This window comes from Microchirus variegatus (assembly GCF_963457635.1).
Source record: "Microchirus variegatus genome assembly, chromosome: 14".
Classification (NCBI taxonomy): domain Eukaryota; kingdom Metazoa; phylum Chordata; class Actinopteri; order Pleuronectiformes; family Soleidae; genus Microchirus; species Microchirus variegatus.
This window is the reverse complement of record NC_139815.1, coordinates 17,916,030-18,055,388: the sequence shown is the minus strand read 5'-3', so window position 1 is coordinate 18,055,388 and position 139,359 is coordinate 17,916,030. Positions and strand designations below refer to the sequence as shown.

At 40.1% G+C, this 139,359-nt stretch overlaps 1 protein-coding gene across 1 annotated transcript; it reads left to right on the top strand.

Annotated features, from left to right (window-relative positions):
- Positions 1–20,038: 20,038 nt before the first annotated feature.
- Positions 20,039–100,881, top strand: LOC310936788 (A-kinase anchoring protein 13). The gene is made up of 38 exons (XM_083900935.1): positions 20,039–20,077; positions 29,851–30,004; positions 31,972–32,129; positions 33,096–33,267; positions 37,757–37,940; positions 39,464–39,659; positions 39,933–42,015; positions 43,293–43,378; positions 55,862–55,916; positions 63,123–63,265; positions 65,890–66,239; positions 67,787–67,834; positions 70,045–70,222; positions 70,630–70,732; positions 73,204–73,246; positions 73,403–73,514; positions 76,411–76,570; positions 79,297–79,364; positions 79,477–79,543; positions 79,898–80,048; positions 80,306–80,418; positions 80,597–80,743; positions 80,965–81,221; positions 81,314–81,439; positions 81,860–81,977; positions 84,470–84,718; positions 84,845–84,921; positions 86,172–86,353; positions 87,227–87,309; positions 87,411–87,599; positions 89,713–89,889; positions 91,532–91,605; positions 92,310–92,423; positions 93,298–93,348; positions 93,524–93,796; positions 95,779–95,958; positions 96,352–96,652; positions 98,195–100,881. Exons 1-38 carry the CDS (start codon positions 20,045–20,047, stop codon positions 98,245–98,247), a joined length of 7,308 nt encoding a protein of 2,435 aa, XP_083757061.1. The 5' UTR covers positions 20,039–20,044; the 3' UTR covers positions 98,248–100,881.
- The last annotated feature ends 38,478 nt before the right edge of the window (positions 100,882–139,359 follow it).

Here is a 139,359-nt window from a genome sequence, read left to right as displayed (position 1 = left end):
GGAGACATGATTGCATTTGAATCAGTATAAACAGATGATTACTTTTGAGGCTGAACATTAACATGTTTCTGTATTTCTTTTCTACCTTAATATGAATAAATCAAAAAAAAAAAAAAAAGTATTTCCATGGTATTTCATGGTACAAATTGTTATTGAACAGTTGGAAAATCAAAACCTTCAGCAACAGTTTAAAGTTGACAGCTAACACAGAGTTGGTTTGACTCAAATTCAGCGCAGGGCAAACCTTAAGATCTTCTCTCCCTCTTCGCAGTTTCAAACCTTTATAAACAGAAGATGTGTTCATTTTTGCCTGAATAATGAACAGAGGAACAGCCGGGTCAGCTTGCATCGAATATGCAAGTCAAATATCTTTTATGTGACTTTATTTGGAAATGTATTTTTGCTGTAGACTTCATATATTTTTCAAGTCAGGATAGCAGAACGTTTCTCAAATCTCTATTTTAGATTTACCACCGTGTGCAGCGTGAGAGACTTCATTCATAGTGATGGACACAATAAATGACGACCTGACTTTCCAGTTTCCCTTTTACTGTCTTTCAGCTGTTTGTCTGTTTTATTTCACAGTCAATTACCTCATCATTTGTTTCCATTTGGCTGGCTGCTGTTTTTTTCAGTAGCAATTTTTTTTTTTAAATATAAACATTTCGCAGCGACCTGCGATGTTCTGTGGAATGACAATGTTAGTGGCTGAACACAGTCGTACATTTAGAAGATATGTAAATGAGCAGATACAATATTTTCCTCAGCCGTTAGTGGGGGAAAAAGATAAGACAAGTATTGAACTGTCATTTCCCAGGAGGCCAGAACCATAACTAAAAATGAATGCTAATATTGCTCTCTTTTTACTGCCACAAAAAAAACCTTGAGTAAATGTGTGTTTTTATCTGGTGCTGCACCTGGATCACCAAAAATAAATAAATGATTCAAGTACGAGCGGTTTGAAGACATAATACAAGAAAAAAACGTCTTTGTTTTGTCTTTATCAATGGTAACAACAACATGTTGCCTTCGTATTTTAGGAAAAAACAACAGTGCAACATGTTAGCAAACGGCAAAAAGAATGAATTAATTTCACAGTTAATTCAATAACTTCACACGTTTCAGAAAGGGACATCTGCTGCGATTTGCACATGATCTTACAACCAAATAAAAATGAAAAGCTTTAAAAAAAGAGAGAGAGTCTGATTCATCACTAATTGCGATCATTTTATTTCTGGTGAGATTCAAAAATTAAATCGGCAGCTGACAAACCAATCTCAACCCAGGAGATCTGACAAACACCTTGTAAGATAATGAAAATCATTCTGACAGTGGCCACTTGGACGACACCAAACCTGAGTCGTCCAAGGACAGAGTTTCAGGTGGAGTGGGAATGACAGAGACTCCATTTTCTCAAGACATTTATTATTATAAGTTTAAAAATAATTTGATTAGTTTTTTTTCCCATGACCCTGGCTGCGATGAAATGTCAACAGTGTAAGTCTCAATTCTGAGACTGAATGCAGCACACTGAAGACTCTTCAGCCAAATGATATGGCCCCCGCTCCCTTCTCTTCTCTCCCTTCTCCTTTATCTCACAGCCAGTGTGTTTTTGTCTATTTCCAAGTGTTTACTCTGACAGCATCTTTTTTTCCAGAACTATCACTTCCATCCAAGTCCTCCAACTTACAAAACCTCCCTTTCTCACTTGCACAAAGCAGCTATGTACCTCTTTGTGTCGTACTTGTTTCCCTGTCCCTGCTTATGCTCCGGCGACCCGCACACTGCCCTGCTTCAACATTCCCCCCACGTCCCTCCACTCCTGCTCCAATCTGCAATAATGTATGTTCGGGGCAGCTCAGCATGGCACTGGATGGGGAGCCTTTTCAATAGCACCTGCCATTTATCTAAGCGTCGGCTGGTTACAGGTGGAGGAGAGAGACAATGCTCTGAGCAGATGCTTATAATGGGGGAAAGGTCTGAATACCATTGTGCCAACCTTTTTGTGCTTCAGTTGTAATGGAAAGTGTGCACCTGGTGTGTTGCTAACTAATGCATATTGTGAGTTTTAGACTTTTTGAAGTGTAAAGTTACACTTCACAGACGAGTTTGAATCGCTCTAAAAGTCCAGTGTTTAATTATTTATGAGGGCTTATTAGGTGGAATTCAAACTCTCCATAAGTATTTTTATACAGAGTAAGTGTTATCTTATTTCTTTAAAATAAAACTAATTTGGTTTCCGTAGCATTAGAATAAGCCATTATTCTGTAAGCATGTAACATTTAAATACAAACAAACCATTGTCAAACTAGAAAAGCACTCGGAGAGCGCAGACCACCACCAAAGCAGCTCAGTGCCTACAAAATAGCGATAAAAAATAGTGATGGCATCTACGGATCATGCCCAAAATTTAATCACTTGTTCCTGGTCCTGTTGCGGACATTTCCTGAAAATTTCATCCAAATCTGTCAGTGACTTTTCGACAGAACAAACATATACAGTACCTACTTCACTTCTTCAATTAGTTCACACAATCCTGATTGAAGCGCCGCACGACTCTCTTCTCAGTATAGCTCTCTGTTTAGATGCCTGCAGACAGGAAGTGGTTTGTTTTATGCCAAAACATTGTGCTCGTGAAGCCAAACAACAGGCAAACATGGAGTGGCGTATGACTGATAACACAAAGAACCCCCACAAAGCTTTTCAGAGGTGAATTCTGCTGCTCAAATAATCAAGTCAAGGACTTTGCATGGAAATAATGTTACATTGTTTTTGCTCATGAAGACCAAACCAAGACAGAGAATAAGAACATTGATGATAACAACAAAATCACCAAAGGTTTTGTGCCATCTTGTGCCACGAGGACTCTACAGAAGCCCAAATGGACAAACCAGCCAGAGTGTGCGTGTCCCCTTTAAAAGAGAAAGCTTACAACGTAAACAAAGAAGAATGACATCCTCTCTAGTATGTGAAGGCCATTGTCGTCACCTGATGCCTGGGTGCAAGAAAGGGGTGAGTGGATGAATTCTGCATGTGTGACAATTTGCAGTCTAACCATTAGACACATTGCACTTTTAACTTCTGCTCTAATTTGTCAGCCGATGTGGGTGCAAACAAAAAAAAAATCAATTATTCCCCAAATATATAGACATTTGATTCAATTTCCACCCTCTATCCATCAGGCTTGATTTTAAGTCCCGATACGTTCTGCTTGCTGCAGCTGAAAACAGTCCATGACAGGATACAGGTTTGTGTTTTTCCTCCTTTCTGGCAACAGACATTCAGATAGAAAAGGCAGCAGACAGTGGAGTGACTCATCACTAACGCTTTTGTCACAGTTATGATACAGAGAAAGAGATAAGAAACCCAAACCCAGACCCTGAATGAAACCATCAGGTCAGTCGTCTTTATCGAGTGCCAAGCTGTCAATCTGGACTTCTATTAAATTATATAAAAATACACATTATCATCTTGTGTTTTCAGACTCAACACTCCAGCTAAAAGCACCAGTAAACCACTGAATGTTCTTTTTCATAGCCACATAATAAAAGCTCTATTCAATTCCCAAAACTCCAGAGAAACTCCTCATTTGTGTCGGTGTGACTTTGAACGCGTCACTTTCTTATGTGTCATCCGCCTTGAATGTGTGATGTTTCCTCACAAGTTCTAATGAAACGCACTGTTGTTTGAAAGGAAGTGATGAAAGGTAATAAAAAAGAAAGAAAAAAAAACAATTTCTAAAGATTAAAGCTGGGGAAATGATCTCCTCTTTTCAACATTGTGCTGCTGTGCTCTGCATGGAAATCTGATGAAAAGTAAGGTTATTCTAACAGTGAAATCCTTTTAAAGTGTCGGTGCAACAAATACACAGAATGTCTCACATGAGTGGGCTGCTGAGGAACAGAGGCATTTGAATGCTAAACAGTGCCATCACTCCTGAATACAAGAAACCCATTTCAGTCAAATACAGATACTTTATGGGTTGCTTAGTTGCAGGGTAAAACCAAACACTGCTGCGCTTGTACTTTTCCATTATTTATGGATATGACTGTAATATAGAAAGTAAGTAAATCTCTCCACATCCCTGCTGGATCTTTGTATTAGAGTTTATCCCACATTTGAGATCATTGCAGGAGGTGTTTGAACCAGCAGAGGGCAGCTCAAACCACAGCAGTCTTTTTTTTTTTTATGTATACGGTCACATGAAACCTGCCTTGTAAAACAGTACACACACGTTCCAAACCACTGGACTAAGTATGATTCAGACTTAAATGACAGTAAGTTATTGTCTCCACCTCTGACTTCCAGACAGGAAGAAAGACATCCTGCTCCTATCTATCTATCTATCTATCTATCTATCTATCTATCTATCTATCTATCTATCTATCTATCTATCTATCTATCTATCTATCTATCTATCTATCTATCTATCTATCTATCTAGAGATGCGATCTAGAGTTGCGTCTACATTACAGTGGCAGGGAAATTTACCAAACTGTACTAAACATTAACGTGAAAAAACAGTTCATGTATATATATATTTTTAAACACTTTATTTGTAATTTTACAATTATCATACAAAACAATCAAACTCTTTGTTTTACAAATAACCACAGAAAGCAATCCCGATGACAAACAGAGACAAATCAAACCCAAAATCAGCAATGACAAACTCAACATAAACAACAGACAGGAAAATAAAAAAAGGTCAACAACAACAAAAAATAAATAAATAAATATAAAAAGTGCCACCCAATACGTTTTGCTACAGGATTATTCAAGGGTAGGTGTAATCATTCAGAGTTCCAGTTCTAGACCGGGTAAATTGTTCACATAAGTTATTATTATTATTTTAATGTATATAGTTTTCATTAAAAACATTTTTTTAAATTAACTACGTGTCTTACTTTACTATTAGTGGAAGCAGGGAAAACTTATGTGTCAATAGTTGCTTTAGAAGGTGTGTGGAGTTCAGTCTTACCTTATACAATAACAGGACAATAAAGTTGAAACATGACCACAGTTGTACTTGTGTAGTTCTGAGTGTGATGGGTGTGTAGGCCTACTTCCCTCACACCCTGTGGTTAGAGTTATTATGGCAGTGGTTAGGTTCAGGTTGATGTAAGAGGAAACTCATGTCGAAGAGGAAAGGGAATTGAACAAAAGACCATTTGCAAAAAAACCGACAAAAAGAATAAATAAAAATGATGATCAGTTGATGAGTTGTGGTTAAAACTTACACCAGGGATGCTCAAATAGCCCAAAAGTTGTTTATGCTGATTTAAAGATACTTAAGTATGTTTCATTATTTTAAAACAATACAGAAGCAGGTAAAGGTGGAAAGGCGAACATTTAAGAAGCCATGTTATAAACAAGTTATAAAACTAAGATACAAGTGTGTATGGCTTACATTATTATGTTTGTATAATTAAGATTAGATTAGATACACTGTATTCTTCCCCTTGGGGAAATTCAAGTATCCTGCAGCTCACACTGGATTAACAATACACACAGTATAAACACATAATAACAGCAATAAAACAATATAAGGTAGTGCAAGGACAAGAAGACAATATATATATATTTTTTTTTAATAATAAGAAAAAGTATTCTGTCAGTAATGTATTCTGACTCTAATCTCAGAGTTCAGGCGTTTATATATATATATATTTTTGTTTGTTTGTTTTTTTGTGTACAAAAAAAGATGTGGTCCTAATCCTTTTCATTGCTTAATTGAGTTGTTAAAAAGCCTGATGGCTGTGCTATATAAATAAAGTTTAGTGGTAATACATTTTAAAGGCCCCATTAGTCACTTCTTCCTCGGGCTCACCTCGTGTGACTTCTTACATCTTTTATTTTGAAAAACAGAAACAGGAAGTTATCCAGCTTCATCCTGTTGTCAAAGTGCAACCGCGACCAAACCCCCCCGAAACAGTTACCGTCACAGTTACAATATACGCGCTGGTAAAATTCAATACACTGTTCAATGAGAAAATAAATAAGAACAAATCCAACAGTCGGGCGAGTTGTTCTGCTCTTCTTCGGGACAGGAAGTGAACTTTGTGTGGTGTACAGCTTATAATAGCCCTCCTGCTGACTCCTCCCACCGAGTTGTCCTGGGAAACAGTAACAACTGTAAAAAAAAAAAAAGTGCCCTCACTTCTCATGTTTCTCTGCGGGGAGACGCTGCCGGGAGAAGGAACTCCGTTGCCGCTCGCCTAATTCACTTCCACAACAATACACAGCTTTTTTAAAGGGGACATTCCAGTTTCCAGTTCCAAACGTTCAAAGTTCACCCAGAAGGAGAATTATTATGCGCCCAAAAACTGCAGCGACTGCTTCTCCTGCTGCTTCTGCAACCGCATAAGGTAAGAGATAGAGGACTCGTTTGCAAACGTAGCCCTGTGCTACCACCACAACAATGAATGGACTCTGGGGTCACTTTTAGTGTCTGTTACACGGAGAAGAGGCGTTTAAAGGCTGCGGGACGCTGGGCTTTTAAACTTGTTGCTCGGTAGCTACGGTGACATGCTCGAACCTCGTTATTCGCTGCCTGTTGGGCCAAAGTGGGAAACTTCTCACGTTTCTGTGAACTCAGCGGCACCGACCAACAGCCCTGTCGCCCCATTCAAATGTAACGTGATCCCCAACAGAGGCTTCCAAAGCACAACAATTAAACTAGATATTCACAGCCTAGCTGATAGATTAGGAGTTATTATAGGAGTCTTGATATTTTTTAAATGACTCATGGAAGCAACAGACTACAAATTTAAATTAATGACAGCAATACCTTATTTTAATAATTATAAATGTAAATTGTAAAATGTATAAATGTAGAGTACAGACACTGTCTGATGATAAGGATCTGGAAGGGCTAGTTAATCAACTTTCTCCAAGGTTTAATCAGTAATTATTCATCAAAACAGTGCTTTAAATGTACTTATATTAATAGGTATTAAGACTGCCTTAATGAAGATCATCAAACTTCACTCAACAAGACCACAAGTGCAAGGGATCACTTGAGACATTAAGGCATGCACATGCTTTTATTTATTTATTTTTAATCTTGTGGGAGAGTGCTCACTCATGCAAGGGAAAACAGTAGCCTACTAATTCATTTTCACTTGCTTGACCTCACCCACATCAACATGTTCTAAGGACCTGGCACATTAAAAATGGTTTCCCACATTGTCACACACAGGCCATCATCCATTACTTTACGCAGTCTTAATGCCCACGCTTCCTCCCACCATTATTAACACTAGGTCTTTGAAGTGTACTTTAATGTTTCACGTCCAGTGATCTTCGGTTTGAACCTGCACCCTGAGGAAACGAGCATAATGTGAAGGAGCAGCTGGAAAGACTGGTTTTCAATAATTTGTTTTAATACTTCCTAGCTGGCAGAAATGTTTCTTTGTTTGCTGTTGGGGAGGATGATTTGGTAAAAACGGGATACAGTTGTTATCAGTCGTCTAACGTAGTGGCACAAGCCACCATAAATACAATTTTTTGACTCCTTAGACACAGGCATCTGTTTCTCTTGTTGTCACTGCAGGTCAATTGAAAGTCAGACTGTCTGTTTTGGCAGCCTTATCATCTACTACTGTGAGACCGGCCTGTAAATTTGAGTCAGTGTGTTTGAATGTAGGGATTCACCAATGGTTATAAGGTCGATGGACGTCATCATCTTTACTGACAGTGGTGTGCAGGCAGGGAGCACACAAACTGACTGCAGCCATGTTTACAGTAATTTAGGCCTGCCATCAAATTTTATAGTTGGAGCTGATGCAGTGAACTACCAACATTTATGAAGGTTCTCAGTCATCCAAGTCATTGTATTTTCACCTGTAGCAGCAGCCGCAGCAGCAGCAGCAGCAGCAGCATGCATGTTATTTTAAAACATCACCATATTTCATGGATCTATAGGTGCTTTTTGTCGCCTTTGACAGGTAGTCCACTTTTTTTACTTCTCCTAGTAGGCAAACTCTATATTCTTCATTCATGTTGACTTGCTGCCATGCAATTTTAGTTTTAAACGTTTGAGGGTAACTTTTTTTTGGAATAATTACATCAACAACCGTTTCCTTCTTGATTCGTGCGTCACACTTCTATCACGTGACACTGGAAAGAAAGTTATCCCCTTAGATTTACTAAACATTTACTTTACAAATTAATGATGGCCCAACCCTGGCTTTCTAAAACCTGGAGTGGAACTCTAATTAATGTTTTTGGTAAAAAGTGATGTGTGTTGTGATTGTCCGACCAGCTATCAAAAAGGTCTATTACACCAGTTTTATTCATTGTAAAGCATTACGTTGTATGCATTATGTTGTATGAGTTTAACTGATTGAAAGTTTCTATATATAACTATATACTACACTACTATATAAGACAATCTTTTAGAGCTGGAACGATTATTCGATGAAGCGATTACTAAATGAACTGCCTATTTTGATAATCTATAATCGGTTTTCATGATTAAAACAAGATTTCTAATTGTTTTAGCTTCTTAAATGTGAATATTTTCTTGGTTTCTTTGCTCCACATAACAAAGGAATAATTCAAACTGAATCATTTTGGTTTGTGGACAAAACAAGACATTCGAGAACATCGTCATTTCCAGCTTTGACAAACACTGATCAATGTTTTTTAACATTATCCTACATTTTATGGACCAAACGATTCATCGATTAATCGAGAAAAATCGATTACAAAAATAATCGTTAGTTGCAGCTCTACAATCTTTAATCTCTAATCTCTAATCCAAATGCTAGAGATCACAGAATTTGATAGCTGGTGGTGCTCTTAGACCTTTGCACAGTACTGTATTTTCCACAATGAAACCGTAGTTATTTTCTTATTTGTATCTATATTCAGTAATTATGAGGCCAAGCTAGTTTAGCATAAAGACAAAATCTTACCGACTTTTTCAGTCTTTTTTTAAGTTTTAAAACAATGATTTACCACAAGCCATTTCCAAGTAACCAGTTGCAACTGTGTCACCATAGCACACTGGTATTTCTCTAGTGGACTAAGCTGTAGCTGCAGATTACCAATCCAGACCAGTACACAACCATCCAAATGTACAGTACATATTTACTCATAAGACTGCGACTATCCGGAGAAAATGCCTCTGCTATTCCTCCATGAAATGAAAGCTTATTAGCATGCTCTCTGTGTGTCCCAACAAATACTGTTCTCACTTGTGAGGCTGTCCCAGTTCCAAAATATGTATTTAGTGTAAGAAACAAATGAAAGAGGAGCCATCCTCCCATTTAGAGTACTGTAAATTACTATGAGGATTCTGCTGGCTCCAAGCTGAACCCAGCCAAGTTCTCATCTTCACAAACCCCCTAATTTAATGATGATGGTGGATATGCACTGTGTCAGCCTTGTAATTACACTGCATTTACTGTTGAATGGAGGCATTAGAGGAAATCTTACAGGTACTAGTTCATGATGTCCCAGGATGGGTTTTGTATGCCTTGGATGGCGGCTGCTGAATTCCCTGCTGATATTCTCAATAAAGCCTTGACTTAGTTTTCGTTAAGACTGGAATCACTGGAATCCTCTCAGCATGCCAAACAGCAGCCACACACTCCCTGTTCCAAACAGCAGCCTTCTCTGCAGCTTGCCCGCTCTCTTGTGCCCTCAACTTTATTTTCTCTCGGAAAAAGAATTTGTGGTTAATTTTGCCTGTGGTGACTCAAAGGTTTGCCATGAGTTTAACCACACTGTTTAACTTGGTTTTTGGTTCATCTTAACCCTGTGATGTGAATGTAATGCATCGACACGACACCTGAGTTTTTGTAAACAACAGTCTGCCACAAGAACTGTGCCTGAATAAAAAAAAAAAGTAAAAATTTTGAGTGAGACTAGCATTGTATTGGAAATACGTTAGCATTTCAGTCTTCAAACGATCCATTCTCAAAAACTGTTCTCTCAGGATAGATTATTTATAAGCCACTATACACGTACTGTGTACTAATTGTAATTTCCTGCTGCATGCAATATGCATTGAAGGTACATGCAACATGAGGTATAGTGATCATTAAGATGACACAGGACACTTGGTAATTGCAATGCTAAAACTGTTAGACAAAGCTGAGATTATTCCTTTTGTGTGGACGTTTGATCTCTGCGTTCAGGATGAGGGCAAATATGTCAACCTGGCGTGACTAAGAGATTAAATTGTGATCAAAGTACTACTTGCATATTTGTGTGAACAAGACATTTGACAATTGACAGATTGGACAAATTTAAAACTGAACAAAAAAAAAAGAAAGAAGCTTATTTACATGTGAAACACATTGTCGCGTATAACCAGGACTCATTTAAGCTGCTGCTGAGGAAGTTTTTCTCTCCAGTGCACTGCAGACGTGCTTTAATTATTTGTGTGTACCTTTTTTAGATAACAGCAGGAGAGAGATGTCAGGAAATTAAAGGCAGCGTGTGATATTAAACAAAGTTTTCCTTCCAATTTAAACTGAGGATGTTGCTGTTCATAGTTTGCATTTATCTGTTTGATGAAAATAAATAATACAAAAAAGTTACTCGACTTCAGTTGCCAGTTATGTCTGGGACTCTGGGTTAATGCAAATATTGGCGAGTAATTGGTCTACTTCTATTTTACATACTATATATTTGAGGAAATTAGTTTCATTTCACTACTTGAATTTAGTTAACACTAGTTCTTGGAATTGACTTTATCCACAAAATATGACCATCTTATATAATAAGATGCTTTGTCAGAGGTTTATATCAGATCAAAGGAGCTGCTAAAGTGAGTAACTACTTTGATAATTTAAGGCACATTTCGCTGCTGTTTAAGACTACAGTTATTTTCTTTTAAAAAAAATAAAATAATTTAATCTAAAGACTTTAAATCAGTCTGTGTGAGTCGTAGGTGTTAAACGCTTCATGAACTTGCCTTGCGTTGAACAACCAACAGTTAAGATCCACAAATGTTGAGGTAATTTTCTTCTTACACTTTTTTTTTAATCTGTCCTTGAGTTTGTTGCAGATTTATTTCTGCCCTTTACCTCACCTCCAATATTTTTTGTAATACTTGCTCAATTCAGAGATATAACTTTTATGTAGTCATGTTATGGTGTGGCACATCTAAAAATGTATATTATATGAGCATCCTTTTTTCGTCTACTGGGCATTTTGACAAAATACACACATGCCTGTTTATGCTTTTTATGTCTGGCTCTGTATCAGAAAAAATAAAACTTCTTTCCCCTGTAATTCAGTGGTTGAGGTTGTGCAGCTGTTGACCGTGCTGATTCATAGCCATTTGCATCAACATCAGAACCTTGTTACGAGCCTAAAAAGATAGAGGTAGTGTCAACATTGTGTAGGAGAACATGGTCAAAGAGCAGCGGGAGGATAGTTGGACTTGCACCGCTGCAGTTGCAGCAGACACCTGACCTGTGGCCTGTAGACTCCGCCTCTCCCCTCTGACATCAGGCTTTGATCTGCCTACTGTCTGTGTTAGCACAAAGCCATATTTAGCTCAGTGTAATCAGTGTGGTGAGAGCTTGCATGCTCGCTGCTGACGATACCTGCCTCGTATAAACACACCTGCTCTCTCTGATGGGCTTAACAAGAATTGAACGTGCACCAGAAGGAGTCTGTCCATAGCTGGGTTCCATCAACTAGACTGTGGGTAAGGTTTCAGTTAATTCCTTCTCGTGGTTTTAATTGCTAAAAAAGTTTCTCTGTAATTTGAGGTGACGGGGGAACAGTTACATAATCATAGCTTTTAGGTTGTAGTTGTTGATGTAAGCTAAACAAAATCACGATTGTGTATGAAGCTACGAGAATAGGAAGGATCTCTTCCTTGTTTTTGTTTTGATAATATTCCCCGGGGCAAAGTCTGACTGTCATGCACCTCCTGTGCTTAGCAACCTGTGCTTTAGTGATAGCGGTTTAATGATTTCAGTCCTTTTGACTTTTCAAGAAATTATTTCTATGTGTAACTGTTGTTTTTGTCACAAGATACAGTAACATAAAATGTTGGATCTAATGTAGAATAGTTGCAAAAGATACACAATTTGTACTTGCAAAGGGGCTTTTCAAAAAGTAAAATTTTCATGGCTAAATATTTGAAACTTGGAAGAGATACAGAAAGGGGAAAATCATAGCAATCGAAGCTGAGATTAGAGTTGCTAAAATTGGCCTAGCACCAAAAATGCTTGGTCGTTGATTTACCATAATGCATTGTGGTACTCTCGGGATTTTTTATGCACTGTATATTTTAACAAATGCTTAAATTGATGTCCTGGAGCAAGCTGCAGTTCCAGAGGTAGATTACTTTAGATTGTATTTAGCTCACAAGTATGTCCTGTTTGGGACGTAAAAGTGTTCTTGTGGGCTGACTTTGGGGCTTGTTAGTCTGACAGGGAATCAGTGGGGGGAAGTGTGCAGTTCATGCACAACCACCACACTTCTCAAAAACCACTGCAGTGGTTTTCACTTCCAAATGATTTCTGAAGAAATGGGCGTGGAATGATGGCTATGTGTCATCTGGTTGAAGTGTAACTCATTGGAAAGTCCATGGAGAGGTCGCCATCGTAGCACAGGGTAAACGCACACAAACGTGTGCATATTTGTAGGCAATTTAGAGTTTCTGATTGACCAATCTTGCATGTCTCAGCTTCAGGTAGAAAAAAAAACAGAGTTGTTGGTCACTATCTGGCATACCTTTATTGATGTTGTTGCATCACTGCCTTTTGATTGATGTGTATCAGGAAAACTTGGTTTGTTTATTGAACTGATGTAAGCTAAAAGTACAGCCTTGACTGTTATGGGGTGGGTTAGGGATTGTTGTGTCCCAGCTTTGTGTCATTTTAATTCAGTGTAAACATTTTGGGAAGTTGAAGCTTGCATGTTTCCCCTTTGGAACATTGGTGCCCCTCACACATTTTTTAAGTCAAATATGAAGTTAACACCTTCAAACAGCTAGCATAGCTTAGCATAGACACTGTGATGAGAGAAGAGGAGACGACTAGCGTCACTTTTCTTGTTTCCGATCTTTGCTGTAATCTTTTACCTGGTTTTACCTGGCCCACCTTAGTCTATTTGGCCTGCTACAGTTTCATTTTGAACCAAAACGTTGTTAACTTCTGCATTGTAGATCCATGCACAGTGTCACTATTATGCTGTCTCGTCAATTAAGTTGTTACCACCGCCTGCTGCCGTTATTATGAGATGCAATAATGGCCAAAAGTAAGAACAAAGCTTTCTGTTATGAGACCAACACAAAAACAGTGCGTCCACTGCTTATAGTAAAGTTGTGGCCAAGAAGAAGTAATCAGGAAGTGGGTAACTGTGTCATCGTTACATAGCTCCAAAAATGTTTTCAAACAAAAACAAAGCCAACAGCATTTCTTTCTTTTTTTCTTTTTTTTTTCAAATGATTGTAGGAACGCCCTTTTAGGTTTTCTGAAACACTGGAATAGTGTGAATGGCAGTCATTATATCCAAAGCAGAATTTATGCATTTTTAAATGAAAACAGATTAATATGAAACACGGTGAGAGTATAGTGCTTTGCAAAAAAAAGAAGACAAACTATTCTTTTTAATATGACTTCTCTGCACCTCATGGTGGTGGAAATAGAGGGGGAGGGGGTCGCATCAAACCTGGGGAGGAGCACTGATCAAGGCTCAGGCCCTGATTACAGGCTGGCCCCCAGTGTCCCTCACAATAAGATAATGCTATCTGGGCCCACAGGTATTTGGTTTCAGTGGAGAGGGTAATAACTGTCACCAAACACTGAGGAGACCTTTCATCCCCTGGCCTTGTGTTGTCAGCCAGCGTTTGTGTGCAGTCTCTGCACAGAGGCAGCTTTTGTGTGGCCTGGTACGGTCGCGTCACCACGAAGGCCTCATATCTGTCCATAGAGACAATAGCTAGGTTAGATTAAATCAAACAGCCGTGACTATCTAAATGGTAGTCAACATGCTGTGTCCAAGTTACTGTGGTGGCATTGTTAAGAATGTGATGTAGCCCTGACTAATTTAGCCGTGCCCCAGAAGAGCCGAGCTGATAGTGAACCGTAAAAAGAATTAGCTGAGTGCTCAACACAAAGCAAACGCACTTGGACTCTCTGAAGGTTTGTGCTGTGGCTGTGCTGAGTGCAGTCATGTGGTAGTGTTGGGCCAATACCGAGTGGTTAAACGTTGGGGGAGACGATTCGAAAGGTTAAGCAAATGTCTGAGTTAAATATTAATACCTCTCTGAGCCTCATTGAGTCATAGTGCCCCCTCAGTGTCACAGTTTTGAAGACTTTAGAAGAAAGATTGCATTACTTGAGGAAAGTTGCTGTTGAAAAATCTACAAGCAACATTTTCATGGTAGGGAGTGAGAGAGCGTGACATTTGACATGACATGTTTGTAATTAAATTAATATATATGTACATGTTGATTGGCTTAAACATTTCTAGCTTGCAGGCAGAGCTCCAGCATGTTCAATTCTGATGAAAAACTGTGCAGGATATGAAAAACATGGCTGTTTACAACAGAATTAAGGAGTTATGATTGAATGTGAAGATCAGGGAACTCTTTGACAGTTCATATGAACTATGTCTCCCATCAGGCTTTTAACCAGCCTTAAAAGCTTTCCCTGGTACTCTATCTGCCAAGAGGTTTTTATCCAAATCTCCTTATGCTACATTGAGGCCTTGCACCTGAAACAAGAGTGCTGAGGGTATTGAACCCCTAACTTATTGTGCTTGTGCACCGGTCTTCAACAATATGCTGGTAAACCAGCAGAATCCTATATGTGGGGGTGACGTCAAGACAAGATGTACAAATTGAGTCTGATAGTGGCAAAAAGAAAGGAACCCAGGCACCGATTGTTTTCCTCTTGATAACACAAGAGGGACTGAGCCTTCATGGGCAGGGTACAAGCTCAGTCTTGCTCCTCCCTAAATTCTGTCTCTGTTGTCATCATGGAGCTCCGGTATTGGATGACCCCTCAGGTCTATATTGGGCATCTGTGTGCCTGTTTACAGGTGTCTCCATGTCCTTGACTGCAACTCTCTAGACATACTGCCAAATTAAATAAAGCTTCATTAAGAAACGTAGGTCCGCATAACACATGACATTTTTCAAGGTCATTACTTTCCAATGGGATTTTCTTTTTACCGAGACAGATTGCAGTGTGAAGCTTCGAGGTGATACAACACTGATGCACATTATGCTCAATGAGCTGACACAATGCAATTTATGTATTTATTTTTTTCACTATTTTGCCTGGATTGTGTAGTCTGGACATTTTAGTAGGTACTAGTTCTCACCTTCTAATGTTTTGAGGGGCGGTTTTGTTTAGGAAAAGTTGGATGAGTACTGTGCTCTATTTTAGCAGTAGATGTAAACATTAAGACCCATTGGCTTTCTTTTAAAATCACCTTCAATGTTGCTCTGTGGCAGTTTGAGATAAATTTGATTAGTTGATGTGTTTACCCCTGCTCTGTTCTTCTCCTGGAAGATTTCGGCTGCTGACTCACACTAAGAACACAGGCAAGATAATTGTGTTGGGGGAAACTGTTGTTGTGGAAGAGTCATGCCAAAATAAATCAAAACCACTATTATAATTTGTTAAAAGCAGCTTAACAAGATGCACTTCTGCGTAGTTTTGTAATTAAGTGCAGCAAATATGAAGCACACTGAACATGGTCATTTTGAATTTTACATCCAAGTATTTATACTAGTCTTTTGATCAACTTTGACAGCATCTCCTCCAACAAAGGTGTGATAAGGATCCTTTTTGTGTCTTAAAAGATCAGTGTTGCACTTGAATCGAGCACATAGATCATGTGTTTTGGGAGGAGTCAGAGTTAGATTTGTCTGTTAAGGTTCTTAGTCATCCAGGTCGTAGTCATCTTCACGAGTCAACTGTAGGCCACTGAACTAGCTTTAATTAAGTTGAAGACATTTCATCTCTCATCGAAGAGGCATCTTCATTTGATAGAGGTAGATTAGCTTTGCATCATTCATGAAACGGATGCTGTTTTCCCCTCTAGCAAATGCTTAAACTTCAACCTGCATCTAACACGTGCCTTTGTTTTATTAGTTTAAAGGGTTGTGGCCCTTGGACAGGACTCAGCTGTTTCTACAGGAAGTCTCTGAGGGAGTGGTGTTGACAGAGATTATGCTGATGCCGTCACAGGCTTCCAGTCACCTCTGATCTATACCAACTGTCTACTATTCCTACCATCAATTCTATGGGTTATATATTTGAAATACCACCTGCCACTTTTTTGAGGAAGGAGATTCATGCATTTCATTTGTTTGACCTGAAAGATGCATGTAAATTATTTTGAATAATGTAAACACTAAATGTTGATTTCCTTTTCCAAGAAAACATCACCAGGTATCTTTATGTGTCAGAGTAACGAAAGAAAGGTCATTGGCCATTGATCTTAGTGAAGCTATCCCTGGACTCATTTGGATACACAGACACGGACAACACATTTACAGACAGAGCTGTGAGAAAAGTATGTCTTATTAGTTAATAAGCTGCAGGCTTAGACTGCCTTGTGTGCATGTAGTTGTGCTGGGGAATCCTCAGCCTCAGCTGATAATGGGGAGAGGTGTCTAGAAGACAGTCCGATTAATGAGTTGTGAAGCTAATCCTATTCATCCCCCCCATTCACGCTGCAGTCACATGGCTATTATGGCTTATTCTGATAGCCATTAGAGCTGTGGAAGCCATAACAGGTCCATTCACATCCCTGACTTGCTGCATTACTACTCCTATCACAGCATTGGGGGTCCTTTGTCTCTTGATTTATCAGTCTATTTGTGATGGCTGGCCACTTGAACGTAGCTGATGCCCTGCTTCTTTGTGGCCTACCCACAGCAGAGGAAGCAAATTCTGTTTTAGTAGCAGTTCAAAAGCATTTTCTGCCTTAATGAGGACTCTAAGGAGCTTGGGTGAAGGCTGGCTGCACCCAATGATTTAGACAGTTAATGGGTTGTGGAATATCTATGACTAGGTAGCCAAAGGTTGTGCTCAGAGAAGGTCATTTCTCAAGGTTCTTCTGTTACCACGGAAAAAAATAGTTTGATTTCAACATATTTATTTTCCTTTATTACACATGTGATAGGCATGTTATTTCTCATCTTGTTCAAAGATTTGATGGAATTAGATTGAGTGAACCAAATGTCAAACATAATATTAATGTCTCTTTTTTTAAGAATCAAACTTGAACTTTGTGGTTGTAAGAAACAGTTTCTCCTTTTAAAAAATGGAATTGCAACTTGACCTACAAGCACAGGTGTTTTCCACAGCACCAAAATATCTTGTTACAGTAAATTGACTGGAACTTGGTTACCCGTAAAGGCACTGCAGCCTCTGTGATACAAGAACATGTGTAGCCATTTCTGTACTGTCCTGCATCTGGAACTGTAGTTATAAACGACCCACAGGGAGTGTGGCACTTCTTTCCCCCAAAGAGCATCTATTCCTGAGTTAAAAAATGTAGGAGCAAGAACTTTGAGTGAAAATTTAAAATCAAAATGTTTCACATTATGTTTTCCATAACAATTGCATTTCATTTGAATTTGAACACTAGGTTTTTCATTATTTCTGGCTCTAATTTCTGGTGCTAATAATTATGTCCCAATTAAGTTTGTATGATGTACTGAAATACCATGGCTGTTTCCTTGAGCTTTCTGGTCCAAAAACAGAAGGTTGTTGTCCAGAATATTAAAATGAATGCTATGGATTAATTGTATGACACAGAATGAAGTCATCCTGTTGGTTACGCTCGTGCTTTTACTCTATAGGTAGGCATCAGTGTGCTCAAATTAGTCACATGACAGTACAAAACTGAATGTGTATGACCAACATCATGTTGATAGATTACGTACCGTGCATGACTGACTATAAACTATATTCAAGACTATAGACTGGATTTGACTGGTGCAGCACTTAAAACCGATGACTGGATATTTGTCTGACTAAAAGAAATCCTTCAACCTAGAAAGTCGAGAAACGATTCATTCTCACTTATATTTCCTTTAATACCTGTTGAGGTGCCCCTGAGCTAAGAAAGTGTCTATTGAAGTAACAGACTGAGCTCTTATGTGTAGCTGCCAGATGTGTCTATTTAAAGCCAGGTGAAGTGAATAAAATGCAAGAAAACTGTGATTAAAGAACTTCGAACTGTGAAGGGCAGCATTCGATCTCTTGATGTACCACCTGCCAGAAATGATCAAAAGAAGAAGAATGAAATGCAGTGTACAACAAACCTTGCCATGATTATTAATTTTTTTTAAATTCAGTTCCAAAATATTTCCTATTATAAAATCGGGTTATGTTTTGTAGTGGCTATTAATGTGTGGTGACATACTGTGAATTAGTCAGAAAGACAGCAAACAATAAATGCCCCCAAATATCAAAATGCTAAAGAATGACTGAGCCTGTTGGGGACATTATGTGAGAGTCTTCTAAGTCGTGCATGTGGTGAGGAAGCTGGTCTCTGGCCCAGTGCACTTAAGGCAAGAGGATTAGACTCCAGAGTATTATTAGAGCTACTGATTATCCCCTTACTTGATCCGCCTAATTCTAGCTCGAGCCCATTTATTTAACAGAAAAGTGGGAAAAAAATGTTTGGATTGGGGTAAATAATGTGAATTGGCCTTGCTGTGCTTCAGCGCTCTGTTGAATCCGGCATTGACTCTTTTTGTGTACTCTGCCGAACTCATTAGGTCCCGGCCTTTTGTCGCCAACTCCTCCGCTGTGGGGTGCATGTGATTAATGCACTGCTGACCACTGAGGCCGACAGCAAGGACTTGTTTTAATGCCAGGGAACAGCAAACAAAAGAAAATATTCTCTCCAAATAACTGAGGAGAATTCAGGCTCTCAAAGCTGTCGCGTCCCTTGATTTATAGATGAATCCATGCAATATCTTTTGAAGAAGGTTCAATAAAAACGTTTGTAATCCATTTGTCCCTAACTGTACAGCTGTATTATGTTTGTTTAGATGTAATTACACACTCGCTGCTTCTGACCTTGTGCACAGAAAACAGCTTTGAGGCCTGTGTCTCAGACTGGGAGTGGGGAATCAAACGTGAACCTGAGCCTCTAAATCCTGCTAACTGATCGGCCCAGCATAAACCCGTGTGTAAGAGGCAAAGCAGCCTTTGCTTTGGTAGTTTACTTCCCTTCTTTTCTTAATGAAAAATTAATAGGTGATTAGGAGGCTTGGGGAAAACATAATCACTATGGCAGCATTTTCACACTTTGGATGATGAAAGTGTACACTCCCATGTGTGATTCGATGTGTGTCTTCTGTGTTCATTTGTGTTAGGTAGGGCCACCCTAAATTAATTGATTATTAACCTATTTGGTGATTAATTTGGTCACCTTGTTGCACCCCTAGTCTGTTGGTGTACTTCAACACAACAACAGCTCTTTAAACTCAGAAAATAACAGCAATGGCATTTCAATCAAATTATATTATAAGTTGATCAATAATCAAACTGATCAGGGTTACAAATCAAGGTCTGTCATGGTGTAATACTTTCACCTATAGCACATAAAACCCATTAAAAAAAACCCTAACTAGTGTGTTACTCCAAACTGGACTTTTAAAATACATGTGAATTTGACTGAAATTATCTAACTCCTTAACAAAGTCTGACTAATACACCCAGATAATATAATTGGGAGTCAGGTTACGAGTGCACGTATACTTTCAGTTGGACTCAAGGTGGCCCTGTGCCATGCTCTACAGTTGCAACCCTCAGCTTTAACCTGTGACTGATAAAAGAAGCTGGTACACAGAATTCTTAGACAAGAACAGTAGTTCAGCTCAGCGTCATGGTGGCCTCACGAAACATGGCTTTGGCCTTAACGTCACATTCCTTTTAAGCCAACTTTTAAGTCAGACTTCCATATTAGACTTCCACTGAGCTGGAGACATGGCTTTGTATTAGACATTGTATTAAAGTTATAGTATAACATTCTACACACATACCTCAGCTCTAACCATGCATTTGCTCTTTTCTTTACAGTGTCCAGGGACATGAAACTCAATCCACAGCAAGCTCCGTTGTATGTAAGTATCACCATTCAAACACGCAAAGAAGCGGTTTCTCCAGGTCTGCTTTATTTCTGAATGTCCTGATACACAAAAGTCCACAGATAATCTGTTATGCAGATTATGGGTGGGACCACTTGCATCTTTATCCTCCGTAAGGAGTCTGAGGACCTCACGTACACACACGCGCATCTACACACATAACCTCACCCTCTAGACTTCAAACAAGGAACAAGTCTAATTACCCGGAATGTAAAAAAGACAGAGGTGTGGGTAACGTGTATGGTCACATACGTCACTGGCTATTTTAAAGTTTGCTGCCATGCATCCACTGGAAACAGTTTGTCCTCTTCTCGCTGTTCTCTGTAGTTTAGTACGAGTTAAACCTAATAAAAAGCACTTGATTGTCTGATGATTTTGACAAAAATAGACTCAGATAATCAACGAAGAAATGACTAACATGAGGCAAAAACAAGACTACTGGCACAACAACTGGAACATTTTTGGATTATTTTTAGTGTGGTTTCTTCATCCATTCATATGACGTGCGTTTGTGTGAACTCAAAAGTTACTTTTGTGTAGCTACAGTGTCTGCGGGGGTGTTGACAAAGAAGAACTTAACCACGAAGACACAACAATTATGTCTACTTAATTTCCCTACAGATATGAGCAACAAACTTTGTGAATGTGGTGGATCGATATTTCAAACCTCAACCAAATTTTTATGGCTCCTTTTTGATCGTGAGCAGAGGTCAAATATCTTTCAGTTTTTAATGCTTGAGGCATTCTGTTTTTGCATTGTATTTGCATTCATATACGCAGGTCTAAATGTTTGTATATGTTTCTATTCTTGTAAATGCGATATTGAAGTAATCCTTTGAAATTGGCCTTGGATATTGATTTGGACTGAAGGATAAACGGATTCAATTTTTGTTTTGTCAAAGGTCAAGATACAGTAATTCTGACCTCACAACTGGTTTTTACCCAGTGAATGTGTAATCTTTAACGCCTTGAAGGAGAGTGCTTTCAACGATTCATTTTGACTCGTGAAATAACTGATATGATTTGGGAGGCTTAAGGTCAAGACCGCTGTGGGGTTACAAAGCACCATTTTGGCTTCTTGAATATTGCATTTCTTTAAAATCAATCTGCACTAATGCAGTAACTGTTCATGATGTGCCTGTATTTTGTGAATATTTATGTGTGTGTGTGTTTCTTGTGTGTTTGAATGGTCACTGTTGATGTAGTGGTTAGCACTCTTGCTTTGCAGCAAGAAGACTCCCAGTCGAAACAAGGGCCTTTCTGCGTTGAGGTTCCATGTTTGGGTTTTCTCCTCATTCTCTGGTTCCCACAGTCTCCCACAGTCCAAAAACATGCAGATTGGGGGATTAGGCAAATCGGACACTCCATAGATGTTAGTGAGGATTGTTGTTTGTCTCTGTGGTCCTGTAATGGACTGGCAACTTGTCCAGGGTGTACCCCGCCTTCCGCCCTATATCAGCAGGGAATTAGCATCAGTGTCGCCCACGAACATCATGTAGAGGATAATGCGGTAGAAGGTGAATGAATGAATGAATCGATGATCACTCTTTCTATTACACAACACAATTTCTAGTGTGGAAGTGGCTTGTGTAGCGATATATATCTGCTGCATTTCTGACTATATTTCTTGCATTTCTTAACCAAAGGCCACTAAAGTCAGCACTGCACACACTGGTGCCCTTAGTCAGTCACCTGCCAAGTTTGAATCCTGTGAAGTGAACATTTTGACAGTTAAACAGTTAACAGACAAATAGACAGGTGCAGTTAGAGATACATGAAATACGGGTCTGGAGAAAAGGTTTTAACAAAACTTTTGGTCAATAGAGGTATAGGGCAGTAGTTAGCATGTTACCCATATCTCCAGGTGTTAGGAGATTTACCCGTTTCATTTTTTTTCCGTAATCTTATTCATATTCTCTTCATATTTGATGGGCATATATGTTGTTTACCGTCCTAATGCAAACTACCAATTTCTGGCCTGTGAATATGCAGTCCCTGTGCATTATTGATGAGCTGGTTATCACAACTGCCAACCAGAGATCAGTGGAAACCCCTCCTGTACCACCTGAGCTCACGGCCCTTTTCATTTTTCCATAAAGACTTGAGTGTATTCAAGTTATCCTCTCATTTGATTGTGTGTGGAACTCCTTAGAGGAAAGCACCTGGGTGGCCTGTTCACCAGTGTAGTCAGGCGAGGTGGTTCAGGTAGAGGAGCTTGTTGCTAAGGCGCTGTGTCATGCATGCGTTTCAAGCAGGAACCACCGTGCAGAGTTTACCTCATCGACTTTACATCTCTAGCCTCATTATTTATCTTCAGCTAGCACTTGTTACTAAGGCTAAGGGTTCACTTTTAAAGTGAATGTTTTGCTGTGTTGCTCAGCCATTACAGGTCATTACACGCAGTCACTTAGTGCCTCTTAACAAGCAGTCAATTTCAAGATTCCTTCACTTTGGCGTGTGGACAAAGCTCCGAGATGCCCAAGTATCCCCTTTCAGAGCATGTGATGTTTTTCAGGAATACACAATGGCCTGGGGCACTTTCCTGTTGTCATTCCTCTTATTATGAGAGTTTATAGCGCATTTATAACACAGGCCAATGTTTATCACGCTACCAAACCTGCACTAATGCAAATTTGCTGAGGTGTCTGTGTGTGTCAGGGAGTTAGTGACATTATTGAGTGTCACTATTGGCAGGTAAGGAAGGCACACAGGAAATGCGATAGAGGTGCGCGCCCTTGCGTGTGTGTCTGTAACCTACCAGGCACCCTTATCAGTGATTTACAGGCATCCCTTTTCTTCAGAGGAAGGAGAGTAGTCGAGCCTTGTTAGTCATCAGATTTTGGACACTTATCACAGCAGTTCACTGTGAGAGAGCTCATCGGGGTTAAGTAGTTAGTCTGTAATTGTATCTTTTAAGAACACACATTAAGGGAACCGAGAGTCTGAAGAGTGACTGTAGATGAAAGCTGTAATTTCAAGGACTGAAAAGCTTGATCACTAATTGAGAAAAAAATATTTAAAGGCTTACTCTTTATCTGTTAATTGTTGTAGCCTTTTAGAAATGTGTTGTCTCTGAATAACAGAGAGAGGCTCTGAATGCCTAATGCAGTATTTGCATTTTTGTTGTTTAGCTCACTGTGTTTTCCAGAATGGCTTACAATTAAATTATCATTTAGGGGGGGGGGGGGTTCAGCCTCTAATACAGGGCATATGACAGTAATTGCAACAGCTGTGACCTCTCTGTTACGTGATGGTCCCCTGGTGCACAGTTACATAGATAAGAGAATGCTCTTGTGCGTTGTTAATTGGAGGATGTGCACAATTTAATTTCCTTCTTAATGTCCGATCTGACATGTGTGAACAAGAGCTAATATGATGTCTCCCTGCCTACCACAACTTACCAAAGTGATGGTGGATTTCCATAAATTGTCTTAGAAACTGTGTAGTGGAAACAAAGGTGGCATTGTTTACGGTTAAGTCATCTAAAAGGTGGCTATATTCTGCTTCCAATAAAACCCTTCACTCACTAGGAAAATGTATTCAGTATGTGGGAATGCCAGCAGGAATGACTCACGCTGTTAGGGAGGTGTAGCTGTAAATCTTCAACTTCATGTCAGGCCAACTCCTTTGCAGTACATCACATTTTGATCTGTTGCCAATTGTATGTTATTGTTATTATAGTAGTTTCTATGCAACAGGGCTCAGGAAAAGAGTCAGAGTTTTTATACAGTAGCATTTTTTTTTTACAACGTATAAATAACTGATGGGAAAGAAATTGGATTGTGGCACTGGGATGCCTTGAGAAATTGTTCAGATACGACTGAAGTGCTGCAAATTTCTTTACATTAACTTCTCTCGAGCATGAAATTCAGCCAAAAAGGATCAGTATTTTTAGCTGCAAAAGACTGCAATGTATAACATCAATGTATAACATCACTATTGAAAGTGCCATTAGAATTCATATTTAAAAAAAGGGGGGGTTGGCAAATAGCCTCCAGCTGTTCTTTTAATGTAGCTCAAAAGCGACCAGTTCACCATTGAAGTGCTATGATTAGCAGGTCAATAACCCAGCAGGTCACTTTGTTAAGTACTTATTACCAGCAGAGAGCTCAATCATACCGACGGCGTGGCTCAAAGAAGCCATTTGTGCATGTCTCACTGCTTTAAAGCGACTATTTGCTGTTTTTGAGGCAAGATTGACACACTAGTTTTCTTTTTATTTTGTGTATTGTTTCGATTTTTTTATGTTTCGCATCTTAGCTGTTATTATTGTGCGACTTAATGTAACTAGCTTCAGTTTGTGCTGTGCCTGTTTGCATGTTTTGCAAAGGTGCCTGAGTGCAGCTGTGTTTCCTGTAGCAGCTCCAGCAGATGTTTCACATCTCTTGTTTTTTTTTTTTCTCTCCTTCCAGCCCCTGCCACCACATGTGCCTACTCAAGGACTGACAATGATCCTATTCAGTCAATGTTCTTTTTGTCCTCCTTATTTCCTCTTCTGTTGAAAGAAGCTTCAATTCATATAATCACAGATTGATTGCAACAAAGTTTAACCAAGGAGGTACAAAGTAACTGGAGTAGAATGAAATAAATATTATACCATCATTTCATGAATTATATTAATTATTTGGTCTTTTCTGAGTTTCTTTGTTAAAAAGAAATATAACTCCCCCATATAATGGGATTTACAATGGGTGGATATTACTTTCGACAAAATAAGAGGCAGCTGTGTTGCTGTCAAAAATCATTTGAGCAGCTTTTGTGTCAGAATGGAGTTATTGCGATTGAGGCATTTTTCCATCCAGTTTAAATATTATCGAGAGACCATTTCTCCTTTTTGTAGTGAGGATATAGAACTTATTTCACAATCAAATATTTTCATTTCATGGAGTGCCAATGCACAAATCCACTCCAGTACCACAAATCTTAATTTATGGAGCCTGACTGGTACTAGATTGTTTGGACCAATACCAATTGTCTGTAGAGTGTTGGCACGTAGTTGGACCATTTTTAGTGGCGTCATTGTTATATTATTGTTTTCCATTTGGGAAGTGTTTTTGTAATCAAACTTTAAACGACTCCACGTATCATTTCATGCTTTATGTTGTTGTGTATGAAAATGAAAAGTTTCATACTCGTACATGTTGGACAGCATACGCACAGTACACTCGCCGGCCACTTTATGAGGCACACATGGTCAACCGTCGAATCAGCCAATCACATGGCAGCAACTCAATGCATTTAGCACTTAGATGTTGTACAGATGAAGTTGGACACTCACACCTACACAATTCCCTGTAGGTGTGAGTGTGGCCTCTATTTGGCCCTGTGATAGACTGTTGACCTGTCCAGAGTGTACTCCACCTTTTGCCTTATGTCAGCAGGGATTGGCACCAAAGCAGTGGATGTATGATGGACATTGTCCACATGACCTGCTGATCAGAGTGGAGGAGAAATGTGTGCCTTTGAATGTTGCATGGTTGTTGGTCTTAGTATTTCAGAAACTGCTGATCACTTCACAGTGAGAAGCAGTTCACTGTGTGGAAATGTCACGTTGATGCCACAGGTCAGAGGAGAATAGACAGACTGGTTGGAAATCAGAATCGGCTTTATTGGCCTAGTATGAATACACGCACAAGGAAGTTGGTTCCGGCAGTTGTTGTCTCTCTAGTACAAAGACGAAAGGAATCATAACCCTTTAAACAAAATAAAAGGTACATTGAAATATTATTACTTACTTACTTACTTTTTTGATATTAATAGATAGGCAACATCAACTCATTACTACAAGGAGACGACTACCTTTGAACGAACAGCGCGTTGAACTCTGAAGCAGAGGACCACACTGGGCACCACTCCTGCCACTTTATTAGGTGCCTAATAAAGTGGCAGGAGTGGCGGAATAAAGTGGTTGGTGAGTGTATATACATTACACTACAGTTATATAGGTCAATGCCCTGTGAAAATTGGCTGAGTGATATATCAGTTGAGCTTTGCACATTTCCAGTTAGGGCTTGGAATAAGAGAGGAGGTTTAATGGAGAGAATGCCCTGCCTTCTGGCTTTGGTCCAGCTCATTTACACCAGTGACTCTGGTCTGCTTATTAAAGCTCAGACTGTCTATGCATAAGCAAAAGCTGCATTTGTCCACAATGCATTTCAGTTGTAGCTCTCAGAGGGCTACTCCAGGCTGTATCCTCTCATGGGTCATTTTTGAGACACTTTTGCTCAAATATAAATAAAAAATAAGTAACCATGGGAACATGGTTGTTAATATTTATTTATTCCATCACCTATTTTTTATTTATTTATTTTTTAAATTAAATGTTTTAATTTTCCACCTGTTACCAGTGTATAGCATGTGCTATTAGTTGACTACGTATTTTACTATCTACTATATGCTTGACATTTCTGGTCCAGTGTGGGTGGATGTCTTCTTATATCTTTGTTGTCTTCTTGTTGCAAAACGTATGACCCAACCCTAAACAAGATAGGATTTCAAAGATGGGGCTTTGCCTCTCTGTTGTGAACCAACTGACCTATACTGACCTTTATTATACCATAATCAGTGGGTTTATGCAGATTTTTCAAACACAAGTTGCCAGCAGAGATTGTGTCAGCTGGCTGCAAAGTTCTTTGTGCACTTCTGTTCCTTTTCCAAACTTAGCGTGCTCAAATTATGTCTCCCTGGAAAAAGTCATTTAGACACAAAAGAAGTAGAAGATTATATTACCACATTCACTCAGGTGTCTTTTTCGCTGCAGTTTTGGAACTGAAGCCTGTCGAAACCTCCGTCTATTGCAGGCCTTTGACCTCGGAGTGAATGCTGGTTGTATTCTTTCCCACCGCAGACAAAAGCCAGATGTTTGTAGGTGTCAGTGGGCCCTATGATCAGTGGAAAAGGGGCTTAGGAGAACGAACAATAACCCTACCCTCCTTGACACCAGCCTTCACTTACGCTGTTCACATTGAACTAGGCCGGTGAAAGGATTGCGACACAAGTTAAGTGGGACGAAATTATCCCTCCTCGGTGTCGACAAGCTGCAGTCCCCCCAGTGGAAAACAGCTAATTCTGAACAATATCCCTATTTTTGTTGCTTCACCTCCTCCTCAGAATGTCCTCGGATGACACCACATCATGTCCCACGATGCTTAGACACAGTGCAACCAATTGTCTCTTTGGTAAAAAAAAAGAAAAAAGAAGCAGACTGCGCAACAATCTGTGCACAATTGTGTTTTCACATTGGAATATTAGCCTTTTGGCAAGATGTTATCGAGTAAGAAAAAAACAGTAAATGAGAAAAGATGACATTGGTTTGAATGTTTTAAAGTGTAATTAAAAATTTGGTGTTGGTTTTAGAGATAAACCAAAACCCCGCAATTCAATCTCCTTCAAAATCTAGTTGCATCTCTGCTGCATGCATACCAGTTGATTAAAATGGTATTTTATACCCAAAGCCATTTGCAAGTGGAAAATATGCCTGCGAAATGTAAATTAATACAGTCAAAATCACTGAAAGCAATGCAATATGAAGTAATGAAAAAAAAGAGAAATGGCTCGGTTTAATTCATTTTCCAGTGAAAAAGATGGATTAGTTAATAGAAATTGCCAATAAAGAAGTGTAGTTGTTAATCATGTTGTCACCCTCCCTTTTGTCAAGCTATTTTCTTTTCTTGTTTCTTTTAAATCACTCTCCTCCACCTCTGCAGTCTGAAACTGACTTGGCTCTCTCATTGATTTGTCAAAAAGTCAATCTGCTCCTCCATTTTTCATTACTGTCCGTTGCCACAGTGTTTGTTTGCTAATGATGTGATGTGCCACATTTTAACGTCAATAAATCATTATCATATTAACTTTGGGACATTAGTGTAATTGATTCAAACAAGTGTGTTTGTGTGAAATGTGGCAGTCTCTACAAAGTAATAACCCCCGCTGGTATAAAGAGATCCAGTTGAGAGGGATTGTTGTTCACACCGAGAATCAGCATATGTCTTAAATTCACATTTAGCTTCCAACAGTAGAGGGATTTTACTCCTGATTAGGGCTCAGTTAAATGTTGCCTGTTAAAATCCTAGAGATTAATCTGTGTTGGTTTGAGGTAGACTCTGGTGGTGTATTTTCAATGTGGCTCTGGAGGTGGTCTTGAATGCTGAGAGCATGATGACTGTGGTCTGTGCTTCTTGCTGTTGAACACACAGCAACTCTCTGCTTTCTGCTCTTAAATGTATTCCATGCATGTTCAAATGTCTCATCAAAGTGTTGCTGGTCTTTGCATCAGTATCCTTTTCAGATGCAGTGTTCTTTGGCATTTAGAGGCGTCTGCTTCTTACTTTGTCATTCATGTTGAATTTTAACAAGTTTGAACCAAGAGGGCCTTTTATTATTTTTCTTTAAAGGGGATATATTATGCTAAATCAACTATTTAATAATTTAAATACTTATATTTGAGGCTCTGGGGCTCCTATCAGTCGTCAAAGTGTTTTTGTCATGTTTTTGTGGTCCTCCTCAGTCTAAGTACAAGAGATAAAACACGCGATGTTGACTTCCTTGCTCACTGGGACGTCACAATGCGCTAAATTCCTGGAATTGTTGTCTCGCGGAGCTCCGCTTTGTCCATAAAACACGCGAGAGTGCTGGCGAGGGCAACGGTATCCGAAAACCGGAAGTCCACCAAGTACATGAAAAGTTCTATTCTTGGCTCCACAGTGCAGCACAGAGTTCTACACAAACTTCCATCCTCAGAGGATTTATCTGTCCAGTGGATACATGTTATATATAACAGCAATGTGCCTGCTAGAGCCTGCAAATGACCACTTTTCCAAATGCTAGCTGCTGTTAGCTCCCAGTAGCCTCTGTGGCTGATGTCATTTCCTGTCCCATAAGTTTCGTTTTACTTTTTTTTAAGGTGGACCTAAAGAGATCCTACTAAACAGAGTGTTCCGAACAGAGCTGTTTTGGCAGGGTGATTGAACTGCTGTGGTGCTTCATTCTTATGGTATTTTGACCAAAGCATGTCACAGACATGGTCATTAGGACACCAGGGAACTAGTTTAACTTGGAGAAATAGGGTATAATATGTCCCCTTTAAATGACATAAAACGAATGTGCAAATACAGCTGGTCTCATCTGATTGCAATTATTTGTTTTCATCTCATATTATGTTTTCATTCATCGTCATTTTCATTGAACGTCATAATATAATGAGCTGGATCAAGCAGAAATCTTGTTTTCAATGGGGTCATCTGGCTGTGCTTAGCTTTAAAAGTACATGACAGGAGGTTTAGAGCGACTGACTGAAACAATCTTGAGGTGAATCAGGAGACTGACATGAGCATCTTGATACTTGTTACTAAGTGCAGCACCACGCACATCATGTCTGTGTGAACATGTTGGTTTTTAGCCAAACAGTCAATAACCCCTTCTTGGCTTTGCTACAAAACTCTGGCAGTCAATATCACTAATCAACAAAAATACATTTCAGGACCTATCACCCGAGCCAATTTGCTTGGTCTGCAAATAGATATTTGCTAAAGCTATGTCTTAAATGCCAGTAAATTACCCTACCTATCTCTATTATTAATCATGTTTAGGGTTATTGTATAAGGCATAAAATCTACAATAAGCTAACAAATAAATCACTAGAATTCAGACTGGTTGTGTTCTTTTTTTCATGTTCATTTGTTCATCTTCCTTTCTTTGTTCTCTATTTTCTATCCTCATATTTCCCCTTCCTTGTCTGTTCATCCACACAGGGCCAGTGTGTTATCACGGTGCAGCTCGCCGATGAAGAGCTGGCTGCAGATGAGGAGGGCGTGGACTACTTCCTGCTGTTTGCTGGCAGCACACAAAGACACCTCACCAGCACCTTAAGGAGCAGTCATGACACCTTGCAGGCAGTGTGTCCCGGTAAACCACCCCACCCACACTCGGCTGACTGTTTCCCTGTCGCATCTAATTGACCTGTGGGAAGGCAGCTCCACCTACAGTATTGAATACACACTAAAATCTATTTTAATTATACCCTCAAGTCATAGAAGTGACTTGTCATTGTTGCAGGTAGCTTTTATCTAGCTATTTTAGACTGGGTAAATGCAACAAAAAAAGTATTATTGCAAACTTGCTGCAGATCAATAATATATAAAACCTACCAGCTCCCCCTGACCCTCTGTGGATAAGTGGTAAATGATGGATAACAGCACAGTTAAGATTCAGTCAGTGCCCTCCAAAAATATAATCATCTCTACCAAAAAGTGAAAAAAAAGTGAGGTCAATACTGTGCAACAGTACCAAAGCAACAACAATGTTTTTAATAGTTATTTTTTTCTGAGAATAGGATGGAGTCATTCTGCCCTCATGTTGCACACAAGGCAGGTCAAGAGTTATGATGGGTGGAGGAAGAAAGTCAAAGTTATATATGATTAATCATCCGCCACCGCCACTGTCCTGGTTTTAAACTAATGTTGTGTTTTGGAGAGAGAAAAATCACCCCACTTTCGGTTTTATTGAGCCTGGCTCGTTCATCACTCCTCCGGGAGCACATCCCACTTTAAGCCAGTGCTTTTTACTCCGACATACTCTGAGTATATATAAGCAACAACCGGCAGCAGTCAGAGTCAGGGTCAAAAGGCACTGTGCACAGAATGCGCAAGACAATTATTACTTCATATTTGTGATTTGTGATGCGAACATGCAGCACAATAATATAAGACGGCCGGACAGAGTAAATAGACTCGATTGATCTGTTTGTTTTCATCAAGTGTCTGCGCTGTAGACAGGAAAAAAGAAGGCAGACTATGATAAACTGTGTTATCTTGTTAAGAGCTGAACTGAATTACCACTGTCTGAATGGGGAGGGGGTTGGAAGGAGGTGTGACGGCTAACAGATTAGCTCTGCCTCACTGCTTCCTCCAAAAAGCCGATCCTGTGACCAGCCGCAACGTTGCTGGATGGATTTTTTAATGTGGCTGGGGGAAAATTCCTGCAGATATTTTGAATTAGTACATGATCTTAGAACGGGGATGCCCCTGAGCACAGAACTTAAACCTTTGTATTGAGTTTCTGAGACTCAGTAAACAATGGGATAGTTGTGTTGAATAAATGGCTCAGATATGGGAATCATTTTACAGATGCAGACGATGTAGTAAAGTAGAATGACACGTCCTGCATTAGTAGACTGATCAATTCTGTCTCACACTCGGCATGTAAGTAGATTAAGACGCTTTAAATTAGGAGTAGTCACCAAGCGCCACATTCACTTACAGTACAGTTATTAGAGCCTTTGTTACCTGATAGCTGTGTTTTGACATTGGCCTTGTATGAAGGCTGCATTCCTCTTGTTATGACAACTGAAAACCATTTGTAAATTTTTTCCTTTCACTATAACAAGTGTTCATTTGTTGGTAAGTCATGTTTGATTTGTGACTGCTCAATGTTTATTAGTGAGACGAATAATAATTTAAAAAAGTGTAAATATTGTGATTTACTGGCATTAATATGGTTAGGATCTGAATCAGCCGTGCTAGTCCACACTGTGGTGTGACTGATCACTGTAATAGTTTTTTATATTGCACATTTTGTGTTTGTGATGTATGGTAAATAATTATGTTTTCATGGGTTTCACATGATGTTTGTGTGCTTCGACTGTACAATTACATCATTACATTACATAACGATCGCTTATGCACAGGGTTATTGTAAACATAACATATCAGCTCTCCAACAGCTCTGAGATATATATCAGGTTTTGGCCAATCTTAGCGAGTTTCAAGAATTTACTGATTTGTCCATCTCGTTTATGTGTCTGTTTATTTTGTTTACTTATCATTCCTTTCTTCCTGTCTCTGTGTCTCCTTCCTCCTTGTGTCGTCTTGTAGCTCACGACTGCTGTGAGGAGGTGCTGGTCACCTTATGTTCTGTCATCCAAGTTGCCCCCGAGGCATCCGAGGACCTATGTCGGGTGCGTGTGGCTCCACTGTCGGAGCATCGATTTACCTTTGTCCAGGATTTGGCTTTTGACGTGGCCCAGTTCCTGGTGAGCAACGAGACAAGTCAATTACATTTGTGAATTAGCTGGAAAATAACCACAGACTTTGTGGACAAAGATTTGTTTTGTCAACATAGAGCATTTATATTGGAGCTTAGCATAATACATGCATGTCATTGTGTCCAGTACACTCTTAGAAATAAAAGTTCTAAGTTGAACCATATAAGGTTCTTCGGCTTGTCCTCATAGGAGAACCCTTTTTGGCTCCAGGTAGAACCTTTTTATAAATGTTCCACCTGGAACCCTTTTGGATGGTTCTGCCAAAAACCCTTTATTCAGGAAAGTGGTTTTAAAGATCAAAATGGTTCTTATTGGAACCATTAGGGCAGGGGTGTCAAACTCAAATACAGAGTGGGCCAAAATTTAAAACTGAACAAAGCCGCGGGCCAAGGTTGAACAAATTAACCTGTTAATAGGGACCCAAACAAGTTTTGCATTGAATATTGAACAAGCAAGGCTTATATAACTTTATAGTGACATGCAAAATCGAGTTTCAAATAATAATAATAATTAAAAAATATCAATGGCATATCAAATAAAATTTAAATAAAAATTGAATGCCTCTTTTCTATTTGCAGCCTTCTGAGGTAAATATCAACATTAACTTTTCCACAAGCTAATAAATTTGAAAATACCGCTATATTGACCATCAAAGTCGCCAAATCGCCGGCTAAACTCAGCGCGATTGCCTCTGTATAATACCGGCGGGCCAGCTCTAATGTTAATTTGATATTGCCTCAAGGGCCAAATGAAATTACACGGAGGGCCAAATTTGGCCCGCGAGCCAGAGTTTGACACCCATGCATTAGGGTTTCTCAGAAGCAAATGGTTCCAGGTAGAACCTCAGCCCTTGTAGAAGGACACTTTTGGAACCCTTATTTCTAAGAGTGTAGACTAAGCCTTGGCTTCTCCTCTGTACAACTTGAGTCATTTTTGAATTCTTATTCTACACAGGTGAGTACAGCAGGTCGGACTGATGCCCTCGATGGGGCGCTGCTTCTAGACGAGTGTCAGATTCCGCTGCAGGAGTGTGAACGCCTCGATGAGAACCTGGCGCTGGCCCTCCACCATTTGGTACTGCCACCAGGATGGTGCTTACTGGGACACAAACTGAACAACAGCACAGGTGAGACTGGGGTGGGGGGGGGGCAATAGCCTGACTGTAAGTGGATGTATCTGCGCTGATGCTGCGATAACCTCTGGTGTGATATAGTGCCGTATGAATAAAACTGACTTGACTTGATTCAGAGCCGTACTTATACAGCACACAATGACACACAGGGGGGACAACTGTCTGCTTGATGTGCGCCAAACATCTCTGGTGGCTAATTTATGTGTTGTACTCTCAAACACTGCCAGCATTCTCTGTGACAGAGTGGAACTGAATACATTTTACACTGACAGTGGGAGCACTGATGTTAATCATGGTCAAATAAACATCGATGAAGCCATGTAAGGTAGTAAGATGTCCAACAGTCAGTCAAAACAAGACAAAACTGTGTTGAAAAACCGCATTTTGTAGATTAAAATATTGATGAATGAAAGCACATTAGTGGGTTCTCCTGCACATAATAGTAATAGCAGTTTCTAATACAATCTTTGACACACATTACAGTGTCATACACCAGTGTATAAATAAAGTGCCTCCACGGTGAGACGTGGGCCACAATGGATGCGTGAGCAGCATGTCTGTATCCATGGCATCAGCGGCTATGCTACCCATGAGATTTAATTGAGCCATGCTTCTCGTCTACAGAGTTTGACTCTCACTTTTTCTCACCCAAAATGCTGAGTATTTAAACTGAAGCAAGACGACAACACCTGGGCAATCCATGGTGTAAAGACATTAGCTCTGCATTTGCTTCAGTTTGATGAACGTAATAAATAAATACAAATCACTTGGTTGTGACAAGATACTCCAAGCCAAAGGCATGTCTTAACATTTCTTACACAATGGGAATATTTATTTCATTTCAACAGCTGTTATGTCAAAACACATGTTGCTGTAGCCAAGGCTATATCTGATTGAGATGGAGTGAGAAATGTAATTACAAGTCAAGGCTATAGCTGTGACATAAACATTACCTTAGTGAATTCACAAAAGCACTTAATGCTGATGGTTTTCTTTTTATGAGTTTCTGGTGCCAGTGGAGGTTATTGGCTCCTTTTTCAATAAAGCACACATCGCTGAAACATTACAGGGAAGGAAAATAAAAGCAAGCAAGGCCGTCACATGGGAGTTATTCAGTTATGATAATGCAACATAAGTTATGTGGATGCAGCGATTATTGTATAACTGAAGCCCTGCATCGCAGCATAAATTAAAGATTGAAAAACATAGCTTGAGCAATGTGGCCTGACCATGTATATTCCATCCATCTAGTATATGGTTGGATGATATTTACTCTGCTGCAATTTATGTTTATAGTAAACCCATTTTTAGCAAAAATTTACTTTTTAGTTGGTGAATTAATAAAGCCATATCATAGGATTTGTGGCTCTGTGACCAGAATGTATCTTCTGGTATTTTTCCTTCTAGCTCAGTGGTTATTATGATCTCCCTCTGTTACAAATAAAAGGCCAGTGACATCTGAGTTGTTGATATTTACAGAAAGACATGAGCATGAAAACGTGACTCTTCATCTGGCTTTGGCATTAGTATTTAAACCCAGATGTGTATGCATGCAGCAGTTTAGCTGGATACAAATAGGCTATGGTAAGCCAAGGAAACATGCATCTTTATTAAATTTAAAGTGCCAATTTTTCTGCAGCCATTGCCTCTGATTACTTTAATCAGTTAAAGAAAGCAAAACGAGCGGACGTGGACGATAACCTCTTCATAGTAATTGCACTCTGTGAAGCAGCGTAAACAAGACTTTTGGGAGTAGTTAGAGCACTGCGGCTGCCTCTAGCTGTTGTGAAGATAATAGCTTACGGTGTATGTCTTACGTGCGTGTTAAACCAAAACAACAGCATTTTAGACATAAGAGGCAAAAAAAGAGCAGCAACAGTTTAGTCGGTGTGCAGTGGATACTAAAAGGTCCCGGAAAGAAATCATCATATCAGATTTTCAGCAATGAACTCCATTCAGATTAGAGAAGATCCACTGTTGTGAGAAGTGTTTTATTTAGAAATGGATGCACACACACTCACACACACACACTCACTCCGGCTCACTTACTCATGCACTCAGGCTACTTTGCCCTGAAGTCTGTTGTCATGTTGTTGATGTGGAAGGCAGCTTCAAGCTGTGGTGAGTGATGTGCGCTCTAATAGGCTCTGCTTCACAATATGTCAACGCTTCAATACAGGACGCTCGGCTACAGTGAACTGAGGGGAAGAGGAGTGCAAGTCTGCTCTCCATTTATCAGATCTGTCAGATGATGGATTGCAGCAGACTGCAGGTGGAGGTGACGGTGGTTTATCTCAGTCATCCTTCAAGCTGTGGCCGAGCAGCAGTCACTGATCTCACTGCAGCCAGCCATTTATTGTCGAAGGAAAAACATTCACTTTTTTTGTCTGTGCAATTATCTGTTGGTTTGTCAATAGAGATATGATAGGTGTTTCATGGACTCTGATTGAGCTTAACTCAATGCATTTAAGGCACATTCTGTTTGACCGTGGACAAAACTGTTGCTGTGAGATTTACAGTGCATGGCTCATAAGATTAGTAAGATTAGAAGTACTAAAGTACCAAAAATGCCCATTATGGCAGCAGGTTTTGAGGAACCATTAGCAAAAGGTAATTCCAAAGGCATTTCCTACTGCTGTTTGGCACTTCACATTCCAGTTTAGCATAGTTTTGCCAAGTGGAGGATTACATTTGACAAATTAGCTTCAGCTTCATCAGGGCCGACTGGCTCACTCTAAATATAGTGAAACCTCCCATCAGCTGAGGCAACCAGTATAGGAACTTACTGATTACACTGGGTTCCAAAATAATACATAAATTGTAAGTTGATTATGTTCTTTCAACTGAATTAGGACCATTTTGCACAGCTGAATCCAAAAATGACATCCATTTTTCTCAATCAGGTAAGGTTTTTATGCTAATTTGATTTTGAAAAATCCGATCTTCTAACTAAATTGATTACTTTTTTGTGACATTGTCAGTTGATTTTCGTTAATATTTCTAATCCAAAAAGGTTTTCTAACATATTCCTGTTAGGAACTATGGTATTCACCGCAGATGTAGCAGAATATGTCAGTCTTATTTTTGCAAGATCTTCTAGTCGAAGCCATTTCATTCACTTGTAATATATATAAAAAAAACAATTAGTCATAAGTTGGCACATGCAAAATCTTCAGAATTTGTTTATTGCAAGAAATATAAAATCATTTGCATCATATGACGTGAAAATACCCGTACATGTAAACAAAAATGTTAAAAAACAAATATGTAGCTTTGTTCAGAAAGTTGACCTGATTGAGCAAAACCAATGATTTTTGGATTCAGCACATCAAAATTATTCTAAATCAGCTAAAGAAACGTTGACAAATTTGGTATTGACCAGTGTTATTGAGGTCTGATAACAGAAATTAATTTGAGTTTTCAGACCCCACCACTGTTCTGTTGCAGATTCCCATGCTGTTTTACAACTTTCAGGTTGTTGAAATCTACACAATCAAGACGGTAGATGGAACTTCCTGCCTAAGTGGAAAAAAACATGATTCTGTTTCTTGTTTCAAATCAGTTTTTATGGACACGGAGGGAAGAGAAATTCTCTGCTCACAGGCGGTGGCAAATGAAAGCACAAGTGTAAAACACAATCTTCAGAATAAATAACTGTGAAGAGACACTGTCCAGACAAATCAGAATTCAACATCCGTGCTGCGGACCATTTATCTCTTGTTGCTGCTGTTATACAGGGAATAACCACTGACTTGCGTGGTTTGGCAAACAAAAGCATCCTATGTGCAGTACTATTCACTCTGTGCGTACTGAAGATAATTTTACAATCAACATTGCTTAATTGCGTAATTGCTGCACTTTTAAACAAGGTCTTCACTTGGCTCAGGATGTCTTTTTAGATTGACAGTGGTCAGGCAGTGGAATGAATTAATATTGATGAAAAAACAATACAGATTCTATCTAAGACGAGAGGATTTCTAGAGATTCAACTTGGCTGTATTTGCGATGTGACGACAACTGCTTTATTCGGCAGTGAAATGAACGTGTGTGTTTGCCCATGAATCTCTATTACTGTCTGTGTGGACGTGTTGTTTGTAGTGTTAGGAGTTAGACTGATAAATGGGCCCAATAATGGACTTAAATTGGAAATGGGAGTCGAGTTTCTTCTGAAATTAGAAGCTGCCTCAGAAGTGACGGTGTTGACCTTCATGCACATGCACTAATGTTAAGGAGACAAGTTGTGATTTTATTAGACTTTATGTGGGCAAGGATCAGTTGTTTGTGGGGTCACCATGGATCTTGTACTGAATAAAGGGCCAGTCTGATGGTGTTGCCAAGCCGCAGTGAGTGATAGCACCACTGGCTACCACAACTGCTGCACTCCCCTGTCTTTCTCTGCTCCTTCCCTCATTTATTGTTTTCCTTTTCTGTTAGTGGACTTCACCATCAGCGCTCTCTCTCTGTCTCTCTCTCTCTTCCTCAGATCTGAATCCCCAGGAGACTCTGCTGCATTTCTCAGCTCGTCGAGGTCTTTTTCGGGTTACACACTTCTTGCTGCAGCAGCCTGGAGCAAGAGAGGCCCTGGGATTAGCCAACAGACAAGGCCAAACTCCGTCCACCATTGCTGCTTTACGAGGACATGAATGTCTCCGTGAACTCCTGACAAAGTACGCCCCAAACGTTTTGTTGCAGTCAAAGGTTGTAAAACAACACAACAAAATATTGGATTTTGTTTGTCTTCAATTTAATAGTGCTTTAAAGGCAAAGTAAGTAAAATAACCAAAAGTTAATAACAAAATGTTGTAAGAGAGAGAGAAAAAAACCACTGTATTAAGATGTATGCAGTGTTTTGCTTTCCACTGGGTGCCTAGTTGCAGATGAAACAGCTCAGAGTTTTAGTGAACATTGCCCTCTTCCGTGTACAAACAGTTTCATGTCAATATATCAGAGGGTAGATGGCGTGTTTCCTCCAGGACCTCTGAGGCAAAACAGTTTGTCTGCTGTCAACATGGAACAATGGAAGTATCTAGAGAGCATCGCCACAAAGCCACACTGCAGCCTAGCTTCGTACTTTGAGTTGCACTTAGATAGTTGTCGGGGAAATTGAAAAGTTGTGGGCTGCCAGTATTGTTCGAGCATGATTGATGGATGAAAATCTATTTTTCAACACAAAAAGCCTTACTTACAACTTCTGTTTTCTGCTGACCTGTTGTAGCATCTCTCTATGTCACCGTGTGTAACTGTAATCCAAATGTACTGCAGTGTTGTCTCTCTCTGGTTTAATGGCAAGGGGATTTATGTGTTTTGTTTGGAGTTGTCAGGTTTTATCCCGAATAATGCCCTTCTCTCTGACTGACTAGTAGGGTCAAATTCTTCGCATCCTCTTATAGAGAAACCTTAAACTACAGGAGAAAAAAAGCTGCTCTTGGTAAATGAACTGAGACATGCTTTAAAGAGGAAATGGACCCAGTTTACATCTTCTAAGCACTACACTTATCTGCTGCAGAATAGTTTTCACTTAACTCAAAATGAAGATGCCACAAGCTGAAAGACAGCCACCACTTAGTGAGCTTGCTCATTGCCAAGCGTGCACTTGAGCTGCTTTACAACTTACAGCTCTCTCTTTATGTGTTGGTAATTACATTTCCTCCATGAAAAGTGAAGTCACTTGCAGCCTGGCTAGTGACCTCAGCTCCTGGGCCTCACAGCTAAAGCAGTCCCACCCAGGATTGTGCAAACATATCTACTTTGTCTTCCCTTTACAGCACTATCTTTATGAATAAACATACTTATACATTCAACACTGAAAGAAAACACAGCAGGGAGAGGTTTTCTGAATAGCTTATTGATAAGGAGCTGTATATACATAGACTTTCACTCAGTGTACCACTGGAAAAGGAAGTTATTTATTTTTTTGACTGGCAGTGTGTAAAACTTTTTAACATTTCCAAGCTACTTGATTACCCGACAGTGTCTCTAGATTTGTTGATTGCGTGCTAAAAGGCTAGACTTTTTTAAAATAACTACCACAGTGTTTGACTTTCTCACTCAGGGGTGGATCATGTGGATTATTCAGGCAAAAGTGTGAGAGCAATCAGCTGACATCACTGTTCAACCCCCCTCTCTGAAAAGTGTAGTGTTATGTAAGCCAATCATGTTCTCAATGATCTAAGTGTCTGCTTCACAACAGGGCTGACACAGACGCAGACGCAGAGAAAGGCACTAAGGGTGTCCACCTGGTCTCTTCAGACGCCCGGGTAATTTGCCATCTACCCAGACTGAACACACATTCTCTGACACTGAGAATTCACCCTGGTCACGAACCTCCAACCCTTCAGAAGAGCGTGGAGCAGCTGCTGCACCTGATATGTCATCTCCATGCCAAGGTGAGTCACACCACCCTGCCCTTTTAATGTGCTATCTCTCTGCACATTGGCTCCATCCAGGAGTTTTGCTACCATTAAACATTGTTGGATTGTTTGTCTCTTCACTGCACTCCTTTTTTTTAACCTTCAAACTTAGTTTGTATAACCGGTGGAACACCTTATGTTATCATTGAGTTGCCGATTGATAAGAACTAGGGAGCAGCTCTCTTGGTTTCATAGAGGGAAAAGCTAACATTTACCCCCCCCACCCCCCTTCTTTTTTATATTCTGCAGGGAGTTTCTGCACTGGAGCTGCAGTTTGATTGTCTGCACACATCTGCTGAATGTTGTGATGGTTTAGACACAGAGATAACCTGTGTGGGGGATCTACAGCAACCTGCAGCAGTATCGAAGTGCTTGGCTGCAGCAGCTGAAGGCTGCTGGGCTGCAGACTACCTGGTGGAAAGCGGCAGTACTGATTTAGGACACAGTGAGTCTGGAACTACAGAAAAAGACTGGAGGTTTTTTGTGAGTACTCCAACATCAGAAGTTTGCCCCGAGGAGTGTGGCTGCGGCTCCCCAGAGGAACCGGTATGTTTTAGTTCAAACACACAGAGAGATAACCGTCAAACTCAAGAGGAGGGAAGAGAGCAGCCTGTTGTTTCCACCCAGAGTTTGAGTTTATGTCACAGGAGTGAAGGAGCTCATAGTGAGGGAGAAAGGACAAGCCTCACTGTGGGAAACCCACCACCTACAGACTGTGGTAAACAGGCAGTGGAAACTGATAAAGGAGACGCTGTGATCCAGGAAGGACAGGAGGCCGCAAAGGGAGAGGACAGATCGGAGCCTGAAGAAGAGCAAAGCGGAGTCGAGGGAAGGGAGGAGGAGGAGGAGGAGTCTCTCTCAGAGTCAATAACACTCCTGAGGGACACGAAAGTTTCACCCATGGGCCTGTCGTTGTCGTCAGAGGGTTCAGAGGTGTCTGACATTTCTGACTCTGTAATGAAGGACTTCTCTCAGGAAGAGGAGAATGTTCCGGAGGAGGAAATTAAACTTTGTGAGGAATTCTGTGATCGACTATCTTCAGCTGAGGAGCAGACAGAAAATGAAGAGTTAAGTGATCTTGTACCATCCTCAAGGGACCACCCCAACCCATCGCTGGTAGACTGCAGTGATGTAATAGAGCAGCCTGAATTTGCTTTATCACAACTCCTGATAGAAGGCCTCCACAAGCAGGAACCTCCACCAGACATGAGCAGCCTGGAACAAAACCAGGAAACAGCTGGTAGGGATTACGCTACAGCGCAGCAGCAGGGCTTGGCTCCATTAACAAATACTGGGAGTTGTATTGGAACAGCAAACGTTCAAGAGCTGGATGGCCAGGCTTCTGGCTACAGTATAGACTACACTACTTTGTTTATGAATGAACCTGACCACACAGCAGATGCTCGGACTGTCGGTGACTCAGCTGAAGATACTCGGATCGATGAAGTTGATTATGCGCAATCACTTGGCATTATGGCCAACTCTGGGAAGAAACATGCTGATGGCCTCTCCAGTGATGAGGAGGGCAGTTTCCAATCAGTTGGAAGCTCCACAACAGAAATATTCCACACCACGAAGGATGATATCGCAATGCAGGAGCAGGATTTGATTCAGTCTAAAATAGCAGAACTGACCATAGCAGGATCCATGATGGAGGAATCAAGTGATCTAAAGCCTGGTGAAAGTGAAGAGTGTATGCCCACTGTGGATGCACAGCTCCTGTTGGAGCCTGGTTCTGATATTGTAGTGACAGCAATGGGTTGCAGCCAGACATTCTCTGAGCCTGAATCACAGCTACCACCATGCCCTCAGATATTAGAGGAGTTAAATCCTGAGAGGACAGGAGAGAAACACATCCCAAAACTTTTCAATGAGGATCCTTCAATAGATCCTGAGCTGTCGGAGAATGAGGTCGGCTCTGACCTGAATGCAGATATTGGGCATTCAGCATCAGAGGTCACATGTGGGGTGATCTCTACTATACCAGTTACAGACGATTCTCAGTCAATAGAGACCTCTGATAAAGTTGTGGTGACCTCAGGAGAAGAGAGTGGACCTGTGCAATATGTGCAACAACCACAGGAACACAATCATTTACAAATGACAGCTGATGAAAGGTCACCAGATGAGGGATTAAGTCACCCAGGGAGTCAGATTTGTGTCCCTTCATCAACAAATTTCACTCAGCTTTCAAACAGTGCAGAAGTAGAACCACCGTCTCCAAACAATGAAGAATCCAGTAAACCTCTTGTTGAAAATAATGTGACTGACATGCCACAGAAGCCTGACACAGTGGATGGAGCCTGGGAAAATAACAGCAGTGCAGTTCAAGGTGGGCAAACACTGAATTGTATTCCTATCTCAGATTTATTCTAGTGCTACACACTGACATGTCACAGCTCGTCAAAGTCTTGTTCTGATAAAATATGCTACAGATCAGATTCTGTCTTCGGCTGGTGATTAATGACAATAGCACGACAAAGTTAAACGTAAAGTCGCCCACTGTATTTGCGCTTGCTGGGATTTTTGGCCTTTATAGGACGTTCTGTCGTGATATATGGCTGTTCGGAAGATATGTTTTTATTAGAAAATATATTCTTTTGAGACACTTTCTTTAAAATATGATGGTAACAATTTGGATGCATCTATAAGTGCATATGTATAAACTTATACAGAGACTGTAGAACACGTGGTGAAATGTAAATCAACTGGAAAGACTGAGTTGTTTTGTAGTTTTGGTGCCTTAGGCTATGTATTCTCTGACAGAGTTTCTCTTTATATTTACATGCTCCCTGTTTCAGGTTCAGTCCCGTGCACATATGCACACACTACAGCATACAGTATGTTAGCAGGCAAACTCACAATACCAGTGTGAGCACGTCTTAGACCCATAGCATGTTAGCATGTACACAAAATACTGTACACACACCAGCTGATGTGAGCATGGAGCAGGAGCTAAGTCCTACACGGTCTCTCCTCTATAAACTTCCAGCGTTCCTCTGTCGGCAAATTTAACTAATCAGGAAGTCCATTAAAGAGAGGTCAATGTCAAGAACGACACTGTGTCATACATACAGAAGTGAGCATATGTTTACAGCCTAGCAGTGGCCCAGCATTAGGGTGTCCGGTACCATCATGACAAGAGACAAGCTCTCAGTTGTTTCATGTTTAAAAATGTGAACATCCGCTATGATTCTAGTGGATGCTTAATAAACCGAACCAAATCAAAGGTAGATGGAGTGGTTGTAACAGAGGAATTTCCACTCCCTGCCAAAATAAATTGGGTCATATTTGTTTAAGTAAAATATCGAGACGTATGCCTTCCAATCATCATCACAGGACAGTGGGATTTCTGTTTCTATAATCAAAAAATGACAAATGAATTGACATTGAAATAATTTTCCCAGCGAGACATTGAAATCAAGATTTAGTTATCAATAAAAGCGAAAGAACTAAACCTGCCACATCATTATTCTTCTTTTCATTAGTCTCTCTCATGAAAGTGTCTGCAGTGACAATGGACAAGTCTCAATTCCTTTCACCATGAACACTTTGGTTTGAAGGCTTTGCCTCTGGAGTGATTGCATTTTGTTGTGTTCATTTCTCCAGTGGTAGATGTCATCAAGTCTGAAGATGGTGTAATTGCTGCAGGGGAGGAAGAAAACCGCACAGCAGAGGAAACCAACTTCTCCACGGTAAGCTTTAACTCTCCACTGAGGTCGTCAGTTATCAAGCCCTGCTTTGTTGTCATCGTGGCTCAGATGAACACAAATTCAAGATGAGTCATTGTTTACCAAAGCCTGAAAACATGCCTCGAGCACGAAGATGTGAACACAGAGGGAACCAGTTTCGTGAGCTGTTGTATGACCTCAGGTGAAATGTGGTGTGAATGTGTGTGTGTGTGTGTGTGTGTGCGTGCGTGCATGTGCTTTTGTACTGACATTTTGACATGAATAATTGCTGCATCTGAACTTTTCCATGTGGTTACAACAGTGGTGCATGGTTTATGTGGTGCACAAGTGGTGCACAAGTGCTAAAATCGTGAGAAAACTAATTCTAAACAATAGAAACAAGGATGCTTCTAGGCATGGCTGGGTGATAAAACAATAACAGTAATTATTGCAATATAACAAAGGCTTCATACATAACCATATAATGTTCATTGATGATGTAAACAGATGAGATGACACAATAGCATTGCTTTAAATATTGTACCTTGGGATTTTGTATGATTTGAAAGGATAAGACCATTATTTGGCCAGTGTTAGGAAAACAAGGCTTGCATCATAATTTCAGGATAAAGAACAAAATACTCACTGTAGAGTAACATTTCATATTCATAAGGATGGAAAAGAAAAATACAAACACCACAAACATTAAAAAAATAAGGGGAAAAACTAAACAGATGACACGTTCACTATAAATATAGCGGGAAACACTGGGTCTTCTTTTGTTTTTTTTAGGTCTGGCAGGTACAGCACTGCTAAATAATCCAAATAATTACAAACCGTGGTGAGCTACATAACAGTTGAACCTCTATTTTAGACATAATTTAGAGTAATGAAATGTGCACCCATTGACTGCAGGATTTATTCAGCAGATACAATGTGGAGCACTGTAATGGTTCTAGTCCGGTGCTAACTCAGTGTTGGCGTGACTGATTTTCTGACTTTGCGTAACAACTATGTTATTCTGCATCCTGTTACAATTGTTAAACTGCAGGGAAACATGCATATCTTGATATATGACAAAGTTAAACATCTTCATGTTCACAGCACAACTTATTGAGAAATACTGGAGGGTTGAGTCATTTCCAAAGAACTGGCTTCTGTTTCTTTCTAGTTTTTTTCTTTCTAGTTTTTTATGCCACTTTATTTATTGGTTAGTAGAAAGTTAAGGATACAATTTATGAGGCTTTGTATGCTTTAAGAGAAACTTTGCCATGTACTTGATTGTTGTATGTACCCATAGGGAACTCCATTTATGCACTAAATCATTTTCTTAAATTATGGGGAATAATAGAAGGGTGGATTTGCTTAGAAGAAGCTTGATAGATTTGCAGGAAGTTGGATGTCTGAAACCCTTTCCGTCTGAGTAAAGCTTAGTCAGATTTTCTTATAACTTTAATCAGTACAGTCATTCAGCAAGGAGTATATTTCCTGCCGTATTGTCCTTTGACTTTTCCATTTGCTCCATTATTAAGTCCAACGCAATCACCCTGCCTCATCCTGTAGGAGTCATGTTATGCTGTTCACTTTCCCATCCTACAGTCAGCACATGGATGTGATTTCAGACTTTACTCTGAAATGTTGCTGACAGACAGATTCCTCCACAGCCATAGACTGGAGTGCTCCGCTTATTCTTGGATTGTGGTCTGGGCCAGTTGCTTATTCTGAATGCCAGATGTTTGGGTGCACTGTGAAGAATGGCAGCATTGCCAGCAGAGGGCAATGTAACATCAGTGGCGTCACTGGAGCTTGCCCTGTTGACCACAGTGAGAATGTGCATTTTGGTCCTGATAAAATCTCATGGATTTTTTTTTTTTTTTATGATCAGTGCTGAGGCGCATTGGTGATGAACATACTACATGAGACTTATTTATAATAGTACAGATTAATTTGATTAAAACTGAGCAATTATATTATAATTATAATGTGTGACTGTTTTAATTATAATTAAAACAGTATCATTATAAATAATAAGTATAAAAATAAAAATCAACAAGGACAACAGTGTATACATTTTGTCACATTTATAAAAATCACAAGTGTAAATAAAAAAATTAATGATGGCTGCATTCCATTTACCTTTCTCAGTTCCATGGTGTACACACTGTCACACCCTCCTCACCTAGATGATCTGAACAGGGCTATCGATAATATTATCTCCAGCACTTTGCTTTCCCTGCCAGTACATGTCAAAATGTCTGCTGTGGCAAAAAAAAAAAAACAACAACCCTGAAGTGAATTATTGCCACAGCAGAGAATAAAACTGACTGGATAACTGAATCTAAATGACAGCAACAACAACTCGCAGCCTGAAATGACATGTAGGTTTAATGAAGTAATTAAAACCACAAAGAGAGTGTTGATGTTTTGACAAGATGTAAGCTGTTTAGACAGCAGACAATTTAGTCCTGGGTGATTCAGCAGGCGAGGTGACTGCGACTGCCTTTCATATTTGAGAATGGTACATAGATGTCGTCTTCAGAGAATGGACACCTGGCAGCCTCAAATTCACTTAAGAGCAGAAAGGACATCGTTTTCATCTGCAGCTGTGCATCCTGTCCATGTGCCAGAGTAGTAAACACCAGCATGAAATACTTCTTTCTTTCTTTGATGAGATCCGTATAAACCATGCGGCAATGTCATAACGGAGAGAAGAAAGTAATTATCGAGTGAAATGTGCTGCAGTCAGGAGCTGTTCAGTAAACACATTTGGGCACTGATGTAGATGTTTATTTATGTGGGGAGTGGCAGCGTTCACAGTCTCGTTGTATAACACTGTTGTGGGTCACAGTAGCTGTGCAGATGCTAGTAATATTTTAGGTAAATAACATCAAATGAGTAAATTTCCCTGTCTGTCAAATTCTGTGGTCATTGGCATTTGGAATGAAGTGACTTAAAGCTGGTCTCAGTATATATTAGCGAGCCGTCAATGAGTTTCTCATGCAACATGTGTATGTAATGCTATGTATGTAAAGACTTTTTTTACAGCAGATATTTCTTTAGAAGTGTAAGGGTAGATCACGCTAAATACTTACTTAATATATATATATATTTTTTTTTTAAGGATTTTTTTTGTGTTCCAGTAAAGTGAAATATAAATAATTATCCTCCATATAAAACAATATATTTAATGGTGGCTTAAGATTTCTGCACAGTACTGTATATTTGTTCAGACTCCCTCAGCAGAAAGCACTTGAAGGTTCAAATAAGCTCTGCTTGAAGAAGGAGTTGTGTTATACTGTATAAAGGCAGACGTGCCATTTCTGATCTAATTCTGAAGTGGCGTCAAATCACCGGTGGAAACACCCGTTTCCCCGATTGTGATTCAGTGTCGTTCATCAGGCTGAGGCGACGTGTACTTGTACGTGTGTGACTGCATGTATACAAAGCACTATTAGTCTATAGTCAGATAGATGTTTTTTTCCACTAAAGAGCAGTTCGAAGTGTATACTTTCTGTGCAAGATCGATTGCAGTGTCTCCCTGAACTACGAAACACCTGGTGACTCTGTGAAGGTCAGAGTTTTGATTAGAGAGAGGGGTTTTGATTTGTTTGTGGCTGTGGGGGATTCATGGCTTTGTGATATTGGCCAGCTGTGGCCAGGAACTGGTGTCACATCAGATCCTCATGTCAGGAGCAACCTAGTAACTGCAGGGACTGCCACACGTTCACATGGATCTAGACTAAATGTCATCCGCAGCTCAGCCACAACACGGTTGAATCTCTTAAACCTCGGAGTGTGTGATTGATTTGGGACACGGTGGAGATGCAAATTCATCACACGTTGATGATTTATCTTTGTTGAGTTTGGTCATAAATTATTGAACGTGTAAGTGAATTGTTAAGTGTGTTTTTTTTGTATGGGATCATAAGGGCACCCTAATACAATAGATCTGATGGATGACAATAACCGGGGGGCCGGAACACTTACAGATGATTTAGTAAATCCTTGTCCAGGTGCTGTCCTGGAGAGAGCAACAAGGGAGGTGGGCTTTTCTCGACGCGATTTAAGCAGTGTGTTTTTTTTTTTTTAATTGTGTGGCAGAGGAAGCCATGATATACAATATAAAAACATCCTTTCATTTATCTTCCTTAATTATATTTTGTTTTGCAGTGATGTTCTGCATATATTTCACCATCTGCGGTAGGGCTGAACGATGAATCGTAATTTTATCGAAATCGCAAATTTTCAAATCTCAGTATTTGTTCAAGCCAAAATTTGTGTCAAAATATAATTTTGAATGAATTATTATTACGCATCTTATTCTACAGACTGAGGAGAACTTCTTTGTTTCTCACAGAGCTGCACAAATATCACACATTAATCATTTTAAATATGTTCTTTGAATGAAAATTAGAATAATCATGTAACAATTACCTTGCCCTCTGACATCGGATTTCCTGTCAAAATGATCGCAATTAGATATTTATTCAAAATAGTTCAGTCCTAATCTGCGGGTGTGTATATAGTGAATGTCTTAAAGTAAAATGAATCAAGTGTTTGCATTGGTGTGTTTAGGTGGAATGCTGTCGATCATCATTTAAATTTTTCCTTCTTTATTTTTTTAATGCATATCATATAGTATGTTTATTCTATTATTGTTAGCATCCTGGACAAATATACAAGTGAGACTGTTTTGTGAATCACTCTTACATCCAGCTCAGGAGAAATCGACATCTTTCAAGGATGACTTTAAGTATATCCTCATCCAGCAGGGGGCGTTGAATCTCAGTGTCTCATTGAACAGTGTCTAATATTAACTGAAGTAATAATGCCCTTCATTTGTCCGTCACACTAGACAATGTAGTGATTTGGTTTGCTCATTCAGAGGATGTGTGTGAGAGAGAGACAATCACAGCCTCATTCAAAGCAAGAGAGAGAGTAATACAGAGAGAGAGAACAGAGGCATGAGTCAGGCAGAAGTTAAGAGGCGACAGAAGGAAAGGAAAAAGGGAGGGAGGGAGGGAGGGAAGAGAGCTGGAGTCTGGTAGAGGGCTGCCTCTGTGGCCAGATGTGAAGTTTAGCAGGCAGCTTCGGCTGTCCTCAACAGTGTCTCCCCTGGATTTTTACCTTCTGCTCATTAAATCTGCTCTGGATACTTAACGGAAAATGTATGAGCGACACAAGCGGAGATATAGTCTCTGTGCCAAAGGAGAGCGAGCCGTGGATGTGGTTTTGATTAAGGTAGGGTTCCCCCGTTCGCACTTTCATGCAAAGTTGCTTTGTGTTGCAATATAGTTCAGCTGCTGCACTAATAACAGTCATCTTGACAGGCGCTGTGGAAACAGTTGTTAAGTGCTTCGAACAAGTAATAACTTGTTGGCAAAAACAGACAAAAGATCAAATGCAGGTTATAAAATGTAAAAGTTATCGTGAGTTCGAAATGATCGTTGAATTTAGTCCGTTAATTGGTAAGTTATTCATCGGCTTAAGCGTGTTTCAGGTAGTTTTGAAAAGCTTGGTAAAACTTATTCTGAAAAGTTGTGTGGGGAAAAAGAAGTCCTTTCTGAAGTAAAACATAATCATAACTGTCACAAAGTGCTTCAATGTGCTTGGTAAACTTGTAGTTACTCCCTGGAAATGTTGTGACTGGTTTTGCTGTGTTGCTCTTCTATCAACAGCTGTGATTGCATGGTTGTTGATAGTGGCCTTCCAGACACAGAGTGCTGATTATTTTGGGGTGGAGTGTGTCTTTTTTCTTCCTTTCTTTTTTTGGGATCTGCACTGCTTGAGTATGCTGTAAGTGCCACCAAGACAGATGCACTCCATCCATCTCAGTGGAATAACTGTATGAAACTTAATGTGGCTTAGACAGTTTAAGGTCTTCACAGGGATTATTTGGTCAGCATAGTCAGTGCTTCCCTTACAAACTGCAACGCTAAAACAGAATATAAAGTCACTACAAACTTAGTACCTCTGCCTCTCAAAGGTCCTGTTTCTGTGCCATAAACCTCTGTGTCAAACCCTTTGAGGTGTTTGATGTAATTTCTTCTCAATGGATCTTTATTGCACCCGGAAACTATTTTTATTTCAACTCACAACAGGGTGAATGGCACCCCTGTCAAAGCCGGAGCAGGTCTGCATCGCGGTGGTTTCAGGTCCGTGCTTCAGAAGCAAGTACAACATTTTCAAATGAGGAAGCTAAACAAGTGACAAAGTTACACAGGTTGAACTATTCATGAGAGGATATCATGGCAGAGGCAGCAAAAAAAAAACAGAAGACTGTTAAGACGAGTGATGAAGAGGCTGGACAAGGGACATTGGTCTGGCTTTCACTCGCTGGTGTTCACTTACATTCTGCTGGAGGCCCTACCAGTTGCCAAAGTGTGAAAAAAAGATGACTCACTCATGTATTTGTGGTCCTACTCAGTCTAAGTACAGGAGATAAAACGTGATGTTGACTTCCGTGCTCCTTGGGACATCATATGACGCTAAATTCCTGGAATTGTTGTCGCGGAGCTCCGCTTTGTCCGTAAAACACGCGAGAGTGCAGGCGAGGGCAACGGTATCCGAAAACCGGAAGTCCGCGAAAAGTTCTATTCTTGGCTCCACAGTGCAGCACAGAGTCCTACACAAACTTCCAGCCTCATATGATTTATCTGTCCAGTGGATACATGTCATATATGACAGCAATGTGCCTGCTAGAGCCTGCAAATGATCACTTTTCCAAATGCTATTTGCTGTTAGCTCCCAGTAGCCTCTGTGGATGATGTAATTTCCTGTCCCTTAAGTTTCATTTTACTTTTTTTTTTTAAAGAGATACTACTAAACACAGCGTTCTGAACAGGGATGTTTTGGCAGGGTGATTGAACTGCTGTGGTGCTTCATCCTTAAGGTATTTTGACCAAAGCATGTCACAGACATGTTCATTAGGACACCATGGAACTAGGTTAACTTGGAGAAATAGGATATAATATGGGACCTTTAAGTACTATAACACAGGCTCCTGGTCCTGAGGACATGGCTATATGTACACAGAAGAAGTCCTGCTTCAGAGTTCACTGGTATCATTGGGTAACAAACTTTACTATTTACCAAATGTTGGGACTGCGAGAGCAAATCCTATATTGTGTTATTTATATAATATGTTTGGTTTGGTTTTCATAACCTCAAAATAAGCCTTTCATACGTGCTTTAGGTGAGGGTTGCCATCTGCCATCTTATGCCACGATGTTTCTACAACATTTCCGGTGTGCGAAGGCCACTGTCGTTACCTGACGCGTGCGAAGAAGGGAGGGGTGAGCTGAGCTTAGGGGTTTTCTGTTTATCACAGGCTGCATTTGAGTTCACTCATTGTTACACATTGGATCTTTAAGACATAAACACTGACTGACAGCTTCATTATAATACATCACCTAATCTAAAAGGATCTAAAGGAGACCCTCTGTCCTTTTGGCCATCACATTTACCTGAATCTACATGATGAACAGAGCAAACTGGGATACACCCAGAGGAAATATCTTGTATGAAGTGCATTGCTCTGGTGTATGTAACACCTCTCTTTTGTCTCTCGTCACTTTCTAAACTTGTGCGTGATGTCAGCTCCTCTTTTTACCCTAGGGAAGAAATGACAAGGATGTGTGTGTGTGTGTGCCCGTGTGGTGTGTGTGTTGTAGATGTGAGTGAAAGAGAGAGAGAGGAAGAGGGAAAGTGAGAGAGATGGGATGGTGTGGGAAAAATGCAGCGCCAGGCTAACGGTTTCCTCTGGCCTCAGATGGAAACAGGCATTTGGCCAAGTGACTTCATTCCAACCAGCGTTTCACATCCCAGCATCTCTCCTGGCTTTGAGTCACGAAACACATCATTACTTCGCTTACCAAGAACAGTAACTGTGAATTAGTGAAGTTAGCCTTTTACACTAACTACCATAGTGCGGCCACATATATCGGCATGTGTGGCTACAGCACATACGTATGCACTTATACACTACTCAGGAAATAACATAACTCCATAATTAGCTGTTCTTTATTTCCACATTTGGCAGATTTCAAATCAATTTGCTACAATCTGTGACAATTATCTGAGAAATATATATGAGAACGTCCATTTCACAAAACAACTTTCCCTGTCAGTTTTGCTGGTGCACCGTGCTTATCTGCGTAAAGGAAGGTTAGTGGAAAGGCTTTCAATTGAAAGATAACTTCAGATGTGATTTTTTTTTTGTGTGTGTGCTTGTTTCCAGACAAGGTGATTTTGAATTCAGAGCATTTCTCAGGTGCAAGAGAGAATAGCCATGTCCTCAGGCCTGCCATTAGCCGCCCTCAGGGACCAAACTGGGTACACATACCTGCCTGGAAACAGTCATTCAGTCAGTCATGGCATCCTTCAATGCAGCGTAACCTCTCTGGCTGCCTGCCTGTTTAGAAATCGGTCCAAATCCTGCCTGCTCCGGCATACTCTCACACTAGCCTGCCTTTTTATTTTTAAACCAGATGTGTTTTTACTGGGCACAGTTTGGATTCCCGCGACACTACAAATATGCACTGGGCTGTCCTGAGTCCAGGATACCAGCTTTCAGAGAGGGGATCGGTTCCTCACTCACTGGCTGACTGACCATGTTGCAGACCTGCTAACTGAAGCACTTGCTTAATGAATGTGTGGCTGGCTCACCGACTGACTGGCTCACACCTTTATACCATTTGGTTTGTATTGAACAAAACACATTTACCGCCACATTGATCTTGCTATATTTCTTTTTCCCCTAAGAGCTTATTTCAGGAAATATATCCTTTATTTAACCAGGTAAAAACCTCATTGAGAGAATCTCTTTTTCAAGAGGCAGCATACTAACATGGTCACACATTTCAACAATATAAATAGACACAACTGTCACACACAAGCACAACATCCGACTCATACCAGATCAGGGACAAAACCAATTATGATACAGGTACAGGTTCTAAAAATGTCGACGGAGCAGTATTCGTAAAAGCTTTTTCCCCCCAAGTTCTGTTCTCACTCTCTGGATCGTCATCTGAATCATATGAACAAAGGCCGTATTGATTTTGGTTTCTACACATATAGGTAGACAGATATGGAGGAACCAGGCCAAGAATAGTTTTGTACATAAAACAATTCTTGGCCTGGTAAGAATAAGCTGTGTTGTTTGTTATTTGTCTTTATCGTAGTCGTAGAAAAATCAACCAATAGCAGGCTACGTTTTTGGTCGACCCTCTCATCGAAGCTATGCACCCAAAACACGAGAAGTTGTCAGTAGCTGAACTTGGAAAAGCCGCTCTCTAACTTGTAGCTACCATCTCTGCTTCAGCAGTGTTAGTCTCTTTGGCTTGTTTTAAAGTCACTAGCTGTGAGAGCACGGGCAAGGAGTGCACAGGTGTGCAGTTCGGTTAGTGACTGACGGGTATGTCATCCAGTCACTCCAAAATGACTGGTTGTCTTAATATCAGTATTGTGAAGATTATGCACAGTTGTTGTTGTTTTTTCTGTACTTCTTCACTTCATTGTTAAGATTTCAACAAATCAGAGTTTCAGAAAGCACTATTACAGACTTCGACTTCCATCCTCTGTTGCAAGAATGTCTGTTCACACACTGCATTAAAATGCATCCTCGATCCCCACCCTTTATTCAAATACACCATGACATCTCTGATGAAGTGTAACATGCATGCACAGGAATGTTGCCAAATGCATCCCCAAACCACCTCTCGATGTGGCTTCTGTGATGACACTTTCAAGACGGATTAGGAACGTTCAGACCTGTACTTTGCGTGGTTTGACCATGACTGAATCACTCAGTACGGATGTGAATACCAAGTCTGACGGAGTCTTATGTTTTTGATAGTTTGCGGCCAGGAAAGTACACGGTATTGTGGCCGTCAGCCTTAGCTTTAGGTGGACAAGCCATAAGAACAGCTTCAACGTGCTGTAATTGTATGTTGAAAAAATACATTTTAGAGCATTTCAGAGATTATACATTCAATTTGAGCTGTATTATGTCACTCTTCGGTCCTGTGTTTACCATTAATTTTATCTTTATTTTAAGTCTGTGAACAGTGTAGTGTTTTAACAACAGGTATTACCTGCTATACTGTCTAGATTAAGTATCACTTCATATTCCTTCGTGCCTTAGCGTTGAGTCCGTAGTCTGATCAGTGCTAAAAACACACTGAAACCTCTCTGGTAGTTCGCAGTGGGCAAACAGTCTGTGAAAATACCCAGAGCGGCTGCTTCCTTTACTTTGGCGTCAGACTGTATTTCATTTTTTCGATCCTCTCGCTCTGTTTGAAGTTCTGCTGTCACTGCCCCCCTCTTGTAGGTTTTTGTAATTTCTTGCAATCCCCAGCAATCTTTTTCACTTTTCGAGCAGAACCCATGCACGTGTGTCGGGTTGTCTGTGTGTCCTAGGCTTGAGCCCGCTGTGACCAGCTAATCTTTCCTCGTCAGCGTGTTTGTTCTCTCACATTGGGGCTCTGTTTGATATCTGAACACAGCTGTGTGTGCTATCTGTTCATGCAACTGTGCATGTGGGATTGCACTGGTGTGTGCACATGAAGCTCGATGAGTGAAATCGAGGAGCACGAGTCCGATTGTGGCGTGTGTGCGTCTACCAGACACTGTTGGCTAATGGGGGACCATACACGTGCGACAGTTGGTATGGTCATCTGTGTGTGGGAATGCACAATGCTTGGAGACACAAACCATGTACATACGTGCGCGTGCACACACGCATTTGCACGGCTATTCTTAATTAGACGCTGCACTCGCATCTATTCATTTGGACGGCTTAAACAAAGCATTATCCCTTACCTCAACCATTACCAGCTAAACCTTCGCCCTAACCATAACCTAAACATAATTCAAATCTTAGCCCTAAACTTCTCCACGAGAACTACTGGCCCTGAAAAAGGACACATACACATACACTAAGCACAGTATTTCTTTGACTCTCAGCAGGCTTGACAATAATCTGCCCTGGGGCAGCTAAGGGTTAGTTGTTTAGAAGCTGTGCTCAGCCCCCTCTCTCCCAAAGCATTCTGGGAGGCTCACCCTTGCTCGTCTTTAGGGGCTCACTCATCTTCCGCTGTCTTAGATCCTTGATTTATTTATTTATTTATTTTTTAAGGGTCGACTTGCTTCCTTTCGACACCATCATAGTGTGTAGGTGGGCAGTTTGAATCTTTTGTGGGACTGAAGAACATTGCTACTTACAGTGAGAGGGTAATTGCAGGATTTATAAATGAAAAGATTGAAAAGAACTGTGCATTTGAAGGGAGGTTTCGAGCGGCTGGAAATTGCCATTATATACACTATTTCTTTATCAAGCAGAAACACTGAATATTTCTTGTTGCAGCTCCTCTGCTGTGAGAATTTACTGCTTTTATCGTCTTTCACATAAACTTAAATTGATTGCCGGTATGAAAAATAATTGAGGTAACTGAGCTTTGGGAAATTTTGAAGTACTCATGCAGTGAAAGAGGAAATAGACAGGTTTTTGTCTTAAACATGTCAGCAGAATGTAAGAACTAATTGCAGTCTGATGGTGATCGATAAATGACCAAATAAAATAATGTGCTTTTCTCCAAATTGCCCCAAAAGTTGCTCATCGTGTTTTGGTACTCTTATGATGTTGTGACTTTGAACGCGTTTACATCTCAGGGAACATCTTACATTTTTAGAAAGTAGCATCCGTTCTTTACGACAGTGGCTTTGGCTGCAGTTCAGACATCACATGATCTGTGAAACAAAGCCATGCTTTCAGCCTGCGCAGCTTTTGTAATGGTGCTGAGGATCTTGGTTGTGGCAAAGAGAGTCTGTTAATAGATTATTTATCTGTTTTCAGTTCATTCGGTCTGTATGAGAGACGCATTTAAAGGCAGAAGCTCATCATCTTTATCTGCGTCTCGTTGATGGAGCTCATTAAAACACTGTGAGCTCCTCTGAGTCTCCATAGGCTTCACATTCAGAGCTGTCAGTCACGTCAGAGATGGGGGGGTGGGTGTTGCCTGTGGCTTTGGAGCTAAAACCAGCTCTCTCACACACACACATGCACACACACATGCATGCACACACAAACACACACACATACACAGCTGTTTTATAGACATTTAGACCACAGAGGAAGCAGAGCCCCAGCGTTGTGTGTTTACAGCCAACCACAGATCTCTGACAGGCAGTGTGTGTGTGTGTGTGTGTGTGTGTCAGTGTATTTGAGTTGGTGTCAGTGTGACTGGTAGTTCTAAAGGCTGACAACAGGCCAAAGTTAGATCTTTGCAAACAGTTGCCCTTGGAGATGAGGCTGGAGTGTAGCTGCTAAATCCTGTGAGTCCTCTTAAGCCTGATTCTTTCAAAAGAGTGTCTTATCGTTGCCTCCCGTCCTGCTTGCTGAGCAACACTTCCTACACGGTGTGTGTCGGTCTGCATCATTATTTCTTGGTGGGTGACAGTCACATGTTGCAGAGGCTGATTCAGTGTCTTCCTGTTTCTCTGTAGATCCACCGAGACAAAGAGGCAACGTTCCATCAGCCCTACAACACGCAGCACTCAGGTAAGAGTCCTACAACTACCCACAAATAATCCAAACTTGCTGGTCTTGTCGGTGCTATAAATTGAAACTGCTTATTTATAAGTTATTCTGACTTTGTTTTTTCAATGGATGGTGATTTATGTATGTTGCTATGAGCCGCACTGCACGGATTACTTTCCCATCAGTAACAAATGTGTTACCCTGGGTCATTTATGCATTAATGTTTATGCCGCTTGTATCATTAAGGCCATTTCTTTGAAGTGATGGTAAATTTATGTTTGGCCCAGTGACTCTTCAAACAGTCTATTTGAATGTCACTGACGCAAAACGCTACCATTTGATCTTCTGCTTTTATTCAGCAGCCTTTCAGTTTTGTAGCCCGATGGCCTCTGTGCGCAGACAGAGAGGCCAAATATGTCTGCCAAATATGTCACCCATGATATACCATTAATATATTTTGTTGAATGTCATTGAGTGTTAGCATTCGAACACACAAATGACTGAAAGTGGGATGTTTATGCGATTGAGCTGACTGGGGCCAGCGGTTCAAAGTGTCAGAACATGCAGAAGCTATGTATTGAAACTGTGATGAATAGCTTGGATTATCTGTTCAATATCTGAGCTCTGTATGTTGCTTGTGCCTCATGCTCAAACAGCATGCACACAAGGAGGTGGATGCACGCCGTAAGCATTTCAATGATTTGATATATATTTTTGCCGACTGCACAGGGTGGAAAAGACTGAATATTTTTGTATTCCACTTGACCCTGTGTCGTTTCTGGAAGAGACCGAGTACCATGCAACAGATCTAATTAATGTCAATGCCACTGGTGTCACAGAGAAACAGTCGGATAGACAGTAGAAACCATGTGGTAAGAGAGCTCAGCAGCAGTTCCGCAGCTCATTTAAACTGTACTTCAACTGAAAACTATAGTGGCGGTTTATGCATTGTATGGCTTATGTTTTGCTTTTTTTTTATAACTGTCTTGCAATGGTCGATAAGTCTAAGAAGAAATGAGTGCCCCTTTGAGACAGTGAAGCTGCAAGTTTGTGTGCATACTGGTGTTTGTTTACTCTTTAAGACCTTTTCTGGCTTAAAAACTGAAATTGTCAAGACTGGTAGTCCCCATGGAGACCAAAATCTGGTCATAATAAGGTAGAACCTAATTTCTGAGAAACTGGTCATATGTAGGGCTATGATTTGAATTATTGTTAGGTTTAGGTTAGGATATGGCATTAACTGGTTATAGTTAAGGTTAGGGATGAAGTTGTTGTGAAGTTGAGTTTAAGTTCAAATGTATAGAATTCAATGCAGTGACTAGCTGTACAAACCTGTGCGTGTGTTAATACGCTTGCAATGAAAATGTTAACATGACAGCCTCGTTTGTTGCTATGGGTCACAGTCCTGCTTGTTTTGCATGTTAATGCATGCTAATCAACACAAAACACATTGTCTGTATGCACCTCGCTTCACCTACAATTTGCGCTAAATATAACTTGTGGTCAGTTGTAAGCGGAAACTTAGGTAACGTTAGTGATCAAAACCTCTATTATTGATCAAAAACATTGTTTTTTAGTAGTTCTTTTTGTAGTTTGCCTTTGAAGGATTGAATGTGGCCTAAAATAAATAAAAAAAAAAGATCAGGAGGGAACAACAGTAGAGCACTGCTGCATCTCTCTGGGCTTAGCCTTTGCTAAGCTCTGCTGTTCCATAATTCAACAGCGTACTGGCTTATTGAAAATTAGCAAGTGACTGTACATATAGTCAATTAAAACTATATTCCAGTATTAACCAAAGTGTTTGACAAATTAAAAGTTGGACCTTGTGTGATCATCAGAGTGAATAGTTTTTATGCTCTGGGGAACTGGAGTGTGAGTGCAACATTTCATGCCTCTGGGATTTGTAAAGATGTTACACTCTGGACCAAAGTATTGTACTGACTGACCAACTGACAGCCGTTGCCATCCCCAGAGCCTCTCTGCTTTAGCGGCTAAAAACAACATGAGCTCTCTTGTCATCAGAGCAAACAGCTGATTGTTGCCACTGCAGCTGTGAATGTATTTCAGTCAGTATATGGTAGAATGACTCTTAGATGTTGTCTCTATCAGGGGAATAGCTGCAGCCAGACAGGAAGAATGATTCTTTGACCTCCATAAGATGAGTCACTATAGGCAGAGAGACTAGCCTCAAGAGAGAAAAAAAAAGACTAACAGATCGATAAACTTGATCACACTGAGGACAAAACTGCCTTTTATGTGTGTGGAAAACAGATGAAAAACCAGTCTGTCACATGGAGAGGAAGAGAAAGATCTGGGGTAGAATGGATGAAATGAAGAAATGCAAGAGAAATGGGAACACAAAGGTGAAAAAAAAGAAAAGAAAAGAAAAATCAAGAGTGTCAGATTGAAGTACAATGTGGATGAGGTTAGAATTCAACATCACTTCCTTTTTAGTAGAACTCTTTCTCTTTCTGTCTCGCTGTCTTTTCTTTATGTCTATCACCCAGGACATTCCCTTACTGTACATATAAAGTGATTTGTTTATTATCGAGACAGCGAGAGGCAACAGCAACATTGTGATAGTGAATTAAGACCATTGCAAAAAGGTTGGAGCATGGAGTGAAAACACAAAGAAATGCCCAGGAACTGTTCTTAGATGGAGCATGCAGCATGCACAGCTTGTCACATGAATAATAACATCAACACCAACAAAAATAACTCAAGTATAACCAAACGTTACGTACTGCAGCTTTACGTAACACAATGGACACAGTGGGATCTTCAAAGAGTAGACAAAGTCGTGACTCAACAGCCCTCGAGTCACAGCACCTCAGTGTGGTGACTGAATACAGGGACGTAATTTGACAAACTCCCAAATGAAAAGCTTCTTTTGATGTGCACAGAACATGGCTTGTGACTCACGATTGACCTAGACCAGCATCCCATGGTGAATGTGTTTGTAGAAGGCCTCAGCTCGCCTGTCTTGCTGGGTTTCAGAGTGACTCGGCTGCATTACTTGGCTATCGTTTTTTTTTTTTATGTTACATTTGTCATGCATAAATATGAGTTCAGTCATCCTTGTTTATATAGAAAGAGACAGTTTTGGACGTGCTTTGTTTTCAGGGCAAAAATAACAGAGATAACACAAAGATAAAAGAGTAAATGGTTGCTCTACATGCTTCTAAGTGGAGTTTTTAAATTATATAGCGTGGTGAAGTGCGCTGTCTGAAATGTGAGGAAAATAGCAGAGGATGGATTTTTATTTCAGCGAAAATAAGAGGCTACATCCCTGCAGCCTCTTGACAAAATTGCAGGGAGGTTTTCATAACGTGAATAATGTTTCTCAAGCACCTCACATTTTATGTTTAATTTTATGTCGGTGTGTGTTGCTTAAACAAACAGCGCATGGCAACATGATCAAATCAATTTGATTTATGATTTATATCACTGTTGGCTTAACAGTCTGCACCCACGGTGATTTTATCTGTCCTTAGACTCTTCGTTCTGGTAAGAAACAGCTCTAACTCTGGAATTATGGTTGCTAGTAATGACAGGAGAAGTGGGTATTACGCAGTGACCATGGTCCATGTCTGGGTGCTGCCACGATCCAGAGTCACAATTCAAAGGATTGTTAGCTGATTGTACCTCATTGTGTGAATGACGTGCTGAAGCTGAAGCAACTTGTGTTGTTAAAACCTTAAAGTGTGTCCAGTGTACTCAGCCATGGGTGTCAGCCTCGTTTCATGAAGAACACGGTACAAAGTCAACCTACAGCAGCAAGTCTTTGTGACACGGGAACGCCTTTACAGAGAATTTATCTTGGATGTTTATTAACTGCTGCTTCACGCTACCTGCAGTTTTTCTTTTGCAGCAGTCATCCCACTATGCACACATTTCATCACCTGAGCTGTGCTTGGCTTCTTTTTACTGAACCAAACGTGTCACACACAATTACAAGACAGCAACATACTGTCATCCTGACTTTTGATTTTCATTGTGCAATAGTGACATATTTCAATATCTGATATTTTAAAATAAGACATTCCTGCCTAATGTTAACAGCACTGAACACAACCTTAACAGTAACACTTTTGTACATAAAATTGGATTGACCTGAGTTAACTTGGCATCAGAAACCTCTCTTTTCCTTTATAGCTACTCAACCTAGGTAAGGCTTTTGGTCATAATGTCTTCACTCCTGTGGAGTTGGAGAAACTGCGAGCCTATTTCATGTCTCCAGTTGTGTGTGCAAATTCTGCAGTCGCAACTTCAACCACCCACTGTGTCGTCAGAGGGCTTTACACCTGTTCTCTGTGCCACTTGATTGTGCTTGTGTGTGTATGTGTGTGTGTATCTGTGCATGTGTGTGTTGGGAGTGTTTGTGTTTGTAAGAGAGAGGATGGGAGACAGCTGACAAAGCTCACAGTCCCCTTCTAGTTTTGGTGGACTGGTGTGAAGGGGTGTGCTCTGAGAGGAACTCAGCCATCCACCTACACTTCTCACATACGGTCATACACACACACACACACACATTTACATATTGCTCCTCTTTGTCAGCACAGGAAAGAACGGAAAAAAAGAACAAATGCAGAACAAAAAGTAAAGTGTTGCATTAACTTCCACAATAATGTACGCTCTGCTGTGTGCAGTCAGAGGTCAGTGCACTGTGCACTGTGGTCATTTAAAGGAAACCTAGCTGCTTTGATGAGGTAATTAGGCAACAGTCTTTTTAATAAGCACATCATGTTACATACATAGGCACCTGTGTGTGCGCAGTGTTAACTTATTATTTGACAAGTTGGGCTATTAAACATTTGACCTTTCTACTCCAGGAATTACCCTAATAGAAATCAATAAAAATGGATTCTCGGCATGCCTCATTGTGGCCAAGTGAGTCATAAAGACCTCGACAGTCTGGGCTACAAGTATGGAAACATTAATTTCCCTAAATACGATTTAAACTGCTGACACTTGTGAATGCTGGTTAGTGCAGGGTAAACGAATACTGTAATATTAATGACAGACCACCCCTTATGCAATCCCTTATCCCACCTCCTGACCCCCATCCCAATGGGTCCTTCCTCAGCTGATTTTGCGTCCCCAGAGCCTTTTTGTTACAGCCCATACACATGGAGACATAGTAGCTGATCATGAGCTAATTCAGGATGCCTGTACAAAAAAGACCTGCCCTGCGTCTTCAGACACAACTTGGGTTTTTCTCAGACCTCAGGTCTTTCCGATGTGTTCTGCGCCTCTCAGCTTTCTACAGCAACATACTTCAAATGCAACCTTCAGTGTTCTTAGAAAATAGTGCGTGAGGGGTACATACAGTAGGTACGTAGGTCCATATGTATGCGTGTTTACCAAGTTCAGTTTTCCCTCTGCTTCATTCATCGACACATACTTCTATCCCTTCCTGAGTTGTGTTTGGTTAACCTTTTCTCACCCAACAATGAAAAAGCCAATCAACAGTCACTGTTTGGGTTCCAAGCTAAATTAGATTGACCTGAGTAGCTACAGCATGAGCATAAAAACTTCTCCTGCCATCGCTAAATATTGGTTTCATAGAATTTAGTTTTTGCAGTTGGTAAAATTGTCATTTCATAACTCAACCATCAATAAATAATGATGGTGATGTATATTGTTGAGTGTATACAGTATAACCAAGGATGTTTTAGTGCATCTTTAAAAGCATGTCACAGATCCATAAGCACTGATACTATACTCAGACACACACACACAGACACAGACGGAACTTCCTCCAGTTCACATGAGCTGTAGTCAATGTCAAATTTTCCTTAGGGATGAAGAACAACTTCCTCTTCGGGGCAGAAAATGGACATGAGAAATGATGCAAAATAACAACCCTGGTGAATGATCTCATCCAGTTGTTCTTGGCAGCTGGCTAAAGTAAGCCTATTGCAGTACAGCTCATTTGTGGCTCAGTACAATCTTCCTCTTTTAGGTCTGGGATATTATCAGTACATGTCCTTACATGTACAAAAAATTGCAGCCATCAAACTTGTTGCATAAGTTGCTGTACTGTTTACAGAAGTGAAGGCGGATTGCATATTATTCAATAAGGGGGCTTAAGAATATATATATATATATATGTATATGAAGTTTGTGTATGCATGGTAAAAAATGGCCCTTGGTAATTTGCTGCTCAATATCTGCTACGGTTATGAACTCTCTGTGCTTGTTGAGATGCACTGAGCTGGGTCTTCAGGTCAAGTGTTTACCATGATACCAGTGGTTTTGCAGCTGCTTTTGTGCCTTTAAGTTACAGATGGAAAAGTTATTCAATGAAGTGTGCATTAATGTGGCTGAAGTTTGTGAAAAGACTCTAAACCGTGTGCATGATATTGAAGACTGACCCACAGCAGGGCGATCATTTTCAGTATAACAAAGGGTCAGTGTATATCACACTGTGAGCTTTAACACATGGTGTTATAATGTTTTACCTTTGATTTGTGATGGATTTTTCTGTGTTTTCTAAATCATTTTTTTTTTAGTTTTCTCTAACCTAGCCTCAAGAGCAAAAATCAATCTTTTCTTATCTGATATTCATCATGATAATTATTCTTGTCATAACACATTTTTTGGCCATGTTGCCCAGCCCTAAAACAAAAATCCTCACAAGACGCTTGTCTCTACTGAAGTGTAAATTACTGCTCGCTGCCAGTGCAATGCAAAATACTGCAAAAGTATTTTGAAAACTTTAAACCCAGGGTGAATATGTGATGATGCCCTGACAGAAAAATCGTTTTTTATGTTCTTGGTAAAGCATCAGCATCATTTTCTCTTTTCTCCTCTTTTCACCCTCAAAGCTGTTAGAGCACACAAACAGTAATTGTTTACCTTTGTGATTCAACACAGGTGGCTGTGGTCAGGACAGTTGGCCATTGATCCACCAGGCTTTTTCACACCTTGTCAAATTCCTACATGGATGTCTAACAGAGGTGCTTGTGTTTCAGACCAGGGAATGAAAACGTATTGTTTTGGAAACCCTTTTTTTTTTTTTTTTTACCCGAGTTAACAGTAGAGTTCTGTTATTGAGAAACGACATGCTCTGACATGGAATAAACCATAAATCACACAAACAGAATGTTTTCCCGATTGTCTCTGATGCATTGTTTCCCAGTTTTCTTCCCTCCCTTTGTCTACACTGACAACTTCCAACATTCAGGATTTAAAGCTTGTTTCTTTTTTTTTTTCTTTTCCCAGGATCCTCACAGTCTTCAACATTTCCCAGTTTGACCAGTAGGACAGACACTACCACCAGTTGTCCCTCAGCTCAGAGAGATTCTGGCAGTGATATCGAAAGCTTCCTGAACGCAGAGCCAGGATATGACGGCGTCCTCAGAAAGGTCTGACCCACTTCTGGTGGATTTTCTATTTGTAGCTGGGGTTGGGTGGGAAGCTTCAACTCCAGGAGGAAAACGGTGATCTTTCAGATGTCTTCTTTTCGCCCACAAACCAAAATTATTCAGTTTTAATTACTTTTCTTTGTTATATGGAGCAAAAAAGGAGAACATATTCACATTTAAAAAAAAACAAACAAAAAAAAAAAACTTGTTTTAATTCTTTAGAAAACAACTCTGTGCTACAAAAGTTATGAGTAAGGTCTAACTACACTCATTTGCCAATTACCCCATCCTCTTCAGCTGCATCCACTTCCTGAGATTTTCATAAAACATCTGTCTTGTCATTTAAAAAAGCATTTTCTTTTTTAGCCAAAAACACACAAAATCAATCAAAACCCAAAAACTTTGCTGGGTGGTATGACCGGAATTGATTTTTTATAGTGTTTTTCTGCACCATGTTCCTTTTTGCGGTTTATGAAAAATTCACATCATAGGAAAAATAAATGCCGGTTTCCGATATGAACCGGTATACTGCCCATCACTGCAATTACCTATTTAAATTAAATGGCTGCTTGATGTACTAAAGTGTCAATTTGTGCTGGAATATAAAAAATGAAAACAAAAATTCCTTATGCACATATTTGTTGCTGTATTAATTTTAAACCAGATAGTAATCACATGTATAAATTACAGGATTTACATAAACTTTCCAGCAGTGAATTCAGGCAGCACATTATGTTGAACAGTGAGAAGATAATATGCATTTCCTCTGCAACTAGACCTCTAGGGATTATATGCTCCATATGAAGTAGCTATTTTGTCTGTGTGCTTGGCTTTTTATTCATCAGCAGCCAAGGCTCAGATGCCAAACATCTTCTAAGTGTCTTTTTAAGCCAGTAGCTCTATGCTGCTGCTGCCGTTGCTGGAGAAGTGGCAGCCCTGGTCGCTTCTGTCACTTAGCTGGTATTGAAAGTCTGTTTGAAGCCAGGCGCCCTTTGGTTAAAGTTGAAATACTTGTATTTCTTATTGTTGTTGAGCACTTGAGACATGCTCATGGTAATGCGAACCATATATCTTCTTGTTGTAAACAACCATGGAACAATGCACAATGAATATCAGCTGCCTGGGATTTTACGGTATGAAGCTGAAGGTTAGGGTGCTGTAGATGGACAGTGATTGGCAAAAGTATTGTGTACTTTTATTCCAAACACAGGCCAGTGTTCTATGTAGGGCAATTGTATTGCAGTGGTGTAACTCTTGTGTTTCACTTGAATGTAGCATGCTCACTAATTACAGTGTATAGGGATGTGAGCATCATCTCAATGCCTGAAAATATAAAATGAAGTTTAAAGCTCAAATATACACTGCAGTCAGACGCAGCCTGACACACACACACACACACACACACACACACACACACACACACACCACACACACACACACACACACACACACACACACACACACACACACACACACACACACACACACACACACACACACACACAAATGAACCCATGCCTTCTCTCACTCCCAGAGGAAGTTGTGCGCGCTGCATAAAGCAGATCTTTCATCCCTGCTCTTTCAACAGAAGCAGCTCTATGCTTGACTCTCACACTGCAGCTGGCTGCACAATAGTCCCAGTTAAAGCCCACACCTACAAATTAGCACTAAATGAACTATCCTAAACCTGTGTGTCTGTGGCTGCGTGCGTGTGTGTGTGTGTGTGCACAAACATGAGCCCTTTCCCACCAGACCCAGGCCAAATCACATTCTACAGTTTCATTCAGCTTATGTAGTCGACCTTTCAGACAGGTAAGACTAGTAAAAGATAATGCAACGAGTGGGACACATTTCTGGCCCTCTTCACCATAAATAATACAGTATCAGTTGCTGAGCTATATATTATATAATGTAAGTGACAAATAATGCACATCCCCAACCCAAGAACACTCTGCAACTGTGATGTATAAACCATGGAAACACTGTTTGCACCATTCATGGGAAACTGTTTGTTTTTACATGGTAGCCATTATTTATTGGTACTTGCTTTAATGTCAGCGTTGCTATAAATTGGATCTGGCTCATTATCCCTGAGCCTTTCCATTTGGTCCTCATTATAGACCATTCCTGTGGGCTAAATAGCTCTCCCAACATTCACTTAATTCGTCACGTGCATCAGTGAAGAAACACTGATGGATACAACGTGATAGGTGAGGCAATTAAAGGACTTTTGTTTCTATTCTATGTGACTATTTTGGGTTAAGGGGGTATCCAGGGTGAAATGTTTCACTTCCTATGTGTGCCTCTGTTAGCAGAGCAGGACTAACTCACCCAATTATAGTTTATTCATGATAAGAGCATTGATTAAATGTGAGATTGAAGTTTAAAAAAATAAATACTTTCACACATGTCTGGTCCTTGAGCTAACAAACCAATCTTAATTTCATTAGAGTTTTGGCATTGACTTCAGTCATTTTTGAATTAATGAAGCTGTTATGCGGCTCATGATAAAACACCCCTTTTGGAGATGCCTCATACACTTTGACAGTTCCCTGTATTTGTATAATGCTATGCAGCAGGATTTTTGAAGAATAATATATATAATATAATATTTATCTCTGCAGAACGATGAGCAAGTGACAGGAGGAGACAGTACCAGCGAGGTCTCTGTCTCCTGCTCCTCCACAGACGACACTGCCAGCGTTGGTCCGTCCAGCTCCAGCCCTGAGTGCAGCAGCCAGGCCCTGGGCTGCAGCTGGAGCCCAGAGGAGGGCATTCAGACTGGGGCTACTACCTCTGTAGGACTGGAAGGAGGAGTAGGAGAAGCTGAAGAAGAAGCCAAAGATAGAGTGTCTGAGGTGCCGCGGCGCTCTTGTCTCTTCCGGACCAGCAACCGCTCCCTGTCGCCTCTTCGCCGCCACAGCTGGGGTCCTGGTAAGAACAACGGAGGAGACGCAGAGATGAACCAGAGGAGGTAAATTCTATTCTTTAAGATGAAGAGTTTCCAAATACACTGTGGATTAAATGTTGGATTTGGACTTGATTTCACGCAACGTTTGCTGCTGCTTTTTTTCCTGGTGTTAGGCAGTAGCTGTCAGTAATCCCAATTAGTACACTTATATTATTAGGCCATGTTGATGTAACTCCTTCTCTGTCCCTGAGTCTGATGTTGGTAGGGAGCTGTCAAAATTGTGCTTGCATGAGTACACACACACACGCATGCACGCAATGCGCAAAACACACCCTTAAAGATACACACTTGTTCACACTCAGCATTGTGTACAGTCGTCACCAGTTAACATGTACCATTTGACACTCGCGTTGACACACCAACCATGCTGGAACAGTGACATTGTGTGTCACTGGGTGTCAGCAGAGTAGGTGCCTGGCAATCAAAGGCCTGTGCCATGATGCTGCCGTGAAAACAGCTGCTGTTTTTATGATACTTGAGCTCAGCAGAAACAACCATCACCAACAATATTTCATCATTGCTCCGTGTTTACTGGGTTTTTTTTTTGCCAGGCAAACATTGTGACGGAGGCTGTTTGATCATTCGTCATTGATCTGTTGGATCTGTTTTTCTCAGATAGTTGGTTCGAGGCCAAAAGGTGGTCTGCAAGACTAGACAATACTGTTAACGCCTGCATGTGTTGCATTCAGCAGCACCTCTGTCATCCACAGACAGACAGTGAGCTGCAGATACTCTCATCTTAACCAGGATTTTTTATTGGGCTGTGCCTCACTGCCACTTGCCTCTGCCTCAAAAATTCAGCTCTTCACAGAAAACACCATTTTCTAACAAGAATTAAATTGGTTCAATTCTGTGTTTGTAACTGAAACTACAAATTTAACAGACGGCTACTGTGAGTTAAATTTATTTTTAACTGGTAGAAATTGTTTCTGCTCATATTTAGATTTAGTCTGCCAAATCTTGGAAGGACTCATAAGGGCTTTAAAGTATGTGTCAGTCAGTGAGACATACATGGCGTCATCACTTCCTGTTTCTGAGTCGTACCATTCTAATGTGTTGTCACACTTTAAAAACAATAATGAGCAAATACGTGTAATCCTTTGTCTGAGAAAAGCTCCTCTGTCTGATTACTAAGAACCTGCTGACAGTTACTTTATAGATTAGCATAAAAGCTACACTGAGTCTTGCTCTGTTCAAGGAAAATAAAGTCCACATTTCTCTTGTTGTGCACTTATAACTACCTGGTAAAAAAAAATACTCTTTGATTTTCTTTTCGTCTCGATGATAGACAAACTTTCTTGTCAAACTGTTGCAAGAAAGAAATTTTATTTCCCAAAATGTAGGTCCTATCTTCAAGATCGAGGCTCATGATAAATGTCATTGCGACTCGTAGTTAGAGCTGTGTTCAGTGAAGCTCATAGAGCCATGATTAAGTAAAATTGATTGTGCTTTGTTTGATTATGCTCTTCATGAATTGCCATCACCCCTCATATCCCAAATCATCTCACACATCATCCACTTCCTGTCTCCATCCCATCGATCACCTCCAGTTCCATCCGTAACCTGGGTGAAGGGAAGCTGACCTTTCACAGAAGAAGGTACTAATAAATCTTTATGTAATGAAAAAAAAGCCTCTTTCTGTGTAGCCTTTGTGGACCTAATACCTTTTAATGTATGCAGGACAAAGTGCTGCACTGTGCTCCATCCCTGCAGGCTATCGCTCTAAAAAATGTTGTTCTTTTCATTTGTTGGAGTGTGCATGATGTACTGTGGCAGTGGTAATAACAAGCAACCACACAGAAAGAAGGAAGTTGGCTCTGGAAGCTCACAGAACCGTCTCGGCCAGAGACCGAGAACAGGGTTTTTTTTTATTATAATGTAGTAACATGTTCCCATCTGGAATTTTTCAAGACATCAGTGGAGTTTTGAATTCAGTCCTAGATGAGACGGTGTCCCACAGCAGTGAAAACAGGACAGGAGATTTGCCCGTGCTGAATTGTTGGAGGTCAGCTCTGTAGCCTGAGCCAAACCCTCACTTTGGATTTGAAATGGAGGTTGCTGAATATGAAGAATGTCTTGTACCTGTAGCAGCATTCACGCGTCAGGTTTCAGCCTGTTGTGGTATGACTGCAGTGAAGCACTGGATAGGATCCTAGATGGTGACCTGTAGAGCAGTGGATCTGCAGAGAGTAGGTCTTTTGAGGTCACAACTTTTTACATCACATTTTTTTAATATGATACTATACCCTACCTACATTCTTTATATTATTTCTGAGGAATGCTGAATTCAGAGTTTTGTTTTTATCTATAATAGGGTGACTAAGGCTACTAAAATGTCTCTGCTTTATCTGTTTATAACCGCGTTTTTACTAATATCCTTTGAATTTTCTTAGCTTCATAAGCATTGGCTTAACATAGACTTCTGCATTTTAAACATTCAAAATTCAGGGGGGATACAGTATTTGCTAATGCAGATACACTATAGCAGGAACAGCTTATAATGACCATTAATATCAGCCAGCATTGGCTCTCTCTCTCTCTCGCTCTCTGCCTGGACATGGTTAACACATAATATGGCTCTTGGTCAAAGGCCTCTGCTCTTACTGGACCACATTTGTCACATTTAAAAACAAAGTTGCGCTGCAGCAGGAAATGATCACACATATTTACAGTGTGTGTGGTTAATGGTGTTAATGATCTACTTGAACGCTCTGAGCAGAAGTCCTCTCATCAGATTTCTGTGTAACTTCGTAAGCTTCGTTATTACTGTGCCATCCTTTCATCCCTCCTCTTGATTCCAGACTCTAATTTTCTGCTGAGTAATCACAACTTTTCACACTCAGCTGGTGTCCTCCTGATGCTCCCTACAGTCTTGATGTGGAAGTAGTAAGTTCCCTTAGGTCGTGTTTGTGTGCGCATGCTGCTTTTTTTTTATTTTTTGTGGTCTTCCAAAGAGCTCCAACCCTGTTCTACTTTGAATAGAAGGCATTTACATGCAGCTTGATTTGCATTTGTCGTTTTGGTAGGTCCAAATGTCGGTGTGCATATGACTTCCCTGCCTAGTCACTCAGTCGGCCAGTCGGTTTCTTCCAACAGCAGAGAGCTGCAACAGTGGCTGGTTTTATTTATGTCTCAGTATCGGGGACTGTCTGGTCGTACAGCGTAGTATGTAATAATACTGGCAGGATGGATGCCTTAATATGACAGATATAGTCATCTGCATTCACGGCCCGGAGGATAGGTGAGTGCTGCTCCATAGCTGGTCACTGATAATCACAGAGTCGTGATTCTTTGGGTCTAGTTTAGGTTAGTGATGTTTGAATGTGTTAGACTGATGATTTGCTGGATAATGGAGTGCCATACAGAGCCAAGGGCTTGGAGGTGGGAGAGATTTATTGGTGGAGTTTTAACTATCACAGAATCTGTCCTGAAGTGAATAGAGCTGCAGCCACGTAGCATAGCTCATCCTGAAATGTAGCCGTAGTTTACCTCTCCATAATCATTGTATTGGATTTTTCAAGGCCTCTTATTTCCAGTCATAGATTGATGTAATTGGCTTTGTAAATCAGACCTGCAGAGCTCTCTATGTTGATGCTGATGTTGGAAATCATTTGCACCTGCTTCAGCGGTAAATCTGCTGCAGAGTCTGGTGATAACTCAGCTGGCTAAACACTATGCAGGACCAGCTGTGTGTATGTCAACAGGTGCATTTGTGCAGGTCTGTGAGCCCTTCATGCAGCAGTAATTGTGCGTCACCAGAAAACAAGTGTTCAGTAAGGTCACCTCTTCCTTTTGTTTCTCCACACAGCTACAGTCTGGAGGGGCTCAGTGGAGGGCAGGAGGAACTGAGGGGCCCCACCACCCGAGGGCCTCGAATCCTGGAGCCCCCGAGGATTCCCCGACAGGACAGTGATGACAGGGGCTCACTGGTGTCTTTGACTGAGGAGCAGGAGGAGTTGGGGGAGCATGCAGGACTACATGATCTGGTCAGAAAGCACACACACACTTGTTACATTTGTCCTTTCAATGTCATATCTTCATCCTGTCGGACAGAATGGATTTGTAAAAGCTTGTACATAAACAAGACTCATAAACAGTAAGAGGAAATGTGAGACTGTTTCTGTTTGGGGATTAGAAAAGATTTAATAAACATTACCCTCCCCAGGCAGCTTCACTTTGCCCTGATTGAAAAAAACAACAACAACAAAAAAACAAATTGCAAACACAACATCACAAACCATTTTGTCTAATTTCCCCTTTAAGTTTAAAGTTCCTGTTTCCCGTTAAGCGCCCGCTTAATGTCTGGTTCCATGTTGCATCTGCCTTGTTTATTGTTCGTGTTTCCATACGGTGTCATGTGACCTCACGTTAAACCTTGTGTCTCCGTCTGCAGAAATCGAGGCGGTATCAGCCTCTGCGAAACAGCTGCTCTTCCATGACCCTGCCCCTGACCAAGTCTGTGTCCATGCTCACCATCAGCCAGAGAGATATTGATAGTGAGTGACCACTTTTTTTTACCTTTAGTGCTCACATTAGATTTTAGCTATTCAGCCTCATCAATCTCTACATCAATAGATGTCTTTCTATTATCCTGCTTTGAAAAGTTAGAAACTACAAGTAGCATAGTAAACAAAGTGGTAAATGTCTAAAATACAGATTTTTTTATAGACATTTTTCCTATAAATGTTTTTGATGGGTGCTTTTATTCCGTTATAACTGAACCACTTTAGACGAGGAGACCCAGTGGGCAGAGATATTTGAAAGATGAAGAATAAGTCTTTTGTTTTCCCAGTGACAGTCTCCCAACAGTGATGAATTTAAAGCTACATTTGTGAAAGAAAAGGGGTCATGTGGGGTAAAAAGTTTGTGAAATAAAATAAATGCCTTAGCTCTTAAACCATTTAATCTGTCAGCTATTAAAGTTCCTCTCTATCATCTTGTCAGCTCTACCTCCTTTTCTCCTTCATCACTACTTTCATGAAGAAACTTAATTTCATTAAGTGATCTTTTCAAGCACTGGTTCTTTCCTCCCTCCCTCCCTCCCTCTTTCTCTCCCAAGCGGTGGGACACCTGAGACGCAAGAGGCGAATTTCAATCTCTTTCAGCCTTTCCCCAATCCTCACCAAATCTAAGTCTCAGTTCATTTATGGGGATTCTTCATCTAGCAATGATGAAGATAACGTCAGTGAGTACTGTGAATGTGCGAAGCTGTGCACTAGCTCCTGTAGGAAGATCTTAGTGATGTCAACAAAACAAGACATGTTCCCATTAGTAGTAGATCTCTCCTTCACACTGCAACCAACATTTGTTGTATATTTACTATGTGAACATGTAAGAAGCGATAGCTCATCCTATTATGACACAGTTAAAATCTTACACACAATCCTCATAAAAAGTAGTGACTGAAAGTAATTGTTTTAACCTCTTTGGAGGTGTCAAAGATTTCTCGGACCACCACCAAAGTCAGCGGAAACAAAACAGGCCACGCTGAAAAAGTAATCCATAACATTTAACCACAAAATACTCCTAAAGGATTATATTGAATTTTCAAATAATTACGCATAAATATGCAGCATAGACTTTGCTCTGACCTTTCAGTTTGTTACAGTTATTCAATGGGTCAGAGCTCCCTAAAGGATTTATGTATTTGCAGTAATGGACACAAATACACTAAATACGCTCGAACACAACTAGATACTGAAGGAAGATAAAGCCCAAAGGTTCACATGCAACACACTTTTCATAAAGAACCTAATTACCGTCTGTATTGAGCCTGCCTGTAGTGTGAATGTGCAATTAGTTTGTAGCAAAGTCACGAGTGTAGATGCTGACACTAGGCTTTGTGTTAACAATTCCAGCGACAACATTAAATAACACCATGGCTTGCCTTGTCCCCGTACCAAGCCTATTTAGCTGACCTTTTCTTAGAGTAGCCTCTGCATTTGTCCCCCTTGCGAAACAAAATGATCACAATCAGCAGAGAAAGATGGAAAAAGAATGATCATAAACGCGACAGGTGAACTGAAAGAAGCACTTTCCTGCAGATAAATGTGAGTCTGTCACCTTTACTCAAAGACGCTGAGCCATTCCTTCCCTTTTCTTATCTGTGAGATTTTTCCATTAGTGTTCTCTGTCTCCTTGACTATGTTGCTAGCAACACACACAGGCCAAAACTTTGCCCTCATTATCCTGTTTTGGGTTTGACATTCTGATGCAGAGCAGGCGAACCATGCTCTGCATTTTTTCTTGTGTTTGTCAGACTATTTATTATGATGTGAAGAATAGATGCCTCTTTATAAGTAATAATACCAACATATTGTAATATGTGCTTTTGTTTACTTGTATATTATTATTATTTTTCATTATACTGAATTATGAGTCATCAGATTGAACATCGATAGTCACTAGAGCCAGGGAATCAAATGGAATGGATCACAAGTGTCAGTGCAGCCACACACTTTTTGGAACCAGTACTTTGCAGCAATTAGGGCACTGGATCTAAAAGCACAGTTGGCTTCAGCTTTATGCCTTATTTTCTTGCCACCCTTTTGAGTGCCAGAGCAATTTTTATTTTCAGCCTCCACACAGGCTTGACAAGGGTACCTAAAGGTGAAGTACATTGCTCAAGGGCATTAGTCTCTTCCTTGTCCACTTCTTGTAACCATGACATGAATTAAGAGCCTTCTGGACAAAGGAAAACATTTTCTTTTTTTAAATATTAGGTCAGAAAATCATTCAGCTACATTGACTTCAGGGGAAACAGTGATGGCTTGTGAGGTCAAGATTCAAAGATTTGAAATTCAAAAATATTGTCATACGTAAAATTCCTTATACAATTATTTCTTCGCCTTCCACTGTACCCAATCGGCAAAATAGACAATCTTCAGCTTCAGTTATAGATATAGATAATTATATGTCCTGTTTATACTGTCTTCTGAGCTCACATACATTCCTATTTCTTTTGCAGGTATGAGGTCTTTTTCCAGCAACTCTGGGTCACTAGCGTACAGGTCAGTCCACCTCTGCGCATACACATTACCAATCAACAGTTCTTTTGTTTGTTTGTTTTTCTCTCTTTGCTGCATTAAATACACTTATATTTCAGAGGAGGTATTCGTTAAGATTTCAGCTTTTTAAGGATACGACTCTGTTTATATGTCTTCCAGTATATCGGAGGAGGAGCCTGGGCCTCTGCGGACTAACACTGAGGAGAAGAGTGTGACCAAAGTCAGCCGAACCTTCAGCTACCTCAAGAACAAGATGTACAAAAAGACCAGGGTGAGGGAATGTGGAGATTTAGTCCACTGTAATGCAAATGTGGCAAGATGTTTTTAAGCTATACTATATTTATTATACTTCACTATATTTAATTTAGGGGTTCTCAGAGCAGAGCCTCCATGTCTGCAGTGTTTTTGGTCAAACTGCAGTCTCCTTTTTTTAGTCTTAGACATTTATTTGTTCACGCAAGGATGGCTGAACACCAGGCTGCTTTTCAACAACTCTCTACTCCACGTTTACACACATTCACTCTGGAAGCTGTCCAGAGCATGTTCTTCTGTTGGTCTCTGAATAGCCTCAGTTACACCGCTGGGGGGTTAAGTGTCTTGTTCTTGGAAAAGTCAGTGTTCTTTGGAACTTCTACCACTCAGATTTACCCTATTGGTTTGTTATTATGTCCCATATCTCACAGACCGGTATATCAGGTGTAAGATGTGATAAAGGCCCTCGTTCTTTTAGAGACAGTGCAAGACCATATTCTTGGATTTTCTTATCAGCATGTAGTAAAAAATGGTGTCAAAAAGAAGAATTACTCTGATATGCTGCAGGTCTTAAAGTCTTAAACACAACTGAATTCATTTTCCTTAAAAATCCCTTAGAAGTCAAAAAAATTGCATATCATTTACATAAATTAATTCCGAAATCCTAAATATTTTCCAGGCAGTTATGTTAGTAATGTTTCTGTATCTAATTACAAGCTGTCAGGATATTTTACACAGATGTAAATTAAACGTGGGACTGTTTTCAGCAAAGAGAAAACAGTTCATTTACATGCTGCTTAAATGCTATGTAGTAACACAAAGCCATTTCAACCTGGTTTATCATCATACCTGCTATAAAACAGCGTTTTGGTCTTAAAAAGTCTTGACTTTACCATTGTGAACTGTTTAAATGGAGATATATTGATAATGAAAGTTCTGCATGTTCTGTAAATGTGCAACTCTTGCAAAGAGGCACGGGGAGAACAGGAAGTAAAACAGGAAGACAGGGCTGGCTTGTGTTTTATAATCTCCCCTTTTACTTTATTTATTGCTTGGTTTTTGAAGTGACAAGTTTCTGCGAGAACTTGTCTATGGCTGCTCTCTCCTCATAAAAGGTCAACATGATTTGTCACAGTCCCGTGGAATCCAAGGCATTAGCAAAGTGTTGATGTTCAATTTAGACTCACTTTGGCTGCAGTAGCCCTCGTTAGTGTTATTGGACTGTACCCATAATTGACAAATTATTCAGTGACAGTTAAAGTGTCTCTTTCTCGCTCGGAAACCAAATCCAACACGTTGACTTATCTATCTTTGTTTCTGGATTTACTGCACCGAAAGTGTTTCAGAACGTTATCAAAAGTGTGAATGTTTCTGGAGGAAATGGTGTGCAATGTTGTCATAGCGCTTGTACCAGACGAAGGGTCATTGCAGAAATAGCGCCTCCGGTAAATGTCTAGTCACTTCCCTATTCAGCCTCAGTGCTGATGGTAGAGTCAGACACTCTGCCACATCCAGGGATGGTTTACAGGCGATTCATAAGGAGCCATGGCCTATCACTCAGATGGAAGACTTGGCTGGAGGTAGGCTAATTGAAAGCTCTGGTTTTCCAGTCAAATTGCAGAGAATGAAACTGTCAAATTATCATGTTAAAAGTGATCTGTGTTTCCTTCAGAGCTCGTCGTCTTCCTCTGAAGTCATTGCCTGTTACATTATGTTCCGCTGCAGCATCTTTTTGTATAATTCTCTGGTTTAAATTTCACAAGTGATCACTTTTCCTGCTGTGTTTGCTTTTAACCAAAAGAAATGTGCTTTGAATCCTCGTTTGCTTTCTGTTTTTTTAGTTCTGCGTATCTCAACTTTTTTCTTACTGCCGTGAAGAACACTTCATTTCGCTTTTATTTCATTGACATTTTTTCCACAGTGTGCTTCACCACAGGTTAGACATCTGTGAGGAAGAAAAGAAAGTGACAGAAAACAAACACGCAAGTGTTTTAATAGATGCAAACATGTTGACTTGCTGTGGTCCCGTCAACTTCATGGCATCTTGAGTTGTTTGAACCAAATGAGCCCTATTATGTCAGAGCTTTGTGGTGCCCTCAAACCAAAAGGCCCTGGGCTGGTCATTAAAAGGAGCTGGAAAATCCATTTTCCCATTTCCTTTGGGTTTGGGTGGAGGCTCTGTGATGTAAATCCAAGAGAACAAGAGCTCTGTTCTTCTCAGCATCACTGTATAGGATTGTGATTCAGCTCAGTATACAGATATGACCAACAGCTGTGGATGACCTCGTCCATTAACGCCAAGGCAGCAGAAAGAATCCCCTGTTAGGGAAAGGTCAAAGATTTGATTCCCAGACAGCATGACTCCCGCCGGTAGTCACACATCCTGCAGGAGTATCTCTCAGTGCCCAGTCATCTCAAGATGGTTAGAATATGTTTTGCAGTAGCTGTTAGACGACCACATTAGGCAAACTTGCCAAAACTTGTTTACACTGCTTACTGTGACCTTTAGTATTATAAACAACTGCTAGTAGTACTGTCAATTTTTATCAAATAATATGTGTCTTAAAAGGATAACTGCTGGGCCTTTAGACAAACCAGCCAAAAAAAGTGGCTTCAACCGTTTAGAACATTTTTTTTTTTTTAATGAGAAAAGCTTTTTGTCATGCATCACTTTATATGCAAAGCTCCCCGCTGTGTTGTACATCAAAGTAATAATGTTGCTCAGCTGGATTCAGATTGGAATTTAACATAAACAACTGCACCAACACTGAGACGTTTTCTGGTAAATATGCCTAATATTAATTACAGTATCTTTTTCCTCGGCATCTAATTGGCTGGAATAAAAAAAAAAAGTAATTAATGGTGTAAATTTCATAGAGAGTGCTGGGTTAACGATGATATTTCCATCTCTGCAGGAAAAGGACAGAGACAAAAGGGAGAAAGACAAGGAGGGCAAGGAGAAGGACAAGAAGACAGCAAACGGTCACGTGTTCACACCGGTTGGCTTGGGTCACACAGCTCAATGTTACCAGTGCAATAAGTCCTTCACCAGCAAAGACGCTTTCCACTGCACAAGTAAGCACCTTTGTTTTTGCATTGTTCTTGAAGCATTCTTAAACAGTTACTGCAATCCCAGTTCAAAACACTGCATCAACATGGTTCAGGAATGTTTTACAGATTTGACTTCTTACCTAAATAAGACTCTGCATTTATACCGTTAGTTACACTGTGTTCATTCACATAAACCTCCACATACAAAGCTGTCCCACTGTTTACATTTTATAGACCTTGAACCTATTTGATTCATTTTCACACATTAGCAACTGTGGAGATTGAAAGTGAACATGTATCTACTGTACTGTAGAGCAGCCGTGGAGAATTATCACATTATGAGAGAGGACGACAAGGAGACATTAACAGACTGTAAAAACTTTTAATGCGTTAAATGTCAATTGATATAGTGAGAGAGTGAGAGCGTTGAATAACCTTGGCTAAAGCTCTCTGTTTTGCCTCCCTGTCTGTCTGGTATCAGTCATGTATATTTAAATGTCTTCTGTTTTCCTTCTCCTCTGGTCAAGATGTTTCTGAGAGGGGTACAGATGCTTTTTATGTTTGGCATTGTTCAGTATTTTTGATGCTCATCAGCAAGCTACTCTCTGCCTGCTCAGCTGACATCCTGTGTGCTGAAATGCTACTTTTTATTACTATTATTGGGTGGGTGGTGGAACCGACTAAACACAGAACCAAAACAATAAACACCTTTAGCGGCCATTCACAAAGCATTTGTTTTGTGAATATCTGGCTCTGTCATTGTTATCAATGAAACCAGTATCACACAATCTCTGATGACACATCTTGGTCATTTCATATCTAAATTTAATAAATTTCTTACATAAATGCATGCAAGATCTCAGCATTGTCAGAAACACAGTAACCTATACTGTGTATACTAAATTTAAATTACATGCATATATAATATATATATACAAATATGAATAAAATAAATAAATAAAATATTATTGTAAAAATATTATTAAAATAAAAATATTATTATTATTATTGTATTTTATTTTATTCATATTTTTATACCAACTCTTATGTCTATTACACTTCTTGTTGCTTTTCCCGTACTATCCAGGAGCCCGGGATCAATAAAAATACTGTACATCATTAGGCATGAATCCTTTTACAGTAAAAGCCCAGTCTGTTCATTGGGACCTGACATATTTAATTCAATTATTAATTTATCAATTTATCATTATTCAGTAACAACAACAATCCCAATAATAAAATATAATGTATAACACACACAACATTACTTATTTATGTCACTATTGACCCCCCCAAAAAAAAATTTGTGGTGGTGTTTGTCAATAAATCATCATTAAAAATGTGAGCATGTCATTGTCTTTGTTAGAAAAAATAAATAACAAACGCGTCTAGTAAAACCTTCTACTGGTGCTTGTATATTAGCAGTTGGCTTTAAACGGCTCGTAGCAGCTGTCTAAAGCAGCCTCATGACCTGTATGTAGTAGTTAAACTCCCTGAAGGCTTTTGTCTAATGTCCCAGTCAGACTTTTATTACAGACAACAAAACTGTTTTTGCATTGTTTCCCTCTGAAGCAGCATCGGTAGCCCTAAAGAGGATGTTGTTTATTGCACAAGCCTCCAGCGCAATCCCAGAAAGAGCCTCAAAAGCAGAAACTAGTTCTGCAATAGATCGCAGCAACACAGCGACCCTCTCAGCGGTCTGCCTCACATACTTGAGTTTGGACTAGTACAGCGCTTGTTGTGTTCAGTCCTTCTGGTTCCTATTGTTAGAGCCACTGACATGTTGGAGGGTGTTTTGTTCGGAGGTTTGTTCTTGCAGATGTCTGGCTTGTGTCCATTCAGCGCACAAATAGTGATCCTTTGTCTCAGATTAGCTGGAATTAGTTGCACATCCACAAAACAAGAGCAAAATAGCCCAAGAGAGACTCTTTAAGATGAGAACATCTCTGCGGGGATTTAAAGGTTTATTGTGTGGGTTTAACTTTGACATATAAAACAAAATACAAGGTAGATTTATTATTATTTACCTAAATGTCGTGTTTTGTAGAGAAATGGTACATGGAACTACAAATGGAAAGTGTGACCCTAACTGGATTCCTACTCTGTAACACAGACTTTCCTCAGCTTTATTGTAACTGTAGGCTTGTTGATGTAATCCTGAGAGCGGAAGTGTGGTATGCTTTTTAGCGCAAATGACTACATCATATAGTGAGTTTGTGGTTTTCACTTGTGCAAACATGTCTCTTTAAAACAGCTCTGTCTCCTGGAAAAAACCTCTCTTTAAAGAACCATGTGAAGATTTTGACAAAACCAGATATAGTTGTTCCTCTTACTAAAAGTTCACTTGTAAAAGGGAAACAGAGAGGTTTCTGTTTTTACACTCTTTGTAAAGGACAACTGAAGACCAAATGGGCTCAGATCATATTTTAGGACTCTTATTTGTTGATCCTTGTTCCAGAATGGAGATCTGGGAATGTTTACATAATTGAAATGTTCCCATGCAACCCAGTTTTTGTGCTGATGTGTCATTCCTTTTTTCACCCCCTTTGTCCATGTGAAGTATTACCTCTCGATTGCATCACATACTCTGCTCCAGTCTGGCTTTCATTAGTGGGCTGGTGGAGTTTCCTGGCCGGCTATGAAAACCAGTCAGAATTTATTGCCCCCACCTTTCCACAAACCTTCAACACCCCCACCCCCGTCACCAGACTCGTATTATTCACTGAGTGCTCTGTTGCTTTTCTTTCCAGACTGTAATGTGTCTGTCCACAAGGGCTGCAGAGACAGTCTGCCTGTTTGTGCCAAGGTGAAGATGAAGGTAAACATTCCCTGACAGTTACTTTACCACTGACTGTAATATTCTGTTGTTTTGCAGCTAAAATTGATTTGAAGTCATCTTTTATTCTTTGATGCTCTGTTTCTCTGGCTAGTTGCCCAAGCAGCAGTTTGTGGTCCCAGATTCAAGCTCATTCCCTACAGTCACGATGAGAAACAAATGTGAGTGTCAAATTAAAAGGCTTTACCTCTGGTACATCGTAGCCCTTAACCATTTACCGATCCATGATTAAAATTGTTAGTAAGTGTTAGTTAGTTTGCACTCTTAAGGACATAAACTAGTTTATATTGTTATGGCTACTGACTGGAAAACTCATCAGGTTCTCAGGTTATGATATAAAGTAAACAGAAGTTTCAGCGCAGCATTCCTTTCTTCAATTTGCGGATATTACCAGTATCTTTCATTTCAGTAATACATGTATTTCTCGGTCAGATTAAAAGAAATGAATAGACCCTTAAGTCTATACTCGAAAAGAGGCTGCTGCTGACTGTCCTGTATGTCTGTCTCTTGTCCAGCTGGTGGGACGAGGGAGCGTCCCTGGTCAGCCATCTTATGCCCTGAAGATCACTCTTCTTTGATGATCCCATCGTCACGGAGACCCACGAGCATAATGGCTTTCCACGGCAACAACCTGTCCAAGAGCCTATCCATAAGCAACATCGCTGGGTGAGGTGGCATCTGTGTGTATATATGTATATATATATATATATACATATATACATGAAGCGGATTGAAGAACCTCAGGCGTTCAAAGTTATCATATAGAATTGTTAAGTCTTGTGTGTTAGTGACTTTATTTGGCCACTGCATCCGCAGTGCATTGTGTGTGTTCAGTCAGACTAGTGCATATCTATGGTTATAATTTGTTATGAAGCAACATTGTTAATTGAACCTTTTTTTATTATTATTATTATATCCATCAGTCCCATGTTCGATGAGATGCCCATTAAAGGCCTGCGGTATCTCTCCCAGTCCACCGACTCCCTCAACAGAACCAATCAGGTCACAGAGTCCATGGAATCTCTCACTGATGAAGGTAGATTTAAAAAAAAAATGTTTGTTTTTTAACTGTAACTGAGCTTGCAAATAACCAGTGTGAGTGAAAGGTGTAATACTATGAAAAAAATAAATATGTGCATGATGATTTAACATTATTAAAATCTGAATTAGAAATCTGCTTCAGATTCTAAGTGCAAGCTGTGTTGTTGGTGCAGGGACGGAGATGATGGACGGGCAGCTGATGGGAGAGTTTGAAGCGGAGGCCAAGGACCTTGAAGCTGATTCCTGGAGTTTGTGTATGGAGCAGCAGTACTTGCAGCAGCTGGATAGGGAGCTGGTGAAGAGACAAGACGTTATTTATGGTACATCTCATTACCACACAAGACTCTTTAATAGATGTTCTCTATAGATTAGAGTGACAACTACATGTGAAGGAAAGTTGTGTTGATGACTTGCAAAATCATTTTATGAAAACAGTGCATCTCATTGAAGGCTTCTGAGATTGAGATATCATATTATTGATAAACATCTGTGGAAGGTGTGAACAAAGTGTGAACTCTCGCTTCCTTTGCTTGTCCTCCAGAGCTGATGCAGACAGAGGTACACCACATCCGCACGTTGCGCATTATGTCAGAAGTTTACAGTAAAGGCCTTCAGAAGGAGGTGCAGCTCGAGCTCCAGACGGTGGAGAAGCTGTTCCCCGCTCTGGACGAGCTCTTGGAGTTCCACACGCAGCACCTCATGCGCCTCCTGGAGAGAAAAAGAGAGTGCCAGCTGGAGGGGGGAAGCCTGGAGGGAGCATTTATCATCAACAGAATAGGAGACATCCTTGTCAACCAGGTCAGAGCAGGGATGGACTGGTGGGTTTGAAATACAGGTTCTTGACTGGTGTAGTGTGGATGTTGAACAATGTTTGTCAAACTCTGCTCTAGTTCTCAGGATCTAGTGGTGAAAGTATGAGGAGGATTTACGGACGATTCTGCAGCCGCCACAATGAAGCTGTCAACTTTTATAAGGACCTGCTGACCAAAGACAAACGCTTCAAAGCCTTTATCAAAGTAAGGCCTTCATTATTTATCATGCTTTTGTTTGAGTCTCACCATAGTGTTTCATCTACAGTCTCATCTACAGTAATGCACATTTTCTCTGCCATTTAGTTAGAGTTCTAACTTCCCTCATATATATTTAATCTTAATGTACACTCATTTCAGTCAGTGCATGTATTTACATTTGTGTAAATACCTAAATATACAGTGCTTGAGAATGTTTATCCTGATCATGGAGGCTTTGTTGCCTCTGGACTTGTTTCTCTGTCACACACATCACAGTAAACACTATCGAAAGTACAATTATACTGTTGTTCTTCAGCAAATGTGTTTCAATTGTTTCTCTGTGGTTGTTTGAAACCTCATCTTGTTATGAGCCTGCTGTTGGATATGTTATCCTAAATCACCTTTTGTTTGATTTTTTTTTTTCAGAAAAAGATGAGCAGCAGCATTGTGCGGAGACTTGGTATCCCAGAATGCATCTTGTTGGTGACCCAGAGGATAACAAAGTACCCGGTGTTGATTCAGAGAATGCTGCAGCACACGAATGGTTAGTTTCATAACTACACTCTTAGAAATAAAAGTGCTAAGTAGAACCATATAAGCTTCTTTGGCTTGTCCTCATAGGAGAACCCTTTTTGGCTCCAGGTAGAACCTTTTTATAAAGGTTCCACCAAGAACCATTTTAAAACCCTTCATTCAGGAAAGGGTTTTTCAGAAGCAAATGGTTCCAGGTAGAACCTCAGCCCTTGTAGAAGGATCCTTTGGGAACCCTTATTTCTAAGAGTGTAAGCAGAGAGGCAGATTATTAAAATATGCTATATGTATCGATACACAGTAAAAAGATACATTTTAAATCATAGTTTTTTTTTGAAGGAAATACATTTTCATATTCAGTCTCATTAAATGTAACTTCTCAGCATGTGAGCTGCATTGATTATGGTTTGATCTAAAGTATTTTTACATAAACCAGTAATGCATACAAGACCAATTAATGCATTAGAATGTATGAAGTGTTGCTGCTTTATAGATACATAGAGAAACAAGTTGCTGCACATCTAATAGTTTCAGTTGCGGTTCAGCCGAGTTTATTAGTAGCACCTCATTACACACCAAAGCATCACTTGTTTTAGGGAAACGTTTTTCACAACATATTTGCTCTTGTCAGTCAGTTGACTGTGTACACTCTCTCTAATCCTTCCTCAAAGTGGGGTGGGCAAGCTCTGACTTAATCCCCAAGGTGCCTCAAGAATACCCTCACTTGCCAAGTGTGATATAGTCCACATGTATGTATGTGTGTGTGTGTGTGTTAGGATCCTACCAGTTAAAGTTAATATTTTGGTGCGTTGGGAGAGTGACGTACAGAAGCTTTAGGGGCAAAATGTTTCATTTTGGGGCAAAAATGTTACATGTTTGGTTCAGGTGAATAATAGCAAAGGGAAATACAAAATAAAGACATAAGAACTCTGTGGCTGAATCTCTCAACTCAAAGAGGATGAGCTGTGATTGATGAAGAGACTGAGAGAAGAGCAAATACTGGATGAACTAGAGTGGCAAAACATTTTTTTATGAATACAGTTAAAACACAGTTAAAACATACACTTAATTTCCCTCTTGCAGAGGCCCAGACATCAGAGTGGTATTGATCGTCACTCTTCTCTTTAGTTAGTCAGATAAAGGAGATGCTACAGCCAGGGGCAAATGGGCTTACTCTGTCTTCATCCGAGGGCAAAGGCACAATAAAAGCACAACTTTTCAATTTCATTTTTGTGTGTTTTAAACATATAAGACATAATCTTAATTTTATAGTCTTCAAAATTGATTTTCTTCAGACTGTTTCCAGTCTCTTGGGCTAAGCTATGCTAAGCTACCACCTGCTGGTGATCTCTCACTTTAAGTGTACAGATAATTTTATATACATATATATTCCAAATTGTCAATTTAATTGTCCGATAATGGAAAACTATGTTCTCTTGCGGCTTCTTACTTTGAGCCGTGGGCTCTTCATTAATCGCTAATGTTACAGAGAAATGTGCAAAACCTGAAACCGCTGAACTGGCCCTACAATTATCGACTGACAAGTTCAGTACAAGAACACAGCAGCTTTGAAATGCTGATTAACCACAGATACAAAAGGTCAGGTGAGAGATCCCCAAATAACCAAACTAAATTCAGTTTTCTGTTCCTCTGTTTTCCCCTTTGCGTTCTGACCACAATGCAGTTCAAAATGTTCCTGTTATAAGCAGTAAGAGAGAAAAAAAAGATCCAGAGTCGGTCATAAATATTAATCAGTGTGCATTGTGCAGCCCATTATACTCTACATCCTACAATCCCATTAACTTGTGTTGAATGGACCTTTGCAGGAAAATGGAAACACTTTTTTAGAGACTTGTAAAAAGAAAGATATCTTCAGAATAATATTTTAATTAACCAAAATAGCATTAACTGTTCAGTCACTGTCAGTGCATCGAGTGTTGCATACAAATGACTTGAACCGATTTGTAAGAGCAGAGAGCACTGATTATTTCTGAGGTGCATTCATCTTTTTTCACAAGGAATTTCTGCCCCATTCTCAAGAAGAAGGAATGTGGGGCAAACAATTATTAAAAATGTGGTGACCTTAAATTCAGCTGAGGCACAGCTCAATCTCAATCTTTTTTAGCTCAAAATGATACAGGAAACGGATCAGAATAAGGGGCTCGACTCAGGACTCCTTAAACTCGACTATTACCAGTTTCATTACTCCCCGCAAGCAAGTGGGAATGCAGTTAAATGTCAAACGGGTACCAAAATTTCACTGCACCTTCTGCTCTACATAAACTCGGTGCCATTTCACCCATCTGGTTATAGAGAGCCAGTCGGAAGCCATTACATTTCCAAATGTACTTGTAATAGAGCTCACCTGCACTTCTGATAAAAATTAATCAATCAAACTGCTTTGATTTTTATCCCATTGGTAAAGAAGTGCACGGTTAAGTGTCATATTGTCTGATAACCTAACCTGAGCCTTTTGTTCATGTCTGCTATCCCACACGCTGACAGAGAACGAGGAAGACTTTGACGACCTCAATGACGCCGTTAAGATGGTGAAGGAGGTGATTGCAGCAGTCGATAGCAAGGTGAACGAGCATGAGAAAAAACGCCGCCTTAAGGACTTCCACTGCCGCATGGACAGCAAGTCCATCATGATGATGAAGAACGGCCAAATCTTTGCAAGGGAGGATATGCTGCGGAGGAGGCTGATCCACGACGGAGCGCTGCAGCTGAAGAACAGCCAGGGAAGATTAAAGGGTGAGGATGCTTACTCATGGTCTCACCGTTTGACATGGCTGTCTCATTCTTTGTAAACACTGACAATATAGAATATATTCTCTCTCATCCAGCCAAAACTACTTTTTTTTCCCATTGATCTTCCAGATGTCCATGCTCTGCTCCTGTCGGATGTCTTTGTCTTCCTCCAAGAGAAAGACCAAAAATATGTATTCGCCATGCTGGTAGGATCCTGCTGTTATCTTTGTTTCTCGCTCTCCTTTCACCTCTTAGTCTGTCTCTTTACTCTATTTCTCCTATTTTCCTGTCTTTATCGTTTCCTTACTTTTCACCAGTAAAAGAAGATTTTTGAGACCACTGCCAGAGATGCTGTGCTCATATTTTCCTATCCCACTGTTACTGTTTGTATTTGCTGTCCCTCTTGCCATTCTCATTGTCTAACACTACCTGCCTCTTGCTAGCCTCAACTAATAAAGCTGATCTGGCCCTGGGCATCCAACCCAACTGTGATAAATCATATAGGTGTAGAGTAATTTCTTCCATGTTAGCCCTAAACTCAACCAGTACCTCAGAAATTAGGTTTATTAGGACCACGTTTTGTTCTCAAACTGACATCTGGTCCTAAAAAAGGTCCTAAAATGTAACAATGCAAGTACACACAAACACACAGTCTCCCCTCCTCACACTCACATACACACATGCACAAGGGGGATAGAATAGAGGCAGGCCTTCGGCATAATAATCACATCCACTATTAAAAAGGACCCTGTGTGAGTGAGTTTTAAATCTGTTGACACTGAATAGAGGAAGAACATGTTGTTTTACATGAATTGCAGCCATGTGACCATGGGAATGAGCTTCAGATCTGCAGTTTTACAAACAGTACACTGAGTGAGTAGCAACAAAAGCAAAGGCCACACTACCTGGATCGGAGATACTGTCTGTTTATGTGGAGCTGTAGCTGATGTCAAAATTCAGCAGCAAGGGTCAATTCAGGAATGCTTCTCTGCTGAGCTGCAGTCGAGTTAAGAATGTATTTCGGTACAGAGATCTCTTTCTTCAAACCTCAGACAGGAGACTGCTGGAAAAGCGCAGGGATGTGGTCAAACAGAACAGGAATTTAATAGTGGTTTGTGGTGTTGCTGGACTAAAAGGTGCTGATGTTGTCGATTGTGGACGATTGTTGGACACGTAATGTTATTTTATTTTTTGTCCCCTTTATTCCACTTCTGTCCGTCCTTGTCTATGTTTGTCTGCCTGCTTTTGTTTTCTGTCTTGCTTTCCCTCCCGTTTTCCTTCTCTCCTCACATAATTATCATCCTTCTCTCCCTCCCTCGCTCTTGTGCTTCGTCACCATTTCACTTCCCTCCCACTCTCTTCCCTGACCCTCCCAGTGTCATCTTTCTTTTTCTTTCCATTCTCCTCCCTTGTCATCTTCATCAATCCCTCCCCTTCTTCTCCACCTCTCCCGTAGGATCACCGCTCCACGGTCATTTCCCTCCAGAAGTTGATCATCAGGGAAGTCGCTAACGCAGAGCGAGGCCTGTTCCTCATCACGGCCGGTATTGAGAAGCCGGAGATGATAGAGGTCCTCGCCAGCTCAAAGGACGAGCGCAACACCTGGATGCAGTTCATTCAGGAAGCTATGCAGTCAATGTAAGTAGTAGCTTGACTTGGTATTGTGTATTTATTGCCCTTGTCAGTTAACTGTGCTCCTTTGGTTGTTCCATTACCATTTTTTTAAGTCCAAGCTTTACCTTAGCATTTAAGTCCACACCTAGATCCTGGCCTGACCTGCCCATTTACTCTCAATCATAATACTGATACTGAAAATCAATCTCTCCTTTTAAACTGCTTTTCGTTCAAGTCTTGCGTCGCAGAGTTCAATGACGTTACACTTGTGTTGTAACCCAGGAGTTAGACAGAGCCCAAGACACCAGATAGTAATATACGGTAAGCTGCGACAGAACAGTGTGCTGTCGGGAGGATTAGCACTCTACTACCTGGGGATGGGATGTACTCAGACACAGTTAAATGCTGGATTGGCTTCAAGGACAGCTTACTATAAGCAGAGGATGTTTTCCGGTACAGCCAACAGCGAGAAGAGACCTATAATACTGTGTAGCTCTTTTTCCCTGTCTGACTTCCATCACAATATACAAAATGTGATCAAGCTATTGACAGGAATTCAAAATCATTTAATTATGGTTGCCTTACAGTATACTCAAGGGCACTTAAAAAGGTAAATGGTGAAACAAAATTTTTTTTTTAATAAAAATCAACCAAAGAGAAAAAAAATCTGTAAATAATTCTTTAATTTATATATTAATTGATACGTTCAGGGTCATTCTGTGCTGAAATATTAATGTTGTAAGTGTTGCTGAATTATTATATTCATTAAAATTATATATATTAACACTTTGTTGTTACAGGTAGTGAAGACATACAAATTGTGAAGATTTTGAAAAATCTTTGCAGATTTTTTTTTTTTTCAGTATTATTTAAAGCTCTGGATTTTTGGTTCTACAGGGAAAAGGATGAGGATGAAGGGATTCCCAGTGAGACGGAAGATGACAAGAGACAACTGGAGACTAAAGCCAAAGAGATGAGAGGTGAGAGGAAAAACTGGGATGAATTTGCTCCTAATATCACAACATGTGTTCCTCACACTCTCTCTCTCTCGTTTTATGCCTGTCTGTCTCTGCCTGGTCAGATCTGCTGAGGCAGAAGGATACAGAGATCTTGTCTCTGTTGGAGGAGAAGGTGCAGCTCTTTAGGGGAATGTGGGAGGGTTTGAATCCGACCGTCGAGGCCTGCCAGCCAGTTGAGCCTTTCTTCAGATCAGCCAGTAGCCTGGAGCCAGCCAGGGGGGCATCCATCATGAAGGATGCCCTGCAGGAAGGTAAGACAGAAAGAGAGTGTTTATCATATATGTGCTCCAGATCAATTACGCATTGGGCAATCTGCAGTACAGCAGAATGTGAATAGTGAATATATATGTGTGTATATATATATATCTATATATCACAGCAGTGCTTTATTTAACTTTTTATCCACATATTTTATGGTAACATTGAGAAAACTGAAGAGGCAATATGTCACCTTTTGTCACCTCAATATGCCATCATGTGAGCTTTTCATCAATGTATACATTGTATGTTTTGCTTTCAAACAGTATAATGTTGCCAGTCACTAAGAGCACTGGCTTCCGTCTTTTTTTTTTTTTTTTTTTTAATTAACATTTTTGGCTAATTGGCACCTATAAAAATATCCAAATGATCTTTGACCAGTAGCGGTTTGCAATGTACTAATGGGTGAATAGATAATCCTAAATCCTAAAAATGCAGAGAAGTTATTTCGCCACATAAGTCGCACTGAATGCAAAAATGTCCAGTTCATGTGTTCTAATCTGGTTGCATTATTACCACAAGGAAAATATGTACATTCTCAGGGAAAATCAGCAAACACCTGCTACCCCATTTATCAGGTGGGTGGTGGTTCCTCAGAACAGAGGTTTAAAGACTGTAGAGGATACAAACAACAGTGAATAAGCAAAACAGATCCACTGCTACTAACATCTCCTTAAAAAGCACCATTCTACCATTAGTTTTAGTTTTCATGTGAAAGGTTCCACCCCAACAAGTGTAGTAGTAGATGACCAATAGCTAGACCGGATTACTTTGTAAAATAAAGAAAAGTTGTTTGTAGCAAAGAAAGACACCTGATCTTTCTGAGGTAATTTGGATATAATTGGCTTGTTTTTGGATCTCACCGTAGGGTAAGAGCAGAAGTTTGACTGATGATGTAAAGAGAGTGTAAGAAAACATTAGAGGAGCCAGAGTGTGTTTTGGGATTTTATCACAGCTCTGCCTGGTACTTTGACTGCGTTGCTCATCAAATGTTGAGAAGAAAGCAGTGTAAGCTGAGAGTTGAAACTGATATATTTTATATTGTGAGAATGAAATGAGGAGGAAAAACAAGAGAAACATGCTGCATACATACCTTGCATATAAAATTGACTTTAAATTAAAAAAAAGGTGTTTTAAAAAGCAAAATTCTGCAGAAAATACTGATGCAATAAACTTTATTCAAGCATGAGTGGTCAAAAAGTATTCTTAACACACTTTTTTCCCCTGCAGTTATTGAAAAACTCAATATGACACAAATGATACATGTTGTTAGTTTTTTGCCTTCTCATCATTGTATTAATATGCAGAATATATAGTGTTGTAATTCATTTGCAATGGAGGCTGCTCAGTCATAAAGCTCTATCTCTTGGCATATTGAATCTACCTAAATCTGAGTTCTGTTCAGTGCGATTGCATTTTAAATAATAGACACTTTGTTTTTGTTGTTGTTTTCTTCCATGCTGTGGTCAGAGCTTTAAATATTGCAGGGAGGACTGACATATATACTGCTGCAGGAAACGAGTGCTCACTGAATAGATGTTTATGGTTAGGAAAATCCTGGATTTGTTTTAAGTTTGCATGATCGGTACGTGTGCGACACTTAAAGGAGATGCAGGGAAGATTCATACAGGAGAAAGTGTGTAACAGTTTTAGTAGAGGGTTTAGCTACAGTATTACATAATGTATTTTTCACCTCCTCTCCTCCCTCTCAAGCCTAGGGCTGTAATTGTCCATATTTGATATGTGAATTGGCTGCGGTAACGTCATTTCTTCTGCTTCTTCTCGTTATTGTGTTTTACTGAGAATACACATCGACAAAAAACGACTGTGCTTCTCCATATTTTCACCAGAAAGGTCAGGGTCCTGTATGCTCACAGTATTCTGTATGTATATGTATGCAAGTTTAAAATGTTATATGGGGAAAATGAAGACATTTAACTTTTTTGTAAAACAAACAGATTGTCAGTTGTTGCTTAGCAACTGCAGCCTATACCAGGTTGAGTGCCTGGTGGGATTCATGAGTGCAGAGCAGAACGGTAACGCAGTTAGCTAGGATAATTCATTTACTGACCTGCACATTGATGTTTGTGTGTGTGTGTGTGACAGTGGAGAAATTGCAGGCACTGGTGAATGGCAGCCTGGGTGGGGCAATGGCCAGTGTCCAGGAGGGAGGAGGAGGAGGAGCAGGAGGAGGAGGAGGAGGTGGTGTGGGGCCGGTGTGTTTGCCTCGTCGGGCCGAGACGTTCGGAGGCTTCGACAGTCACCAGATGCACAGTAGTAAGTGTAAGTCTGCCTGCTGTTGTTTTGTGTTTGCGTACTGTGAACTGTATATTTGAACCGGACCGGACCGGACCCCCCCCCCCAAAAAAAAAGCTCAGCATTTTAAAAACAAGGTCACTCTTTCCAAATTAAATACATTTAATTACCATAACAACACATCTGAGAATATAAAGGGCCAAAGTGTTATTCACAACAAGGAAAAAGCCCACATTTGAAGAAACTAATCTAAAACAGAGCTGTCCATGGTTCTGAAACAACACCTTAGCACATAGTGTTTCAAGGCAAATACTTGTATTGTATTTGTTTCACCCATGATATACATCTTTATAGAATACCTTTTGTGAAAGGGGCAAAACATACAACTGAGGGGGCCACGCCCCCTAAAGCCTCCTTGTGGCGTCGGGTCCAGTTTGAATCCTTTAACTGTTGAACACACTGAAGCCTTCTCACCTGCTGGTCCACATAAGTGCATCGACTCATCGACAAGTGACTGGACTTCAAACGGAACTCACACTGCTGGAAGCTCAGCATGTAAAATATTTCAGTTTTCCCCCTAAAACTAATCTTTAGCAGTCGCTTCCCATAATACCCCTCTTCTGTGCGGTTAGATAAAACATTTTAGACGGGGGCTTGGAAAGGAGAGCTGATATTTCCAAAGGGAGACAGCCTGGAGTGACACCTCTGAACTGATGGCTCACTAAACCACAGTGGGACACCACTAACATTGTGGTGATAGTCCACACATCTATCAGTAGAAGTGATGTGAAACAATAACAGTACAACAGATTTTTACCAGTGTAGCATTTTTGAACGGCATTTTAAACCTTTATTTTATTCACGAAGCAAGCGAAAAACTTCAGTTGTTCTTCAACATATGTAACTATTTATCATTAATCCGTAAATCAAACTTATTCGTAGACCACAGCTGAGAACCGCTTATATTAGTGTCACAATAACGATCAAGCAGGTTGTTCATGTAATCTCTGAAGAAAGATGACATCAGCTGGTGAATGGTCACAACAGCTGTTGATGCAGATTTTATGGGTTCACTTCAAAAGCTCATTGTTACCGTCTCCTCGTTCGCTGCCCCTCTCATCTGTGAGCCTGGTGTGCTTTTCCGTTCCTCAAATGATGTCGAATATCGAGACATTTTCCATAAACGGGATCATTTTCTTCCAAATTGCTTTTCATCACCGAAGAGAAACCGTGGTCTTGAATGAGGAGCATGTAATATCAGCAGCCTGTGTTATCTGTCAGTTTTTGACACTTTCATCAGCTCACACACAACTCTGTGCTACTCTTAAGCAACTAATACAAAGTTTGAGCTGTGATTTTGCCTGATTGATTTTCATCCTTGCGGGTGGTGGTTGATGTGGAGCGAGCAGCTACAGGCCGGAGTTCATGTCAATTGTTACACGCATGGACAATCTGTCGATATTATTATCGGTGTGTCTGAGAACATGATGAGCAGAAAATATAACACTTATTGACAATGTTCTTAATGCTCTTTCTGACTTGGCTCATGTCACGTATTTATTTTATCCATAAGTGATGGTTTCAGTGTGTACAATCATGATGTGTCGGTAAATGTGGATTCGTTTCTGCCTGACTCATCTGGTCTCCCGTTGGCCTCCCTTCATGTCAGGTGGAGACAGAGACGAGGGTGAGGATACAGCAGGAGATCTGCGCAGGACGGAGTCTGACAGTGTTTTGAAAAAGGTCAGTATTTCACCAGCCAATTATATTTGACTCTAAAGCCACTGCACCACCCACACCTCAATGAGAACCTGAGGCCATATGTTGGGAAGCAGCATTTATCCTCCAACATTAACAATACCATTAAGATAAATTACCTGCTGCTCTTCCTCTAGTGAATTAGCCTCTTGACTTACCCTGCCAGGTTGCATCGCTAATGATGACTATCACTTGTATCAGAACAGTTGATGGAAAACATGGATCATCTTTTGCTGCCTGCTACTGTTTCATGCACTGAATGCCTGCTTTTATTTTTAGGCATTTAACCTCCTGAACACACACGGTTTATCAAGCAGCAGGACTGTGCATATTCGTTACTTAAATGTTTTAGTCCAGCCAAGCCAATGCAGTGCAGGGTTTTGACTCCACAAAGTTTCCTGCCATATCCGCATTGTTTTTTATATAAAACATATTTAGAGATTCAACACATTGTCATGCAACAGCTGCAAGACTTCTGCAGGACTTTATTAGTTGTTCATCATCATAATCCGATACAGCGCGCGCGCCCACGTATTCTAATCACATTTTTATTCATACTTTACTGTATGCATCCTCACGTCGATTGACTATACACACATAATGAGACACCAGCAGATGTGTGTGTATGGGAGTGTTAATGTGCTCTTGCTGTACTCTGAGTGTGTGTGTGTGTTTGTGTTTCTCTGCAGGGAGGAAACGCCAACCTACTGCTGCTGTTGAAGAGGAACAGTGAGGTAATACTGACTTCCTGTCTCTGTAATTCTATTAGAGCAGCGTTGACATGGAAACTGTCCAAACTCTGTGTCGACATCATCGTTAGCAGCATCAATAATCATATTAGATCAAACTCATGTGGCAGTAGTGGTAGTAGTAGTTTTTTAATCAGTTTTTTAATCATTTGTGTCAGTAGATTTAGTTTCATTATTCAAAAGCACACAAATACATGACAAGTTAAATTGCTTGAAAAGGATTGTAAACACTCATGGTTATTCATTGTATACTAATAAGAAAAATTATAAATAAAAGAAATGTTATGCAAAATAGATCCAATTTAAGCAATTCATCTTCATGTTTGGTAGCGGTTTAAATAATTAAGTTCTGTAAAAGTAAGAAAGGTAAGGGTTAGTTCTAATGAACTGCCACATTAAAAATTTAACGCCTAAATGGTAATGGCGGTCTAATAGGCATTGAGATAAAATGAAATGTAACATGTTAACTTACAAAATGTGCAACTGTGTGATCTGGTGGTTCATTTCAGTCTAGTTCTTATACAGGCTCCACTGATCTTTTTCTGTGCGTTATTCTGCACATGTGCTGTTATATTTTGTTATTTTGTGCAGCTGCACATTAACATTAATTTTGTGTCCTGACAAACATTGTTGGCTGCTGAATGCTCAGTGGCCTTGTCGCTTTGTCAGTGTTTGAATGGTGAAATTTGGTTACGCGTTGGATTAGTCTTGCGCCGGGGAATTCATATTACAATGAATCCACTGCTTTCACTTCTTCATGTTTAAAATGAAGCGCTGCTACCATCTGGGGCATATTTTAACAAGCAAAGTCAAGGGCAGCATAAACATCCAACAGCTCGACAGCATTTTTCTCCCACTAAAGAAAGAAAAAGAACAGAAAAGGTGGTTTGTGGTTATGTAGTACTCAGTGGTCTCTCTTTTCCAACAGCAGGTTCTTCACAGTGTCTCCAATCTGCACCTCCTTCTCAGCACTTTGCAGGTAAGATATTTTACTTGCAGTGTTCCACTGTGCTCCAGATCAGTGAGGCTTTAGCTCTTAGTGTCAGTCAGAAAACGGAGCTTTTCTTGAAAACATATCAGAATACCACGCCACAGCAGGAGGCAGAATGTGTCCAAGCTAATGTGAGGTTTGATTACGGTCCTCTCTTATCCAGGCAGTGGTGGTCCAACAGGACAGTTTCATAGAGGAGCAGCGACAGGCCCTGAGCGAGCGCACTGCCTCCTGCATGTCGTTGTCTCGGCCGTCCTCGCGGCCCAGCTCCCTGATTGAACAGGAGAAGCAGCGCAGCCTTGAGAAGCAGCGGCAGGAGCTTGCAACGCTTCAGAGGCAGCAGGCGGCTCATGCTGAGGAGAAGAAGAGAAGAGAAAAGGAGTGGGAGCTCAGGGAACATCAGATGACTGACAAAGAGGTGCTGCTGCACATACAGGTACCTGTTGTTTTTGACTTTTTCTTATGTGTTTTTAACGTGGGTTGTACTTGTAAAATGACACTGTAGATGTGTGTCAGGATCTTCGTGCTCTGTTGTGATCGCATGCTGCCTTCAAAAATAAATCTTTGGTGGAAATATTTCTTCACCTGGAAGTTGAGTTTCACTGAGAGCAAGGCCTGCGGGGCCACATTTAATCTGAGAGATTCCATAGACACTGGAGTAGTGCAGGTTTCCCACGGGTCCTTGAAATCCTTGAAGCTTTTACTTTGTTTTTTTTTCAAGACAAATAAACACGGGCCATTGAAAGTGCTTGAGTTTTGTGCAAGAAAGAAGTTGAGTTGATATTTAGGTAACGCCACTTACTGTTTCATGCACCCTGCATTGCTATATGTACGAAGATTATGCCTTTGCAGAACAAATGTCGAGTCATGGTTTCTAGCGGTGTTGTGTCTCTCTCCATCATTGACATGAGTTTCCATGCAGAAGAATGACCAAATTACGTGATGCCTGGGAAATGAACATTCCAAGATCTCTGACTCATCAAAGAAAATGACAAAGACTGACTTGCCCAAAGATCCCAAGGACAATCTCTTGTCCAAATGCAGAGCGTGCTGCAAATCAGCACATGCAGTCCTTGAATTTAAGGAAATTGCTCCTGGAAAGTCATTGAAAAGTCCTTGACTTGTCAAACAAGGTGTGGGAACCCTGATAATCGTAGAGAAGTCTCAGAACAGAAGAACTAGAAGAAAGCTTTATTTGTTAATGTATAGTATGCAACAAGATAATGTTTTGAAAAGACAAAACATAGTCATTTGGAAAAGGTTGCGGACAACCCTGTCATTTAGGCTTGCACCTATGAAATGCATCATGAATAAATACATATTTTACAGTGATAACATAATATTACCCATTGGTTTGTCATTTAAAGCCTCCCTTTGAAACTAGAAGGGACCATTGCACTTCTTTTGCAGCCAATGTAGTCACCTGTTCCAAATACAGGTCTCGGGCACCTCAACCTTGGCTTATCTTTCTGTACTGGGATTATATCCAATTATATATATAGTCCATTTGTACAAGCAGCATGCTAACACAAGTGCCTGGCTTTTAGAGATGCTGGTGGTTGGCTGAATAACAAGGTCATATGGGCTCCCTATAAAAACTGCAGTCTCTTGCCTATTTGAAACGACTCTCCCAGCAGAAGCTTTCTGCTGTGTTTTACAGTTACCTTGGCTCGCTTCTCATGTCAGTGTTTCAGTTTGCCAAAGTTCTACTGCAAAGGCCTGCATTCTTTGCTTTAAATGCTCGATGCTGCAGAACTGAAAGCAGTGAAGAGAAAACAGAAAAAGGAAAGTGTTTTCTTTAGTCTTTCCCCCCAAAAAAATCTGATTTTAATCAATGCTTTACTGGGTTTCTTCTACATGTGAAGAAACCCACCAGGATGTGATATTACTGGTTTTCTACCTTTGCTGCGACACTGTATTTTATGTATCCTTGCACATTTTAAGCCTCCGTCAGATATTAACATTTCTTCAAAATGAAAAACAAGAACAGGAAAAGACATGAACAAGAGAGAGTGAGGTCAGAAAACTTTAGCTCCTCTTCTTTGTTTGCCTGACTCAGGAAGGGAACTACAACCTTGAGACAAATTGAATTTCTAAAAATGGGATGTATTCTCGCATTACAAACAAATTAACTTTCCCTCTGGTTATAGTTCACATTAACACAAAATCATTTATCAAATGTTGGCTAAAAACTTCACTCAACTTAAATTGCAATTAGGCTCCGACTCTCATTTTGTTTTATTTACCCTTTTGAGGATATTCCGTGTGTCTGTCAGCGGTCAAGGTTTTATCTCTCGGAATCACGGCAGATTACATTTTCTAGTGTATCAGTGATTCGAAGACCAGACCTGAGCAAACTTGTTGCGTCCTTGACCCGTGTCGTTTTAATAAATCCAACATTCCTCTCACCCACTGCAGGAGGAGGAGGTCGTAAAGCAGCACAAGAAGCTGGACGAGGACAAGCAGGAGCTGCAGAGTAAGAAGGAGGAATACCAAAAAGACCTGGAGAGGCTTCGTGACGCACAGAGGAAACTGGAGAGGGACAGGGAGGCCGTGCAGCAGCAGCTTGACAAGATGGAGCAGCTTCATCTGTCTGAGGTAAGCAGGGATGCATTAAAAGTCATAATGGTGAGTAATAACGTGATCTGTAGCTCCCTGCAGGAAAACGGGCTCCTTTATCGTCTCCTCAGCCGCACTGACACTTATTGAGCCAGGAAGAATTTAGTGTTTTACGCTGTGACACTTCAGCAGGGTTTATATTTGTAGATACTGACTGTTTTTTGGAGGCTTTCACTTGTGTCCTTTCTGAAAGTGTGACATTTAAAGGACTCTTGACATGATAAAGTTTCGATGCCAACGCTTAAGTTATTTTTCACCATTAAACTATTGTGTGCTCATGATTTATTCATAGTAAGCTTGCAAAAACACATTCAGTTACAGATGTAGAAAGCAGCTGTTCTTCCGTCTAACCTCTATCCTTTTTCCTTCCAGAGGACTCCCTCTACGACGTCTGATGAATCCCATTTCCCCGGCTTCTCCCAGTCTCTGGAGCCCGACCTGCTGGAGCTCTCCCCCTCTTCCTCCTCCTCCCTGCCCAGGATGCAGCCCCAGCAGTCCAAGCCCAAAGGAAAAAGCCTCAATCCCTTTACCTTATCCTCCACCAACACCAACCTCAAGGGCGGTGAAGCCAATAACCAGATCTCAAAGGGTCTGCTGCACCTGGCCAAGAGCAAGAGCAAAGAGAAGGAGAAGAAGAAGAAAAAGGGCAAAGCTGGGAGTAAAGAGACAGCAGGTAGAGAATCAGCAGGCGGGAGGGCGAAGGATTTACAATTAGTAGAATTATTCAGTGTCTTGCATTGAGTGAGCAGGTTAGTTCAGATTAGACATGTGATGTTTGATTATCAGACCAGGAAGTAACCAGACCCAAAACACAGTTTGACTTTAATCAATGGCACCAAAGCTCAATATCGGTCAATAATTTGACAGTGCCTTTGAATCTAGTAGTTGTATTAATAAACAAAGAGTACAACTTTGAGAGAAGAAATCTCTAAACTGCCAGAATCTAAACCTAATAAATAACATTTTAAACCGAGCACCTGGATGAATTCATCCATGTGACACACAGAAATATAACCTCAGTCTTCCACAGACACATAAACGCTGGTTACTGAATGACACTGACCGTATAACAATTTAATCATACGTCGCTTGCGAGTGTCGGCTTGTGTTAAACTGCTCCTTTGTCTTCTTCAGCTCATAGTAAATGTAACCTCAAGATAGTTTCGAGTCAAAACTCTGGTTTTCTCTGGAGAACGCTGTCGCTCCCCATCTGCTGACCGATCAACTTTTATAGATGAGTTAATTCAGGCATACTGTATTTATATTTGTTTATGTTTGTTTTGTAGCTGGGATTGGCTCAAGCCACTCCATCACCGTCATAGGATAAACAGCAGGGAATGAATGAACATCTGATGTAACTAAACTCAGATGATAAAACAAAGACACAACAGAATATGAGGAAACAATTTAAATATCTGCAGTCCTAATAATAATAATAATAATAATAACAAAATATATAATAAAATAATAAATAACATTGAGCAAATGAAATATACCAATGTAGTAAAATAATAACACTTTACAAATAGTCAGAAAATAAAAAACAAATGAAAATATGTTTGGACAAACTCAACATATTTGTTGAAACGGAGCTCCTAATATTTTATTCCAAAAATATTAAAAAAAAAAGATAAGGGAGCTGGATTCTGATCTTAAAAATGGATTTTTAATTTCCTGTGGCTTCTCACTACAGCTCAGAGTAACTTGTGGAGACAATGCAATGATGATTGGAAATGAAAACTGAACCCCCTGATGTCTTTTATTGGGAAAAAAATGATCTAAACCCAGTTAAATATTTCAGATGAACCTCATCAGGCAGTAACTACATTTCTGCGCTCTTTATCTGCTTTGGCAGCAGAGAAACTGAGTCTGTCGGTAACTGTCTTATGAACATTACACGTTCAAGTATTATGTCTTTGTGCTCCAGATGTGAGAAGCCTGGGAAATTCTGAGGTCATTTCGTGTGTAAACCAAAGTATTAAAATATGACTCTTCTTTGAGTCATAAGTAGAGTTTCTCGCTGAATCAGCATTTCTCAATTCTGTAATGGAGCACGCTGACGGCACACTTTGTCTTGTCAAGGGTTTGATCAATATGAAGCAGGAGGAGGATGATGCTGCTCACTGAACATCCCCGGAGAGTAAATGTTACAACTAATTAACAACTAAAAAACCTTCTCATAAGGTGCTGACTCCTCTCTTTCTCTTCCTTCCAGATCTTCAGCACCACCTAGAGCCTCCTGTGGATGGAGAGATCTTCTTCTGTTGATCATCATCATTATCATCATCATCATCATCAACGCTGTTCTGACTTACAGAGCAAGGTGTTACTGCAGTTCACCATCAGGCTCTTTTAGGTCACCTTTGAAAAAGCTACAGTTAACTTCTTATCATAACGTAGAGCGGTTTGACATAACATGCAGGCATTTTTAAATAAAATACCACTCATTTTTGGTTACTGGTTATTAGAGTATTTTTGCCGAGTCCAAATACAGACCCTGGATTAGCCGTTACACATTTAAATATTATCTTTACAAAAATCCAGTTTCCTTTTTCCAAAAAAAATCATTTTGATTTCTTCATTTTGAAGAAAACATAGTGTATTTTCTAGACCTGTCTGCCTTCCTGTTGTTAACGGTCTCTTGTGTCCCCGACCAGGCCGTTTCTTTCTAGCAGTCTCTGTACTCGTCCTACTATTGTTCAGTCCTGGTATTATTTCCAACATCGACATGCCGTTAATACGTCTTCACATATCCAAATGCCACTTTGAATACGATTAATGCCAGTGTTTCACTGGAAAAGTCTCACTCCTAATCGTAGGTTTCATTGATTACTGTTCAGTGAAACCACAGAGGAAAGTCTGCCTAATGTTTGTGTCCCACATTTCTAAATCAATGTTTTCAGTGTTTTTTTTTTTTTTCTTTTCTCCTCCAGTATTTCCGTCATAAATGCCTCTCGAAAAAGAAAATCCACCCTGAAAAGAAAACTGGAGCTTGGTGTCGTATTCCTCGTGGCTTGAAAAAGCAAAAGTGATTACAGGCGCCGCGTTTGTCTCCAGTTTACGAGGCAAATGTTAACTTTAATCGTGCTCGACAGTGACTTAATGCCGTCAATCTTGCTCCTTTGGTGAGGTTTCATTTCATTTGAATAATGTACATCTCCGCGCTGCAGTGAAAATGCTTCAGATGCGCAGTGTCTGTATTTTCCCCAGACTCAACAGTAATGAGAGGATCAAGCCATATCTCCTGGTGTCTAATGGCTCCATTCATATCCTTTAGTGTGTTTTAGAGCCGTGGATGGATATTAGCTTGATCCTCCCTTTATCTGCCTGTCAATGGGCTTTTATGCAGCCCACATCTTTTATCTGAACATTGACGAGCAGCGCTCTCCTTCGTGTTTTTTAATTGCATGTGACTGTAGGAAGCATACCGATGGCCTCCATTACATAGTCCAACTTTATCTTTCATCCTCCCCTTTTTTTAACTTCTGATAATCAACACACAAGACTAAACGTTTGGGGAAAATGGGAGAGGACTTTAAGTTCATGTTTTAATCACTAAATCTACAACCTGAGGTTGTGATCAGTTCCGACTAATCGACACCCATCACTGTCGTCAAGCACTTTTGTATTATTTGGTATTGTTAATGTGTTGATTTTCCATTAAAGGACATTCTAACACACACGGGTGCACACGAAAAGCAACAATGATCCAAAGCGAGTTCATTTGTTAAGTACATAATGGAAGCTGCGTTTCTTTTATTTCGTTAGTGTGAAATATAAAAAAAGGGGGCTTGCCGGTTTTATATATTGTTTCCAAGGCGATGTGTTTTTATGTTTTAAACCTATGTTTTAGCCCCCCAACAAACCCATAGTGGGTTAAACAACTGCCTGCTGGACAGGCAGGAGATGTATACAGAAAACAAATCAATCGGTCTTTTCCAGTGAGTAACACGGCAGCGTCGCTGATCTCCGCTGCCTCTTTTGTCTAATGTTAAAGTGCTCGATCGTTAACTTTATGTCTGCGTTGAGGATTTGACTTCATGTCAAGGCTGGTTTATTACAGTGTGTCTTCTAAAGGGGCTTACAGGGCCAGCCAATTAGTTGCTTCATGTCTTTTGTTTATGGCTTCGGTGTAATCCTGTCAAAGAAACGGTAGACAAATTGGCTTCTTTCTTTCTTCTGTTGCGTTAGTTGTCATTTGACCACTTGGGAGTACTGCGCCTACGACTAAATGAGATTCCCCTCTTACACAACAACAACAAATATAATTATTTTTTTATTAGTGTGTTCTCCCTGCTATGCACAATTGACATGTTTTTATTTCTCCTCTGCATGTATTTGCAGTACAGAGACAACGCGATGAGCGATGGGCTCTCTGACATTCTCCCTTCAGCATTCATAATTGACTGCAGAAACAAATAAGTTGTCAGAGATTGTAATTGGTTATTCAGTGAAACCAGTCGGCAGCAGCTTTAATATGGGAGGGGGCGGGGGGGAGGATGAAGCAACCGGGCAGAACCACAAACCCCTCTCTGTAAGGGACAATCAGCAGACGCGAGTCAGGAAAATGAACTCTTTACCCGATCATGATTGGCCTGTCCGTAAGATGAGTGTGTCCATCAGGTGAACCCCTGCGTAGCCTTAAATCTTAACAATAAAATGCACTAGAGTAGAACCTGGCATCTTTTCAGGAGAGAGAGAACGAGAGAGAGGAGAGCTTTTATACCTCGGCTTTGAAAACGAAGGAAACGTTTTGTACTATAAAGGTGGTACACAATTGTTTTACTCTCAACATTGTAAAAATAAAAAGACATAAGACAGACAAAAAAAGGGCAAATGTGTAAATATGGTTTCTGTATAAAACAAATCAAATGTAAAAGACTTGTTCCATTTGTGATTTAATGCAACATTTTGTAAGAATATTTTATTTATGTTTTATTCTCACCTGTGGGGTGAAAAACAATGTAATGTCATATTTCTCTCAAAATGATAATAATAATAATGATAATAAAAAACAAAACAAAAACAAGAATTGACTTCCTTACTGGTGGTTGACTTTTAATTGCTGTCATTAACCCTGTCCAGCTAGTTGAAATAACTACTAACTTTTACGTTCACAGCTACACATGTACAGTATAAACTTAAACCTTCCCTTTTTTCAGAAGTTGGCGGTCGTTGAAAAAAAAAACAGAGCTCCCAAAGTGATACGCGGTTTTCCAAAAAAATATGTATTTTTTTTTTTTTTTTTAATTTAAATTTTTTAATTTTTTCAAAGTTGAGATCTCGAGTTTCCCAAAAAAAATACATATATTTTTTTCTTTTTTGCTCATGTCACTTCAGGGGCTCAGCAGATAAAGGACCAAGGAAAAGATTGGGGAATAAAAATGCACTGTTTTTGTTTTAACGTCCTTAGTAATCCATAATTTAAAGCGGTACATTTTGCAACAAAAACAAAAAAAGATGACTTATTTGTCCTGTTGCCATGTAATTGCAGTGTTTGGCAGCATCTGCACATTATTTGTCCCCTGGCTTCGTGTGTGTGGTGATCATTAAGCTACAGTGTCTGCTCAGTGTCTCCCCTTTGGGGAGGCTCCAGCTGCACTGTTTTTAATGTCTTATGTGATAAACAGAATTTCTTTTCTATATATTTTGCCCACTGAGAGGATTCTGAAGGGCATTTTGTCAGGATTTTCTCATATATCACAACTCGGTAGTGATGTGTAATCAGTAACAAGTAGTTTTAGTTAGTGTACTATAATAGTGTAAGGGCATTTAAGTTAAAGGAATACTTAATAGCATTTTTGAGAAATTGTACTTTTCAACCGCAGATTCCCCTGAGTTGAGAAGTTGGTCCTGTTAGCATAACTGTTAGCAAAGATGGCGGACACTGTTTACATTCTGGGAATGAGGTCAGGTGGGTCTAAAAAGTGTGTATTTAGCGTTGCAGATTCAAGCCGCTGACCAAGAATCAGAACAAGTGACCAAATGTTACTGGTGGGCACGTAACAACTCAGGGGAAACTGGGAAACACAATTTTTCAAATATACTACCCCATTCTAAAGCTAAATGCAAATCGGGGAAGTATTCCTTGACACAGCAACAGCAAAATAATGGCAGATCACAGTTTGCAGGGATGAACCAGGTATTTCTTGGTACGCTGGCCGGCTCAAATTGGGAACCGGCACAGAGCTCTGCCGGTGTGAAAGCCCTACGTGTGGCCCTGCCTTTCGCCTTATGTCAGCTGAGATTGGCACAGCGCCCTCTACGGACCCTCATGTGCAGGATAAAGGGGTAGAAGATGGAACGTTAATGCAGCAGACCTCCACAAACATCTCCCCATGGTGATGGACTGAACGTATGCACCTTCTGCAGCACATCTGAACACACCCCCCCCCCTTTTTTTTTTTCTCTTGAATCCCACACTTTGAGATTTGGACTGTGGACTTGAACCCCAAATGAAGTCAGACACAAGATCAACTCCTATAATTGATGAGTCTGGACGCAAACGCCTCCAGCTAGAAATCCAAAAGATAACGGAGCACACTAAGATAATACGATACGATAATCTTCACGCCTTTCAGTGACTGTTTTGTTTTGAATTACAATAAAAGCAATTTTCATAAATCTACTTTCCCCCCCCCCCTCCCTGTGTCTGATGCAATTAAATTGCTGTCCCTAAACTCTGTAAATGGTTTGATTTCCTGTTCCAATAGAGGCTGTACTGCTGTTTGAGCATCACTGCCAGGGGAAAAACAGCTGACAACAATCTTGATAGATAGACAGCAGTGCAGGCGCACAGCAGCGCTTGTACCTGCTGATAAATAAAGAACCAGCTGCTTTAATCTCTACACTCCTCACTGCAGACAGTCTCCGTTCTGCTTGCTCAACCCTGCAGCGCTTTGCCTCTGGAAACCTCGACTGTATGAGTTTTCGCAAACACTTTTGTTAACTATAGGATCTAGTGCATCACCCCTGGTTCATCACTATCCCATCGCTGCACATTACTGCTCAGCTCCCAACTTATCATTTGATCCGTATAGGATTTCTTTTCAGCACCTTTCAAATTATTTACGAAGTTTTTCTTGGTTTTGCTCGTTCATTTTACATATATATAAACCCCAGGGACAAAGTGTGATAAGATCAAACTAGGGTGCAGTGTATAATGTGTCTGTCACAGCAAAACATTGTAAAAGTTAAAGCCTTTGTTTCATTTGAGAGTCCCCCCCCCCCCCCCCCCACAAGTGAAAGTTGTGCAGCAGTAGCCGCCGACATTTGCAAGCGAGATGCAACAGCAGTAAACCAGATAACCTCATCCACTTGTGGTTGTCATGGTGATAAAGCTACCGAGACATAGGGCAAAGCTGCTGTTGCAAAACAATGAACAAAGATGGAAAAGGAAATGCATTCTCAGATTTCTTAATTCTCTGTCAGAGAGAGACCGAGACTCTTGACTGGAGCTTACTCACTTAGTCAACTTTATAGCTGCGAAACGGCTAAAAATAAACACTTAGTATCTTAAAGACATTCGGTAGAAACGTCCCCAGTTTACAGCTCTTCTAAACAAAAACACTGTTTGGTGTCCTGAGGTGTTTCTTTCAGATGATGTTGCTTCTTCTTCTTCTTCTTTCAGGGTCTGTTAAGTGTTTTGTTGTCAGAGTGCTTGTCCTCGTTTGCCTCCTCACTGTTTTCCCACCAGTTTTCTGACTCACCTGTTTCTCGTTTGCTAATTATTCATCTGTATTGAGAGCCTTGTGTTTCACTGTTTGAGCTGTTGGCATCAAAATGCTTGTGTTTTCTCTGTCTTCGTGGAGTTTGACCCCCTTTTGTTGCCTGAGCTTTATTCTTTTCTTTGATACTTTCTTTTTCTTTCCTGTTGGACTTGTTAGTGTTGCTCTGACTGCTGCCTGCCTCGTCACACGGTAAGCCTGTCATATTGTTCTTTTGTACTGAGTCATTGAACTTTGGGTCTTTCCCATGTTTGCGTGTCCTGGTTGTGACAGAAAAAGCTCACTATTGTCCTTGCTAAAGCTAAAAGTGGCTTTGAATGGAGTTCCTTTTTTTTGAAACTTTGAAGTAGAAATGCAAAAATACTGAATTATTTGAGCTATTTTTTATATTGTTTACTCATAGAACATGTGCTCTAAGTCTACAATATCTTAACATGTTGGTGAGGTTTTGTCACTTATGTCTGAAGGAAAGATTTCAAACACCTTTCTTAACACTTTTTATGGAGGAAGCAGTGGATGAATCTCCTGTGCTGACGTTGTTTTTAACTCTGTGAACTATGTTAACTGTGACACAAAAGAACCATTTGAGGTCTAAGGATAAATTCTGCTCTTTCTGGCATCTAGTTTTGTCATATTTAAAGGTCCCATATTATGCAAAATCGACTTTTTAATCATTTTAAATCCTTATATTTGGGACTCTGGAGGCCCTATCAGTCGGCAAAGTGTGTAAAAAGACGACTCGCTCGTGTTTTTGTGGTCCTCCTCAGTCAAAGTACAGGAGACACAACACACTATGTTGACTTCTGCGCTCATCGGGACGTCACAATGCGCTAAATTCCTGGAATTGTTGTCTCGCGTAGCTAAAGTTCTATTCTTGGCTCCACAGTGCAGCACAGAGTCCTACACAAACTTCCAGCCTCAGAGGATTTATCTGTCCATGTTATATATGACAGCAATGTGCCTGCTAGAGCCTGAAAATGATCACTTTTCCAAATGCTAACTGCTGTTAGCTCCCAGTAGCCTCTGTGGCTGATGTCATTTCCTGTCCCTTAAGTTTCGTTTTACTTTGAATTCATGTTGTGCTGAAATGTCATACGTATAAGACAACAACGTGTTGTCCTATCAGTAATAACTTTTCTCCTCCAGTGCCACTTTCAATACACATTTTCCTCAATTCTACAAGCTGCTGTTGGTCAAATTTGGTGTCTGAGGAACTTTGTCTTTCATCGTCTACAGTTTGAGTCTCTGGGCTGTGACTATATTGTTTTAGCTCTGTTTGGGACTCGTACATAAAAGATAGGTTTATGTGTGCGTTGCATACACTGAGGCAAAAGTGCTTTGAAAAGTGGAAAGATTGAAATAAATGCACAAAGAACAGAAACTATACAGAGCACATAAAAAAATACATAAAACCTATAAACACACCGCTGGTCTTATGACACATTGCCCTTTTATTGCTGAAGAAACAGACAAGGGAAATCCATTTCTACATTTGTTTGCTGTTGTGGAAGAATATACATTTATTGGTGTGTTTTTGTTATTGCTCAGGAATATAAAAAATGACTTTAAAAAACCCCCCCCCACAAAGTTTTGCCTGATAAAGGATGCCATGCATAGACGCTGGCTATGTGTGACTCCAGCCTCTTCGTGACCCTGAGTGGAAGCAAGTACAGCACATGAATAATGAATTATATCAGCAGAGTAGGCTGTTTCACCTCCCACCACCTCCTTTTTTAGGAGTCACAAGATGAAAAGTTCAAGAACAAAGAAGTGGAGGATCAGCCTGCAGAGCCTGTACACAGCAACTGTGGCACAGCTGCAATGAACTGGAGTACATTCTCCCAGTGGATATTCACAGAATGCTGAGCAGCTATTATTCCACTCCTCGCGGAGGTTGGAGGGGAAATCATGACTGCGAGCAGTATCTGTACCACAGTGGGGAGGGCGGTTATGTCTGCAGCGAGGATGGAGGGCGGGCAGAGAGAGACGATGCCAGGTCCTCCATCTTGCTCAGAGATGTGAGGATGATTTAGGAGGCCTGTCTCTGCCAGGGTGTTAGTAGAGGGAGTGAGGGTCGAGCAATCCTATTACTCCTCAATGACCCTGCCTAAATGCATACACACATACACAAACGCGCGCACAGTATCCCGCAGGCTCACACAGTGGTCAGGAAGCCACCACCACACTTATAGACCACACTGTACTGAAGGGGGAAAAAATAAATAGCAGACATTGCACTTACTTAAACCTGAATACAAGGCTGAATACAAAACTCTCTTGCATTACACATCGGAGGTTATCGTTCACTACACTGGGTGTTTTCATTGCCCGAGCATCACCAGGAGGTTGAAATAGACATGTTGATGTTTGAGTGAGGTGCCTCAATAACTTTTGACTGTATTACTGGAAGTCTGTAGCTGTGTCCCCAATAGTCAAGGTTGCATCCTCCAAATGTGCAGACGATGTGTGAGAAATGAGACAATCTAGCCTAACACAACTCACCAATGCCCCTTATTCTTCTCCTAATAAATAGTGACAGGCTGTAGGTTAAATGCTTAAATGCTGCCCTCCACAGTTTGAAATCCTGAGTCACATTTCTTCCCGCCCCTCGAAGCATGACTGCTGGTCTATATACTGTATATTTCCAACTAGGGCATCAACGATTAAGCGTTTACTAAATGAATCGTCAACTATTTTGATGATGAATTGGTTTATCATTGTGTTTTGTTCTATAATTAAATTGAGATTCTGTTTTCCCAGCTTCTTAAATGTGAATATTATGTGGGTCCTTTGCTCTGTATAACAAGGACATCATTTAAAAAGTCAATCATTTTAGTTTGTGGATAAAAAATGAATTGATTATGAAAATATTTTGTTGCAGCCCTAACAGGAGTATATATTTTTTAAAATTTGGGATATTTTTCGGTACGTTCTCGTTTTGTATTGTACCGGTTTTATAGTTTTGTTTTCACATTAGTTCATGTAATGCTGGAGAAAATTGAGTTGCATCAACACCGAAGCTACCATGTCTAACGTTAGGCTGAGAGACAACTACGCACAGTTAAAATAATTTCTGGACAGATTTCTGACTTGGAACAGAAACTTTGTAGAGATAGTGGTTATTTTTGAACAAACAAGAAGTCGCCTCTGTAATTATTATTAACAGCATGTCGTTTTCAATTAGTCATGAAGTAGTCGGACTGAAGGAGTGGTTAAGCTTCTTGCATTATAAATCCACAAATGTAGGGTTTATTGGCAGGAATATAATATAACCCTTAATAGTTTTAGGTGTATAATTGCCTTCAAAATGAAAAATCTTTTGGTTTCCATAGCCTTAGAATAAGCTTTTTATATGTACTAGGTGAGGGCCTTGCTTTAAGGAGGCTGCCATCTTGTGCAGCTGTGTTCCTACAGCAGCCAGATGCGTTTTGAAGTGGAAGTTTATCACATAGACAAAGACCGGCTTTGCCCACGCTTGAATCAGTGAAGGAGAAGATGTGGCAGTAGAAAGTGGGAGAATGGAAAGAGTTGTGAAAGAGTGTTTACATCCTTTTTGGTATGTGAAGGCCATTGTAGTTCGCTGATGCACTTGGAAAAGGATAAAAAACGATCCAAAATATGTGTGTGAGAGTGAGAGAATGTAGAGTAAGTGGAGGAAGAGTCGTCTCCGGTTGCAGTAGAGTCAGGACCTTCGTGTGGTGAAGAGAAACAGGGCTTTTAGTTATCCAATCTGATTTAGCGGGTTCTCAACATTTTTGTTACGAAGCACACCTTTACACGTTTTTATCTTAATGGGACTGATTCCAAGGCGCACCACTTTGTGAAGAAAGAGAGCTACAGAGTTGAATGATGAATGTGAGTCGGAGCAAACTTGAAAGCACAACAGGAGCACACAGGAAGGGATGAGGTTATATAGATGATGCAGTATCAGCACAGGATACTCTGAATTAAGTCATTAATGTTCTAATCTGCCTTTAGCTGTGTGTCTGTTGAAATGTCATGATGGTTTGTTTGTGTGAAATCGGGGACAATCTATGTATAAAATACATGCGCAATATTTTATATCTAGTAAAATAAAGCAGAGATGTGATTGAAATAAGATTGTATCTAATTTTGTGACCCAGGAGAAAGAAGGAGAGAGCAGAGGATGTGAGTAGCGTGACAGACGGATGAGACGCCACGAGAGACGGAGCTACAGGCGAGGTGAAGAGGAGGGAAACATCAGACAGACAGATGGTGAGTTAAATGTCTCAGTGCAAATACAAATGTGATTATTCTGCTGGGTCGTGACTCAAAAGGCTGCGAAGCACTGAAGTAGAGCAGGGTCGGGCTCACGGGGAACACCTACCACCCCGTTTACGTCTAAACTTAAAACCTCTGAGCAACACATGTCATCGTGAAAACGCACAGAAACGCTAACACGTACACTTTCACGTCGTCTGGGAATCTCATATATTTGCTAGTTGGTGTAGCCCGTCACCTTGGCAACTGTTGGCCTGTCTCATTTAAAGAGGCTCTTGATGACCTCAGTGCTGCTTCTTGAGCTGTGCTCAACATGTTTACCAGGGTCACATCCACTTCCCAGACAATCGGACAAATAAGTCAAGATAAAAAAGGAAACAAACAACATTTAATTTTTCTGTTTACCAACCTAGTTTATCAAGACATAAACAAAGGTAGTTGTGCAGAGAAAATTTACACTAATAATTAAGTAAGTAAGACCATTAGGATTCAAATCTTGTATTTAATATATTCTACACCGTTCACCTGATTTGGATGTAAATACCCTCAAATTAAATCTGAAAGGGTGCAGTTAAAGCACATCTTGTTCGTTTGATTTCAAATCCATTACAATGGTCTATAGAGCCAAAAAGAAGAGAATTGAGTCAATGTCCCAATATTTATGGACCTGACTGTGTATATACATGAATCGAATTCCAATTTCCTGTACCCAATATTCCAAATATCCTTGTGAATAATGGAGGTTAACATGAACTTCCAGGATAACAAGGCAAAACGTTGAGCCTAATGTTCAGTAAAAGCCACATTTTGCAATCCTTCACTTTGCTTATAATATTAACTGTACCTGTAAATATGACTCTGCAGACTCTCGTGGTTACATGCTTGCTTGAAGCAATTTGAGTTTGGGAAGACTGCTTTAAAATGAAGTTTGTAATTACTTTATAGTTTATACTCCACGGTACACACAAACCGCAAAGTAAGTGTTGGGATAAAGATGATCCCTCCCCAATTAAGTTTTCTCTGATATTTCTTAAAGAAAAACCACCTGATAAAAAAAAAAAGCATCCATTTTTAAGGATACTTTTTGCAAGCCAGAGCCGACAAAAGTGCACAAGCCACCGCCCCCAGGATAGATTGTGCTGATCTGATTGGCAAGATTGAAGAAATGTCAGCAAGTCTGCAAATGTGAAAGGGCAGTGATGAGTTATATTCCTTAGATCTTTATTACATCCTCTCAACTATTTCCAACTTGGTCTCCCTTTTAACAACAGCAGTCAATGGTATATGGATCTATTATAGATTCATGGTCCTAAAAAATATTTCCACACAGTAAATTGTGAACTTGCTAATGTTTTTTTTTTTTTTTTTTCCCTTGCTGTGAGGAATGAAAGCATACCCTACAACTCTGGCCAAAGTGTCCTCTTAAGGCAATGAGCTTTTTAATTAAATCATAACGATAACAAACCCGTAGTCTGAAACGTCATTATTTTCCTGTGGCACAGTGTGTCTGGAATACATTCATCTCCTGTGTACTTCACTTTTTCTTGGCACTGCTTTGGATATGCACTGTGGTTAAATCATGGCCAATTTTTATTTTTTTGGCATGAGGCGCAAAACCTATCACTCTCAGTCAGGCTGGAAAGGTCAGTGCAGCGCAGTGTACTTTAGCAACATACATGAATTTATAGATATTAAATGCAAGAATATGTATCTTTATGCAGCGTAAGAGAAGATGTAGAGGTGAAACAATTACTTGATTAATCAATTACTAAAGTAATCGTCAACTATTTTGATCATCGATGAATCGATTTGGAGCTATTTTCATGATTAAAACAAGATTTCTGATCGTTTCAGCTTCTTAAACGTGAATATTTTCAAGTTTCTTTGCTCCAGATAACAAAGAAATCAGTAAAAACTGAATCCCTTTGGTTTGTGGACAAAACAAGTGATTTGAGAACATCATCATTTTCAGGTTTGACAAACACTGATGAAGTTTTCTCATATAAACGATTACCCGATTAATTGAAACGGAGTCATATAGTGACAAGGGGTTACTTTCTTTTTTTGGGCTCGATCCAAAATGGAGTAAAACGCAAGTGGGTTCCGTGTTGGTGGAATGTAAGACCACTAAATTTAAGTTGTCCAGTTAATGGGGAATTGGGTGTTGCCGACGAGAGAGCTTGACGATGAGCAGCCTTATAATATGACTTTTACTAACTTGATTTGTTGGATAGCCTTCTGGTGGTGGCAATAGTGGTATTGCTTTGTTTTGTCCGTTGTCCTATGCTCCCTGCTTGGTGCACAATTAAGGAAGAAATGAACGCAAAGTCCATCTGTCTCTGTCTAGAGTATAAATGGGCCTTTATAGCTAATGTTGGCCAAAGTATACATTGAGTCTATATTTTTTATTTTGTAAATAAAACTGGGTCTTTATAATAATAATAATAAGAATCATTTTGGCTAATACATGTTCAAATGATGCCAGAAGCCACTGTATTTTATTATTTGACAGTCACATGGAGCACCATCTCTGAGCACCAAGACAAACTGGCCCCATGTGCGACCATGTCCTTCCCAGACTTGCGTCCCCTCACTAAGCACTGAAATAACTCCATTGTCCATTCCCCACCTAATGCAACAGTACAGCCAGGACTTGCAGCTCCCACAGTTGGAGCAGGACTTACAAGATGGCTCGTTTTGCCATTAAATGGCGCTAACAAGGTCCACTGGGATCAAGTTGGCACAGCAATTGATGTCACTTTAGAATAGTTAAGGAGCGCTGATAATGCATTCCCCGTGGTCCACTGCTCTTGGGTTTTCCACAGTGAAGCTGATGGAAGCAGAACTGGACTCCGCAGACCTGTGGGATTGTTCTTTGACTCATAAAAATGGCTGTTAATGGACTTGTGCCCTAAAATCATTAGCACTTTATGTTCTGAATGAATTCTCTTTGAAGAGTTAATCTGCATAGAGACTTTCCATTGGTGCAAGTTATTGTCCTGGCATTCAGTGTCTCTGCTGTGTTTGATGTCACCAGATTTAGCCTGCCACTCTGTTTGAAGTCACTGCAGTATGCTGCACAAGGACAATGTGATTTAAATTTGTGACTCTCCGTGTCTTATCGAGCTTGTTGCATGCTAGATATTTGCATCTGATTATGCTTATCTCTGAGTTTTGATCTTAGCGTCCCTCTTAGCCACAGTCCTCTGGGCACATGCAGACACCAACTTGCTTTTGTCATATTTTCCCTGAGCTCGCGAAATGGGTCAGCAGCCGAGTTTAATTGAGTTCACTTCATACAAGGTGGCTCTGCCTGCCAAAAGGTGCTTGGGAGTACAGTGCAGAATTAAATGATTTTTTTTTTTAAAGGCCTTTTGAAACTTCTTGGCACCATGTCTGCCACATTTTAAATATTGATCCTGGTTTGGAGTTAAAACACCTTCTCCAATACCTGTCACTGATTTATAACTGGAAATTATTTAATGCTTTTTTTCCCCATACAATTGAACTGTGGCCCGTGAATTATTTTGGCCAATGTTGAAAACCTCCTGGTATGCAATGAAAACTTAATGTTTACATGCAGTGAAGGCAAAAATCTGTCATCCTTATCACATGAAGTCCTGTACTGTTCTTTTCAATCTGGTCTAATCCATTATCGTCCCCCTACCGCTTTATCCTCCACATGAGGGTCACGGGGTCGCAGAAACCAGTCCCAGCTGACGAAGGGAAAAAGGTTGGGCACGCACTGACTGGACAGGTCGCCAGTCAATTGCAGGACCAATACACAAGAGACGAAGAACCATTCACTCTCGCATGAGTGTCCAATTAACCTCCTCATGCTTTTGGACTGTGGGAGGAAACCACAATACCCTGAGAAAGTGCAATCTCCATAGAGAAAAAGCCTTTGGTTTTTGCATTATACATTCTGTAATTTATAATAATATATGATAGATAGATGGATACATGCCTTATTAATCCCGAAGGAAATTGTATCCAGTCTGCTGCACACATACATCATGCCAGTTCTGGACCTGAGTTAAAAAGAGATAAAAAATATATGATCACAAGAGGCACAATGAGTTGCATGGGGCAGTAAGGCGCTAAAATTAGCTGACTTTATGTCCCAATCTCACCCCCCCTCCAAACAATGGTGTTATACAGCCTGATGGCACGTGGCACAAAGGAGTTCCTGAGTCTGTTGGTTGAACAGCTCTGTGACGGCATTCTGTGGCTGAATGAGCTCCTCAGGGTATGCAGGGGGGTGGCTGGTGTTCTCCAGGACCGCTCCCAGTCCTCTGTTCCACTGCTATACCTCCACAGAGTCAAGGCTCCAGTCCAACTGCAGAGCCTGTTCAGTCTCTGTATGTCCTTTTTCTGCTCCCCCAGCAAACTGCAGTGTATTTACATAATATAAATGATAGTGTGGGTGCTAAATGGGTGTGATTGATAGATGTGAGGGGGCTGTCATTGGGCGCTATTTTTACACAGTGGGTCAACAGAAAATAAGCAGTACTGATGTGAAATAGTAAGATATATACAGTAGGTTTAATGTGGTTAAGGCGGTAACGTGGTGTGTTAATTTATAAAGAGATATGAATATATAAATATAATGTCTATACATCTGCTTCACTGAGACAAGTTTCTCCCTCATTTCATTATGTCCATGTAGCACCAGGGCGTTAATTAAGTTGAATTAATTTGCACTCGCATCACTCGCAATGTGTCATAATTAGATTTTCCATTTTCTTCATTTTGTGTTTTCACTTGTCTTTTATAACAATTACTTTATTTGTTAATTGATTCCAATGTTAAACGAATTGCTGGCATCATACTGTCAGCTGTTTATCCTTGGCTTGTTCTCATTTGTTTTTGTGGAATTATAAGTCATGTAGCTAACTATAGTAAACTTTTTAATCGATTTTTAGCAAACTTTTATCTACTTATCTACTACACTATTTCATATGGACTGTTTCATATAGCCTAGTATATTTTAGTGCTTGTTAACTAGCACTAAACTATACTTATTATTTTTTTGATTTTTTATTTGCAACACCTGGTCCTTAGGTGTTACAGCTTATTCAATATGTGTATGTTTGATACGAAAATGTTTAATTCTGTTTTGTCAAATAGTCTTTTATGTACCTGCTGGCAAATGCATTAATATCCCTGCTTAGGAATCACTGCAGTAAAGATTAAAATTGAAAAAAAAAAAAGGCAACTGCTGCAAAACTCGGATGAATTAGAGAAACCTTTTAAGGCTTAGGAAGTGAACACCCTTCTCCGAGGCAAAGTAGCTTGTTTCTCCACTATGGCTGCTTTGTTACTGACAGGTGCAGCCTGTGGGCATCTACCAGCATGAGTGTGTGGAAGTGTTTGAGTGTAAAGCAGAGAGATGCTGACAAACAGCATGAAGTTCAGCTGATTCTCCCTGAATAATTACAGTCTGCTCGAAAAAAGAATCTGAGCAAAAGACTGCAGCAGTGGCTTATCTGCGTCTCTCTCTGTGCCGTCTCCACTACTAAGTTTGCCATCTGTTTTTGCATCAATTTTTGTTGATTTGTTACACTCGGTCTGAGTAAAATGTGTGATTATCTCTTCCCATTCAGTTCTGCTATATGCCTCTGCTATAGTAGAGTTACACCAGGGCAACTATTAGGATTGTACTATTCCTTTTGTTTTCAAAGGCACATGTAGGATGTCAGGAAAATACTGATATACGCATGTTTGGGTTTCTGCAATAGTTATATCATCCACTTTAATGTCAAATGTCAGACGGTGCATTATACATCTCTATACATGATGATGTACGCTATAACTGCCAGCCCTGCGTGGGCTAAAATGATATCAAAGAAAGGTGAGGGGCAGCAGACCCTCAAGTCCACGGGCAGTATACTTTTACTTTCTCTTTTGGATGCTCTGAGCAACAGTGAACAAAAGATGACTACCTACTTTAAAATTAATGGTCCAATGTATAGGATGTATCTATGGGTGGCTATAAGTTGCATGTTGCAGATGAATATCCCTCACTTCAACCTTCCTAAGCATGTAGGAGAGCCTATGATGGTGTTGAAAGGGGGTTTAGTTTTCCATTTAAAAACATCGAGCTTGGCATCCTGCATATGCTCCTGGTGTAAATGTAAGGGCTCATTCTGAGGTAATGAAAGCAATTTATACATTTATGTGATTGTACTGTTATAGCAAGCTCATGAATACCCTTTAACTGAAGTGAAAGTAAAGAAAGAAGCAAATATCTTGTACAAACGTGTGTGACAAAAACGCACCAACCAAGTTTCAAATGATTAAGAACTGAAATTAAACCATAATCATAAGCCTTGCATTCTATTTGTGCCATTAGATCTCTTGACTCTACTCCTCTTAAAATATTAATATTCATTGCTGCTTGCTATTGCCATGGAGACCCATTAAACTTCAATTATATGTCATTTGAATTCTCACAAGGAGGTTCGCTCTCTCTCTCTCTATCTGTGTTTTATTTTATTTATTTTTTTAAACCAAATTAAAATAACTTTCTATTTTGATTACATTTAGCGTAAGCTTTGCTTTGTCACCAGGTGAAGTTAATTGCTGGTTGTAAAGGAAATGGCAACAGTTTACCGCAGAGACCGTCTGTTCCTCTGCGGGCTGCGGGGATGTTGGACGGTGTCCATGTGAACCTGCTGACTGGAACAAACATGCAGAGCAAAGGCTGAACTCCTCTTTCATCCAGTAGGAGGAAGTACAGGAGAATACAGGATTCCATTGTTAGACGCTGGTAGCTTTGTGGTGGTGTTACAACAAGCACTGTTGTCAGGAAGCAGATCTAGTTGAAAGAGTCATTATGCATCAGAATGTGCCGATATTCCCACTTCTTTTCTTTTTGGCTTCATACCAGTTTGTTGTCAGCAGTTTTAGTTTTACTTTATCTTCACAGGCTCGGCTTTACAGATTTAAGACTACGATAATAAACTGATGCTTGCATATTACTGTATTAAATGCACAGTATGTAAATTCTACATCTGGAGTAGCCTGGATATAATAAAGACCTTGTTCGTTTGATTCCATTGTGGAATCATGAGTATAGTTGTCCATGCAGAGCAGACATCAATGTTGTCCATTGTTGACAAATGCAAAAACAAAAATACAGCACACTGGCTAACTAGTGGTGCAGAACATTTCCTTCCTTACTCTAGAGTTTCAAAAGTTGTTCTAGAATGTATTGTTGTCGTATACGGTTATACTATGTGCATGTGCTTCATTTGGAGAATATGTAGGAGAGTGTCTGCTGTGCATATTGTAAATTTAGTCCAAGTTCTCTAGAGCCTTCAATGGCAGAGATGGGTGAAGCAGATGACGTCATTAAAATTAAGAAAATTAAGAAAAATTAAGATCTTGAAGAATATAAATACACTGTAAATCATTTCTGTGAACTTACGGCAGAATTTCAACAGTATTAAGGTGTTTTTTTTAATAAACAAAAACTGTTACTGTTTACTGTTAATATTACAGAACATCAGTGAAATTACAGCTCATTTCCTGGTTTTTTTAACAGAACTCAAATGTATTCCTAACATCGCCCCGAAGAAGGATCCGTTGAAAATATTTGCAAACCTCTTAAGGAATAATTTTGATGAATTTTTCTAATTTAGGAAATGATCCATTTGCCCTGATGCACTTTGACAGTGAGCTGACTTTAGACTCAAAAACAAAAACAGGAGCCTGGTGTTACCATCGTTTAATGATGAAAGGTGGCTCATACAGGAAAACTATAACAGGAAAATTATGTGACTAGCATCAGTCATACAGTCATGCAATGAAATAAACCTAAGATGAGTTTTAGAGGACTCTGTTGACTGCAGTCTTAAAAGTGTTCAGGTTTGCAATGACAGGGAAAACCGAGGCTGTGAGTGTGTTCCACAGTCTGCTTGTTCTTGGTACATATGAAGATAAATGAAGCCGAGTGTTGGATCTTGGGACGTTGACGAGGTGTGGGTGGCCACTTGTGGTTGATCGGGTTACTCGAAATCCAGTTGCTTGTGTCGGCAGGATTCCTGTGAGTTCCTCAGAGGGTTGCAGAAAGATGTGCCGGTAGAAGGTACTTAGGCTGGCCACTTTCCTCCTGTGGTCTAAGGGGAAGATGCCGGCCCTTTGTGGGTCCCATATTTGGAGTTGGCGTACAGCTTTCCTCTGAAGTCTGTCGAGTAGGTTTCGAGCTGTTGTGCCAGACTTGAAATTTACCATCGTAATAGTCGGCATCGCCCCGAACAAGGAGCCATTGAAAATATTTGCAAACCTCTTAAGGAATAATTTTAATTAATTTTCGAAATTCTGGAAATGATCCATTTGCCCTGATCCACTTTGACAGTGAGCTGACTTTAGTCTCAAAAACAAAAAGTATCTTGGAATGACTGAGAATTTACCATCATAATATTTGGCATATGTTCGTAATACTGTTAACATATGAAATATATGTATGTTCATAATACTGTTTTTATCATGCAATTTGTTCAGCATGTGAAGTTTTTAGATGTCATCTTTACATTCAAATAAAAGAATGTGCAATAAAAAGCTGCTTTTTCTCTTACATTTTAATCGCATGATTGGAAAATCAGTAGGTTAATTTCATTATGGTTTGCCTTCCTTGGGGCCAGGTTCAAACAGAGATTTTGTGAATCCTAAAGTCAATGTCATGTAACATGTTTTTCTTAACAAAAGTGCCTTTAACTGTGTGCAATCATATTTTTTTTAATTGATAATTGAAATGTACAAATAATACAAGCTAAATAGTCATTTAATTGTTAAATACAGTGAAAGTAATTTTAAATATCAGTTTACACTGTATTTTTCATTTACAGGGCAAAACTGTAAATTTCAGTGACAGTAAAAATATGTTTATTTTACAGTAACATAATGGCAACTCAGCTGCCAGTTCTTTACTATTTTTTTACAGGAACACTTCTAACAGTGTAAGGATTTCTAGTGTTTGAAACATTTTGGCTAATGTCCATTACTACACTAATTTAAAAAAAAAGAAGAGTTTATCATTTTCATATAATTTACATGGTTCCCAAGGTTCCTTGAAATCCTTGAAAGTTTGAATTTGAAAGTAAAATTCAAGAACCTTGCAAGTTTTTGAAAATCACCCTAAATGGACTCATTGATAGTAGAATTTTGTGCAAGAAGGGAGTTAAATTGATATTTAGGTATGTCTCCTTTAGCGGTGTTGTGGACTCTGTCCACTCTCTCTGTGTCGTTGGCGTGAGATTCCATGCAGAACAATGAGCAAGTAACGTTAAGCAAGAGCAAAATTCCAAGATCTCTTACTCGCCAAAGAAAATTGCAAAGAACAACTTGCCCAAAGATCTCAAGAACAATCACTTGTCTTGATGCAGAGCGTGCTGCAAATCAGTAAATGTGGACGCCATGGGCTAAGCGGCGGTGGTGAGAATTGGGACGTTCAATTTATTTTTTTGTCTGAAAGTCTGAAAATGAAGTGAAAATGTCATCAGTGTAGAAGTCATCAATAGTTACTAGAAATAAGTCAAAATATATTGGATATTTGTAACAACGCGGTTATATTGACAGAGGCAGAAGTGGCAACCAGCCCTTGCTAGAATTAAACCTTATGAAGCACCTGGACCTTGTAGATTAAGGAAGGAGTGATTAAGTCATATAGGTTTTCAGCTCACACACGGGTTTATGAAAGTATTCCAGCTTTTACATGAACTGTCTGTTCCCAAAACATGGAGGTCTGCTGACATCATTCATGTCAAGATACCCAGAGTTATAGAGAGAAATGATTTACCCCAGTTACCTTGACTGGCCTCCTATGTAAAATTATAGAGAGGTTCACAGGCAATCACGTCTCAACACCTCTCATCGTAAAATTTGACCCCTCTGCACACAAAAAAGGTTGAGGTGCTTGAGTATGCAAAACAAGTCAATTTATTTGTACTTGGAGGCAGATTTATTTAGTGGTTTCGAGAGAGTGGCATCCTTTCACAAACATAAAAACATTATACCATTAAAACGAGATGTCCCACTAATCAAGACGTAATTACCCTGAATACTGTTGGTAAACTTCAACAGCAGTCAAAGAGTTATGTCTACAAGGCCCTCTGATGTTGACACCAACTGTCACATTATACAGTGGATTAAAAAAGAGTTTCTAACAGATCAATTACATAGAGTTGCCTGTAATATAGCCACACAGGAGCCCACCAAGGCTGCATATGGATGCACTCGCCTATTTCACCTCTTCTTCACAAATGAAATGCAAATCATGGCTTCATCCTGCCAGCGCTATAAATATGCTGATGTTATGGTGTATAAATGTGTTGCTCCTCTGCAGACCGGTGACACAGTTCCTTCATAATGGCGAGCTTACATGAAGGTAAATGGTTTGTATTTATATAGCACTTTTCTAGTATTGATGACCACTCAACGCTGCTGTACACTACAGTTTTGCCATTCACACTTTCATACAGCGCAGCTATGTGCAGCGCATTCTGTATCACTATCACTCATCTTTCACACGCTGTCAGCACAGCTGTCAGGAGCAAGTGTCTTGCCCAAGGACATATCGGCATGTAGACTAGCGGAACCTGGAATCGAACCCACAACCTTCGAGTTGAAAGACGGCAGTGCAGTAATTCAGAAATTGGCCTTATTTGATATAAATGTTTTTTTTTACAGCACACATTGACAAGATGTAAACAAGATGTGTGATATATAAAATAAAGCTTAATGGAGGTAAAGTTAGTCCAATTCATCCTGTAAATGTAAATATTGTTGCACAAAATGGTTTGTAGAGTCTTAACCAATCCTCAGGACCAGAGTGACTATGGACTCTACACAAGCTGCCTGAGAACATTGGTTGGCCTCGCCATTAACCAATTCAAAATTTTAAATGTGTGTGTTTTTACACCCTTTTTTTTAATTTCAAAAACATTGCTGCTGAACACAAAAACTACACTAGACACTACAGAAACCAGCACAAAAGCAGGAGTAAGTCACGGCAAAGTGCAGGCAAACATGCATTATCTCCTTGAATAATAATGACTAGGAGAGCAATTAAAAGAAATTGGAGAGAAAAAAGTAATGCCAGAATTCCTTTACCTTAGTGAAGAGGAGCGGTGTGTAGATGTCAGAGTCTAGAAGCTTATTTTATGAACTTCCCCTGACTTCAAAAGTACCCAAACTTTAGTACTTAAGTAAAAGTAGTTTGTATGTACTTAAGGACCTAACGTTTGAAGATGTACAGTACTGTGCAAAAGTTTCAGGCACCACCAGCTCTGTTCTTTTTTCTGTCTGTCAAATTCTGTGATCATTGGCATTTGGAATGAAGTGATGCGACTTAAAGCTGGTCTTATATATTCGCGAGCTGTCAATATTTTAACTCCTGCAACATGTGTATGTAATGCTCAAGTAAACCTGGCGTAATGGACCCTTTTTTTTACAGCAGATATTTCTTTAAATGAAATAGTAGGACAAATACAGGATTTACAGTAACATTAATTAAGCAGAGCTGTGTTATTGTAAGATTAAGTGTACTAAATACTTTTTCTGAATTTTTATTATTATTTTTTTTTTCTTTTAAAACAACACAAACTGCATGCATATTTTCTGGATGTGTTCCAGTAAAGTGAAATAGAAAGAATTATCCTCTATTGTCGTTATAGCATTGCTAAAAAAAAAAAGAATCTAATGGCGGCCTAAGACTTCTGCACAGTACTGTATATTGTTTATTTACAAACAACAGCCAAAATAACAAAGAGACAACACAAAGTGCTTTCTATAAAGCATAATAAGACATTAAGATAATATATAAAGAAAATCTACAGTTCACTAGATCTTTTTTTTTGGTCACTGTAAATAAAGTTGCCCCTTCGGCAACACAACATTGAGTAGGAGGCGATTTAATAAATTGTACATTTAAGGTGTTTAGCTTATGCAACAGACAGTAAACTTTACTGTGGGTTGCATAAGCTCTTCTGTCCACTGCCCAATGCTTTTACTTCCAAATACTCTTACAGCAATGCACACACCAGCATTTGGTAGCAGCCTGAAAGAAGCAAGGAGCAGACTCATTGCCTGGCTGGCCTGGCTCTGTCATGTTTGTCAAGATGGACTCGAGCAGTGGATACTGGGAACATATGGTCGGTTCAACCATATGCCCGTTCTGCTGCAACTGTTTCCCCAACAAGCACAATCACTTAGGCACAAGTTTGTGTCTGGTATGCCCGTTTGTGGCTGTATTAATGTGGGCATTTTGGTTTTATAAATAGATCCTCAGAGGCAGAGGTTAAAGGAGAAAACTCAAATTAGAATTAACATTGTGTAACCATATTAATTCTAGACCGTGTTGCAGATCGGTGCATAAAGTCATTCATTTTAACCAGTGAACTCCTCACAGGCTTCTCATTAAGTGTGTGTTTGAAACCGCCAATACATCCACGACTTGTGCGAAAGTAGCTTCCAGCTGTGAATTACAAATTGCCCTGATATCCTTGTAAAATCTCCCCACAGCTGCAAACAGGGTTCCTAATAGTTGCTTCATTATTCAGTGTCTGTGGATCTGCTTTCGCTTTTTTTTCCTTATTTTCGTCACACGACCTTCAAGTCTCTTTGCTCAGTTTTGACTTGAAATATTAAATTAGATCCAATTTGAGCACTGAAATGTATTCATTGCTTTTTTGCTTAAGTTATTTTATGTATAAAAAATGCTATACTAGTACCCATATCTGTCAATTTATTTATAAACCTTTGTCCCAACATGGATACATGCACTCGGACCTTTCTTTTCTGAGCCTCCTCCTGGCAGCGTACAGATGCTTTACATGCGAGGCTGGAGGGTGAATATTTTCCATCTCACTTGTACATATTCACATTTCACTATCATGCAAAGCTGCAGCCTGGACATTGAGTATGCATGAGGATTGCACGGATTGCCAAACACTTGGCAGAAAGCTCTTTTTTTTTTTCATATTTTGGAGGGGATGCTATTCTCTGAGTGTCCCATTGCTGTGTGCACAAAATGCCCTCCCCTTGCCTTTTTTTCCCCTGCTGGATGTAAGGGTAATGCTCTGTCAGGATGATGATGATGATGATGATGGTGCAGTGTTGGCCAGTAGGGGGCACTGTGACTATGTGGCAGCCCTTTGCATCCTGTTGATTTTCCCCCCTGATGTGTCTGAGTGGATTGTGGCCTCTACTGCATTATATCTGTCCTCTCTCAGGAGCTTTCACAGCCTGGAGAAAATCACTGTGTTTGCTGATGATAATGCAATTAATTAAAGAGCCAATCATTTTAGCCGGCCACATCTAAATTTGAATAGAACTTGTGATATATTGGTGTGTGTCGTACATGCTGATGCTGGACTGTGTCTCTCCCCCTCATCAGCTACAATCTTTTTTCCCCCCTTTCTTTTCTCTGTGAATGACAACAATAATGCAAATCGTGTTTTCTATTCAGTCTATTATTTGGGTATTTAAGGTGCTGCATAAGTAAGTAAAGTTTATTTCGGTAGCACATTTAAAAAACAACCTTGGTTGACCAAAGTGCTGTAAGGAGACAGGAGGAGAAAAACAAAAGGACAATCAAATCCTCCATTCGTGTTTTGCAAGCTACTTTTAAATTGAATTCTATTTCCTTTTCTCTGAGAGTATTGGTGGGAGTTAATGTAGGACTGTGTGTGTGTATTGTAGCCGTGGGGCAGCTCTGTAGATGAGATCTTGTTCCCCTGCCAGATAAAGGCCTCTACTTCCATTAGTATTGTTGTGGAGTACGGAGGTTGCTCACTCAATGCACCGACTTTGCCAGAAAGGAGACAGAAGAGAAGGAAGGAAGACATGCAAAGTGGAAGACAGGGATTCTAACCAGTGTCAGGGGGCTTCACCGCCAGGCTGAGAGAATGAATGAAGACAGTTTTGGTCCCACTTCTCCTGTATTTGGCCCCTCTACTGCACTCTGTGTACGACTGGAGGGAAAAGTGATGTGGGGTAAAGCGTGTGTGGTGTGGTGTATGTGTGTGTGTTGACAGGGTCTTTTTCACGTGATATCCAGTCAGTGAACATCGTCGCATGGCTTTGTGGTAAAGCTGCAATGCTTCTATGATATTAGAAGAAACCATAGAGGGAAGATGGAACAAATGACAGGAGGGGGTTTGAGAGCAAGAAGAGGCATGTGCTCACGTTGCTTTTCTTCTATTTATTTTACTCTGTGATTTATGTTTTTTTTTTCTCTCATCTTCTCTCATCTTTGTTTGCCTGACATTCGTGCCAACAACGCATAGTGAGCCGTTTGCACAAGGCAACAGTTGCGTATGTGTATATATTTTTTTTATTTAATCATGATCATACTTCTAGCCATTGTAAAAATAATAATAAAAAAAATATATTATAGCCTGTAATATGTACTTGGTGTGTGCGTGATTCGTCTTCCATTTTGCCCACAGGGAAACTGATTTGGTCGCCATTGAAGCAAAGTGCAGTCTGTTTGAAATCATGCACAGTCAACCCACTAGATGGATACTGTGGGGTGGGAGGGTGGGGTTTCTGACTAATTATTTACAAGATAAATTTCCCCTCAAATTTTCACTGTACATAGTGCACAGAAATATCGTTTGCTCCCATAAATGCCACGCAATCTGAATTCTTAGGATAAACAACAGCTGTAGGCAGATTTCGCGGAGGAGGAGCAAGGGTTATTCTGTAGGTTTGTATGCACAAGCTATACGTCCTGATGTGTGGGTCATTGAGGTTCGTCAATCAAAGATTGCGGCGCCTGTTGCCCTGGCAACTCTACTGTCGGCTCATTTGTACCAAGTCTGTGAGAAGCATTCAGAGAGGCACTTTACATCAGATGTGAATAGTGACGGCTTCAACAAAAGAGAGAGAATACATTATTAATTGTGCATGTTGCACGATAAATAAATAATTACAAAATAGCTGTTTTATATCAGACATAAAACAGATGAGAACAGAAAGGAACTGAATCATTGACACTTCCTGAGGCCCCCACCCCCGTTAGCTTTCTATACAGCACTGATATTCACAACTGACAACAAATGAAGCTAATATTAGTTTCATGAGTCATTTTTAAATTCAAATGATTTGTTTTTCAGTGTTATTTTAAATGGAACCATAAATTAGATTATATGGCTTTATTGTGCAACCAACACACACGCACCACCAATAAAAAAACATCATGAAAACATCACAAACATACAAATTTGCCTATTTCAAAGAAACAGAGAAAGCTAATTACTCTCGGTGCATATTGTGCTAAAGCTGCAACAAATGAACAAAAGATATGATCTCTTTCTTTGTGTAAACGAGCAGCCATTGCAGTTGCTATCAAGTTATTTTTGAGGGTAATGAGACATAATTGTACTGTATTTCTGTCCTTGTTCATTTCCCTTTTTCCTCTGGCAGTGTTGATAATGTCCAATGTTTGCTCAACAAGTTCGAGGGCAATTACTGTCCATATTAATCTATTCAGTACATGCATCGACAAAGAAGCCTCGTGCATGTATAGATGCTGCAAATGTCACGTCGAAGCTGTAATTGAGCTTTGTAAGACCGAAAGAATAGTCGTGAAAATTGTCGCGAACATAAAGGCTCAAACAGGACAACGACGGTCACTGCGACAGAATAATACATGGAGAACAGATTGAAGTGCTTTATGTGGAAAAAAAATAATGAAATAACAATATATCCCCTACAGAAATAAGCTGAGCAGTTCATATGCATGTTTTTCGCTCGCATAAGAGATACCTTCTGCTGTTATGGGTTTGCTGCCTCACAGGCCAGCAAACAAATATAGCAGATGCCCTCAAATCCTACCTTAATTCACTTTAACCAAATAATCCTCAGCCAAACAAAACTCCAAGCTCTCAAGGCTAATGTCAAATTAGCAAACGGAGCGGCGAGCCTTCATTTTGCAAACACTGACCTAATGTGTAGCACAGCATGACGTCAACAAAATATTAGAAGAGCTTTCAACATTGAGTGCTCATGCATATTTTTCCTTATGTGCAGTGCTCTGTTTTTTTCTCATTCATGCCAATAAAATAATTGAATTTGGAAAAAAAAGTATTACAGCCAGAACGTAGGGACAGCCAAAGACACAATTAACATTCAGCTTGTTTTGATGACTCCAGTCTCTAGGGGCAGAATTAAAATTTACATTCCTGTTTTTTTTTCTCTTTTTAATAGGTGACCTTCACCTATTTTCCCCCATTGTCCTCTGCAGCCTGCAGCTTCTAGACCAGGCGGTGGGGACGCTTATATTTTCTGTCGAGGGCTTTATTAACTTTTACAACATCCTAAATTAATGGACATACATTTCATGCTCCCCTGAGATGTAGTGGCTGGTACTGCTCCTATCCTGTGTCTGGAGTCAGATTGGAGTGATGATGGTAATAATCATATTTTCTGTGTGTCCTTCAGTGTTTCGTTTTTTTTTTTCATTATCTGGTGCCATATCAGTAATCGGTTCCACGACAGTTGACTTTGTTCAGCTCTGCAACGGGGAATGATGCCTCCCTCACAAAACCACACACAAAGCGTTTCTGCATTTAAAAGAAATCTGTCAGGATATGTTCTTGTGAAAGCTGCATGTTGGATTTACTATTAATAGGATAAGAGTGTCACTTTTATTCATCCGTACAATTTAGCAAACCAGACAGTGGTTCATCTCAACGCTCACCCGCTTTACACAACAGTTTTTGGTGTCCACCTTTTTATACAACATACACTGCCTTTTTTCTGGTCCACATCGTCTCTCGCACAGCCATCAGGAGCAAATAGGGGTTAAGTGTCTTGTACAGGGAAAACAAGGGCAAGTACACTCGTGAAGCCAGTGATTGTACCCTCAACCTTCTGGTTGAAAGACAACCCTCTGCCACAGAGGCCCTATGGACATGTTGGTCTAATAGTACTACTTTTAGAGCATGAGACATATATATTTTTGCATTTAATGATAATTTTCTTCTGTTCGTTTTTAAGTTGCTTTTTCTATTCAGGAATGCTGACCCAACAGTTGCCTATACTCCCTCTGTAGGATGTGCTTGTCTATTGTAAGTTGCCAGTTCGGCTAATTGAAAAGAGGTGGTTGACAAACATGTATGTATAGACTATGTTTATAAAATAGAGCAGCTTAGGGAAGTAGCAGAAGTAGTTGTGCAAGTAGAAATATAATTTAAAAACACTTTTTACCCTGAGATCACTTGGTCAAGTAAGTTTTCAAGTGCATGCGTTCTCTTCTCTTCTCTGTGGTGCACCAGACAATAATCTGCTCATTACTGAGGCTAGATGATGAATAAATACCCACAGATGTGTGGGTGCCATTGAAGTGGCCATAACGGGCTGCAAAGAGTATATCTTCAAAGTCAAAAACAAACTTTAACAGGCTTAGATAAATACACATAAAACATATTTAAGAGGACGGAAAATGGGGGCCAAGTCGCATCTATCTCTAAAGCAAATTGTGTCTGTCTGTGTGACAGGTATATCTCGCTGACCGTTAGTCAGATTGCCCTAAAATTTGGATATTGGTTGAGCATGGCCCGATGGTGTGCATCCTTGATTTTCACATTTTTCGGAGGAAATAGAATTTTCGCTGATTTATCACGCTACACCAGACAGGCAGTGTCTCTCATCAGCAGCAGCTGCGCTGTCTGGAGCAGGGAGGTAGGAGTGAAGAGGCTGTCCTCATGGTGGGTGAGACATTTTCACACGGTTCACCGCAGAGCACGGTGCTATACTGAAACGACGAGGTGTCCATTCACCAGTACGTGAGCACATATTTATTTTGCATTAGCATGATACTACTTTGCGGCTAACTTGGTGAACGTGTTTCCAAAGGTAAGCTAGCGAGGCTACGATTAGCATTCACGTAATAATACAAACACTGTGAAACCTCATTAGGCACAAGGCAAATTTTTTCAATTTTCAATTAGCCTTTATGTTCCTTATCATGCATTACCATAACTGAAAAATCTTCTTCAGCTCTCACCAGAGGAATACATACCTCCTACGGGCACTGCACTAGTTTTATTAAATCAAAGGAAGCACAATTGAAGATAAATATACTGTACAGCTGTAGCTAGGCATTTGTGTCCGTGAGGGACTGAGATCTTTATGAAAACCTCCAACGCGGTGTGACTGCATTTACATTTAAGCACTACAGAAAGTGCAGTTGGCATGCTTATCCTGGCATCTACATTCTATATCTTTTTACCTTTGCAAAGACCGTGTCAGAAATGGCATGCAATTTTCCCCGTGATGAAGACGGCTGCAACTACTTCGAGTCTTCTATGGGCGAAACAATTTTCTATAATAAGGAAAATTGGGTACCTCACTAATTTAGTACCTATCTGTAGAGCGGGTGACGTTGGGAAGGTGTGATTCTTTATGAAGACCCCCTCAATGACTTAAGTGGCTCCATTATAGATCTATACGTCAATGCAACCCCCAGCTCAGCCTTTGACAAACAGAAATTGGCAATCCATTTGGCGGCACCTTTCCCCTCATTACGTATGTATTTATTTCAGCAGCTTCTCTTTTCATGCTGTCTGCTCCTGTCAAAGTCTGTGCAGGCAGTGGTGTGCCTCAATTACAGGAACATCTCAGACTTGGTGCACATAGATATACAGCAAACCAGAAGGAGACGGAGACAGAGAATGGAACATAGACACTGATGCAGAGGCAAGGGGATAAAGGAAATAATTATTTAATTTAGCCGTAAAGGACGGTTCTGAAAACCAACTTCTCAGCTGCGATGTTTGGGACTAATTTGGAAAAAAAAGTATTGGCTGCTGTCCTGAATATCAAGCACAATACAGCTGCATTACATCTCACTTTTACTGTCAACTACACTGCGGAAAAGTGATACCAATGTGGCACCATGTGTCTGAGTGAATTTAGCATAGTTTCCCTGCTCCATGGCTACACTCCAGTTGTGACTAAAAAGCTTTTTTTTTAGGAGTGTAGACATGAACACAGCCAGAGACACAGTTAGAGTTACAGTTCATTAAGATTTTATTTGAAATTTAAACATCATTTCCAAATACACACTTTTAACTGTAAGTGAATAGTGTTCAACTCCACATTATGTGAGCAGACATTATAGCCCTGGTGTCATCCTGAAGGAGAATGGATCTGTTTTATCATTCAGCAATGGTCTGTGAGTGTAAGCACTGTTAAAGTTACAAACGACTAAGATGGGGCAAAGAAGAGAGTTTGCTCTTTTGGGAAGGAGGCACTTGTAGGCAAGATAATGAAGCAGAAAACGGACTTGGCTGCGTAATTGCTGTGTTATTCCTGTGATTACGCGTGCATCTGCTTTCAAACTTCCACCTCAACACCGAACCTTTCGAGATTATTAACTGCAGGAGCTCAGTGTATGAACACAAATGTCTGGGCTTGAAACAGTAACATTAAAGTCAGGTTCAAATGGTGTGTGAACAGAACTGGTCATTTATCTAGAAAATCAGTGAGTGAGTGGACATGATGATGATGTCTCTGCACAGTTCCTTCAATCGTTCCAGTCTCACACGGGTCAGATGATCTATCTGGACAATGTCAAGTGTGGTCTGATTATGGCAAGAGTTGTGAAAATGGGACATTTTGAGCATATGTACTGTAAGTGAATAAGAAGCAGTTTAAATGAATTCTAAATAGGTCAAACCCACAATGAAACATGTGTGCATTTGTTCTTGATGAAAGGCTGATATTTTTGTTATTTTTTAACCCCAAATATTACTAACAATAGCTTCACTGGTTTTGACCGTCAGGGAAATATACAAATTGCACTGCAATTGAAAAATTAATTTCAGTGTTTGTCACTACCAAATTTCTACTGCAATTGAAATCCGCTCACCACATAGGGTGACATAATTGTTAGCCCTCTGCATTCTTGTTTGACAACTCAGTGTACCAACTTAGAATGTCCATCGACCACACAGAGAATCTATTATAAATATAAGTGTCAGTCCAGGGCAGGTGAGGTTTTCCATGCTCAGTCAAATTAAATTGTATTCCACTTAACGTGAGGACACAAGGACCTTTCTGATGTCTTTGTGTGGAAAACCAGTTTTGTTTTATCAGATAAAATCAGATAAACAGAGTTTAAATGTGATGCTTTAATATTGTTCCGGCAGAGGATTCTCAAAATACAGTTAATGTAGTTTTCCATTTCTATGAAAAGTCAAACAATCCATTTTCAAGTGGGATTCCACTGAATTTTCACAAGTCGACAATAAAATCCCTCTATACGAAGTCACACTTTGAAAAAAAAAAAGAAAAAAAAAGTAATAACTAAGGCAAACGCGTTTATTGTATGCCTCCTTTCAGCTAGGCAAGTTAAATGAGTTGCATAACTCAACTCATTCTCCTGCCACTGTTTCCACTCATCTGACTGTTTTTGGAGGGTACACAGTGAGTAAGCTGAACCATGTCAGGTTTCAAGGATGCAAACTCCCTCATGTGACACTTCAAAATGAATCACTGAGACTATGTCAATAAATCAATTGCATGAAATAATGATTATTATTCGCAGTTATCCCACTGATGGAAAACAGAAATGAACGTGTGATTTCTACCGCAGACATGCATTGTGGTCACTGTTTTTCCTGCTTATATAGATCAGTAATAATTGTGGGCTATGAACTTGACCTTGGGTTTGTATGTTTTTTAATATATCATAATTTTTGGATAACTCCCTTAAAATACTGTTGCTTTCAGTCACATGTCAAAGAGCCAGTCTTTCTCTAAGTAATCACTTGCTGCAAGACAAATGGTTGGTATCCAGACATCTTACATCCTTGTCTAATTAATGTCTCCTTTCTTTCCCCCTGTAATAATTCAGCATGACGCACAATAAATAAATGGGGCTGCATGGCAAAGGAGGGATGATTAAATTAAAATGAACAAAATGTTTGCGCACATACGTAAAACTTCTCACATCTACATCTACTTCAATAATTATACTTAAAGCCACTGTGGCTGTTGAAACATTTTGTCATATTTTTAACTGTTATGTTAAACAGAAAACTCTAAAGAGGCTGATAAACCAGCCCCAAACAGAAGACACTTAAACTGAAAGTCAAAACAATGGAGAACAGCACAAAACTAAAATTGGAGAGGGTAAAAAAACAGTATAAAATGAATGCAATCACTCAGTTTGTTTATACAGTATGTGGGTTTGTGATCAGTGACAAACACATGTCGGAAAGTGACAGGTATGTTGTTCAGTCTACATATGTGACTCGTGCATTTATTCCTGAACATGTCTATACTTGATACACTTTTGATGAAAAAGGCTTTTTAAAAAACCACAATTTCGTTAAATGTGACCTCTTGTCTTCACTGACCGGGCGCCCCACCGTACGTGCACCTGCTGAGCTGATGAGGAATGTTTTATTTTTCTGTGTTCAAAGTGTTTTCTGAACCTCACCTCTCGCCCTCTCCAAAGCTTTAGCCAATTAGGATGGAAAACAAGGTTAATATTTTATATCTCATTCCCTGAAAAGAATCCTAACCATGTCAGAACGCCAGGCAATGGGCTTCTCTCAGAAACCTTCAGTCACCTGCCACCTTTAGGAGGTGACATTCATGGACGTGATTGGGGAGCATATATACACATGAGTTGTTTGTTTGCTCAAATCTGTTGCAAGGACTATTGCAACCATAAAGTTAATTCCAACGCCATTCAAAGTCGTTACCCTAACCCTGTAGGCAGGTTCCTATGGGCTTGACTCGTAGGTACTGTTTCATTTCCTCAATCACCAAGGCGAGGAACAATCATGGAAGGGGTTTGCACATGTATTTCCACTTGCCCTACATCTACGTTACATTTCCATCCACATACATCCAAGCCAAGATTTAACAGTAACATAAAGGTTTTACTCAGCTTCTAACAGTCACGTCAACCAACCAAAAAAGCTCGATATTTTCCAGCACATATAACTATCCCTCTATCTATCACAGCTGTCAAAGGTATCACACTTTATCGATTAAATAGTTTTACATCAAAGGTCCACAAAGCCATGTTCCTTTCCTTGCAAGAATTTTTAAATAAAGGATTAAGGCCAATGGTTAAGTACATTAACTGTTGTACTTTAAATTACACTGAAACTAACCCTAAATCAGTACTGAATCCTACATTTCCCGGTCCCTAATTTGGAGGCAGTAAGGCTGCCAATTACTCAAAAATAGCAACACTTCTGAGGTAACACAATGTGTTAAAATAAGTCCCAGTATAAATTCTTGAACCTAACAAAAAGAAGAACCAAGCATGTTATGTGGCATTTTGCTTGTCAGGCAGTTCTCTTATGGAACAGGTGTCAGAACTGTGACACGTGCCATTCGCCCCTTGCTGACTTTGAGTGGTCAAGCTGGGAAATATGATGCAGAAAGTAAAAAAAAAAAGGCTCAGAGATCTGAATTGTATTTAGAAAATGTATTGATATCATGAACTGTGTGTTGCTGTAGGATCCTAATATTGACTGAGCTCACGGAGAAAAGACATTCTCAAACCTTTTCTGGTCTAAAAAGTTCCCGAAAACGGTTTAACCTATTGCTGTTGAGACTTGAAACTGCAAACAAAGAAAAAAAAAGAAAAGCTTCCCTTTTTCCATGTTAAATTGAACAAAAAAATGTAATTGTTTCATACTTAGCAATTCAATATTTTCAGTGTAGTTTTTAAAGACTCTAGGCAAAATTCCCACACAGGATTGGAGGGGTCATTGATATGATCATGAGCGAGAGAGAGACATTGACCACAGTTCAAGACCAAACACATTGCTCTCCTCCTGATGTATTTTAACCTTGTAATGCTGTGTGTTATATTGATTTTACAGTGTTACGGTTAACAGTATTGTTGCCTTGTGTTTTTACAGAAAGGTTGTTGATAATATGAGGAAAAAACAAAATGTTGTTCTGGCTTTAACCAAGTGCTTTTGTGTCTTAACCCTTTAACACCTAAGGCTCAAAATGTCTGCCTGGTCTTTTCTTTTTTTTTTTGCTTATTGTTCCCATAAAAGGGCCAGGCAATGCCCTGTGAGAAGTGCCCATTTTCCCTTTTTCCTGGAACACCTATAACTTTCAGTACGTTAAATGAATGTATTAACAGTTTAAAGGTCCCATACTATACCCTATACAAAGGATTTAAATGATTAAAAAGTTGATTTTGCATTTCCCCTTTAAAGTCAAGAAAAAACAACTTATTTAGAACAAAACACTTTAGTTGTAGCTACATAATTAAGAGCTTTTGCATTTTAATTTTGAAAGTTGAACAGTATAAAACATATTAACAATATCATTTTTGGAGTATTTGTCATATTTGGTGAAATTTGCTGCTCTCTGCTCCTTCGCGTAATTACGGTAATGCAAAGAGTGCTCACCCAAACGTGGTGCAGGGATACGCTTGTTGTTAAAGGGTTAACCTAATCGTAGGTTGTTATTGTTAATATGCATGCTGCATGTGTTTTTTGCAGAAACATACAATGGGAAAATAGGATCTCAGTGACTTGGTTGTTAACAAGTGTGTTAAAGCCGACGATAATGCACAAAGTATGGAGAAGGATGTGAAAAAACAACCACTGGCTGTTGCCGACACCTTCTATCTGAAGCACTTATCTTGTCCGATCCAATTCCATTATAGCCATGGTATCTCCTCACCAACAAACAAATCACAGCACACCATCTGTCTGTCATCATCCTGAGCCCAAGGCTCACACTGTGTCCTCCTGTTAAAAGCCACCTTACCAAAGCAAATATCTCCAATGGTAGAACACCGGGGAGCGTTTCTAATAGCTCGTGGAACACATCACAAAGCACTGTCCTTCTGTCCCGTACCTCCTTTCAGTGTGTCGGAACAAAATAAAGTGAGGAGCCAGCTAAATTCATTTTGATTCTTTGCTGTCAGCACTAAACTGAAGCACAGGCCAAACCACTGAGCCGTGAGCCTCATGTGGCTTACTGCAGCTAAATTAAACAAAACAGGAAACCCAGCGAGGGACTTCAAATCTAATTTTCTGTTAAATTTCAATCATTTTCAAACTTAGCTTCTCATACTGTGCACCAATACACCTGTAGTTGTGCATTTGTCTTTCATCCACATTGCGGCTGCCCTACCAATTCACAGGTGGTCTCTGGAGTGTTTCCTGTAAACAGATATTTAGACATAACAAGGCGCCAGGCTTGTTGTGACAAACGACAACACTGATACTGTTAGACCTGCATGAACGTGCCCATAACACACTGAGCTTTAAGACTACGTCACATCACATGTAAATAGTATGAGTAACACAAATCTAAATGGCAGAATTTCTATTACTAAAAATATGTGTTATGAAATAACTTCATCTCCAATTGCACATAAACTATTTTAGCTTTAATTCACTTGTATTTTGTTTCACTTGTTATCGCATGAATCCACAAAAGTGGCTAATTTAATGCAGTGTCTATAAGGCTAGCCGTGGGTAAAGTTCTCATGATTGGTGCATAAACAATAAACTGTGACGTTATGTAACTGCAACAGCACCCTTGTAGCTGAATTAGCATTTATATCATCTATCATCATGTATCTCCATCTGACTCGAGTCATTGATATTTAACACAGCTATCAAAGGGTATTGTGCTAAGTGAGTAAAAAAAAAAAAAGCATCTTTGGAGGAGCTAACCTGTAGTTTAACAGAAACATGTGGATGTCACAACACGCTCTTAGTATAATTTGATACATTTTTTATTTATGCTCTCCTCTCTCTTATTCACTAATTCTGTCCTCATTACCTGTGATTATGCACCATCTCTGCAGAATCCATATCTCTGTGTTGTCGTGGTTTATACCGCTTTCTTCAGGCTTCAGTCTTTTCTCTGTCATCTCCATCTCTCCTTCATGACTGAAGTGGATTTAACAGGTAAATCATTGTGGGATCAGAGCATTTCTCCTGATTCACCTGAGCTGGCTGATTGATGGAGACACTAGGTGCTCCTGATATCCTCACATTTTGTCCACTCCGTAGATTTGCCCTGCTGGGCCCTCACTGCTGCTCCCAGTGCTGAGTGTATTTGGGCTGGGGTGATGGATGTTTGCGGTTCCTAAATGGAAGGGGAAAAAAAAAGGAGATGAGGACGGATGAGCAAGGGAAGAGGAGGAGGAGACGAGGATCAAAGGAGGTATAGAGAATGAAAGATGGAGAAGGGAGGGAGAAAGAGAGGAAAATGCTGAACCAGCTCTTTTCATCCATGTAGAAGTGGGTGTGTGAGTATGTGTGTTTGCGTGTGTAATGAAATGTTGGCCAGCACCTGGCTGCAGCTAGTATTTTCTCTTCCAAACACCACCACCACCACCACCACAGCAGCCACCCTCCACCTCCCCCATCAGGCTGATTAATAGCGAGAAGAGCCAGTTGCATTCGTCTCTCCACTGAGAGGTCAGGCATATGGCAGAGTCAAGAGCCGAGCTGCAGAATTATCATATCAAACCCGGTCTCCCTTGACACTCGAGGCTGAGTGACCGCCAATCCTGGAAAAAAAAAAAAGGAGGAACATTATGAAGATCAAGGTGCTGAAGCCGTGTCTGACAACCACATTATCATTTTTTTTTCTCTTCATCTTTTTTTTTTTTGAAGCTAGTCTATGTGAGAACTGCCGGACCTTTTAGTCTTCCTCACCATATCTGTCTGCACTGGTCCTGATGTAAATTATGCATATGGAGCAGCAAGGCCAATTTCCCAAATGTTTAAGCCTGAGGCATTGTCCTCGCCTCTGTTACAGAAACTCAACGGTTGCAGCTGATCTGCAAGATTGGGAGGCATACGTAGACTGTAGTAGTAAGAAATGTCACCCTTTTGTTACCTGAAGTTATATTTATATTTTGATATATCTATATTATATATACGTGTATATATATTATATAGTTATATTTCCTAATTTTATTCAGTCAATTAATTTTAGTCTAATTTAATGATCCCATATTATGCAAAATCAACTTTTTAATCATTTAAATTCTTATATTTGGGACTCTATAGACCCTACTAGTCATGAGTCACTCATGTTTTTGTGGTACTACTCAGTCTAAGCCAGTGTTTTTCAACCTTTTTTGAGCCAAGGTACATTTTTTTTCATTGAAAAAATCACAAGGCACACCACCAAACAAAAATGTTTTAAAAATGATACTCAGTAGCCTATATTAACAATTTAGTCATTCTGATCAAAGTGTCTTTAATATTTATATCCATATTATTTGCAGATAATTAATTATTTGTTTTCAAAAAATGTTTTTAGACCAATTAGGTGAAATTGGATCATTTCCCACGATCTCTCACGGCACACTATTGTGCCACGGCACACTGGTTGAAAAACACTGGTCTAAGTACAGGAGATAAAACATGATGTTGACATCCGCATACCTTGAGACGTCACAAGAGGCTAAATTCCTGAAATTGTTGTCTCGTGGAGCATCCGAAAACCGTGCAGCACAGAGTTCTCCACAAACTTCCAGCCTCAGAGGATTTATCTGTCCAGTGGATACATGTTATATATGACGGCAATGTGCCTGCTTGAGCCTGCAAATGATCACTTTTCCAAATGCTAACTGCTGTTAGCTCCCAGTAGGCAGGCTGCTTTGGCAGGCTGATTGAACTGCTGTGGTGCTTCATCCTTAAGGTATTTTGACGAAAGCATGAACACAGACATGTTCATTAGGACACCGTGGAACTAGTTTAACTTGGAGAAATAGGGTATAATATGGGACCTTTAAGGGAAGTCACTAACAGGATTTTTGTATATCGGCTACTATTCTGGGAGGGTTTGACATACCTCACAATTATAAAGACAAACCTGCTCTACCTACTGAGCAACAGATGCTACAGTACAGGGACTGATATCTGCATGAGACTGTGAAGATTTGCAACATTATGCTAATTTCCTTCATCTGCATCTCTGCTAATTGAAGAGGACAACCACAACTACAGGAGACTGCTTTTCAGGAAGGTGTGTTGTACGTTTTAATATGAATACATTTTTTTATGGATGCATCTGCTGGCACCAAAAGGCCTATTTGGCTTTTATACTGTGTGTTACAAAACTAACTGATAGATAATGTAAATGAAAGGTTTTTAACCTTGAATAGATGGTAATCATTCACACAAGTGTTACTTGATGAAGTTGAGATGAATGGACACGTGTCCCATGGGGATTTGACTGTTGCTCGCTGCCGTTCTGTGCTACAAACTAGTACTCGAGTCGACTCAGGTGCAGCTGATGCCTGCTCTCACACAGGCTCACTGTCCTCTGCTCCTGCCATACATGCTGAACTGAATCCTGTACAGCTAAGAATGCCAAAGAGATGCTTGGAAGCTTCAGTGCTCTCCAGATTTGCTCATGTACCAGATTCTCTAGACTTGGTGCTTGTTCCTGTTGTTATTCCTGATTTCTGGTGCCTGCAGTCTTCAGAGACTCAACTTCTAGTGCTCATTAGTGTTGACAATTGTTTTGAATAGTGCTTGAAATACTTTTATTCTTTTCCAGGTAATGTTTTGTTTCTGCAATTATTCGCATATACTTCATATGTTGAGAGTTTTGTTTATTTTTTTCCAGAGAAAGTGAAGCAACACAATCCTCATACTTCAGTTTTAATATTTCTTTAGATATTTTATGTCACCTGCTTAAGAGAGGGTACTAAATCCCAATAGTTTACTTAATTTCAACTTCATAGGTTTGTTTTGAGATGTGTAACCAGTGCTGTGTATATATCACAGGAACATCCTGGCACTGGCAGTAGTAGACTAAGAATACAGACTAGTTCCATAGGTTATATATAATGTATATGTAATAGATAATGCAGCTCATGGGCTTGCCTTGTTAGTTTATTCTGTCTTTGATGGTCCGTTGCATTCGTCAGTGTGTCTCATTCAAATTGCATGTTGTCCCATGTCCCTTGTGATTAGCATAGCAAAGTAAGGCTTGCAATTCTTACAAGAAACTTTTGGACGTCATTAATATATGCATTAAAACAGCAACGCTCCTTTTTAATATGCAAGCTCCATATGAGGGCAAAAATTCACACATAATTAGAAACCGGATCCTGCAATTTGTAGAGACTAATTACACCTTTTTGCCTGAGTGGGGATGTGAGATAGCAGAGCTGCCGACTTCCTCTGTGCTTAGTGGCAGTGAGGAAAGCTCACTTCTCCGTTAGTGTTTGCCACGCAATGACAGACACCTGATTGGTCTGCTATGATGGTGCTGGACCAACGGAGCTGTGGGTTTCTGCTGCTGCTTTTGCTGTGTTTTAAGGATTTATAGAAAGGAAGCAGGTTACGTGGGGGGGGGAAATGGACCAAAAACATGAGCCAGAGAATAGAAAGACCATTAGGTTGAATCCTCTTGTTGGGAGAAATGCATTTGATGTTTCTGCTTGCTTGGACATTTTATTCCCCGTAGGTCTAATTTAGAATGAAGCGATGTGATTAGCCCAGCTCCCCGGGTGCCTCTCTCATGGGAGTCACTTCCAAGTGCATTACTTGAATCACAAGTAGACGTGTGTGTTGAATTGTGTGTCTTAGAAAAAGTTGAGGTTTTTTTTTCCCTCTAAAACCAGATCAGTGCTGATCCTCTTCTCTCTGAGCCCTTACTGTTCAAAGGGTTTCCCTCTTAACATATGCTTCCTGTTTTCCTGTATCATTACTATAGCTGGAGCCTATACATTATATCTATGCAGTTTTTGGCAACGCGGACGCATACTTATGCAAATATTTGTGTCAATTCTTTTGCACCTTCTGTGCTTCTATACCTTGTATGGAAAATATGTTTGGAATATGAATTTAACATCGCATGTTGGCAGCATATCTGCACTCATAACCTATTGCAGACGCATTTCTGCATGTGCTTAATGTAATATGTATTCAATTTAATTATATGCAGCATATTATTTGGAAAACCTTCATCCAGCATGTATTAATATTCAGTGATATCTTCAAGTAGGATACACCTTTTTTCATGTTATTTTCTTTATAGATCCCCTTTTAATACTCTTGGATATCCTTTTTTTTTAATGCTCCATCATTAGTGATAAATTTCTTATACTTTTGCTTTTGGGTTATGTTTTGGCCACCTTTTGTGAGCAGCAAAAAGTAAAGGACACATGTGGATGGAGTGGTGATATGGATCCAGATTCAGGACAGTTTTTAAAACAATTAACCATGTGAGACGGGAGTGTACTGAGCAGCCTTGGCAGAGGAGTGCTTTCTTTAGTCAGTAATGCATCAGCCTCCTGCTCGCACTGCAACCTATGAACAAAAGGACAGTCGTGCAGGCAGTTTTATACAGTGCATTCTTAACTATTTTAAAACACAGTTTTGTATAGTGATCAAATTGGAAATTATATTTTCCGACCATTGTCATAAAATAGTTTCAAACCATAATATAAACAAGGTCATTATCTCAAACCTACACTGAGCACTTGTGTGTCCCAGCACGGCCCTAAAGCTTGCATAAGTATTACAGCTGAATAGTTGAGTCGATGCAAATGTGTTTTCATGTTCTGTCTCGTGGGGGTGTTTGTGTGCTGTTGTCAAGTGTTCTTAATGGTACCATGTACGGCTGAAGAGATCGTTTTCTACAGTTTTGTGCACAGCCAGGCAGGAGCTGATGTCTATTTGTGAACAACGAGCTGACAACGACATGATTGAACAAGTGTGTGTGTGTGTGTGTGTGTGTGTGTGTGTGTGTGTGTGTGTGTGTGTGTGTGTGTGTGTGTGTGTGTGTGTGTGTGTGTGTGTGTGTGTGTGTGTGTGTGTGTGTGTGTGTGTGTGTGTGTGTGTGTGTGCGCGTGCGCGTGTGCGTGTGCGTGTGCGTGTGCGTGTGCGTGCGTGCGTGCGTGCGTGCGTGCGTGAATCTGCAGTATTGTACATAAAAGATGTTTTTTGAAGAAAGACAAAAATGAGCGAAGAGCAAGTCGAGGCTGGATATATGGCGATAAGACACACGACAGCTGAAGTGTGTGTGTGTGTGTTTGTGTGTGTGAGTAGCCTGCAGTTTGTAATGCATGATAGGGTGTCAACCAGCAGAGTGGCAATCAGTCAATAGCCATGATTAATATGATCATGCTACTTTTTTCACAGCTAAACTGCCTGTGGGACAGCGTTAATCTACCTGTCATTTTCTGTGGGTTTTCCCTCGGCTACGAGGCTGACTGTCAGTTTGATGTTTGTTTTGTTTTTGCTTATCCTGTTACTGCTGAATCATTTAACTGAGTAACAACTGTATTGCCGCCGTGAATGGTTGTTCTGGGCTCAGTGCGGTTAGTTATGCTCTCACGCATTCCCTTCTTTCACTCTGTCTACAGCCCATCCCCTCTCTCTCTCTTCAATCCTTTCCACTCTTCCACCAGGTATGGGAGTATAAATGATCAATTTCCCAAGCTGAAGTGGAAATGCTCATATAGGAAAATTAAATCCCATACCCGGGGCTGATGGGGTATTTATCTCTTCCATTTTATCTACTGCTCTCTTCCGTCAGCAGTTGGTACATTTTCCATCAGTGGCATTCTCCTTCAACCGGTTGCACTGTGTATATGTGTGTATGTGTGTATACACACCAAGACGCAGTGTTCCCCTCCACAGCAAGTCAGTTTTTTTTATTGTTATTTAATAGATGCACCTTGGAAGCTCGATGCATTTAAAAGGAGGAACAACACTGCAATCATACAACCACTCATCCTCGCCAAATTAGCACACAAAGAGACAGAAAAGCAACATTTTCTTCTTTAAATACACTAGGGTTCGCTGATTGTTTGGAGGTTAAGACGAGTCGGTCCAAATTGGCTGAGACATGTGCACAGTTGCTCATCTTGTTAAGAGATGCACTCCTCTGCTGTTAGTCTGAAAGATCAATTGCTGATTCGATCAGTCACTGGCCAATCACGTCTGAGTAATCATACCTCTGGTTGATGGAGAAACATGACTGTATGACGTCTTTGTAGGCTGTTGTTTTTCTACACTGTATATTATTTTATTGTAATTTATATATATATTTTTTTACTTTATTTTGAAGAGGGCTGACAGCTGTCAGTACCAGCAGGTTGTTCGGGTGATGAAAACCCATTCCTCTCTCCCCGGTGTCCTATCGATAGAAAGCAGTATTGACCGGTGCGCTGATGTGAAGGGAATTGAACTGCAGGAGGCTGGTGGATGTCCGCGGCCCTCTGAATTCATCAGTCTGGCTGACTGTCAGAAGCCTAGTGATTCTGCTGGCAATCAATGAGCTCTTTAAGTAATGCATGGTACCACAGAGACACTTGCAGATGACACAGTAAAGACAGGGTCACAACTAGGTTTCTAATGAGTGCCGTGGATGACTCTTATAGGTCTAAAGACCACTTACTGACACCTGGGAAGAAAAA

Excerpts from the sequence above, each read along its gene's own strand:
- LOC310936788 (XM_083900935.1), top strand. The coding sequence starts at position 20,045 with ATGAAACTCAATCCACAGCAAGCTCCGTTGTAT. Across the intron at positions 20,078-29,850 it reads CACAGCAAGCTCCGTTGTAT|GGCCAGTGTGTTATCACGGT; the intron begins GTAAGTATCACC and ends TCATCCACACAG. Across the intron at positions 81,222-81,313 it reads GAGACATCCTTGTCAACCAG|TTCTCAGGATCTAGTGGTGA; the intron begins GTCAGAGCAGGG and ends ACTCTGCTCTAG.